General features: G+C 37.3%; 3 protein-coding genes across 6 annotated transcripts; 1 reads left to right on the top strand and 2 right to left on the bottom strand.

The window, feature by feature from the left end:
• Positions 1–671: 671 nt before the first annotated feature.
• kcnb1 (potassium voltage-gated channel, Shab-related subfamily, member 1) lies at positions 672–44,040 on the bottom strand. Its single transcript, XM_028447687.1, has 3 exons — positions 43,730–44,040; positions 38,314–38,968; positions 672–5,905 (listed from the first exon to the last, which is right to left on the bottom strand). Exons 2-3 carry the CDS (start codon positions 38,911–38,913, stop codon positions 3,986–3,988), a joined length of 2,520 nt encoding a protein of 839 aa, XP_028303488.1. The 5' UTR covers positions 38,914–38,968; positions 43,730–44,040; the 3' UTR covers positions 672–3,985.
• A 742-nt stretch (positions 44,041–44,782) lies between these two features.
• On the bottom strand, positions 44,783–54,655 carry ptgis (prostaglandin I2 (prostacyclin) synthase). Its single transcript, XM_028446815.1, has 10 exons — positions 54,498–54,655; positions 54,062–54,185; positions 52,812–52,987; positions 52,575–52,712; positions 52,392–52,504; positions 52,126–52,304; positions 48,796–48,961; positions 47,575–47,756; positions 45,544–45,695; positions 44,783–45,076 (listed from the first exon to the last, which is right to left on the bottom strand). Exons 1-10 carry the CDS (start codon positions 54,566–54,568, stop codon positions 44,917–44,919), a joined length of 1,461 nt encoding a protein of 486 aa, XP_028302616.1. The 5' UTR covers positions 54,569–54,655; the 3' UTR covers positions 44,783–44,916.
• An 8,494-nt stretch (positions 54,656–63,149) lies between these two features.
• LOC114462898 (SLIT-ROBO Rho GTPase-activating protein 3-like) lies at positions 63,150–118,273 on the top strand. Of its 4 annotated transcripts, none has more exons than XM_028445985.1 (22): positions 63,151–63,662; positions 75,956–76,151; positions 83,704–83,866; positions 87,015–87,077; positions 90,993–91,184; positions 91,351–91,479; positions 91,555–91,776; positions 91,850–91,951; positions 98,573–98,770; positions 98,869–98,953; positions 101,279–101,306; positions 104,883–104,913; positions 105,211–105,271; positions 108,103–108,180; positions 108,501–108,635; positions 108,711–108,816; positions 109,572–109,799; positions 112,405–112,478; positions 112,596–112,776; positions 113,990–114,136; positions 114,252–114,537; positions 114,838–118,273. In XM_028445985.1, the coding sequence occupies exons 1-22, from the start codon at positions 63,596–63,598 to the stop codon at positions 115,297–115,299; spliced, it is 3,234 nt and encodes a 1,077-aa protein (XP_028301786.1). In that variant the 5' UTR covers positions 63,151–63,595; the 3' UTR covers positions 115,300–118,273. The 4 variants fall into 4 exon arrangements, 3 of the variants coding, with proteins under 3 accessions (XP_028301788.1, XP_028301786.1, XP_028301785.1); XM_028445984.1 differs by lacking the exon at positions 104,883–104,913 and adding an exon at positions 102,048–102,150; XM_028445987.1 differs by lacking the exons at positions 108,711–108,816; positions 109,572–109,799; positions 112,405–112,478; ... (2 more) ...; positions 114,252–114,537; positions 114,838–118,273 and adding an exon at positions 102,048–102,150 and having other exon boundaries at positions 63,150–63,662.
• The last annotated feature ends 11,013 nt before the right edge of the window (positions 118,274–129,286 follow it).

The raw sequence follows: 129,286 nt of genomic DNA, 5'->3' as shown, positions 1-129,286 counted from the left end.
GCAGCAATAATTACAAACAATAGTGCACTGGCTTCTTTTACAAACATCAACATGATGGAGGCCTTGACAAATTTCATAAAAATTCATTGTCTAAGTGTATTTAGTTGGCAGTGTGGTTCCATTACAGAGATACAGAGGTTGGAATAGAAAGTGCAAAGCAGATGAGGTCCTAACATTGTGTCACTCTTTACCAAAGAGTCTAATATTCAAATTTAGATGCATGTGACTATGGTTAATAGTTATTAGTTAATGGTTCATTATAATAGCAGTGAATCTTACATTCTGTGCACTAAAGACACTTGAATCAAACAATACAGATTTAAACTTGTGCTCACAACTTATTATTTGAGCAAAATAAAACAAACAAAAGCAAACAAAGAGTAACAGTATACAGGAGTTACTATTATTGTATGTTTTTCTGAGGGTCACCTGAATTAACATTACCTTTTTCTATAAGTCTATGTTTCACTATTTCAGTTTCTTGGTTCATTTTACATCCTCCCTTCTTATTCTGGCAAATGCTGAATTGACAGATTTTTAATTGTTGTTTTGTTTAATTTGTTTTCTGCACAATATGCACAACTATACACTATAACCTTCCATTGTCCTACCCTGACTCCCTCTTCCCCGTTCCCTTCTCCCTCACCTAGTTCTCTTTTTATATTCTCCCTTTAATAAACTTTCTCTTACCGTTCCTTACGTAGGGTTGGTGATGACCACAGTTATGCAATGAAATAAATTCATTTATTTCATTGCAATATTAAATAATGCATTGCTGTCGTGAAAAGATTGCACTACACATAGTGTTGACCTTCGACAGCATGTGCTGACAAGGTAAAAAAAAAAATGAAATCAAATATTTTTCTGTAATTTGTGGGGGATTTTCTAACAAAAAAGTATAGTACGTATAGTTGGAGCGATTTTTGCATTGGGAAATGTCCACTGAAGTTTTTTTGGATTGAACTTTCTGGGCCATGACAAGAAGCATCTAGTTTGTTATAAGCACTTTTTGTTCCATGTGTGGAAATTATAGCCTTTTTTTTTTTTTTTTCACAACATCTGTACATCTCACATCTGTAAGCAAATACAGAAGCTAAAAGTAGTGTTACAGTGTGTACAGTGAACAGCATCTAGTATGCTGCTGCAACATTTTGGAAGAAAATGAGTTGGTATACTTTCAAAATGTCTCTCTAAGTTGCACATTTTTCCAGAGCCAGTGTGAACAGATCTTGGGAATGCATCGCATTAAGTCCCAAGTGGGTTAAAGTCAGAAAATAAAAATGAAAACATGGATTCAGAAACATAAAACACACATTAACATAGTGCGCATAAATATGCACTTTGAGTTGTGAATCCGCTTACATGAGACTGCAGTAGATATTTGCATGTTTGCATGCATGTTCTTGTATGTGTCTTAGAGCGTATGTTAAATGCATGCAGAATGCTTGCTTTAGTTTGCCAGACTTTAAAGAGAACTGCCGTCGCCATGGAAACAGAAGTGCATCACTATATCTTAAAGAGGGTTTTCCAAGCTTATCTTTTCCAACTGTGTGGGATTTTGTTAGTAGGTTTTGGTAGATGTCTTTATATATTGAGTGCAAAGTTACTCTTTTTATTTAATTATTTAAAGCAAATAAAACATCTATTAAAGTGACGCTTATTCAACATAACAATTAATGCCAATAAATGGTAAATTTATATTGAACCATTTTCAAAAATCAGACAATCCTGTTTTCTGTTTATTGATAGTGAATCAAACTTAATAATGATGTTGATTGCATGCATTGTAGTCGTATGGGAATGTGGCTAAAGTTGCAGAATTAAGTGTTCTCCACATGCACAGCTTAAAAGGTTCTGACCAAAGAATGTCTGTAACCAAAAAGCACACAGTAAAGCACCTCGGTTTTGGTGAGTAAACATGATGTGCTGCTAATCCTGGTTAAAGTTAGGCATTGACGGCCCATTTAGAAAGATACAGATCCATGACCAGCTTTGTTAGATTCTGCCAAAACATAACTATCGACAAAAAGCAGTGAAAAAAATCATCTGACTGCCTAAGAATAAATCCCTCACCTGGGCTGACATAGCATCCATACAAAATTGGACAAAACCCAATCGAGACCTCAGTCAAACCCAGCTTTTGTCTCGAGAGAGGCTAATGCTAAACTGTTTGAACACAGATCTCAGTTTGGACAGAAAGCAATAAACAGCTCGGGGGATTTTGATCATTTAAAACACAGTCACAAGGAAAACTTCACAAATTAAAGGGTTACCTTTCATCATTCCTCAGAACAGTGGCTTCCAACCTTTTAATCATTTTGTGCATCCCCTGTGTCTTTTTCTTGTATCTGTATTCCTCATCATATCTTGACTATCCGCTTTTTTTTGTTAGGAAATTTTCACATCTGTCATCAGCTACAATATTGAGATATTAACAATTTATGCAAGTTTTATTGATGTTTTGATTCATCTTAAGTGGTTGTAACAATGTATTGTTGATGGGATGAAATAATGCACACACACACACACACTCACACATACGCACGCATAAACATGAGTTGAACCAGCAGGCTGGTTGGTCTATGTTTAATGGGATACATTGTGCGATAACAAATTCCAATAATGTAAACCTTAGATTGTATTAAGATGGGTGGGTATAAAAAAGGATCATGGAAACAACAGCGGCCCCTGTGTCTCTTTTACTTAAACCACTAGTTTGTTATTGTTAGGATTCCCAACGTGACATAAACCTTGTAGTAAAATTGCTAATGATTTTAATAAGGACTTGCGATATTGGGCTAAAAATAATGATTTTTTTGCAAATAATTTGAAACAGAAAACCGATGTATTTTAAGTAAAAATGTTAACAATTTAACCATTCTTAAAATATATATTGAAAAACCATTAATTAATATTGATTCCATAATCTCTTTGGCTATATTTATGGAGGCTTTAAAATCCTACACACACACACATGCACATGCACACACGCATACACACACATATTGTGTGTGTGTGTGTGTGTGTGTGTGTGTGTGTGTGTGTGTGTGTGTATTATATGGTTGATCAAAGTGTGTTCCATGCATACAATAATCCCATTTGATCTATTATTCATTATACAGCTATATCTGGCTCTTTCATTATTGTATGCTAACACGTATCGATGTTTCTTGGTCCTACTGTATCTTTATTTGAAATGATGCAAGTGCTAAAACATTGTATAGTATGATGAATAAGGACATCTCACAAGTACAGCTTTGGTAACTGAACCCAAAGCAGGTTTACTTTACACATACAACTATGACATAACAGACAAGCGAACTACATCTTTCCATTAGCAACTTTCCCTTTTTTTAAATATAAAAATAAATCTGTTTAGATGAGCTGAATAACACATTTTAAATGAATTGCCATAATGTTGTTTTTCACACACAAGCAGACCTGCACAATCTTACAAATGTGAATGACTAAGGCCAGGTTTAGGAATAGTGGTTATCTTATAGGCTTTGGGGTCCATTCCTGTGTCACCAAGTTTACCAGAAAAGTGAAACTCAGGGTTAGGAAATTGGAATGCATGGGTACGCCTTGTTGGCAATTGATGAGATAACCCACTTCACTCTACAAACATCCTTCTTTAAGGTACATATCTTAGCTCAATTTCTCTGTGCTCTTTGAATCATTCAAAACTCTCTTGGGCTGCTAAGTAGTTCTCTTTTGTTTGGGAGGCATGGAACATCGCTGACAGGAACGGGCTAAAGGACAGGCAGTCACATTCACCTATTGTGAGAATATTTTCTACTCCCAGAGTATTCACTACATTTCTCCTGAGCCTTTAGGATAATGAAAAGCTCTGGTATTCTGTGAAACCATGGACAGTGTGTCTGTCAGTTCCCTTTAGTACCTAGCTTATAGTGTTCTACCTTGTTTAGTGTTTTTATCAACAACACTCTGTTCCTTATTTTTTCTGTATGACCTAAAGTGTGCATTAGAGGCTTTTATCCACAGTTTTTTGAAATCCCCTCTCAACCTTTGGTCTGCGTGCTATCTCATGTACTATGTGATTTTCATGAGTTTTGCTTCGAACCCCTTCAAGGGGAAACAAACAATTCTGGCCCAACACTTTTTGGGCTGCCTCTAAATGGTTAGTGCCTCTCTGATAATTTTTCGTGATGCTGCATTTCGAGCTTGCGCTAGCCAGAAGATGTCCAGAGGGGCTACTGTCTGACAGGTCGCGGTGATGCTCATCATCATCTGTATCAGCATCAATGTATTTGCTGATGGACGAGTCATGGAAAGTGAAGACAGTCAGGGCAGTGCTTTCTGGGGACTTTGGTGGGGTCCCGCTGCTTGCTGTGGTGTAGACAGATATTTCAGTGCTTAACAGTGAGTGGTCTGACACTACTGAACTGTCTGAAAGTGGTGACAGCCCTGACTCCGCATCACTACGACTGCCCCCTTTGGGATAAATGGTTTTTGAGGAATTCCTAGAAAAGAAAAATCTTCTTGCACTCTCTGAGCATAAGGACTTTGTGGCAGACATAGGCGTCAGTATGGGATCACGATCCCCTGTGGTTTGCTGACCTGATTTTGCATTGGCTTGCTGGGACAAATTTGTGGCTGGACCATACAAGAAGCAATTACTTTCCTGATGACCAGATTCCAAAGCAGGACTGAGAGGCAAGCGGGGATTCTCTTGAAAGTCTGTAGCACAACTAATGTAGCTATCAATGCTGGACAAGCTTTTCATATCCCCAACTCCCTCCCTTGCTCCAAACACTGATGGACTATGATCTTGAATCGCCCCCAACTCAATCACGTCTCTTTGTTTACCTCCTCTGGAGCTTTTATCTTTAGCGTTGAGGTTGGGTTGTGACTGCGTCTTTGCCATCTGGTTATACATCTCCTCAAGCTTCTGAACATTTAATCTCTGTGGACTGGTCACTCTGACCTTACTGGGGGAACCCAACTCCTGCATGTTGAAAGAACGGTTGGAGCTTGTCTCTGAGGCTGCTCTCTTGGAGTTCCATTTCCAATGACTTGGAGAAAGGTGGTTGGCATTTGGCCCCCCACTTTTCTCAACCACAACGTCCATTAGTTCTGCACTGCGAGCAAAAGCTTCTTTCAAGTTCATTGAAACAATGCTACCATTTCGTTTTGCCCTATCGAGGGCTTCACGTCTTTTAAGTGCTTTTTCTTGCCTTTTCTGCTCCTTGTAGAATTCTGAGAAGTTGTTTACAATAATAGGTATAGGAAGGGCAATCACAAGTACTCCAGCTATACAGCACAAACCCCCCACAATCTTTCCCAAGAGAGTTTTAGGATAAATATCACCATAACCAACTGTAGTCATTGTAATAGTGGCCCACCAGAAAGAAGCTGGAATGCTTTTAAACTTTGTGTCTTCTTCATCTTTTTCAGCAAAAAATACCAAACTGGAGAAGATCATGATGCCCATTGCCAGAAAAAGAATGAGCAGACCCAACTCATTGTAACTCCTCCTGAGGGTGAAACCCAGAGACTGAAGACCCGTTGAGTGACGAGCCAACTTAAGAATACGTAGGATACGCATGATACGAAAGATTTGCACAACTCGACGAACGTTTTGAAACTGCAACACACTCTTGTTAGATTCTGTCAAGAAAATTGTGACATAATAGGGCAGGATAGCCAACAAGTCTATGACATTCAGGGGTCCCTTGAAGAACTTCCATTTGTTGGGGGAGGAGAGGAAACGAAGCAGGTACTCCATGGTAAACCAAGCAATACACACAGCCTCCACGTGGGCCAGTTTAGGGTTGTCTGTCGGCTGGCCAAACTCATCTGTATCCTGCAGCTCAGGGAGGGTGTTCAGAGACAAGGCGATTGTGGACAGCACAATGAAGAGAATTGAGATGATGGCCAAGATCTGAAATGCAAAATGACAAGTTGTAAATCACTGGAATACCATGCAGGACTCTCAATAAACATTTTATAGACACACAAATCTTTTTTAGGGGAGTATTGAAATTCACATCAAAAAAGCAAAACACTGAACAGAAAAATACATTCTCAATGGTTTTGTGTAGATTTTAGTCATTATAAACTTTTATCAAGTTATTTAGCAAAAACAGCATTTTTTGTACAAAATGTTTGGTATTTTCAAATACACTATGCACTAATTCCAAATAATCAACAATTGAACCTTGTAAATTATTGGATACAGGTTTTGTTTTCAGTACAAAACTACAGACACTGTGTGAATCCTAATAATCTTGAAGCCCAAATAAACCTTTGATAAAGGCCATGGAATTTCTGATTGGCTGAGAACTAATGGATCGAATTGACTTTAGCTAGTTATTTATTCATGACTCCCTCATCAGGCTTTCCAACAGAGTGAGTGGTTATGAGTGGACACTACTGTTTACTGTAAACAAGACTAAAGTAGTCACAGCATCCCACATCGGATCAGAAGTAGACAGAGAAATAGATTTGACAAATTCAAAATGTCCAACTTTAGAAATATCAAATGAATGCTCTCTTCTCTTTCTTAGAAAATGAGGTATTGAGACCAGAAAGCTTCCCTATATTAAATTGTAAAGTAAAATGTGAACTAACCCATACATGTCAACTCCAGTCCATGGTCACCCACAATGGTTTACTCCAAACAACAAAAACAAAAAAAAACAAACACATTTTCTTTACAAAATCCAGACAAATAAATTGAAGATATGTTTTGCACAAAAAGATGATCGGGGAAATGAAATTTCATAGGCCACCCCAAGCACAGACCTAGCCTTGATTTATAGTTGATATAGTCAATTAACTGCAGTCAAGAAGAATCAAGCTACACAAAGAACACAGCCCCGCCTTCCGGAACACAGTTAACGCGGAGTAGAGTTGGTAAGAGAAGCAAGGTGTTAAAACAAGCTTATCAAAAATCCTGTTGGACCTGTGGCTTTGTAGATTTGCTCTACTGGCAGGAGAACCAATCATGTAATTTATGAAAGTGCATTGCTTATAAGTATTTTATTCTAATAATCCTCTGACAAATATAAAAAAAAATAACAATCAATAAATTGTATCTTATTGTATTTATCAGCGTTCTTCCTACTTGATAGTGGCTATGAATTTAGCATGAAGGAAACTCGTCACCTCCACATAACATAGAGAAAAATGTGATCATACAACTGTCTCTGGAATGCATTGCACTGGATGACTGATGATTCATGTTACACTGTACACCTGGCAAACCCAAGAGGATAAGCACATTAGCAGTAGCTATACTCGGTGGTTGGCTGTTCTTTCACAGCACTGCATTGTTATTTACTATAGACTGTAAAAAGAATAGACAGGCCAAGCTCCCCGGTGAAGTGAAGCTGTTATTTTCAGAGCTCCCCCTGCTGACTGGTTGCTGTATAGGTCATAAACCCCAACTCCTCAATGATAACAGATGGGATGTGGGTCAAACTATAAAGTTAAAATACTCGTCAGTGGCGTCACATAATTTTTTTCCAATCCTAAACTCTGTTGTGATCATGAGTTATCATCACCCAACAGAGTGTTCAAGTGCTCATTTTTCTGTGAAGTTTGTTTTGAATAAGTTATTTGAGGTTGAAAAAATGGATATTACATCATATATGACAATGATCTTGTGTAGCTCTCTTAGGGCTCTAATTTCTCATGCATGTAAGTCAAAAAAGCCGCGCAGCGGCACTCATCTTCTCCTAGTCAGTCGCCTTACGTGTATTCTCACGTCTACCTAAGTTCTTTTCCTCTTACGCGCTTCTGGAATAAGTGCAGCGCCCCGATAAAGTGAAACGTTATATTGCACTAGCAATATGGACTTAGATACAATTGAAGCAACACGAACTCATAATATTGCAGAAGTGACTTCAGGAAATAATCTATCCAAAGCCACACTGTCGCACTGTCACGGGGTTGGGGACACATACACGCTAAAGGATTGACCATCAGAGTTACTAATATGTTCATATTTACAGTACCAGTTCACGATGAGACAAAATGTGTTATATTTCATTTCAATGATATTTAAAAGCATTGGGAAAACTCCATGTTCCGTGATTTCTAGACAGACCAAAAAAATGACATCATGCCCCAGTCTGCCTCCTTTGCTTCAGACCTCCTTCATTCACAGACTACGTGCTTTTGGTCTACTTACGCACGGTGGGCGTGTCAGGAACCTGGACCCGAGAATACACGCAGGAGAGAAGTGCGTAATGCAGGTGTGTCAAAAAGCACTTAAGTCCAAACCCAATAGACCCCTTTGTGAATAGCAGTTACGTCGTGAAGGAAAGCTGAGACACCATTTAACTACAGTATATTTGAGTATATATATTGTGGTTCTGTACTAACCTCTATGATCTGAACAAACTAGGGATGTAACGATTCACTCAACTCCCGATACGATTCGATTCACGATACGGGGTTCACGATACGATTCTCTCACGATTTATTTTACAAAATGGGACTGTAGACAAATTTTTTTTTGGGGAAAAAAACAAGAAAATACGGTACTATTTTCCTTTTATTTTTCATTGTCAAAAGAATTCCTTGATAAACTATTCAAAACAATGCAATTTAACTAAAAATAAATCTTGAATGAAATAAATGAAGGAATAATACAAATGAAAATGAAGCCTATTAATTTAAATTCTGGTTCTATAATAAACAAAGCAAAACTGCATAATAGTTATTTTTCTTTTTAAAAGTGCAACTGAAAATGTAATTTGTGCCCTAACAATTGGACTTTAAAAAAAAAAAACCGTGATTGCACTGATTTACGTCGTATTTGTTTGGACCAGCAGAGGGCGCTGGTAACACAGTGGTCGGTTGGCATGCAGATATCTTGCAGTGAAGAAGAGAAGCTACGCTAGCAGACAGAGCTAATAGAAAATAGATAGATATTCAAGTAATATTACAGATATTCTTTCGGTGCTAAAGGGGTAATGAATCATATATTAACATATTTAAGAGTGGAAGGCGGCCAGAAAGAAAGTATTAGCAGACTCCGCCTGCCGCCTACACTTGTGGATAGCGCCCTCTGCTGGTTAAAAAAAGTACTGCGATTCAATTTTCAGAAAATCGATATCAACCGTGATACCTATGAATCGATTTTTAACTGCCTTACGATTAATCGTTTCATCCCTAGAACAAACCGTTGGTAGAATTTCCAGCAGGAAAGATACTTATGTTCTTAGCGTAGCTGGGCTGCTTAAGTCATCAGGGCAGTACGCTAAATGGGCGGGGTGTGTTACCAGGGCTCCTCCCACCGGACCCTACTGCGCAGACTCTTGCTCCAAAATGGCAAGATGGAAGGGCCCTAAGTGCCGTATTTTGGCTTCAGGAACGTTGAATGAGAACAGCTACAGTGCGCGCCCACTGTTATTTACCTTCTGAAGCTGCTTACAATGTACAAAAACAAGATCATATATCTCTGTAGTATGTGTGTGTCGTTTTGTCTATTTTTGTTGTGATTTTGTGTGTTTTTCTGTCATTTGATGCATTTGTGTTGTCATTTTTTTATTTTATTGTCATTGGTCAATTTGTGTTTGTTATCTTTTGTATGTTTTTGACGTTATTTGATGTTTTTTTTTATTGTCAGTCATACGCAATCATTAGACGAATCTAGAAACCGCATTAATCTCGACATTCAGTAAATGTTTTTGTACATGACAAACACATTAAAGCCAGCAGCCATTTATACATTCAGCTATCCTGTGTGAAATCTATTTTATTTTTTTTGTTTTTTTTTAAACAATCCAAACAAAATATTTAAATCAAACTGGCTATTTCCTCTTTCACTTACTTGTTTTACTTGGTCTATAATCTTGCTCATAAACTGGTTCAGCTGGTTAAACACATTGTCACTAGTGTAAACAAACTGAACATAGGCCTGTGACAATCCCTGGTGCAGGGCTTCTTTACAAATGTAAATAAATAGAACAGACCATTTATACCTAATGGACAGTAAAACCCTTGACAATGACCTAATGATTTTGAAACCTAAGAAGTGATGGCTAAAATGCCCCTGTGATCTTCAACCAATCAGAGAAGGAGGACACTGTTGCTATAGCGTCATGGCAGACATGAATAATGACCCTATCTGTTTATTTTCTTTCCCTGGTGCTCCCCTTCGCCTACCCAGGAGGAAATCTGTTTAAATCAAACACTTCAAAAACGGAGAGGAGGGGAGAAAGGTGGATAGAGCTGATACGGAAAGGAAAGGAGCAAAGGTTTAGAGAGGTTATTCTTCATTCTCTGATTCCAACAAAGCAACACACTGTTGATGAGCTTTATAACATACATACGGAGATTCCCTGCTAATAAAGATCTCACAAAGAGCCAATCAAGGTTGTAACGATGGAAGTTCAGGACGAACAGGGCAGAGGTAATAGGATTGAGAAGCTATAAAAAGGTCGCTAATGAAGGCACACTGATGCCGCTGTATTAGATTATGATTATGAGGTTAAGTTCCAGAAGGAAAACCCGCCACCATTTCCCCGATGGCCTGTGTTACCATGACCTCTAGCTGGCTCTACGCGGCGTGTGCACTCTTACCCTGCACCGCCCGTCCTTATCTCTTCTTTTCAGGGTTGCTTAATGTCACAGGAGAATTATTTCATAGAACTATCAAAAGTTCAAATCAGAGAAAAGCCTTTGAGTCCACATAAAAGGAGACCTCAAACAAATATTTAATGCATGTCTAGATTGAAAAGGGCTCGAGACGTAACCTCATTAGTATCAGCACAATTATAGACTTTAATTCAGAGGTAGGAAACTTTTTTCACAGCAGGGCCACAGACAAGGGAATTTCTGATCCGAAGGCCACATGATCAACATTTATGTCAGCATTTAGCATAATGACCAATTGGAGCATTAGGAGGGAAGAACAATACATTTGTGTTGTCATTTCATGTGTTTTTTGGTGTAATGTATTATTTTGTTTTGTTTTTTGTGATCGTTGTGTGTCATTTTTTTCCTCATTTTGAGCATTCTGTTGTCGTTTTATGTGCGTTTTTGAAGTCTAACTATATTTTCCTCTCATTTTGTTGTTTTGTGTGTTATGAGCCAATTTGTGTATTTTTGTTCTCATTTTGTGATTTTGTGTTATAGTTTTCTGTGTTTTTGCTTTATAATTTTATAACTTTTCTCTCATTTTGGTGTTGTGTTTTTTGTTGTTGTTGCTGTTGTGTGTTTTTCAAGTCATTTTGTGTATTTATATTGTCTCGTGTATATTTCTGCAATTTAGTGTTTTTTTTTTTTTATTTTAACTCATTTTATGCATTTAAATGGTAAATGGATTCCAGGGGCTGCTCAAAATTAGTGCGAGTGCAGAATGTGGCCCCCGGGCCACCAGTTGCCCATATCTGCTTTAATTTATTGGCTTACAGTAAACCCAGAGGGCCCCACATACAGTAACAAAACAGATTATAATAGGGTTTTCTGTGTCTTGTAGTTTCCATTGTCTAAATACCCCTTTATTGTAACTTTTATCTGACATAAAAACTGTTATTCTGACAGTATAGGATTCATCAGGGCCTCACAAAGGCAAACTAGAGGCTGTGGAGGTATTTATATCAGACTGATAGGCAAAGACAGTGGGTGCCAGAGAAAGTGAGAAAACAAGCATATTGACAAGAAATCCCACTGTGGCACTAGACAACTCCAGACAATGGCCGTATATGTTTATTGTGGCCTTTTGTCATGAGACTCTACACCAGGGATGGACTGGGACCAAAATTCCACACTGGCATTTTCTGTCAGACCAGCCCTCTACATTATCATCAACACCATGAAGCCATTATTAAGTCAATTAATGCTCAACATGTGGCTCTTTATGTCTTAATTTTAATTATTATTCCCCCAGAAAACCCTAAAAAGGGTAAACTTTTAAACCCCTTTTTTTCTATGGCCATTTCGCAACTTCCTTTGTCCTATTTTTGCCCCTTTTCAAAACTTTTTTCAGACTTTAGCTATACCGTTTGCCAATAAATCTCCTTTTTTCCTGTTTTTTGTCAAGTTTTGCAAGTCTTTTTGACACTTTTATCCAATTTTGGTCCTTTATTAATTTTTTTGACCACTTTTCATCCCAATAAGCTACCTTTTGCTCAATAAATACCACTTGTTTCCTCTTCTCCTTACATTTAGCCTCTATTTGTTCCACATTTTTGCCCTTTTTCACAACTGTTTGCCACATTTTGCCCATTTAAGCTACCCTTTGCCATTACATACCAGCTGTTTAATTTTTATTTCCTGTTTTTTGGCCTCTCGACAAATTTTGGCCCTTTTTAGTCACTTTTCACTCCTTTCTTGCCACGTTTTTGCCTTTTATGAACCATTTTTGGCCACTTGTTACAATGTCTGCCTCCACTTGCTCGTCAAAAAAAAAACATATAGCGGACTGCACCGGCCTACTTTGGGTCAAGGGCCCACCGGGACGTTGCCCGGTATGCCAGATGGCGAGTTCACCCTTGCTCCACACCACCTTTTTAAAAAAAAATAAATCAGGATACGGTAACATCAATCCTCATTTTGAACAGCTATCAGGGCACATTGGGAAGTCACTAATGATTTAGAATAAATTCCCATTCCACAGCTCTTGATTCACCACCAGCTCTCGTTTGGATACACTGACCTGATTTCATGTTGGCTGTGTCCCAGCAGCTGTGATTAATTGACTTTGTGCCACATTGGCTTTTGTCAGGGTCGTTTTCATTTGTCTGCGCACCCAATGCTCCACCAATCAGGACAAACTTTAAACTCTGAATCTTTAAGTGTTATGGTTGTGTTTTTGGTATTTTTGCTTTAACTACAGCATCAGCAAATAAATTATGGAAAGAAACACTGACGACCTCACTGTGGCAAAGGGAACGGAACTGCAACTAAAACTGGTCCCTGAAACATCAAATGCAGAAGTATCACACAGTCATCGACAAAACGCAACACCATTCATAAGGTACTAAATTGCCCATTGTGGCCTGATAAAGAACAAACACTAACAATATAATTTCTCAATTTACATCATGAATTTTCTTTGTCGGCTCACCAGTCACAGACCTGAATACTGACACCATAGTTTACAATATTAAACCAGCTATATGTAGGTGGGTTCTGGACCAAACCTGTATCTTAAGTCATTTTTACCATGTTTAGCAAGCAGATGGCAGCTACATATGATACAGTTTGGTGCTGCACAAAGTTATAAAACTACATCAAAAGTACATAATATTGACACTCTGTACCACCGTTATTATAATGTAGCTGTTTGGAAAGCAATGTTTTTGTTGATATTACAAAAAAAAAGGAAAAACTGTCACTGCATTCTTCCTATCATTTGGCCTGAGAAAATTGTTGGCATCCATTTAAATTGAAATCACACCAAAAGTGATTGTTTCAGACAACCTCGTCCGGGTGAAGCGAGGAGTTTTATGTTCCTTGAACCTTTTTCTGGATTTGAACACCCCCCGCCCCCAAAAGAGCACCTCTTGTTAGTGTACATGTACATTCCTATGAACTGGAGCAATTTGTAAAGCACAGTAAGAAAGGAAACATAGTAAGGATGTAACCATTCACTCAACTCCCGATACGATTCGATTCACGATACTGGGTTCACGATACGATTCTCTCACAATTTATTTTACAAAATGGGACTGTAGACAAATGATGACTGAAAAATATTCCTTTATTTTTTTTTTGGGTTAAAAACTATAAAAAACTCCACTGTTTTTCTTTTATTTTTCATTGTCAAAATAATCCCTTGATAAACTATTCAAAACAATGCAATTTAACTAAAAATAAATCTTGAATTAAATAAATAAAGGAATAATATAAATGAAGAAGAAGCCTATTAATTTAAATTCTGGTTCTATAGTAAACAATGCAAAACTGCTTAATAGTTCTTTTATTTTTTAAAAGTGCAACTGAAAATGTATTTTGTGCCTTAACAATTGGACTTTAAAAAGAAAAACCAGTCATTGCACTCTACTTAAGTCAGATATTTGTTTGGACCAGCAGAGGGCTCTGGTAACCCAGTGGTCAGTTGGCATGCCGATATCTTGCAGTGAAGAAGAGATGCTATACTAGCAGACAGAGCTAATAGAAAAACGTGACTTTTACAGATATTCACGTAATATTACAGATATTCTTTCGGTGCTAAATTGGTAAGGAATCATTTATGAATATGTTTAAGAGTAGAAGGCGGCCAGAAAGAAAGAAGTAGCAGATTCCGCCTGCCGCCAACACTTCTGGATAGCGCCCTCTGCTGTTTAAAAAAAAGTACTGCGATTCAATTTTCATAGTATCGATGTGAGCAGTGATACCTATGAATGGATTTTTAACTGCCTTACGATTAATCGTTACATCCCTAGAACATAGCTAAATCAAGGTGTTTAAATGATCACCTTTCACCACTCGGTTGAGTGGCTGTAAGCGTTCTCTGTGCAGACTGAACAGGGAACCCTCTACAGCCTAGTTTCACTGCAAACAGCCATACCTGCCAACTGTTCTCTACAGTCTTCACAGAGGCCCTGATACATTGCAGTCTTTCTGCAAAGGCTTCCCATCATCCTTCCTTGGGGACTTCCTATTCAATGAGGAGGATTTTCTCTTCCTCTTCTCATCCCAGCAACGCCTCCAGCCTCCGGCTTATTTGGACATATGGGGAACTGCGGTTTCCTTATGCTTACATTCATGTTCTAATAGGCCTTTCACAGTAGGCTATTCCCATTGGCACAATGAATTAAAGCTTTATGAAGTTGTGGTGATGCCTGTATGTCTGGCTACTTCACGGTGGGAGTCTCTGTGCATCAATATGTAATCAGTGTGAACAAAAAGTGCAATGAGGCTTATCAGTTGCGATGAAGCAATATGTGGGGAAGATTTGAACAGGAAAAGCTTTGAAAAAACAGATATAAGGTAAAGATGTTGGCCATAGATTAGAGAAGTGGTTCTAAATTAATAAAGGTGCCAGAGACCGGGGACCCCCACTGTTGCTGAAGGTGGTTGAACACAAACATGAACATTGAACAAAAAGAATAAAGGGGAGAACTTTTGGGGCTCATCCATAAAGTCAGCAAAATGATGGTCCATTTTTCTATGAATCTGTGATAACCACATCTACTCATTGATTTATCTGAATAATACCCACTGTTATCAGGAAGTGTATTATTATTTGTGCCATAGCATACTGTCATCTTAAGGATGTAAATCATTGTTTTAATCAGAAATAAAGTGAGTTGAAAGTGACCAAAAATTGGTGGAAAAGGTGGTGAAATGGGAATTTAGAAACCACAGAAATTGTTTAAAAGTTGCAAATTAGAGTGGCCAAAAATGGGAGAAAAAGTGGCAAAAGGGGTCAAAGTGTCAATATTGAAAAAAATTGTTCTAACTTGCAAATAATGGACATGGCAAATTGTGAATGTGGTTAAATTGGCAAAAATAAGCATGAAATATGGTGAGAAGAGGTTAAAAGTGTCAATATCGGCTCAAGAAATGTGACACTGAGAAAAGTGATGGAAAGGGTTTATATGTGCCAAAAATGTCCTAAAAGTGCAAAAAAATATGCAGAAAAAGCATTGGAATTTGATGAAGTGGCAGAAAAGGGAGTAATGTAGCAAAAATGCATTAAAAGGAGCACAAATATGGCAAGAAGAAGTGATGAAAATAAGCAAAAAATAAATTTCTTGAAGGCATCTGGCGACCCCCTTCCAGTGACTTGCGACCCCAAACGGGATCCTGACCCCAAAGTTGAGAACTTTGGGATTAGAGTGCAGGGATAAAACTGAAAGATTTCTATTATGTCACTGTCCTCCCCACCAAGGCTCAATGAGAACCTGAAACTGAGCAGAAATAAGTTGGTCAGAAGATGAATGAATGAATGAATGAATGAATGAATTAATGAATGAATGAATGAATGAATGAATGAATGAATGAATGAATGAATGAATGAATGAATGAATGTCAAACAATTGGTGTGATGTAAAATGGATCTAATATCTATACTAATCTCAGGCACTCTAGTTAAAATGGATTTAAGGTAATGGGTTCTCACACTGGGCTAAGTCTGGTTGCATCCCAGATAACTACAGGCACTCTGGCACCTTCTTTACTTCCAGCAACAGGATATACACCAATTGGCTTTCACATTCACAACAGGCTCCAGTTCCTGTTATTTCACCAAAGAAAAAAATACACATAGACAATGGTACATCCTTTATTCTTAACCTTCCCACAGTGCTTACATGTACATGGTCCAAAAAGGTGTTTTTTTTTTTTTTTGTTAAAGTGCTTTTGAAAAACGTCTTTGGTCGATTGAATCCAGGTCTTGCTTGATCTCTGAGATCCCTTGACAGCTGACTTGCTTTCCCATCATCCTCTGAGCCACATCAGAGGCCACAGGGATACCGTACTATACACTCTTCCAGCCCTTGACTGCCAGCCACTGTCACCATGACAACCCCCTTGAAGCTTGACAGGAGGTAGCTACGTGGACGTGCTTGTGAAAAGAAAATCGGGCCGAGGCTTCTTCCCTCTGTCTGTGTCTCCCTCTCTCGCTCCCCCCCTCACACCTATTTCCGCTCCCTCTCCCTCACCTCTCCGCCGTCCCTGATTTGCACCTTTTTCAAAGCTCGCCCATCTTTCATCTACACGGCTTCAGTCTTCATTGTTGCTCTAAGATTGTATTTTAATCGTGTCACACTAGGCATGCACACAATTCAAGCAAGATATCCCTTTCACCTTGGTTATAGGTGCCCTACTTTGTGTAATGAAAAAAAAACAGCTATATCTTTAAGATGGAGAGAATAGCCCATAAACGAGTTTTCAATACCCAAGCCATAGAGCAGATGTGTACACTTATTTTACAAAGCGACTATATGATTGATTGACAGGCCTCGATCAAATAACCAAACATCATCATCTTCCCTCAAACGTTAGTGTCACAGGTCAGCAGTGTGTATGTAAGTAGCACGGGAACATTAAATAAGGTGGAATAATTCACACTCCTGATTGTGAATAATGGCTCTGCCCCTCTGACGGTGAAAGAGATGGGGTTTCCATGGCGATGGGAGGAAACTGTCTTCCACATTTCCCCCAGCATTCTGAAGCGAGAATACTGGGACACACACACACACACACACACACACACACACACACACACACACACACACACGCGCGCGCACACACACACACACACACAAACCCAACAGCCCGTCTTATGGCCTCAAAAGGTACGCCCACATTTATGACCTTGGCTTTGCAACATTACGGTCGAGCCTTTCTCCCAAGGTCTCATTACTGGGGTGCTCATATCATTATATGTTTATTAATAGCAAATTGTTATGACACCCTCTGTTTTTAAACATCTGAATAACACATGCCTTAAAGACCTTCATTATGGGCAAATGTGTAAAAGATAAATAATAATACATTATTCTATATAACACTTTGTTAGACACTCAAAGTCACTTTACAGAATTAAGGCATTATTCTTTCACTCCAGACTTAGTGGTGGTAAGCTACTATTGTAGCCACAGCTGCCCTGGGGCAGACTGACGAAAACGAGGCTGTCATTGTGCCCCATCGGCCCCTCCGACCACCACTAACACTCACTCACACACATACTGTACATTCATAGACAATGTGGGTGAAGTGCCTTGCCCAAGGACACAATGAGGGGTGCCACTGTCTCCCACTGTGGCACCAGGAATTCCCAGTGGTCTCTTATCCAACTGCTAACCAGGCCCAGACCTGCTTAGGTTCAGAGATCTAACAAGATCGGGCAATGACAGGCTGGTATGGCCATGATATACATCCTACTCAAGTAGAAGTACTGTTACTTGATTGAAATTGTACTCAGTACAAGTAAGTCATACATAAAATACTCAAGTACAAGTAAAAAATAGCTCAATTAGATAGATACACAAAGTACAAGTTACTAGTAACTTTCATTCCCCACGTTTATTTTTTTGTAATAAATCTTGCCACGGTTCCCGTGCATATAGTAAACATCTCATGTATAAACTTAAAAAGGAAGAGATGAAATCTTCCACAAATTGGAACTTCTACAAAGGCATCTGTATAAAATAAAAGATTTTTTAAAACGTACAACTCTTTTTTAAATAATAATAATAAAATAAAAAGGTATCAGACTCTAAGTATTGTTAAATTAATGAACTCTAAAACTGAGAAAATAACCAGCATTCAATGCTGTTTTGGCACAGTGCATTAGAGTTAAATCTGATTGGTCAGCTACAGTATGTGATGCATTTGATTGTTGTGTCGTTATTTCATTTTTTGTAGTTTCATTATGTCTGTTGATCATTTTAAAACAAAAAATAATAATCTACTCAGTAATGGTTGGGTGTTCATATGTAACAAATTGCTTTACTTATTTTAAAACGTACTTAAGCATAAGTAAAATGACTGATTTAGAAATAGTACAAGTACCCATAAAAGCAACTGAATTACAGTAACGTGAGTACTTGTAATCCATTACTTTCACCTCTGATTATTAGTTACGTCCCTGATTCATATATGACCATAATGTCGTCTATATGCCAATACAGACGAGAGAGAAACAAAAGTTTAAATTCAACCGAAACAGTGAATATCTGTAAATGTCAATATACAGAAACATTTCAACCTTGATTTTATAAATTATATAGTAAACCAGTGTTTCTTAAATGGGGGGTGTATCCCTAGGCTTACGCAATGGCACTACAGGGGGTACAAGAGAGAGAGAGAGAAATTATAAAAAGTAAAGACATAAATCTATTCAGGAGCCACTAAATCAGTGTTTTTCAACCTTTGGGTCAGGACCCCATGTAGGGTCACCTGAGATTTCTGAAAAATTGAAACAGATTTTTGTAAATGCACATTTTTTAATTCTTCTTCTTTTTTTTCAATTAATTTAACACACAAACTGTATTTCTATGCGTTCACTTTGTGAATTATATATCTAGTTAAACTAAAATGCAGTATAATATATATATATATATATATATATATATATATATATATATATATATTGTATATCTGAGCTCAAGCATGAACTAATTCTAGAAAAAAATGTCTGGGGTCGCCAGAAATTCTTAATCTCAAAATGGGGTCACGATCCAAAAAAGGTTGGAAACCACTGTGTAAAATACTGTTTCTTTCCACTTATTTACAAAATTAGATTCCTATGAATGTGTGTTATCACTTGTTTATTCCATCATTATGCTCTATTGTTGTTTTTAAATAATAATAATAATAATAATAATAATAATAATAATAATAATAATAATAATAATAATAATAATAATATTTAGGGGACTTGGATTCAGAAAAATCAATAACCCCAAGGATAGAAAACAAGTAAAGGTGAATGACTTTATAGGGCTTTATCAAACACGCCCCGAGCACGCTTGTACAAAGTGCACTGGACCAAAATCCCATTCAGCAAACGTCTAATATAGGAAATCTAAGCTTGCTTCATCCGTCTTCCTGAATGAATCCCACCTCATCTCCTTTTCCCCTCAATTATTCATGATTTGGGATGAGGGAGAAAATCCAGAGTCAGCATCTATATTTAAACTCTGGCTGGCACAGGGTGAATATATAAATAGAAACAGTATAGGGTCTGGCCTGGTTACCAAAAAAAAAAAAAAAAAAAAATCAGAATTTAATACGTGCTTTGTACTGTATGACATCAAAGCTAGACAATGAGTTGGGAGACATTGCAACAGTGTCTAGGAAAAACATAACTCATGCAGCACGATTCTCAGCATTGCTCCTCTGTAGACTTTGACAGAAGGAAAAAGGGCATTGACTTAAGACTAGACACATGAAGACATACGCAGAGGCTCTCTACACGTCGAGCACACACATTCAGTCAACATAATGGCTGAAAAGAAGGCAGCTGCACACAAAAATGACAGTTACCATGGCAATAGCAACACTGAACTCTAAATCATATTTGTTAAGGCCGTGTGAAGGGAAGAAAGAAGAACGAGTGGCGTGAGCTAGTGCACAAAAAAAAAGAAAAAAAAAAGAAAGCAAGGAAAGAAGAGATTACACTCAATCCTGCTCCCAAACACGTGCCACGTGCTTCAGACTGTCACTCTTTGAACAAACAGCAGTTTATATAAATCATTTTTGATCAAAAATACACCTAAAATAACATTTTTATGCCAGGGTAAGTGGATAGCATTCAGCACGTGTTGTATTCTGAACAAAGCCTGAAGAACAGAAAAAACATAACTGTGGTGTATTGAGCCCTGAAAACCATTATCAGCCAGTGATGTAACACATCATTTCCAAAAGAACACTGCATTCCTCAGTTAACACATAAATTAATCATTTACGCTAACATAAATTAATATGCATAAAGACCACTAACTATCTGTGAAACTCCACCTCCCTTTTGGTCACGGTTGCCAGGCGTTTTCTACTAACAAATCCATCACATGAAAAAAAACACAGTTTCTAATTCTGTGGCACATTTGGTCAAATCTCCTCTGATTTTATTGCTGCAGAAATGAGACGGTCAGTGAGAATTATTCTGTTGTTACTATCACGCTGATTACGTGCTGGTTGTTTTTACATCTACATCTACTGGGAGGTTTTCATTTTGCTAGAGGTGAGCCTTGTATTGATCTTAACAGTTTCCAGCTTCTGTCTAAAGTGCTTGAAGGGGGGGGGTATTTGGGGTAAGGCCAGTGTGTCTATTAAGGTGCTCATCAAGGTAAAAGGTTTCCTTCACCTATAATCAAGGGCCCATTCAAATGCTCACAATCAGCTGTTGGCTTGACAGTTTTCTCCTTAACTTAAAAGAATCCAGTCTCTAACTCTGGCATCAACACTTCATCTGCAGACAGGGATGGACTGGGACCAAAATTCAGCCCTGGCATTTTGTGTCCACACCATCCCACCACATTATCATAATAATTTAATTATTATTCCCCCAGAAAACCTTAAAAGACAGAAACTTTTTACCTTTTTCCTCTGGCAATTTTGCAACTTCCTTTGTTACATTTTTGCCCCTTTTCCAAACGTTTTTCAGACTTTAGCTACCCAGACAGCACGCATACGTCTCGCCGACGTCAGTCTCAGAATGTGCGTCGGCATTCTACTCAATGAAGCTGTTTTTGTGCTGGGGCTCTTTTGGCTATGCTGCTGAAAACACATTTATGATCATGAACTGTGTCTCTCTTTATTTTGTCCACACACAATAAGCTGTTTAGTGGTAGTAGATTGATTTTGTTGTTGTTGTGATATTGCCATATTCCTATCAGATGTACTGTATGTAAATACTCGACTATGGATATGAAGATATTTATACTAATTGAATGATCTGAGCTAAATAAAGGTTAATATAAGCTGTAGAGAGGCCGCGCTGAGCATCTTTAATCCATTGTCCAAACATCGACCAAACGCCGATGTCTCCGCGACGTCTGCCCAATGAGCAAACGCTCTCCATAATACGTCTCGCCGATGCTACTTCATTCATCGTGCCCATGTCGACGAGATGTATGTGTGCTATCAGGGTACTGTTTGCCAATAAATATCCTTTTTTTCCCTATTTTTTTTTTGTCAATTTTTGCAAGTTTGTTTTTCACACTTTTATCAAATTTTTGTCCTTTCTTTAATTTTTTGGCCAATTTTCATCCCAATTAGCTACCTGTTGCCAAATAAATACCACTTGTTTCTTTTTTTTCCTTACATTTTGCCTCTTTTTTGTTTCACATTTTCCCCCATTTTCACTATTGTTTGCCACATTTTGCCCATTTAAGCTACCCTTTGCCCTCACATACCACCTGGTTCCTCTTTATTTGCCCATTTTGTTGGCCCTTCTTGACCGCTTTTGGCCCATTTTAGTCACTCTACACTCTTTTCTTGCCACATTTTTGCCACTTTTGCACCATTTTTGACCACCTGCTACCATGTCTGCCTCCATTCGCTCGTCAAATAAAAACCACGTAGCGGACCAGATCGGCCCTCTTTCAGTCGACGGCCCACCGGGATGATGCCCGGTAAGCCAGATGGCCAGTCCACCCCTGTCGGGAGAGAGTTGCTCACCTTTACGCAAACTGCAGAGCAGTATTGATCTTGTTTGATTTGATAGCATGACAAGTTATTCTGGCAAGAATAACAAGGGTAAAAGCTCTACAAACTGCAAAGACTGAAATTATCAAGACGAATCATTCTCTAATTTTTGAGGTCAGGGCATGTTTTTCTAAAAGGCACAGATGAGAGAAGCTAATCAAGAATAACAATATGTGGGAAGTCAGACAGCACATTATAGTCAACTATAATCACGTGAACTGAACTGACATGAAACTGATATCAATGTTGATGATAAAATTTTCTTTCAGAAGACATAAACAAAGACTTTCGGCGATAAAAAGGCTGATGCTATTAATAAATTAAGATCTGAACTAAATTTAGTATCCTTCAGAAGCCTGAAATAAAGACCGACGCCGTCAGAATGAACACTGGTGTAAAGGGACGTAATGTACACAGATCAGAAACGCCAGTGGGAAAAAATAACAAAACAAAAACGGAGCAACCTTTGTTGTTTTGTGTGAAAGCACAAGCGTTGTTGACACGTCGTGCACTATTTGTCAACATAGTGGAGACGTGGCCTCTGTGTGGACCCCAAGTTATTAGAAATGAAATGAGCACAGAGAGATAAAACTGTTTTGCAGACAGTGAAACGACAGTCCAACATTAAACATTAAAAAGATAAAAGCTCCTGGTTAAATCATCAATCAATCGAACAATATTCAGTCTTTTTCCTGTGAAGATGCAACATCATCTTGGTGGATCTAAGCAGATCATTTGCATCCACTCACAGGAGCTTCTTTTGGTCCATTTAGGCCTCATTGTTTGAACTTTTAAGTAACGTAGCTATCTCTGTTCTTCAGTGAATGTCTTTAAATACAGTCACATAAATAAATATCATATTCTGTTTCATATTCACAAAGTAAATTTGATTTTTTTTTCTAGCCATGTATCTGTCACAGCTGACAAGACTCACAACCAAAATACAACTGTCGAACATATAAGTGATCAGATTATACAACTCCTCCTCCACTCTGTTAATATACAGCGCCTTTAAGGGACATTTATTGTTTATCATTTAATACATTTTTAATCAGCTTTTCTTTGTTATCCCTCTTATCTGTATTTACCTTATTATGTGATTCCTGATGATTGAACGTTAGCAGACGACAGCTTGAATTTTCTTCGATATAATATCATTGTATAATATAATATATAATTGGCAGAAACTCAGTTTTCATTTCACGCTCCATATTTCCAAATTATTTTTCAGAGAGTTGGTAACCAAAGTTATAATGTAATGGTGTAACAACAGTGGTCATACTATGACCGTTACTGGTCATAAATGTTGATGCTTCACTTTGGAGACAAAATACTTTATGGAGACAAATGAATAGTTTGTTGTGCAAACAGTCATCTTTTACATAAAATAAGCATTTGTCTTTAATTTGTGATGAAGGTCTTAAATTTCATTTCAAGATTCATTGAAAAAGATCTTAAAAGTGTTGAACTTGACGTTCTTTAAGCTGTAAAAACCTGCTGAAATCCAAAAACAAGTCATTGGAACATTCCGACAAAAAATAGACAAATAAATAGATAGACAGCTTCAATTCTACTTTTCATTCAAACCGAATGTCACACGATCTTTATTTCCCATGCATTAATATTTAATACTTTGTAATGCTGATCTGTGACTTTGACAGCCATGCTGTGTGGGAGGCAGGAATCCTTACTGTCTGTCTCCACAATTAAATGAGGATTTGTTTGTGCTATTGAAAAGGACGACATTAAAACAATTATTCACGCTGCCACAAGAGGCCCTGCCCACACTGCCCTTTGACAGAGAATCGTTTCATATCTGAATTACTGTCGTGTGAAATGTGTAACACTGAACATTCACTCGTTCATTCATTTAACCCTGCTTCCTGTTTTCCTGCTACACATCAGGGCTGTTGGAAACTACCGGTAATTGTGTTACATCAGCTTCTATGGTGGATGGAGTGAACTTGGATTGTCAGAGTTTGAGTTGTGTTTGTTGCTTTAGTAATTGACTTTATTCTGGATAATCCAGTCATCCGTCTGAGATGCAGCAACACGGTGGTTCTACAAAGCCTTGGTGGTTTCGATAGACGTATTATTGGAAGTAGAAGGTAGGTTTAGTGCTGTCAAGAGTGTGTCAATTGTGTGATTAATCATGCTCTAATAAATTAACATATAAATTGCTGATAAACACCCCAACTTGAGGTATTTTCATTTAAATTACATTATTGTGGCAGATCAAAGCATTGATATATAATCATTTATTGTTTTTGTTTAACAGGCTTGAACAGATGCAGGCGTAGCCATTTACAAAATACAAATGAAATAAAATGTCATATGTTGTGCTATAAGTTAGCACATCATGAACATTAACAACACTTTCATGACACCAAACTTGTTGCTTTTTCACTCCTTCAGATAATAATATTTATCCCGTGAGTTTGCTCATTTGTCAGTCACGGCGCGTCCGCGCTAGCTGTCCATGCTAGCTGCTACATGTTTAGCATTGAGGTGGTAGCGAAGGAGTGCTTAAAAAAAAAGCAATTAGCGGCGTTATTTTTTCCTGTAATTAATGAATCCCAATTCATGCGTTAAAGTGACAGGCCTGGGTAGGTTCTCTGTGAACATCCTACATCATCTAAGTCAGTGTTTCTCAGAAGGGGGTACATGTGCCCCTAGAGAGAGAGAGAGAGAGCGAGAGAGTGGACAATTTATAATTGAAAGCATAAAAATACGGCCTTTTAGTTAAAAATTATAATCATGATAATGATGATGGAAATGATCTTGATTAAAACATGAACTGAAAATAAATGGGGTGTGTTGGTATATGACTGGACATAATAAATCCTGTTGGATTCATTAGTTTTATGAAGCACTACATACTATCATTGCTGTGGTCGGACAAAGGGGGTACTTGGATTCAGAAATAAGAAAAAGGGGGTACTTGAGCCAAAAAAGTTTGAGAACCACTGATTTAAGTCATGTTGTTTCTGATAGGTCAGTTGAGGCAACTGAAAATAAAGTTTTGCAGAATAACTGAATCCAGAGATTTTGGCTAGCGTGCTTCTAGGCTGGAAATTAAATTAAAAAAAAAAAAATACTGATTATGGGCAGAGATCCTAAATCAGCCGAGACAAACCAAGTCTATAAAATCTCCAAAGAACAAAGAAATAAATAAAAAGGTGTTTATTGGGTTTAGTTTCTCTTTAAGGATGCTTCATCCCTCCAAGATTTATACTGTAAAGTTGATTAAATGTGTTTATTGTGTGGCTCAGTAGCATACTAAAGGGGGCGCTGGTGTCAGGTGACTCAGGTAGATTGTTGTTAAGTCGTCTCAGGAGTAAAAAGATAAGGGGATTACAGTCTAGGTATTGAAAAGATTGTGTCTCAGTCCATGTCCTCTGCTCAAAGGTTGTCCTTCCTGTTTAACAAAGATGGCTGTTTTCTCCTGCTTGTATCTCTGCATCACTGCCCTCAAATGAATGACTCTTTTTGCCCTTAGGGTGAACCAGTTTCAGTACGTTATCAGTAGGTCCAGAAGGTAGGCTATTCAGCAATATAATAGAGGTGTAAATTAGTATAGTGATACCTTTCTGGTACATACAAAAAAACGACATCTTGATTTGAGAACATTGTTGAGTAAAAAAATGAGCCAAAACAAGTGAACCTTTTCATTTAAACTATTCTACAATATGAAAACACTCCTGAGCTGTGTCCCAGTGTGTGCACGCAAACCAGCGGCGACCACCAAAATCCTAATGTTCCCACTACAAAATTCATGAGTTATAAAACACTCACAACAACTCTACAACTTCCGAATTAGAGGCATGAACAGTGAATAAGCATAAAATATGCAGCACATTGTTAAAATAGCTCAAAATGTCTATCCTTCAATGACCTCTCTAATCGTCACACTGGCTTCATCACTATCTATTAAACACATGATCAGTTTTTGTTGCTTTATTTTAACACAACAATGGGACAAAATAACACTGCCAAGAGCTTACATAATCCCCTTTCCTCATCTGTATATTAATGTGCATTTTAAATGGTTTAGTGGTACAATAAATGTTGCATGTCAGTCCAAATATTCAACTTCTCGGATATCAAACCAGAGCTTGTCTTCACGAGGATGCTACTAGACCGAAGACACTAATCACCTTTTCATATCAACTGGTGAATATGCGGTACATTGCACCAGTTGATGAAGCCATCTGATTCACTGATGGACTTTAACATTTTGGGCATGAAAAACTAAAGGATTTTAGGAAGACTTTAAGGCATTTTAGGTAAATAAGAAGACAACAGGGGGTTTAACTTTCACTATCCTGAAAGTATTGATAGTACACTGATTGTGTCAGTGGACAAGATTCGTAGAGGCACCCAATATATTTCCAGTTTCCTGATTGGGTAAATCCAGCACTCAGGAGAAATACTTGAACAGCCGGCACAAGATAAACTTTCAACTAGCTCTGAGCCAATTACATCAGGCTCAAGGTGGGGTACGCCCTAGAGAGGACACCAGTTCTTCACAGGGCCAACACATCAACACAAACAATTCCAATTAGGGGTAAAAAAGAAACGTGTTTTTGCTCTATGTGACTCCCAACCTTTCCAAGCAGAACAAGACTCTACAAAGGAAGGTCCCAGATGACCTACTAGCACTGCATCAGAATCGGAAATATTTTATTACAATGTATTGGAAACAAATCATTGAAGCTGTTTTTAATTGTTTTAGAAGTGGCAATGTTGTTTATCAAAATACCTCTGCCTCTACTCTTAAACCCCTGGACTCCATTTATCACTCAGCCCTCAGATTCATCACTGGTATCGGTTACTCCACTCACTATTGCACTTTAAATGAAAAAGTGGACTGGGCACCACTGACTGTAAGATGTGACGGGCACTGGTTCTTATTCATTATTATACCACAGTTAGTTCTGACCAAGTGATTTAATTGGACAACAGACAGCAAGAGTGCTGATATAGGGCAGCAACGCACTGGGACCTCTTACGGATCGTATCACTCCGCTGTACACCTGATCTAAATACCGTTAATTATCGTTACATCTTGGGCTACACACCGCAGTACACTGTCACTACTTTCACACTGCAGGTCTTAATGCACAATTCAGTTATTTAATGCGTCTTATATCAGTTTGGAGTATGAACGGAATGCGACCCTTAAATGACGAGCATGCGCAGAAGAGGTCATAAGGTGACCCATGACCCCACGGTGTTTACGGAAGTAAATATGTAGGTGTCCAGTGTAGGACTGTGTGTCACACTGAGTAATGTTCTTTCCAACAGAAGTCAACACTTCATTACTGTAAGGAGTCTGAAAAAGAAGAAAGCCAGGTTTATCGCTCTAGCTGTTTGCTGTGTGTTGGCTGCTACATCTTTACAGCGGAGTGTTTGGACGAGGAGGCGGAGTCAACAGTTGTGGGATAGGAATGACAGCGGCTTCAATGATGTGGAGTTCTTTAACATCGTAATTGTGCTGTTCAGACTGTCTTTAACAGATCGGATATTGGCAAAAAGATCGGATTTGGGTCGCATGTACCTGCAGTGTGAACGTAACGTTTGTGCTCACCACTATTTTTGTTGGCGGAACCAAATGATTAAATAAACAAACAAATCATAATCTCTTGTCACTTATTAATGTTAACTAATAAAATGTGCTTGTAGAACTGTTGTATAAAAGCAATATCACACTTGAGGTTGTGCTGGTGTGATTATCTATGGATTACCTACGACAGAATCACAACAGTGCTGATACTTCATCACAACAGCACTCCCTCTCATATGATATTTCTTAAATAAAGCTTGACTTGTAAAATGCCATCATATCTCTGTTAAATCAGTCTCATAAGCAGTACTCAACAAGATCCAGTAATGCCAGGACCTGTATTGTTTGGTTATTTTTAGCCATTGTGGTCTTCTTTCAGTTTTTTTTTTTTTCTTGTTTTGATTTTTGTGCATACTCTTGTGTCTTTGTGTTTCCAGCTATTTCTGTTCATGTCACACCCCCCCACCCTCCCAGTGATGTCATAGTGATTAGTACTCAGGTGTGGCTCGATCCCAATCAAGCCTCCTTCACTATTTAGCAGAGTGTTTGAACATAGAATGGTTGCTGTTTCATTGTCATACTGCATCTGTGCTCCTGCTCTCTGTCCTGACTCCAGTTTTTCCCTGTGCCTGTCCTTATTTTACGTATTTTGGTTTTATGGGGCAATCAGAATAAATCATGGACTCATATTACAAACTGCTGCCTCCCTCTCTCTCTGCATCTGGGTCCTCCACCTCCAACTCACCCACTCATGACATGTAACTTCCTGTTGCTTGAAGTTTCACTGCCAACACTGTATTGAGAAGATCTGCTTTCAGCTTCTCTGCTGCATTTTCCTGGAAACCGATTGCTCAGTTTAAAACTATAATAATGAACTGTTCTGCTTTTGAATGTTACTGTTTTTAATATTATTGTGATATTCTTTGTATCAATTGTTTTATGCATTTTATTGGTTGTACTCTTAAGATAATTGAAAATTAGATGAGATTTTTAAATAAAGTTTGAATGAATGAATATTCACATGCACAAGGAATTTGACATGGTGTTTTGGATACATAAATATTAATATTGTAATATAGTGCATACGAGTATCTAAATTAGGAATCTTAAACTCATGCTGTTTGGCGGCCACTGGAAGCTCTGGTTTCCTACCAGAGGGCCAAAAAAACAAGTCAGAGTTCAGAAAATTAAAAAGATTGAGAATTTGGTAATTTAACACCTTCCATCATCCATTTTCTGACCCGCTTGTTCCTTTTTACAGCGTCACAGGGGTTATTTAACAATTTCTTTTTAATTAGGGAAATGATGCAATGAATAACCAAATAAATAAAAAAAACAACAAAAACAATTAGTTCACACCTCAGTGAACACGAAAGCCAGGTTAAACATAGTCAAACAGGAAGTAGTGCCATGATATTTTCAAAGAGAAGAAAAATGACAGATTTTATTAGTGAAAATCATGATTACACATCTCTGCCCTTTGTCTTTTTTGCTTTGATTCTATTTGGAAAAATTCTAACAATTCATTAATATCAGAAAAAAACAAAATACTTCACTGGCAGAAATTGGTCCATGGGCAAGCAGTTTTCCTCCTCTTAATAGAAAAACTAAAAATTGCGGCACTAATACTATCAGTTCTCCTGGTGCTTTTGTTTTATAATAATGTTATCACAGCTGATCCTTCTGTCTTTGGAAATAATGTGTTCTAACTATAAGTTTAAGGCTTTTATTTTGGCTAGTTTATCATTAGGCAGGATATATTAAAGGGTACATGTAGTGGACTTTAAATAGAAACTCTATTAATCATATATAGATCATATAATAATATAAGTTTAGTCGGGTGATTATATTTAAAAGTCTTTGTGTGGTGTTCTGCACATATTTTGTTTATTGGTGATACATTAAACACATTTTATGTTATACATTTCCACTACAGGTATCCTTTGACTGTCTTCGATAACATAATCAAATGCACTTTCTTCCAATTTTTCCTTCTCCGTGTGGGGAGAATCATTTTCATGAGTTTTAGTTTGTCGTCGTTTGTTGTTGGCTGCGACACGCGAGGGAATTTGGCATTGTGTGTGTGTGTGTGTGTGTGTGTGTGGTGGGGGGGTTGTGGATGAGGAAGTGAGCCATGGTGTGCATTAAAAGATAATTGCTGTAATTGTTCAGTAGCTACAGGAGACCTTACTGCTGTACCATCCATCTGGTGGAAAGTCCATTTTCCTTTGGATTCAAAACTTTTTTTTGTTCCTGACAAAGTAATAATAGGATTTAAACAGTTTCATTTTCATGACTCTGTGCCCAGACTTAAAAATTGGAAATAAACAGAATTTGTATTATGGGTTAACACTATGTTTGTGTTATTGGAAAACATTTTTAATTCATTTCTTATAGGTAGGGTAGGCGATTTTCAAAAGCTAGCATGATTTTGAATGTGGCCTCCCCGACGGCTCCGCCTTTACCCCCCTTGCCCCTCCCCTCTGTGCTCCGTCTCGCTCACGTGCATGCGCACAGCTGCTGTGGAAGAGGAGCTCAGCTCATCCCTTGTATTGTGTAGAAACATAATAGTCTCATGTCTCATTCAGTAGTAAGTAAACAATAAACTTTACCATTATTTATGTTAAAAAACGTGACCAAAAACTCTGTTTTACCGCTGTCAGCGGTGACGCGCTTTCAGTGTGAGCTCGTGCATACGAGGGGTCGAGCAGAGAGACAGAGAGACGTGATTGGTTAAAAGAAAGCGGTTCGTTTTTTTTCCATTGGTCGAAGTTATTACAGGTTTACAGCTGCTACAGATGATGGATTTTATTTGTTCCTTTTTCAGAACACATAAGATCTGAATTTCTGTCAGGACATAAAAACAATTTCAACCAAATACTTAAAAAGTGTATCTGGAGAAAATCGCCTCCCCTTGCTTTAAGTTTCAGCTGGAGCGGGGATGGGGGCATTGTAAGAAAAAGTGACCACATACTAAAACTTTATCATAAAATTCAGTCAACAATACACTGTGTAAATATGGGCTTGTGAAAGTGTGTTTGCTTGCACTCAAATATTGACACCAAAATCAGCCATAGATCAGTTCCTTTCAGGGATGGGGTCAATTGTAATTGATAATTAATTACAACGATGGCGTAATTATTATTGTAATTGTAATTTAAAAAAATCTGTTGCTGCATAATCATAATTAATATGTACATGAGTTTAGATAATTTACTTTGTAATTTTAATTGCCATGAAAATTCTATAAAAAATTACAATTTAACGCAAAAGTGGGGGAACCATGTTACAGTTCTATGTACAGTTCTACACATGTGTGGATTTAAATATGTTTCATATCAAGCTTTCCCACATTTTACCAATTTAATAAATCAAGGTGTATACTGACACAGAAAAGACTCAGATGCTGGTCACTGTAATCGTAATTGAATTGTAATACAACATGGGTAATTGAGAATGTAATTGTAACTGAAAAATGTAATTGACCCAAACCTTGGTTCCCTTTACTCTCCTTTGTCAATAAAACCCTATGTTGACCTTTAAATACGTAAAACAAAAAGGTTTAGTTTGATCTGAACTTTAGCATTTATCCCATTGCTCCAAATAAAGGAGACTTAAAAGCTGATATCTGGAGTTTCTGAGAAATCTATGTTTATGTATGATTCTTTTGAAAAGCAAAAAAAAATACCTAATAGTGTTTTACTATGGTCTACTGCCGGTGGTCATTCATATACATTAATGTATATAAGTCCCTCCTTCATCCTATAGACCCCTATACAAATGGAAACAATCGCTGAATGCGTCCAGCCAATAGGCTTTGACTTCCTGTTTTTGAGACTGTCAATCAAAGTGAACGCGGAACTGTGCATAGAAACAAGGCCGCGTGTCACAACAGCAAACAGGTAAATATGATTTTTGGGTCTTACCTGAGCCAAAGACCTACAGTATATTAATGTGACCTAGGGCTGTGCGATTTTGCTAAAAAAATTAAAAATTTTCCGATTTGATTATTCTTTTTTTTTACAGCACTTAAAAATGACTGCAGACCTCAGATATATTGTCAAAAGTGCAGCTTTAATGCTGTGATTGTCCTCAAGAGTTCATTCATTCATTCATTCATTCATTCATTCATTCAAATACATATTTAATAACATATAACATTACAATTAAAAAAATAATAAACTCTTCCCTTAGCATCTCAGCATAGTGTAAATAAAAAATTGAGCATGGCTGTGGCACACATATAGCTACTCAAAGGGTAAACAAATGTAAACAAAGAGGGGGCTGGCTCACATTGGAATGTGGAAAAGTCTGAAAAAACTGTGGTGGGGAAAAAAAAATGTAAAAACTCGAATTTGCAAAATAAAAATCGTTCTTTTCTACAAATTCGATTGATCGATTAAACCGATTTTTTTGCCCAGCCCTAATGCGACCCGATGTGACCTTGTTGTGTTCCTCGATGCGCATGCAGAAAAGTAGAGGCGTGGCTTATGGTAGATTGCAGAGGCAGTGGGAGGCAGTGAGGCTGTTTAGGGCGGGGCATCGGGACGTTTCTCAGAAACTCTGGTAATCAGCTTTGACTTTAGTTTGAATTATTATATAATTGGATGTCCTACTTTCAGCATTAGTAATAAATGGTTTGATGGACAGAAAGAATAAGCAGTATGAAAAGTAATCACTTAGTGCACTGTGCATTGGAGCCTGAGTTACATATCTCTATAGAGCACAGAAAAAAACACTTTATTCCCTCTTAATTCTCTATCAAGTGCTGCTACTTCAGTACTACAATGTTACTCAGAAGCTTCCTGCTGAAGAGCTACTTCAGACATTTGATAATTTTATTCTCTCTGTCTCTGTGTTATTTCAAACTATAGTGCTATGACTGCATATCTACTGCTAGACAGACTATGAGGCTCAGTACTATTTGACAGTGCTTTGGTACACACATATTTATGAAATATTGACTTCCCTGCGTTGGATTCCAATGTTATTTGTAAATTGTTCCTGCTAGAGTATAAATGTACTGGTTTTGTATCATATGACACAACAACATCTCACTTGCTGTGACATTTTTCAGCCATCAGGAAAAAGTGTCACAGAATCTCGTCTGGTAGCGTCATCAGTTTGACAGCGTTGCAGACAGAATTATGACTGGGAATCCAGCCAAAGCTGTCATCTTACATTTGGCGTGGAAAAATAATTGCTTTGTGCCATCTGATGCACAGCACAATACCCACTAACAGAACCTGAACCATTAGTTATCTCGTTTTTTATTTATTTATTTATTTATTTATTTTTCATTGTTGACAGGGAATCAAAGACCTACCATAGGCCTTTATCAGAGATAGTCAACTTTTATCAAAGTGGGAGACACAAAAAAAATGGGATCGTTCAACCCAAGGGCTGCTCATAATATTATAATTCATGTCAGATTTATTATAATTACCGACCCGAACATTAAACCAAAAAGGAATGAACAAAGGATTTTTACAAATGTTGTTTGGCCCTTTGGTTGACAATATGCAAACTCATTGCCTTAAAAAAACAAATTTATGTTGACTTGTATTAATTATATTTGATTAACTTGTAAATTCTGTTTACTCAGACCGATTATATTTGATTAACATCCTGTTTTGAACGTGACCTTTTGGTGATTAAAGTCTGTCAGACATAAAATGAAAACGCACTTTTGGGCCATTTTAGACAGAACATTTTTGGTACATCATTGCTTCTAACCATTATATTGTCTGTGTACCCCCTAAGATTTAATAGCAGGTTGGTACAGTATATGTTTTTTCAATGGTAACTTAGCCTTTAAACCATTATTCTCTGTTTTCTAGTGGCTTTTTTTAGACCAGGAGTATCACACTTGTAAGGGTGCCTCCTTACACAATTGATTTGATTTCATTTTCCCTGAGGCAGGTGTTTTCCAGCTCGTGCTGTGCACATGGAATAGAACGTGATAGGGTGTGCACCTTAGTTTTTTTATTTTACCCATGGAAACCTTATCTTTTAGTCTACAATAATTGAATGGTCATGTCACCATGACAGCGTTTGACTAAATAAAACAATGACACATGGAACATCTGTGACTATGCTCGCTGATGCTGGACAAAGTTATATAATGGTTACTAGTAGTTGATAAGCAAATTATGATTAATCGAATTTGCAGATAAAAACGCTTTTTATTTTGCAAATTCGAGTTTTTAAAAGAATTATTATTATTTTATTTATTTATTTTTTTTCCACAACAGTTTTTTTTTTGACTTTTTCGCGTTCCGTCCTTGTGGGTTACCGTAGTGCGATGTGAGAGAGCCCCCTCTTTGTTTACATTTGTTTACCCTGTGAGCCTACTCACATGTTTAATTTTTTATTCGCACTATGCTGAGATGCTAAGTGAAGAGTTTATTATTTTTTAATAATAATGTTATGTTATATAATATCTCAAATTGAAGCTACTGTGAAGTTGCTGTTGCACTTTTGCTTAAACCTGGGTTAAAACTTGAAATTGCTGAATGACAGAGCCTCATTTACTTTTTATTTTGGGATTATTCTGTGCATTTTAACTCTTGAGGACAATCACAGCAGTAAAGTTTCACTTTTGACAATATATCTGATGTCTGCAGTCATTTTTAAATGCATTGAAACTCAAATTTTTAAATTTAAATTTTAAAGATTTTTTTTAGGCCAAATCGCCCTGCCCTACCTCATTGATTAATAAACGTTAATAATAATAAATGATTTCCTTAAAAAAACAACAACAAAAAAAACAAGAGAATTTAATCAGAAACAAATGCCGAAGGTTCAAATTTTGACTACATCACCAACAATGGGTTTGTTGACAATTGGTCATGTGACTTGAACTTTGGAAAAGTTTTGTGCATTGCATTGTGGTATTTGGAGTTCACTAGAATGCTTGAAGTTACATTTCTGATATTTAAGAAGTATCTTTACTTCATTCTTACTGTGATGTCTTGTGTTTCTTCACTCGACAAGGAAGACAAGTGATTTTGTTTATGGTGCCCACCGTGACGTCCGTATGACTCCATGAGATATAATATTTTGTCCGTTAGATATATTGGTTGCTATGGTGAAAAACCACAATATCAACATCTACAATTGTATTGGCACAACTTTTAAACCAAGAAAACACCAGAAATGTCACTGGCAATGTTTTTTGGGGGATCACACTGGCATCAGTAGGGGATGAGAACAACTTTTAAAAAGAGGTTAGGGATCGTCCCCAGCAGCTTTAAAGCAGTCAAGTATTTCAAAACTGACAATTTATTATTAAAAAAATTCACTGCGTTACAAAAGACAGAGAAATAGAATTGTCAAAAAGACACTTGGTTTATTAATTTATGTTCTAGTGCAGTTATAATTTAAAGTATTTTACAGTGAAAGGGGGGAACTATACAACTATACATCTATTCACAAATATGTTCACAAATACAATTTTTGCCTGAATCAGATATTGCAGAAAATACTGTAATAACAGTTTCCCACATGAATGAGATGCTAGGGGGTTGTGCTACTATTATATACAGAAAGGGAGACAAAAGTGTTGAGCTTCATATTAAGTTAAAAAAAACATTATAACTAACATTTTTTTTGTAATGAAGACATTTTTTAATGAAAAATTAGCCAAAAATCCTTAAAAAAATATATGTAATTTAACATAACTTTTTGTTATTATTTTGTAGGGGAATGCTGTGTGTGTTTGCCAGAATATATGTCAACATATTATTATAATCCTTAAGAAAATTCCAAACTACATGAAAATGCCTTTTCTCAGCAGTCAGACAAAAACCTACAGTATTCAATAGTGATTTAAAACTGATATGAGTGAGAAACATATAATACAGCTGTTCCCAATTCAATGCAAACATGATTAGGAGAATGCATCAAATTCAGCCCAGAGTCTTCTGAAAGAATAATTAATGTGACATTTTCCTGACATTTAAAAGGTATAGCTCAGGAGCCTGAAGATGAGAGTAGGGAAGGAGATATATGAGCCAGTAAATGATAGCGAGACAGGAAGGATAGCATAGGCGCCAAGTACAAATGCGTATTCACTGTTTTCTTCTCTACATTTTTACAAATGATGCAGCTCACCTTCCTGAGGAGCTTTGCACGCAGCTGTTCCTCTCACTGACACACACATTTATACATATACACATGTGCGCATGCTTCCCACAAACAAACATTGTGCTTCTTCAGTGATCATAACGCACTTTGGTTGCCTGGTAACCGTTTACTTTGAGCTCATTGCCACCATTCACTGTCTGTTTATGGGTTGTTGTTACTCATAAATATTCCTCTCTGAGCTGTGATTACAGAGCAAAGATGGACTACTCAACAAGGCCACAGCGTGCTCCAGCCTATAAAAAACCCCTAAGACACTACATCAACCCCTATAAGCGCTTTTAGCAGCTTGGTCTGCGGTTTCATGTTGCCCTTTTAAGCTAATTAGGCATTGATCAACACAGCTTTTTGCTGTCTCCAGGTTGCTCTTTTGTCCAGCATGCTATCCCCTGGTATAACTTAATGAGGATGCCAGACCAACAGATGATGTCCATTAAGCTTGACACCTTCAGTGGGAATGCTAAATCTACTTCGCAATGTAGGATTTTCTATAGCTGTCACGAATGACAGAAAACTATTCAATCAAGTTCAATATTTCAATAAAATAAATGAAGACAGAGGAAACGAAGGAACACAATACACATTGATTTTTGCATCTCCTTGATTCCCGTGAAGAAGACGTTTCACAAAGAGACTTGCTGTAATTTACTCAGTCTATTTATGGGACAGTGCTGACAGAAAAGTAACCGCCAGCCCAACCTGGCAACATCCAAATCATTTCTGTTTCTCATCGAGTGAAAGCTAAAAGCCAAGCGAAGGCGTGATTACGGCTAAATGTTTTGTTAGTGTTCTTTGATCTTTTCAGGCTCAACAGGAAGCGAGTGATCAAAGGTTGCTCATGTTCAGCACTGCAGTCGTCCGCTGCGCTGGTTACTGTTGTTACAGTTGGTTACAGCTGTCTGAAAGGCCATGAACATTGTCTCTGGAACTATTGAAGAAAGTACTTTTTCATCCAAATAGTGGGAAGCAATAAAGATAAACTACCCAACCAAATGAATTAGTAGCTGTTCTTTCATTGGTTATATCTCTTGAGAAGTTTCATTATCATCCATCCATCCATCCAGTTTCAGACCTGCTTGTTCCTGTTATTCTTTTTCTTTTTTTTTTTTTTTGTGGTCTGCCGGTGCCTATCTCCAGCTTTCACTGGGCGCTAGGCAGGGGTACACCCTGGACAGGGCACCAGTCCATCACAGAGACACACAACCACTCACACTCGCACCTAACCCTAATCGTCATGTTTTTGGATAGTGGGAGAAAGTTGGAGTACCTGGAGAAAACTCACACAGCATGGGGAGAACATGTGAACTCCACATAGAAAGGGCCCAAGGGTCCACTCGTGGAGTTGAACCCAGGACCATCTTGGAGTGAGGCAGACGCGCTAACCACTAAGCCACCGCATTATCAAACAATTTTATACAAAAGATTCTTCATTATTCATCATGTAGATTTTTTACTTTTTAAATCAAGTTGAATAAATTATACTTATAATAAGTATACAGTTTATACTTCCACCCACTTCCTTTCAAACACAAAAAGTATGTGTATGCAGTAATATACTATGTAATTTACTATGTCATTTTTTTGTTTTTGTTTTTTCTGGAGGAAAGCCATCTGCATGAAATCTTTTGTTTACTGTCATAATGTTTTTTGTATTATTGAATTTGTTCAAAAGAAAACCATTGATCAAAATATAAAAAATATAAATACCGTCTCCTACTCAATTAAAATATGTCAAAAAGACAATTGCCCTTGTCTCACACATTTTTTTTTTATTCAGCTAGGTTTTTGTTTATGGACAGCGGCGCATAGAAATCTCAAATTCTAACCACGATTTTGTAAAAAAATAAAAAATAAATAAATATAAAAATGAAAATCAACAGCAGCTTTACACAAGTAAAATTTTAAAAAAAAATGCTTGTTCATGTAGATCTTGTTGGGTTTTTTCTTTCTTATTATGAATTTTATATTTTGATAGACACATTGAGATAACTTTGTTGTAAATTGTGCTATACAAATAAAGTTGAATTGAATTCAAATTAAAGTGTAATCGTATATTTACCTCAGGCTATCACATCAACAATTCCACCCTAATGTCAAAGTTATATATGAATGTGTTTCTATTGAGTTTAAATTTGATTTGAGCTACATAAACCCTGGTGAAAAAGTCACATCTTCATGTTGTAACTTCATTTTTATCACCATAAAGAATGTGGCATTGGAGGCAATTCTTACATAGTTTGGTTGCAGGTCCCTCCCCCAACTATCAGATGATTTACTAATACTCCTTTTCAATAAATGTTCAAATTATTTCATGCTCACGTTCTTTGTAGGTTTGCTACCGACTTATATTTAGTTCAATTCAATAAATAAATGATTAATAATTGTGTAACTATTGACTTTGTCATTAGAAACCTTTGTTGTACTGCAATAAGTCATTATAGAAAGAAAGGTAATCAATATGTATACGCATGTCCCATATCATATGTGTCAAGAACAAACAGCCGCTATCATTACGGTACCTTTGCTGCAACTGATGAGCTGGGCTTCTCCAGCAGGTCCCAAAGTTTCTGCCGTTTTTCAGCACAGCATGTATTGTCAAACTCTTCTCCGTCTCTATCTTTTAAGTTGTCAGCCTCTCTTTTGAGCTCCTCGTTCATTTGCTCTTTCTTCTGGTGGTACCTCGCCTGGCAACACGACTCCAAATAGATCTCGTCAATACCCCAGTAGTCAAGTTCTTGACTGAAGGACAGGGCGCACATCTCCTCCATCATGTGGAGCTTTCCCGTGCGATAGAAGTTCAGAATGGAGGTGAACGCTCCTGGATGTCGATCAAAAAAGTATTCATTCTCCTCCATGTTGTAGTCGTCGCATACTTCCATCAGAGAGTCGTGGGAGTTGCAATCTCTTAACTTTCCCAAACGTGTTCGAGGGAGCCTGTCTAATGTTCGCCAAAGGACTTCGTGTGGAAGACCACCAACATTCAGTCGAACTCTGCGGTAACATGACTTGCCGCGGATTATATCAACTGGTCCGGGTGGCAGTGATGAAGTCGACCTGGAACCAGCTTCATGTAACTCTGCCAATGATTTCTCCATGGTGACTTTAAGTTGAGGGAGCATGGGAAGGTCCGCGGCTATGGGCACAAGTCAAGCTTCTTTTCCTTCACTTTGGTATCTAAGGAAACAATAACAGCGAGAAAAGGCATGGGTAAAATAACAACCAGGCCAGATTGTTGAGTCAGCATGAGTCATCAGAGAGTCAGTGGCTGGGACGAGAGAGAAGGGTCTTGACACGACTACTTATAGGTAATATTTTCCCATCACATAAGTATTACTTATTCTTCTGTCCGTTTCTATTTCTCTTTAACTGAGAAACTCATCTGCACCATTGTACATCAATCGTCAGCATCTTTATATCCCCGTGGCTAAATCATAATCATTGGTACAAATTCCACTTGTATTTTAGATACATTATAAATTACAAATTACTATTTCATTTAGCAGACGCTTTTATCCAAGAACACTTGCTTAACATCCCACAGTGATGGCCCAGGTTTGATTCAAAAAGGTGACCACTGTTAGAATGACATTTTAATTGAAATGTATCAATGTTTTGTACTATTTACTTATTGTATTTACCTCAATCAACACTAAATCGTGGAGTCACTCAGATGACTGAACAAATCAGCAAAGCCAGTAATAGGAGCATTACATCATGTGTTATTCAGCAGTGTTTCTCAGATGGGGGTACGCGATGGCACTACAGGGGGTACTTGATAAAGAGAGAGAGAAAGAGAGTGGGAAATTAATAAATAAAGTGTCAGTCTTGGTCCCACCCCAGGTGGTAGTTGGTAGTTTGTATTTGTTCATTTAATCTGACTCTGGGACATGCATAAGAATTGAGTAGTACCTGTTCTTTTTTGGCATGTGCATATGGCAATAAACTTTATTCTATTCCATTCTAAATGTAAAAAGTCTGGTTAAACACTGTTATTCAAACAAACAAAAAAAACTGCAATGAATATGGTATTATCTGGTTTAATACAAAGGTACATAATGCTGTTTTTTCTGATAGTTTTTTTTTCTACAGTAAATGTGAAAATTAAACACAAGCCTTAGCTACAGTGATTAACTCTTACTGTAAATTGTACGGTGATCTTCCTTTACCGTAAAGACAGAAACAGTTAAAGAGCGTTAATGACTGTAATATTTTGACATGACTGGTCGTTCCTAAATGTTAAAAGCCTGGTTAAACACTGTTATTCTAACTAAGAAAAAAACAAAATGAATATGGTGTTATCTGGTTAAATATAAATGTACCTAATGCTTTTTTTCCTGGTTGAAAATTAAATACAAGCCTTAGCTGTTGAAAACAGTTTTGATTATCCTTTACTGCATTTTCAGTATATATATATATATATATATATATATATATATATATATATATATATATATATATATATATATATATATATATATATATTTTTTTTTTTTTTTTTTTTTTTTTACAGTGTGAGAGGACCGGAAATTTAAAAAAAACTATAGAAATAAATCTATTCAAGAGCCACTAAAATCAGTATTTTTCAACATTGGGATCAGGACCTGAAATTTCTGAATTATTGAAATAGATTTTGGAAGTTTTTAAATTATTATCCTATTTTTTTATTAAAACAACACACAACTGTCTTTTTATACTTTTTTCAGTTTGAGAAATATATATCTAGATGAACTAAAATACAGTAAAAAAAACAAGAGAAAGTTGGTACTGGAGATAAAAAAAAAAAAAAAAAGTTTGAGAACCACTGCTATACCGTATAAGGCTTCAGAGCAGTTAAATAATTACTTGACATTTTCATTTGAAAGTTCCAATTTAAGCGCTGATTTACGAGAAAGACTATTTTTATATTCTAAAATCTAAACTATTCCTGCAACATTGTGCTACCATTAAAAATGTAGCCTAATTTAGTTGGAGTTTTCTTATTTTTGTCCCTCAACATAAAAAATAAATCTGCCCTTAGTAATCAAAGGAAGGTCCCTCAGATGACTCACAAATCAGCGAAGCAAGTAACATGAGCCGTGTATAAAGAGACGCTTCAAACATGATGTTTGTCAGTGCTGTGCAAGGCTTCAGAGCAAGAAAATCAGAAAAATTATTGTTCTTAGATTCACACAAAATAATCTTCATTTTTAAATTTACATTTTTTTTTTGTGTAATCTATTTCACTCAAAAATAGATTGTATGTGTTGATACTGTATATATTGAGTTTTGTAAAATTAACAGAGAGAATTTGGTTGGGAAGTTTAAATCAACTTTTAACCCTAACTCTAGCCATAATCCTAAACCTGACCCTGTAGTTCAGGGGTGTTAAACTCATTCTAATTCAGGGGCCAAATAGGGACCAGTTTAATCTTCAATAGGCTGCAGATAATAGGTGGTAAAACAAGCAATTGTATCTTTATTGTGCCCTAGTTTGCACTTCCACCTATAATAGTATTTAAAGCATCTAAGGCACCAACAGTATACAAGCAATATGTGACAGAAATCAGTCGCTGCAGGATCTTATATTTCCTTCATTTTGTGACTAATTTTTATTTAATTTGGGTTATTTTTGGAGAACACAGAAATACTTTAATAATCCCAGGGGGAAATTATTTTCGTTACAGCTCCAGATATGCAAACAATATATATTGTACAAGCCACATCTATTAAAAACAAAATAAATATAACTATACATATATAAAATGTCAACTGTACAGTTTATTTATGTGCAGAAAGTGCAAAAAGAGCAAAATGAAAAAGAATGTCGTTGTTTGAGTCAGGTTACAGACAGAATAATTTGAGAAAAATTGTAGGATTTTGGAAAAATTGAGAGTACTTATACCCATTTGAAGTTAAAAATGACTACCATCATGTGATATAGGCATAGGGAAAAAAAATGGCAGTTTCATTGAATTTGTGTATTTGGCAGTACTGACATATCTACTAACTGAATTAGTCGGTGATTTACGCTATTGGTCATGTCATTTTTTACTTTCTCCTGCAGGCCGAATTGTGAGCTTTAAAGGGCCAGATTTGGCCCCCGGGCCTTGAGTTTGACACATGTACTGTAGTTATTTGGTCTCACCCTGACAACAGGGGTGTGTTAGTAAATCAAACTGAAATATAGTAAACAAGAGCTAAAAACACACTGCAAATACTGAAAGGTTACAGGCATGTAAAGTGGAGAAAAGGAAGATATATGATGCAATAGGCAATTGAACATCAACTTCATATTTTGGAGTTTGACGAGATAAAAATGTATTGTAGACCCTTGGTCCTGAGTTAAGTAGCTAACATGGGAAAGTTTTACTGTAGAAGTGGGTCTTGTTTCACTAAAGCTGGTGACTAAACTCCTAAATCAAAGAAGTGAAATACCTGATGACATATCCTCATAAATTATACATTTGGAGTAAAATATTCATCGTAAGATAAGAACTTATCTTTAATGCAGAACTGTCAACACACTAATTGCAATAGACTTCAGTAGCATTTGGTATTTCAGTGTCTTTTTGGCTTAGGATCAGTGCACTAATGCAGTGGTTCCCAAACGCTTTTGGCTCAAGTTCCCCCTTTTCGCCCGACGACAACATTTTACTCTGAATACTATGAAAAAACAAATATACAGCATAATGATGGAGCATATTTTAAAGAACTTCATTTTGCAAATTAGTGGAATAAAACAGTATTTAGTGCCTCCTGAATAGGTTTATTTCTATAGTTTTTATCATTTCCTGTCATCTCCCTCCTGGTGTGGGACCAACACTGACCCTTGTATTTTCAGTTCATGATCTTTTCTAGCATTATTTTGTGTGTTTTTGGTATTATTTAAATAATTATCTCTTTGTGTGTGTTTGTGGTGTCGTTTGGTTGTTTCTTATGTCATTTTGTATGTTTCTCTCTGTTATTTTTTTTATATTTCGTAGTGATCTTGTGTATTTTTTTCTCATTTAGTGTGTCTTTGTCATTTTGCGTGTCACTGGTAATAGTAAGTATTGTTCTCTGCGTGTGTGTCATTTTGTTGTTGTTTGTCTGTTATTTTTATTGTTCAGTAGAGGTTTATCTTGTTTTGTGTGTATTTGTTGTGGTTTTGTGAGTTGCTGGTAATATTTAGTATATGCTTATCATTTTTAACTACAAATAAACATTATAACCCCCCCACACACACACACTCTCTCTCTCTCTCTCTCTCTCTCTCTCTCTCTCTCTCTCTCTCGAGTGCCCCCTGTAGTGCCATCGTACCCCCATTTGAGAAACCCTACTCTACTGTGTAGGACGACTAGAGAAAAGGAGTGAGCGCTGTCCAGTGTGGTGGTGCTGAAACACGAGCAGTCAGCTGTTCACTCCCTCAAAAGGAACAACAACAACAACTCCACATTTTCACCCTGAAACAATCCAAATCCAAGCCTTTTACGCCACTGTGTTTACGACAGATATGAATCCATCAGATGTTTCCATTCATCACCGTCACACAAAGTTTTCTAAGACTTCGCAGACTGTGTTAGGTCTGTGTCAACACACATTACGCTGCACGTACACAAAGAGAGCATCATCTGAGATGCGGACATTGTTGATGCAGTCAAAAGAAATGTTCATTAACATGAGTCTCCACCCTTTTTTTTTTTTTTTTGAGCTTCGACACAGGAGATGAGCATTAAAAACCCGCCACAAAACCAACATCCCCACCTCTAATCGGCACATACACCGCCCTGGTCATGGAAACCAGTTGTTGGTTCATCTACAAGTAGCCTTTAAAGCCACCATCAAGGGCTGCTTTTGCTTTGCTCCATGTTGATGCAGCTTGAATGCAGACACAGCTGCTTCTACACGACACTGTTGAGCCATTACAATTGATAAGTTAGAGAAATGAGAATGATAATGACAAAATAAGAAAAATACCGTCATGAGTTGATGTTTCCATCCTGCGCTGAATCTGTAAGCAGTCAATCCTCCACCACATATTTAGAATGAAGCTAAGATATGAAATAACACCAAATCCCAGATTATATTGGTTGACTTGGCTATTTACTGCCAGGGTCCAATCCGAGCCGTTTCCCATCCTCTGCTGACGACATGGCAGCTGAACGTCTTCCGGCACGATTTACCGCCTTCACGCAGCTTCTCTGGCCCGCATTTCCCTGGGCGGAGATCAACAAGTAGGCTACGCACGGATGGCCCGGTACGGACACACAACCTGTGCAGCTCAGACAGATGTGTGTGTGTGTGTGTGTGTGTGTGTGTGTGTGTGAGGAGGATCCGAGGCAGCTCCCTGCTCTGCTCCACATCTGGTTAACTGTTTAAGCACCGCTGCCCTCTGTCTACAGCTACAGCCTGTGGTCAGCCTTTAAACACACCAGGAAAATACATCATGTCCTATGTCTTCTGAAGGAAACTACAGTGCAATAGTTATGCATCCTTTCATAATGGCATTAACATTTTGATTTTATTGTTATTTTCATTTATATATCTTTAAAACAAATCCCATCCCCAAGCAGTATTCCACAGAAGCATGCAGGACATTAGAGTAACATGATAGAGCATCGTACAAAATATTGCATGTTGCTGCTGTTGCTGATGAGTCAGTGAAGGGCTTTTTCTCTTTCATCTGAGCTTCAAATCGAGGCTGATTCATCATTTTGATGGTTTGAAAAATTAAACTGAGGCTTTGTCAGATGGTAATAGACCATACACATATATTTAATACCTCACAATCCACAGGGTGGTACGTTTCTGCTGGTGCTTTTCCAGCACAGATCAAGTTCAAGGCAGAAAAATGACATCCTACCAACCAAACAAATGTAATTTCATACTTTGGTGAGAATAGTGGAGTACCTAAGCTACACCCAAACAAGCTTGAGGAGAACATGCAAACTTCACTCTGGTTTTAACTGTTCAAATGTCATCAAAGTAAATTGATATATTCTCAGATAACAATAGAGTTGTGAGAAAATAAAGTGTTTATGATGCATTTTATTTCAATAAATTGCATACAAATGATGAAATTGAAATGTTCATTGATCAAATATTAGGCAGCATAAATATTTCTACAACACGTCGATAATCCGAAAAACTTAAATCCACAGTATTCATGTTTGATGCTGTGTCTTCTTCATTCTGTAACGGATCTGCAGGTCTCCATCTGGCTGAAGCATCCCAAAGCCGTAGCGACTGGACTGAATGGGAGGAAGTTTAGCTTGAGGGTCACACAACTCCACATCAAGACGGGTCAAGAGCAAGAAGACAAATCTAAAGACAAAAAGAAAAATATCGTCACATTCCACCAATTATACAGATGAACGATTAAACACAGCTAATGTGTTGTGTGCTGCAAAATTGTAAAATTCATCAAACTCTTTTAAACAAGGATCTATCTTATTTAGGTCATTTGATTACAGTAAAGTAGCTCCGTATGTAGAAAAAAGCTGAATTCAATTAAATTCAGTAATTGGCTCAAGTTACTATAGAGCACGTTACTATAAATACCCACCAGCTTTATGTAAACGCTGAAAAAAATTACCATATTAAAAAACATAATCTGAATTTCTACATTTAAACAATAAAACCTGGGACTAAAAAGACGGAAATAAAAAATAATAATAATAATCATGTATGCATTTCATTTGCAGTATCCATATAATAAGTCAGACCATTAATGCAAGCATTTTAATAATAATCATGGGAAAATACAGTTAAAGAGTAAAACGTTTTTATACTGTTTAATCGCTGTAACGGCAAAATGTTTTCCAACGCAGGCGTTTCTGCCTGCGCCCCAAGGCATGGTGTAGTACTTCAGCTTTCTTCCATCTTTGTAGAAATGATCCTTCACACTCATGTCTTCATTTAGAAAGCGATCATATTTGAACATCTGTTGGGAGAGTTGGAGGCACTGCTCAGATCTTTGCACAAATAATTAATCATAAATCATTTTTTTTAAAAAAGAGAAAACAACCTTTAGAATTTACACAGTCAAAAAGATATTTGAATTTGTGATTTACTCGGCTGGTGTATTTTAGTTGTGAATTACAAAAACAATAAGTCATGTGCAGCTACCTGACATTTCTAAATACATTCAAAACAACTGAATGCACACAGAAAAAAAGTATAATCCACTGTCCAATGGTACATTAGCATAAATAATGTATTGTATTGTGAATTATGGATCCCTTAAAAGTACAATGGACTAATTATTCCTATTGCTTTGTTAAAGTTGTATTAAAAAGCAATATAATGTTTCCTAAAACAAGAAGCATTACCATAATTATTTATAGTTTTCTGTTTTTATTGGTTTCACAAATATAAATGCTGTTGTTTATCTTCTTTCCTTGTTTTTAAAATTAGCAATAAACATCCTGTATATAGTGTTGACCTTCAACAGCATGTGCATTGTGCAAACAAGAAAATACTAATAATAAAAAAAAGAAGCAATAATCATCCTGCATTTACTTCCATTTTGGAGAGGACTGTTATTAACCAGTCGGAAACCCCAACACCACAAAGCATGCTGGGTAGGCTCTACCTCAGATGCTAAGAATGAAATATTAAACAGTTCCCAATTAGGAAAGGTTAAGTTCATTTAAACATGCTGCAGCTACCCCGAGGAGAGAATGCTGAGCTTGACACTTCTGTAAATTGTTAAAAAAAATGTTTTATATAGGTTGAAACATTTTACTAATTAGAACTGGATAGAGAATTACCAACATAATTCAGAGCCAGCCTGTGGAGTAGGCAGTATAGGCAAATGATAATGGTGCTACACATAGATGAATTCTTCCCCATTATCATTATCTTCCAGTATATATTATTAGAAAAAAACTATGAATTGTACTATTGTTATTTTGTGCCAATATCCTTGGCCAATTTCTATAATATTTAATTTTGTGCTGTGGTTTATTCATTTGGTATATATAATTTATTTTATGTCAATTATTTACAGGTTCTGAAAAATAGAAATAAAATAAAAACATGTTATTTAGCCTTTGCTTCTGCCTACTCCTTTACAGACAAGATATATTGTATGAGGTGTATGGGAGTTTAGGGATTATTTTTGCCTTATTTTATATTTTAGTTATTATGGTAAATTGTTGTTTGTCAGAAGTAAATAAATAAATAAAATTAAAATTAAAATATGTTTATTCTAAATGTATTTTTATTCTTCATTTTATGAATGTTATTTTTAGTTGACTAATTTGATTGGATTGGATTCTGGTTTTCGGAAAAGTCAAAATAATGGTCACAGTGTAGGTTCTAGTGTGAATATATTTACATTAGCAGTGGGATTTACTGTAATGCTAAAGGGGCGCCATTTAAAATCTTGTGTGCAAAATTGCTCAGGGCAGGCACGGCTTTAATGCATTTGCCAACATAATAATTACTACCCTGCAAAATTATTTTCACAGGAATCAATATGCTGCTGATAAACAACTAAGACTAATAATTATCTGGCTATCTACAAACCCCCTAAAGGAAAATAAACACAAAATGAAGCACTGCAATCTTCCCAATTCAACCAGTGAACGTTCTCAGAAAACAAATTCTATCACAAATCTGATCTGATTACCTGATGTCCTAGAATTTCATGATATTACCACAATAGACTATTGTTATTATTGTTAAACACTAACAATATAGAGTATTGACTCGTACGTTCACATTGCCTAACTGTTGTTGAGACAAGTTGGAAACCTTGAGGTTAAATGAGTTTAGATGAACATAAGCTTTGAATAGGCTTGTGCACATTGCATTACCTGGGGTTCTGAGTGTATCTCTGGATCCATTTGAGGGCTGAGAAAGGGGAACAGACAAACTCTGTCCCCCCGGCGTAGGTGAAACACCCGTCCATCAGCCATATGTAGAGTCTTGTCTTGTATTACTTCTCTGTTGATCATCACAGCAGCGGTGAGCCGTAAAGTCTCACTCAGAACACTGTCTGCAGAGCGGAAAGGATGATGTTAGCAATGGTTCCCAACCTTTTTTGGGTCATGACCCCATTGATAGAAACTTTTGATGTGTGTTGCTGTCACCGGGATTAGTGCACAAAGTGGTAAATAACAAGACTCAGATATTTCTATACTGTATTTTATTTGAACTAGTTTTATATTTCAGAAAGTGAAAGTATATAATACAGTTTAAGATTGTGTGTGGTGTTGTAATCTGAAAAGGAATAAGTAAAAGATTTTAAATATATATTTTCAGTTTTAATCAGTATTTTTTTTTTTTAATCAATTACCAGACATGTCATGTGACCCCATTTGAATTCCAGGTGACCATACATGGGGCCACGACTACAAAGTTGAAAAACAGTGTTAGAGGCATGTCCCTATGACTTAAACAAGTAGGAGCTAATTAGTGCAAATGTTTGCACCAATGCAGGGTTTTTCAACTTTAGGGTCGGGACCCCATTCGGGGTCACATGAAATTAAAATATGGTCACCTGAAATGTCTAGTAATTGGTAAAAAAAAAAAAAAAAAAATTATAATAATAAATTGCAAAATTAAAAAACTGCCTTAAATTATAATTTTTTTAAACATTTAAAAAAAAAAAAAAAAAAAAACATTTTTTGACACACCACACCCACCCAATAAATATCAAACAACAGTTTAATGTACTTAGTCCTTCTCAAATATAAATCTAGTTCAAATAAAACATGTCACTTTGTGCACCAAATCCTGGCTACTCTGTATTTGTAACACATTTCAATAAACATGAAGAAACAAATTCTAGAAAAAAAAATGTTGCCGGACATTTGTGATATCAAAATGGAGTTACAACCTGAAAAAGGTTGGGAACCTCTGCACTAATGTGAAGAATTAAAGGGAACAAACATATTATTTTTGTGCCAGCAGATTTTTCATTGTTTTGTTTTTGTTTTTGTTTTTTTTGGCTTTTTTTGCAGTGCTAGGCCTGGATAAAATGTTAAGGTGGGAGAACTAAAGAATATAAAAGGCTGTCAGCAGCTGTTACGTACCTAAAACAGGTGTTCTGTGCGTTTCCAGCGGATCGATGGGGGGATGCTGTGTGGAAGTATCCTGGAGAGCAGAAAGGCCTCTGATCTCTGACTTAACAGCGTCCATGGCCTCGGGGTGAGTGAGCAGGAAGCCAAGGAGCCAGAAAGCAGCAGGTCCAGCGTTGCACTGAAAAGGAAAAGTAACATACACCATTAAAAAAGCAACACACACACGTATCCTTGTCTAATAACGGGTACAAGGACATTCATGTATAAAATCTGTGCAAAGATTTACCCTCCGTAGAACCTATTTTAGAACCTATATTTATCTTTATTCCCATCTGAGCTGCTGCTACAGTCTGATATGATGAATTTGAGGTGAAGCCATGAAACCACTACCCACTTTGGAGACATTGCTGTCAGCAGGACGCCTGAGCCTTTCAGACAATAATTGCTTCAGTAGAAGGGAACTGCACTCTTTACGTCCGAGGGCAACTACCAAAAGTGTCTGAAGGTTAACTGCATTGTCTGCCCTTGAAGAGCCTTAGAAGAACACCAGTGCTTTTGCCTCCAACAGTCATTTGTGGGAAGTATGATTTGGGAATCAGATGAAAATACACGTCTGTGTTTATTATTATATTACCTATGCTAAATTTGCAGCCATTTATATCTTAAGGGCTTTTATTAACAAGATTTTACTACTGTAATATATCGAATATCAATATATAGAATGTGAACAATACTGGCACATAGGCACCCTTAGATGAAATAGTTGCATTTGATTCTACATCCATGCTAGCTCCGTCATCAGCTGCAGCTGCAGAACTTTTCAAGGATGAACAGCAAAAAGACGGATATGTAAAAAGTTAAAAAAAAAAAAAGGGAAAAAAAAGGAAAAAAGAAAAAAGATTGGCCTATATGACATTGAGGACAAGTAATGTTGCAGTTTTTAAAATTAGCTCCTCCCATCCACGTAAAAATATGTGTATTTTGGGCTGAGAATACGGTTATTGTGGTTATGTGCCATCACATAAATATTTGGTGAGGATTTTTATGGACGTTTAAAATTGCAGGTTACAGTTCCAGTTAAAAACTAAACTGAATTAATGAATGAATTGCTTAAAAAAAAAAAAAAAATTAACTAAATCTGCTAGGACAGCAAAGAGAAACCTGTGCAATATTTAACGAGAAGTTAATATTTTCTTGCAGAATAAAGTTTGATATAAAGTCAAAACATTTATATTGACATACAAATATGGTCAATATACTGTAAATGCTACTTAAAGATTATTTTGTAATTTCATTTTACTAAGGCAGCTCACCTCTGGATTTAACAGCATTTTCATCTAGTAGTATAGTATACATCAGGGTTTCTATATACGGTAACTATATTCATCATGACCATAAAGTCTCATCAATAAGGGGGAATTACCATCAAGGGAGAATAAATCACAACTCCCCCTCAAAGGTAAATAACAAATCTCATTAGTCGATAAAATTGATTGCTTGGATGTGACAGAAACCTCCAGGGCTCATGGGCTTTAACACTTGAACCAGTCTGAAGCACACATTAAATCCACAATCACCAGCACCTTTAGCCTCACATCTAATCCCTTTATTCTCAGCTGCTTCAGTTTTTACACTATGCTCTAATATTCATGCAGACAACACACGACTATTCAAATGATGAAACACACACAATTTGACAGAGCAACACATTGTGGGTAATTCATTCATCTGTGAGCTAAAAGCATCTGCAGTGACCATCAGGGTTGAGTATCAGCCTCAGACAAAAAAAAAAAAACCAGATCACTACCGGCCCCTGCTGGCAGATCACTGAAATCACATCCTATTCTTAAACACCATTCTCTGTTCTTGCCACATCCACGCACTTTACACTGCTGTGTCATGGCTTATATAGTGGCATCTATAGTACACCACGGGTCACCAACATGGTGCCCGTGGGCACCAGGGAGCCCGCATTGACCATGTGAGGGGCCCTCAGGAGCTTAAGTCTACAATGAGCCTCATCTAAAATTGGATTTACTTTCCAGGATTTAAACTCACAAAGATAATATACTTAGTAGAGTTAAATACTGTGCGTGATAACGTTTTAATATTAAATTAACCATCTTTAAATGTTTTTTTTTCACTACAACATTGTGACAGATGTTTCCAAGTGTTGCAGATTTGGTGTATGGGACAGGTTATGGTGTGTTATATATAATATATTTATAAAATATATATATAAAAAAAGCTGGTAAAATAGGAAGATGATCATTTTCTATGAAATGTAACAAATTAAACAATTGCATAAATTAGGAAAAAAACTAAAGTGTTGCATGTTGAAACTTAAACATTTCTTTCCTTTTTAAGTTACTGTTAGCCTACTTTATGATGTTACCCTCTAATCAAATTGAAACCGTAAACATTTAATATTTAAGGAGTGCTTTTCTAACTGGTAGCCCTTAGTACTATACAGTACTGAAGTAGTTCGCAGTTTCAGAAAGGTTGGTGACCCCTGATCTACACAGATCAGCATCTGGTGGAGCAAAAATGATACCTTGATCTGGGATATCAGGCTTCTATGTTGTAAATAAAGACATTTTTGAATTTTGAATGTATTGGACTTTTCCAGTATTGCGATGCCAGTAAATGTTACTGTCAAATAGGCATCATATTTACAATCCCTGAGGTCTAAAACCTTAGAAAAGTTTTTGGTTTACTAGTAACAGAAAAACAAGTTTTTGGGTGGTCAACCTTTTAAATTGTCCAACATGGCAACCCCAATTGAGAATTGGCTCCGACTAATGGCAGATTGGAATTCAGCAGGTCAAAAACTACAAGTGCACCAAATTAAATGCTTGTCGACAGATTTACACGATGCCTTCTTAAAACCTATATGCCAGTCATAAGACAAGCTTATTCTCAGATACCAAACCAAACAGACTAACGAATTAATGATGATGCAAGCTATTGAAGAACAAAAATGTTTGTTATAATTATGCCATGAGTCAAGTTTTCCAGACCTTATGTAAACAATAAAAAAAGAGAAGGACTCCTTAGCTCACGAACACAAACACATCATTGATGTTGGGACCAATTCACCTAATCCAAACTTCAGGCTACAGGTTGAGGCAGGCCACTCTGTGTAATTTGGCTCTGAGGCAACCACTGAATCTCTCACCTCTGCATAGTTGGCAGGCTCAACAAGACAGAGTGGAATCCATGCATTTCTCCTGGGTGTGGAAAGCTTGTAGACAGTTTTGAAATGATATGACGACTTCCGTGTTTGGCTTTGTGTGAATAAGAGACACTAAGTGCATGGGGGGGGGGCACCTGTTCTCTCACCTGTGTGGTCCACAGCTGTAACAGCAGAGCTCTGTTCTGCATCTCTGCACTGACTCCCTGCTCCTGCAGAAAGTGATGGTAACTCTTCTGCCAGGAGACTGACTCTGCTTCACTCTGCCTGTCAGGTGACAACAACTCCCACAATCGCTCCCGAGAGAGCCTGGCTGAATTCTTCTCATCTGTCAATACAAAACCAACACATATATACTGTAGATATAGTCATATAGAATACATTCTTTATTTATTTTTATTCTGAGCTATCTTACCCCCTTTAAGTGAGCTGCGAGCCAGTTTAGCGAGAAGATCATCAAATTGTCGAAACTGGTTGTAGACTAATTCTGGATTGACTCTCCTCTCAAACAAAGTCAAAAATCCAGCTCTGAAAGCAACAAATGTCAAATCTTCAAATTGCCCTCTGGTTTAGGTTTAGTATCGCAAAAGTTTCTTACTTGAAAAGAAGACTATAGCAGAGGTCAAAGAGACCATCTTCTCTCCACTCTAATGGATGGAGGGTTTTCAGCAGAACAGTCTGAAGGTGATATTTCATGGTCGTGTTCAGCTCCACCAGACTCGGACCCTGGAATTGCCTTTGGAATGGAAGTCATTGATGATACTGGGATTTATCACATATCATCATGTGTTTGTTTGACGTATGTGATTAATAATAATAATGGCACATTGTTTACCACTCCATCCATCTTCTCTCTGACGCTTGGTCGATCTCTTCCAGCTGCAGATTGAAGATCTTTTTGATGAGCTGGTTTCTGATGCGGGTGAACTCCAAAAAGGTTGTGTCACACACAACGCTGTCAAAAGAGTTTGGGTCCAACAGCACGGTGACATAGATGCCAGCAACACGGACCTGGAAGGAAAAGCATGTTTTTAAAGACATTTTATCATTATTACTGTTTAAAAACAGTCCATTGCAAGGCATGGAAACTGATATGAGCTATATATGCACATGTATGACAATTTGCAAATCAGACTTTATCTGTCCTTATTATTTTTTTGAGGAGGGACAGAACAGAGAGCATTGTTACATTTAGAATAGCAACCGGTGCTTTGTCCATGCGGGCCATCTAGCCAAAGGCTAATTGGCAGACCCTGTGTCATGTACTGAGTTTGCATCGTACTGAGATTGACATGCGCACAACCAGAAAATGAATTTTTGCTAAAAAAAAAAAAAAAACAGTAATTCATTTTTGTTTATTTTAGTTTTTAAAGTGAACGGACACGTGTTTTGTTTGTTCATTGGATTGGGTTATGGTTTGGTTAGGGTTAGGGTTATAATCTCAGTACGGAGGTAAACTCAGTACGTGACACCGGTCCGCAACATAAAACAGACAAAAGGCAAACAGTGATATATAGTTATACATACAACATGCTAAAAAATATTTAATTTACAAACATGTAAAATGAATGTAATCTTCGCAGGCTTGGTTTGGACTTTAACCAGCGCTTCACTTTGCAGTTAAACAAGTTCAGATGTGTGAGGGTCCTAACACACACGTAAAAAAAACATCATCTTCATATTTACTTATTAGTTTACTAGTGAATGGATTTAGATTTTTTTTTTTTAAAGGAAATATCCAAAATAGGATGAGGAAAGGCTGATTAAATTTTAAGGATGATCCTTAAACTGATTCTGGATCAGTTTGAAAAATAAAAAAAAATCGCTAAATCCCTATGTTCAGCTCTTTGAGCTGCTTCTACACTGCCTTCCTGCTGGTGACTTTGTGCATTACATGCTCTCGTCAACTTCATGTTGTGAGCACAAAACAGCAGTCATGTGATAGAAATTTCTCACGTGTGGGGGTTATTATTGTTATTATTTTTTTTGTCGAAAGGGTGTTTTCCTGTCTTGTGTCATTAAAGTAATCTTTCTATTTCCAGCGTTTAACTGATGCACTTGCTTTAATGAAAAATAAAAACTCACGGTAAAAATGTCTCCATGCTTTTCTTTCATACGGGTCAGAAAGTTTGCAGCATCTTTCCCAAAATCCAGTGCGTGTCCCAACCATGGAATCCATCCTTTGTCCAGAGGAGGCTCATTACTCTGTCTGAGGGTCAAAGGAAGCTCACAGTCAAACAGCCATTTGCTTATCACAGTTCAGTACTCTGATCCAACAGGTTTAGAAGGAACATGAAGTCATGTCTGAAATATGTAGTTATAAATCATGTGCAGCCTTTTGAGACATGGCAAAAAAAACACACAGAAAATCCAATTTGGCACTCTTTAACTGCTGCTTAGTGACAATAACTGCACTTTCTCTGGGTTTTTACAATTTTTAGACAAAAGAAAAGACTCAGATAATGTTAAATGGTTTTAGTTTATGATCAGCAAACATAGAGTAAGGAATAAAAAGCATTACCTTTTGCGACTGCAGTACAGAAAAACTAGCAAGAGCAGCCCAATGAGTAATAAGAATATCGTCCACAACATGTTTCTGCTGAGCCTGTCTCAAGTGTTTGACTCCATAGCTGCAAAGTAACTCACTTATAGTTTCTGAGCCTGGCTTAGTTGGAACCACTTATTTTGTGGGCGTGGAAAGGTGTGGTTTGTGACACAATGTGTTGCACAACTCTCAACCACAGAGTGTCAAACAAACACAAAGCCCCAGCCTTTAAATCAATGAAACCGAAAACTGTACAGTAGCTATCAACTCTGACTGAGTCGCAAAACTTTATAAGGGAAAATATTTGAACATGTCATTCATCTAATATTAGAATCAGCGCATGGGGAAACCACAATGCAGTGACATCACATTACTTCCTGCAGTATTACCAGAAACACATATTTCACATATTGTGTCACACTCCTGACTTAACACAACAACTTACACTATTCTGACTTGCGTTTTCAAACATCCGATACTGACAAGTTGTCTCAAACAGAAAGCAACATCCAATTTGATTTTGTAATACAGTACAACTCAAAGTTTTCTAAATCCTCACAACAACCAGCCTCTTTGTTTATGTCCACTGTAGTGGATGTTAGTCTTTTGTCTGTATCTGTTCATTCCTTAGAGCTACTGTATCTAAGACTGTTTTCATTCCAACATGGCTTCATAGAGGATATCCTAACCTTTTTGTCCATGCCAGGAGAAGAGAGTCAAATATTCCTAGTGTGATGGAGTCATGCCCATAGATGTATATATTAAAGTGTCTATTTGTACGGTTGCCATACGCACAACCCCCGGTGCTATTGGTACTGTTTGGATCTTTGGTTTCAGCCCACTGAAAACGCTAGGCCAGGCATCGCACAGATTTCACAACTCGTGTTTGTCTTCGACAGTGCTATTGACAGGTAGCCATGGCACCTACCGGTCAACATCAGTTCTTCTCATTTTAGCTCAGATCAATAGTTACGAACAATAGTAATAACTTTCTGGACCGGTTCATCTTGTCAAGTGACCTAGAGCCGAACAGGTGCGGTTACCGAAGTACACGTACGTAATGTCTTAGGGTTAGGGTTAAGTTTAGGGTTAGGGTGTTTATTGAAAGGGGAGGAGCTCTTGTACAAGCCCAGGCACTGCTCAGGCTTCGCTCCCTGTGTGTGCTAAATAAAAAAAAAATAAAAATAAAAAAAAAGACTAGGTTATAACCCAATATTGCAACAAATGTTAGGGTGAGAGTTAGGGTTAGGTTTAGTCTTAGTCACGCGACCTAAACTGGCCAATGACTGACCTATCACTGGCCAAATAACAGGGGAGCTACGTACGGATAGAATGTCGGTATATTAATACGGCAATCATATGGATAGCCACTGCCTATATGTAAACAATCGATGGCTTACCCACACTATTAGACAATGGGGAGCGTCATAGCAACGTGGCGGCCTCAGACAGCTGGCCCCCCTCAATACATCAATGTCAGTGGTGCATGTACTATTTAAATAACCCCAACTTGCTCAATTTTCAAACGGTTTGATTTGTTATAAACAACATAGTTGTCAAGTATCCCGTTTTGGCCAGGAAACTCCCGTATTTCACTGCAATTTCCCGCCGTCTTCCCATATTATTATCCAATAAATGTAAGATTTTGAAATGTACTTGTGAGTTCCAAATTGCTTTACCTCGAGGTGTAATTTTATTGTGAAAAATGATTTATTTTCTTATATGTTTATTATTACTCTTTTTTTATCAGTTAGTTTAACAACACTTAACATTAAACAAGGGACAATACTTTGTTTATTATAAAAATGTATTGTCCCCCATGACGTAGTGTGAGTGGGAGGGGCTCGGGCTATAAAATGAGCCTTTTGTGAATGGTAAGGCAGTCAATAATGCCTGGTTGCAGTGTGGGTGACATCTACAGGCCAAACTCATGGTTGGAGTAAGATCTTGTTTTTCTCAGTGAACACTGAGATGTTCTTTCTTCACTTTTTTGTCACTGTGTTCACATTTTGAATAAACTGAAAAACTGGAACTTACAGACTTTACCAGAATTTATTTGTGACCACACAAAAATTATATATATATATATATATATATATATATATATATATATTTTTTTTTTTTATTATTTATTATTTTTTTTTTTTAAACTAACAGTAATCATCATATTTTTTGTCAATTATGAAGACATAAATCTGGTGTAGGAGTTAAATAAGCATTTTAAGAAAGAAAAAAGCCTTTCTATGAATGTCAATTATGAAAACCATTTAAAAGGGTAAGGTTAGTTAGCTCGCTCTTTTTTTGCAATTGAGATTTTGCTCCAAAACATTTTTTGTGCATGTGTCCACTGTGGGAAACATGAAATAAAATAGAAAAATAAAAATGTTTTGGAAAAAGTTCTTAACTTTGCATTGTTTTAGCTTCAAAGTCAAAGGAAATCACAACAGATTTTTATTTTATTAAAATACAGGTAAATGTACGGAGCAAAAATGACTTTACATAGTAATAATAGTATGTTTTGCCATTATTGATGTAATGAATGGTGATTGTTTATAGTTTTCTTGGACTCTTTAAGACACTACTACAACATTTCTCTTCATCTACTCAGTATTTAGATAAAATATTTTATGATTATTTTAAAACAACTTGGTTTGTAACTTTGCCAAGCCAATCAGCTCTATGTTTACAGCTTGTACATTGGAATTGGTTTAAATAACATTTGTTAAAGTGTTAAAAGGAAGAGGGAATTTAAAGTGAAAGCACAACAGATTATCAATGCTTTGAATGGTGTTTGAGCATGTGTTGCATAGACTTCTCCAGCAGAGGGTAGTCATGCTATAAGTCTTTTAGTCAGATCTCTTTAAATGCAGCAATGTAATAAAAACCTTTTTTTTTTTTTTTCTGAAAGTGTAATTAAAATATTACTGTCTACATTCGTGTGTTTTAGAGTAAGAAAAATGCGGGAAAAAAATGTAAAATTACACAGAACAAATGTATGTCAGGAAACAGCATTAAACTAAAGTTAAAAAGTGACATGGAAGAAAAACCAGGGGCGTAGAAACCGAGGGGGATGGATGGGGGGGATACGTAAATGGACTAAATCTGCCACTGGAAGAGAAACAGCAAGTTTATAGATTTATTTCACTTTTTTGCATATTCTAAAATTGTCGCATTATTCCCTTCCTTAACTTCCTAGATAGCACTCATACATCTCGCTGATGTCGGCCTCAGATTGTGCCTCGGCATTCTACTCTTAATGCTTCATTTTGTGTGTGTTTTTCCCCCCAAATCGGTGATACCACTTATAAAATTGTAGAACTGTAAAATGTCACATCCATGAAGCTGTTTTTGTGCTGGGGCTCTTTTGACTATGCTGCTAAAAATACATTTATGATCATGAACTGTGTCTCTCTTTGTTTTGTCCACACATAATAAGCTGTTTCGTGGTAGTATATATATATATATATATATATATATATATATATATATATATACTGTATATATATATATATATATATATATATATATATATATATATATATATATATATATATTAGTCTTTTTTTGTTTTTTTTGTGATATTGCCATATCGAATTTATTGTAAATAAGATCAATGTTTCCTATTTAAAGTGCAAAAACTGCCACACAAAAATAATGAAAAAACAGAGACTGACAATTCATGCCAGTATAAAATTAAAATCATCATCATGACAATCTTAAAAAAAAGAAATCTTTAGGCTATTTTTGTTTTTACTGTATTATCTAATGTGTCCTTGGTTTCTTTATTCTTATATTTGGTTATGTTAATGAATATGCCGTAATGGTATCTCTGATCCTTCCATGTACTCTTTAGTAAGAAGCTGTTTCATTGGCTATACAGATGGAAGTCAAATATTTTTTTCTGATATGCAATTTAAAGTTAATGCTGTCCAAGTTTCCTGTCAAGCATTGATTTTGTGTTTTTTTTTTCAAACCCATTTTGGGTTTTGACAGCCCAGAAACTTCTAGGTTGAAGCGAACACTGAAGAGGATGATAAGAACGATGGAAAAATTCTCCCGAGTCCCAACACAGTTCTCTAGGGCTGTCTCCCATTTTGATGGTTGTCATAAGCTGACAGTTGCCCAAAACTACTTCTGCACTGACACAATTCAAAAAAAAATGTTAAATGTGCAATACAATAAAATATATATATATATATATATATTCCGCAATTTTGCCAACAGGATTTTTTTTTCTTTGTTGTTGAAAAGAGGACTGCTGTCAGCAAGTATCTTGAGTCTCAATCTTTAAAAACTAAAGACCAAGTCAAAAACCTTGGTGTTCTGATCGATTCAGATCTGACATTCAGCAGTCAGATCAATTCTATGACAAAAACAGCTTCTACCACCTAAAGAACATCTCCAGAGTGAAAGGTTTAATGACTCAGAAAGATCAGGAGAAACTGGTCCATGCTTTTATCTCCAGCAGACTGGACTATTGTAATGGTCTTCTGACAGGAATCCCCCAAAAGAGCATCAAACATCTACAGCTGGTTCAGAACGCTGCAGCTCAGGTCTGAACCAGAACAAAGAGGTCAGAACACATTACTCCAGTTTTAAAGTCTTTACACTGGCTCCCAGTCAGCCTCAGAATAGACTTTAAAGTTATGCTGCTGGTGTATAAATCTGTGAATGGGTTTGGTCCAGAATACATCAGTGACATGTTAGTCAGGTATGAACCCAGCAGGTCTCTCAGATCTATGGACACAGGTCAGATAGTGGAGCCCAGAGCTCACAGTAAACATGGTGATGCTGCTTTTAGTTGTTATGCTGCAAAGAAGTGGAACAAACTGCCAGCAGAGCGGAAGTCAGCATCACATGTGAACATTTTTAAATCAAAGTTAAAGGCACTTTTTTTCTCTACTGTGTATGATTGAGAGGGAGATTTTTGGTCATGTTGTTGATGTAATGTGTTTGTTGATGATTTTAATTGATTTTGCTGTAGAGGCTTATTTTAGAAAACTGAGATGTTGGTTGTTTGATTCCAAGTCCAAGTCACATTCAGTGTGTGTGTGTGTGTGTGTGTGTGTGTTCTAAAGTGGGGCTAAAAAAACAATCCTGAGTCCATTTGATGAAGTCAAATTTGAAATGCAGCCAGTATTTAAATATTTAAGAGCTTCTGGCTCAAAGCTGGAGGCCCTAAAATGCCAGCACATGCATGCTAATGATGCACTGTTAAATAAATAAACAATTATTATTATTATCATTATTTTAATAAAGTTCTAGAAATAATCTGGAAATATTGTATTCATTTAAACAGAAAAACAATCACTTGTACATTCCTTCTACACCTGTTTAGTGTCTGAATTTCTGGAGCCTATCCTAGCGGACAGAACAAGGCAGATTTCATCCAGAGCTTAAACAATGACAAAGAAAATCCTCGTCACATGTTCACACTCAAAGTTTCACAGATATTCTAGTTGTAAAAAAATGTTTTGATTGAGATGACTTTTGTTGTATTTAGCGCTATGTAAATAAGGTTGAATTGAATTGAATTGCAGATAGCGAGAACGCCAAACACACAACAAGAGAGATCTGCAGTGAGATCTGGGTCACTGAGTTCCCATCACACCCACTGTGACTCCAGAAAAATAAATAATACATACACATCTAAACTTACCAGTATATCTTCAGGCAGTTAAGAGTCTTTCACACTAATGCTTGATATGTGGCAATAATAAAGAAGCAAGGTCATGGTTGGATGTACTTACAGCTTTTCAATCTTTGAGATATTGGATCAAGGATGACAGGACAGGATCAACCTTCTACCTTATACCTATAATGGTGTTATTTTATTCTGCTGGTTTCAGACTGTTTTTGTACTCATTTGTAAGTTTACCCTATTTTTTTATTTTTCATTTTTTTAATTTTTTTTTTTTTTGCCTGGCGGAAATGGTTTTCCATAGAATAATCTTGTGTCTGAGTAAAAGTTATAGCCATTTATTTATTAAGTTATTCCATCTTGCCATTTTTGCTTCCCATTTTGTGATAGATGTCGACAGCTAAAATCTGAATGTGTGATAATTCCTTCATGAAAAACAAGAGCATCACCTGAAGCAGAACAAGCAAGAAAATGGAAAAGAAAAGAAGTTTTTTTGAAGGATTTTTATTTTATTCTTATTTTTTTAACCATACAATCAACTTTAAATAGGATATGGTGGGTCCACCACAGTTTCTCAGGCACCCCTGACCTGACTTAATACTCAGCACCTTGCTTCCCCTCTTGGCACCCAATCATATTCATTCTCAATATCTAGTTACGGCCTAACTCTAACACTAACCCTAACCAATATCTATTTTGTATGCCTATAGAATTATGTAACATATAAAATTATTTATATGGCACGATTTATTTATTTTGAGGTTGATTATTTTTAACTGTATAAGAATCACAAAGCACAACAGCATGCCGCATTGAGCTCCGCCCCAAAGAGCAAACTGAAAGCCGATAGCATGCTGATGTTGAGCAGCGTTGAGCTCCGCCCCAAACTGCGAACTGTAGTCAGGGGTACTTCCCCACATGGGGTCCTGACCCCAAGGTTGAAAAACACTGCTTTACCCTCTAATTCAAGTGAAACCCTACCTTTGAAGTAGCTCAAAGGTTGGTGACCCCTTATCTAATCACTTTCTTTTTCCTCCATTAGCTGCAAACTACATGTGTGTGAGTTAGGGCTGGGCAATATATAGTTATTCTATTTTGGCGATGTAAAAAATTACAATATTGCCTCTATTGATATATTTATATATACAGTATATACTTGTTTTTATTTATATAATCACACAGTAAAAACTACATCATACAAGTATTTAATATTATTCATAGAGTGCAGTCAAACAGTGTCCTTCTTTACAATTTTTCCATATCTCTGAGATACATATTTTAATGGCTTGTTTTGTATTAACATACTCGTTTTTGTTACTTATCAGAAAAGCATGATAAGCACAGTTTGATGGATTTCTGAGTGCGTCCTAACCCAGACCTGCCCTTAAACAAGCCACACTACAGAACTCACTCACACGTGCTGTCCTTAGGAGAAAAAGCCAAAAGTGGAACATAATGTGCAGCTGTTTGTTAATAAATACACCTGTGTGGCATTTTTCCATCAGCAAACTTAACACAGAATTGTCTCCCTGGTCAGACTTTATTAAGTTAAAAATGGGAGATACTAAAACCCGGAAACTTCCGGAAACATTTTGGAGACAGAGTAAATTCTGCGCCGTACTGCATGCACAGGCTGTAATATCACCACGTTTATTATTGTACCAGTTGTTAGAGCTACTATCTTTACCAGGGAGCAAATATTTATTCCTGGTTGTAGTTTTCAGAAGTTTAATAGGGCTTTATTTACTGGCGAGTAGTTCCTACTGCATATTTACAAGTTTGTAAACATTATTTTATTATTGTACATAGCTCCTGTTTTGAACATATACATAGGCTACATCTGAATGAGGTGACCTTTAAAAATAATAACTAAAAATAAATAAATAATAAAAATGCAACTGGTTTCCATGTGTTTCAGTGCAGTAGGAACTAATCGTCGGTAAATAAAGCCCAATGAAACAATAACCAGGAAGAAATATTTGGTCCCTGGTAAAGTTCAGTAGCTCTAACAACAGGTAGAATGATAAACTTGGTGACACGTGAGAAGCATGTCCCTAAAATAACAGAGTGTAAAAATAAAAAAGTACAGCGACCTTGAAAAACAGGAACAAGCGGGTCTGAAAATGGATGGATGGATGGATTAATAAAGTATTTCAAAATTTTAAAAAAAATATTCAAAAAACATTACGAACCAATTTTACGGACTGAGTTTACCTCGTACTGAGATCGATTATGAGCATGCGCACCACCGGAAAATTAATTTTTGCTAGTTCCGCTGTGATTTTTGCTACTTCTGCCGTGCTGAGTGAGTGACAATCTCAGTCAACACGTTGAGTAAAGTCATAGTGTCTCATGCAGCAATGTCAATACAGTTTATTCTCCATAAAAACATGATTTTAATAAAACTCAATATGAAAAGGAATAACTTATTTTCCAAAAAACATTATTATTATAATATACATTGCAATAAATAACAGTTAACCCAATGTAATTTTACCACATTAAGCTGTTGTATTCCTATAAATTAGCAATCTGTTAATGATAATTATATTTTTTTTTATCGATTATCTACTGATTTTTTTTATTTATTTTTTTTAAAAATCAGTACAGCAATCTCTGTATGACATTGCACATGGCAATTCCAGCACGGGTACATCTCAGTACGTAGCAGTTCACGTACTGAAATTGTAAGACAATCCAAGTACGGAGGTAAACTCAGTCCGTGACACGGGATTTTTCTTGGTTTTAGTATCACCTGTTAAAAATATCGAGATTTATATCGAATTTCGCCATCTTGAGAATTAATATCTATATGTTTTGGTGCATATCGCCCAACCCTAGTGTGAGTGTGTATGTGTATGTGTGTGTGTGTTATCGGCCAGGGTTTTAATTTGGTTTCTCGGGGGAATCTGAAATCATCCATAGAGAGGAAAAGTGTGCGTGTGTGTGTGGGCGGGGGGAATAGAGGGGTGTGGGCGGAGTCTGCCGTGGACTCTCACATCCATTCAGCCTTTTCTGCAACACCGTTGAACTTGCAGGAAGACTGAGCAGAGCAGTAGAAGAAGAAGAAGAAGAAGAAAAGGAAGAAGAAGAAGAAGAAGCCCTCATGCTATTATCACCCTAGCCGCAGTAGCGGTGCCTTACCGAGTGATTCCTGTGTGCAATGCGCTGCAGACATCCTCCATTTACGCAGCACAGCATCGGTGTAAAGGAGTGGCCGTGGAGATCACTATGCACTTTTACATCGACGTCGCCGTTTAAACGCAGCACGACGCTTGTGGTGACGGTGCGTTGATTCAAGTTGCCTCCAATGTTTGGCATCTGATCGTTGCTCCCAGTGTTGGCGTAGGACCGAGGGGACGGGCTAGGACGTTGTTGTTTTGGCCGCAGACTCTGACTCCTGCCCGGGGATCGAACTGCTCCCTCTCCAGAAATGTCACATCAGGCCAAAGTCAAGAAGGACAAAGAGATAATAGCTGAATATGAGACACAAGTGAAAGGTTGGTGCTGTATATAAGGCCTGCTCTTATTGTTATTCACTCTGTGAAGTGCACCATTGCGTAACTTTAACACAAACCTTTTTCATGGTTTTCTGAGCGCAAATGCTGCAGGGTGGGATACATGGTGTGGTTAGGGGATATTTATTTAACCTCACACATGACATGCCCTTGGATCTCTTATATTCATGTCGGATGAGGTTAACTCTTTAATTTGGCGTCTTGAAGATGACATTTTGGTGAACCGGTTTTTTCAGTATTGTGTGTGTGTGTGTGTGTGTGTGTGTGTGTGTGTGTGTGTGTGTGTGTGTGTGTGTGTGTGTGTGTGTGCGCGCGCGCCATGGCATGCCTAGCCATGTATGAGCTGCTGCAGCTCCCCAATGTGTGTCAAAGTCAGGCTGCTATTTGGTAAAATGCTCTTAAAAATGGATCTATACCACAAGTGTCAAACTCAAGGCCCGCGGGCCAAATCCGGCCCTTTAGAGCACACAATTCGGGCCTCCAAGAGAGAGTAAAAATGAAATAGAAAACATGAGTTATTGTGTAAATTACCCCTAAATCCAGTTGTAGATATCTCCAATTTGCCAATTTAATAAAACGCCACAATATTTTTTAGTAGTTTGTATTTTTTCCCCTTTGTTTCAATCAATGAGTCTCAACTGATGGGTCGGGACCCAAAAGTGGGTCTCGGACCTGTACTGGGTGGGTCGCGGGCAGCTGGCCAAAAATAAATAAATACTTAATGTCTCTCACGTTGGACTCGTCTTTTATTTTTGATAGGAACTTTTCTTTTGATAGGCATGCTGTGAAAAGCATGTTACACAGGAAAATATATTGATTTTTTTTTTTTTTTTTTTAAATAGTATACAGTACAAATTTGGTTGGTTGAATTCTTAACGTGGGTTCCAGGCTGAGACCAGTTGAGAACCCCTGGTTTAAATCACATGAATGCAGTCATTTTTAAATGCAAATTGTGGAAAGATTTCTCCATTTTGACACAAATCTTGCAATGTCTCACAAACAATTTCACAAGTTTACTCTAAATGACACAAAAATTGGTAGCTAAAGCTATATTTTTTAAGTGAATTGAACTGATATGGAAAACTAGAGCACAATGATGTTAAAGTTATTGTTTTTTTTTTCCTCATCTAAAATCTGCGGTCCACTCGAAATCAGACTGATCCGTATTTGGCCCCTGAACTAAAATGAGTTTGACACCGCTGATCTATACCGTCTCCATAAACACTTTCATATAGAATTTACTCAGCTTTTTAAAAAACAAAACACATCTGCTCCACACATAAAAGCACATTTTGGTGACCATCTTAAAGATATCATGAATTGGTGGGAGTGACGCTCATGGACACATTGTAATAAGTAGAGAAAGTGAATGCTTAAAAAGGTCACAGAGCCAATGCTTCAGAAAGCCCATACATACATACATAATGCATGTTGTCAGTATGAATTATAAACTGTGAAAGGGTTTTACTGTCTGCGGCTAAATATGTGACTGGATAAACCACCCACAGGGAAGACAGGGAGAGTCAGAAACAGGGCTGCTGTGTGAAGATTGCCTGTAATCTATAGGGTTGGGTTGTCTTCTTCTTCTCACGCTTTTTTTTACCTCAACATCTCAATCCCGAATTAATTTTTTACATCTTTCACTGCTTGGTGTTGGAGAGAACAAATGAATAACATACTTTTTAGGAGGTAACTTCCAGTGATAATTTTAAAAGCAAATTTTAATTTAGTCCTAGTCTTTTGACTAAAATGCAGCTTGTTTTTTTGACAAAATGTAGTCAACAGGACTATTAGTTTTAGTCAACTAAATGACATTAGGATTTTAGTCAAATAAATCTTTTATAGTTGACTAAAACATTAAGTATAAGTTTAAATATTAATCATATTAAATTTGATTGTATATAGCGCTTTTCATAGACATTCAAAACGCTCCACACACAGTGGTAGTAAGCTAGTAAGCTACTGTTGTAGCCACAGCTGCCCTGGGGCTGACTGACAGAAGTGAGGCTGCCATAGTCAACCATTGGTCCCTCTGACCACCACCAACACTCACTCAAACACCACATTCATACAAGGCAATGTGGGTAAAGTGCCTTGCCCAAGGACACAACGACATTGACTTGGCTAGAATGGGATTCAAACCCCTAGCCTCTCGGTTATTGGACGTCTTACAACCGCAAAAACAATCAGCTTAGTTCCAGTTGGATCCTATTGGACCTATTGGGTTGTCCCACCAAAAGTAGTTCTGGTTGGATTTTGTTCCATGTGAACAATATAGTTTAGTTTTTATTAGTCAACAAACATAGCTATATATTTATAGCTATAAATTTTGATATCGTTTTCATTCACGTTTAATTAGTCATAGGCTGCGTTTGAAATGGAATACTAATGTACGACTTATACTAAGTTTGACATCAAAATTAGTATGCAGTGCGTTCACATTAGATAATATGAAAAGATTGAGTATGTGAGAAATACCCCAGTGTATACTATATCAGGGACCTTTTTTAAGTATGCACGGTGGGCACACTAGTCTTACTCAACCACCCCATGATGCATTGCGAGCGGACATTCAGGGAATGCAAAATCGTCCTGGGTTCAAGCTAAAAAACAAACATCCCCTTTTCAAGCATCTCTTCTTGTCTTCCACAAGCTTTTAATGCTTTTGTAAATAGAGCATTTGTTTTGAACTTAACCAGAAGTTTTGTCAGTAGATTCCAGTTTCAATTGTTGATTCCGTGATTCCGTTAACATAGATTTTATAGGGCCCTAGTGTAGTAGTTGTTAGCGCACTCAGAGACTTGCTGCAGCGCATACAACCGCGCGTTCTGTAACCACCTCTGATTGGCCAGCAGCCCAGGAAGGCGGTTCTCTGCACTTCTGATTGGCAAACGGAAGAAAAAACCTCAGCATCTGAGGTCAGGTTACCGCTGTAGTAAAAACTTCAATATTATTGCAATTAAGGTTAATCGTTCAGAATCACTTAGTGTGCTTTGGGCTTTTGTCGTTGTAGGGTCGAAATGCATCTTGGGAAACTTGGAAGTGTACTTCATTGGGAACCATCCTAATCATATTTATAGTATATAGTAGACAGTATAGGGCTGGGCGATTTTGCCTAAAGAAAAATTCGAGTTTTGATTTGATTGATCAGATATATTTTCAAAAGTACAACTTTATTGCTGTGATTGTCCTCTTAAAATGCATAGAACAATCCCAAAATACAAAATAAATCAGGCTCTGTCATTCAATAATTTCAAGTTTTAACCCAGGTTTAAGCAAAAGTGCAACAGCAACTTCACAGTAGCTTCAATTTTCTGATTAAGAAATCAGATAACTACATATAAAACTGTGGTGGGAAAAAAAAAAATAATAATTTAAATTCGAATTTGCAAAACAAAAAATTGTTTTTATCTACAAATTTGAATAATCGATTAAATCGATTTTTTTTTTTGCCCAGCCTTAAGACAGTATATACTCATTGATTTTGTAGCGTATTGTACATTAGTGTGCCATATCAAACACAGCTATAGTCTATAGTTATTGTGATTTAAAAAAAATAAAATCTTTAGTCAACTAAATTGACACTGTTGACTTACAACACTAGTTTTCAACACAAATGTATAACACAGTAGATGAGCTTTAAACATCCACTTGGTTTGTTTTGCAGGATTGTAAAGAAATGTTAGAAAGCTATAAGACTATAGATTGACAATTTAATTTAGATGACACCCAAATAACAAACAAATCACATTCTCATTAGCTTAGTGATGCTAACTATTTGCTTTTAGCTTTCGAGTACCAGTTTGACTTGATTTTATTCTACTATTGAGTACAGGTTGCCAAACGTCTTGTTGAATACCAATTAGATTACATAAACTACACATTTTGTTCAATAAACTTTTATAGATTAACATTGTGGTGCAAATATTAATGGTTAATCAGGCATGCAATATAGGTAATCCCTGTTTTGGTGATACTAGTAATTAGTAGTATTTGAATATAGACATATTATCTTAAATTGCACATATACTGTAGATTAGTAACAAATAATGTTAGATTTCTCCCCCCAAAATTTTCATTTTATTATTCAGCCTAATCTTATATATAAAAAATACTATGTATCTTTATTTACAATGAAAAATAGAGCTTTTTTACATTTAATTCTGTGATTTCCCTCTGTTTTTTTTGTAATCACAAAAATTGTGAGGCCATAAATATGTATAAAATTTGTTTAATTTCTTCCTTTTAATGCATTAATTAACCTGTAACCATACAAATATTGTTTCCTTCACACCTAATTACAATATCTGTGTTTTTGTAAATTGACAAACCTAAGTTTTCTGTGCAGTTTTTTTTTTTTTTTTTGTGAAATTAGATAATGCTCAATCGCTTGAAAGAATAACAAATATGTAAAAGTTGACGTTCAGTAAGTCAGACATTTACTATTGTCCCAAAAGGCTGGTGGACAAATTCCTGTCATTGTATGGAATGATTGGTTTCATTCATTTTGAGGTGTGGTTAAATATGTGAGGAAGGAGAGCAGACGACATTCACACAAACTAGTTTTTTTTTTTTTGTCCTCCTGTTTTGCTGTGTTGCTTTGACAGTGCTTTACAATTTTTTCTCTCTCTCACTTTTAGGAAAAAACTTGTAAGATAACATTTAATGTTAATTTTAAAACTGGTGTCTTTATTCTTACTCTCAACACTTGCCTCTAATATTGCTGACTGTGCAATGATTAAATGATACTGGAGTCTGATGCTATGGTAACACATTTAGGCACACAAGTAAGTGTTTCGGTTGGAAAACAACTAATTACCGTCCTGTCTAAATTGAATGCATTCACGTTGTTTGCGAAATCTGTCTCTGTTTATACAAAATATGTTACCAGTAGGCTTCTGTTACTTTTATAATAGTCAGTCTAGCTTAATATATCCACCTTTAAATAACTGCTATCCTCATATGTTCTACTGGTATAGCTACCGGCTGGTCAGATCATATTAAATTATATTTGATCTATTTGGAGACCTACTGAGTGTAAAATAAGGTGTTTCACAGCACAATTATCCACTTTGCTGTTGGTCAGGGTAACATAGTCTTAAAAAAATCTGTGTGTTTCAATAGGTACAGTCCTCTCACACTTTAAAACTGTAAGTTTAAAGTTCTGTCATTATGCGATGCTTTTATACTCTGCTTTTTCTTTGCTGTACAAGCGTTATATTTAGCTGGCTTTAAATAATTTTGATATAGGGTGGCATTGTTTAGGTAGGTAGATACTGGTAGTTTTTTTTCACATTTCAGCATCACAAGTAAGAAAGTTTGATATCAGAATATAGTGTATGAAATATGACACAAGAGCTTTTGTTAGAGGCCCCGACACAAACGAGAATGAATAAAATACATAAAAAACACTACAACATGATTCTATTGTCAGTTGTGCTCCTGTGGCCACCTCATTCACTAAACATATGTATCCCATGGATGGCATGTTGACACACCCTTCTATGGGTATTCATCATTATGAAAGAATGCCTTCACTAATCCTATTGTGAAGTTTGAGGTTGCATTATGACCGGGTAGCAATATCCCTCTTGCTTAGATCTTTGCAACATGTATGACATTGTCTGCTAATAGATGCATGCTCACAGTCAAGTGTTTACATCATTAAGAAGAAAACGGCTTGAAATAGGTCTAGGCAAAATATAGAGATTCAAGATATGTCAAGTTTTCAGTTTTACCGATATAGAAAATTATAATATCACCAATAGATATGTATTTTTATTTTATAGCTTACTTTGTAATAAAATACAAATTTTAGGAGTAGCTGCTTTCACTACTTCTCAGAACAGCATGACATTACAGTTAGATAGATTTCTAAGTGCGTCCTAACACAGACCTTCCCGTTAACAAGCCACATTACAGAACTCAGAATTCTGCTCACTATATCCCTGATTTTTCTCGTCAACTATCACTGCTGACTCTTCAATGGTACAGTAGTCCTTCAGACCAAAGCTGACTTGGGCCTCAGGGTCCTCAGGGTGAGACATGGAATCCAGAAGTGAGCCTGAGTGCTGACTGATGGCTGGAGAATCAGGAAGGGAATCAGACATGACTTCCTCAGGTTCCTCAGCATCAGCAACAGGCGCTCCATCAGAGAAAAGAGAAAATCACAGGTGGTGGATGAGGAGACTGGCATAGGAATGGTTTCACTCATGCTTACAGCCACTTCTTGAGCCTAAGGCTGAAACAGTGCAGAGAACTGTTGGGCTTCAACTTCAGTGATGTTGTTGCCTGGTTGTGGATGGAGCTCTGAGTGCTGGATCTTGGCAGGATGATCAGGCAATGAATCCATTGTGAGATCTTCAGGTTCCTCTGTTAGGACAAGAGCAAAGATTTTCATCAAAAGAGATTAGAGATGCAGGTAAAGGTGAAGGAGTCTGGAAGACTTCTTCTCCGTATCCAGTATAGGTGTCGCTCTCAGTTCTTTAATTAACTTCTTGGTGAGCAAGAGGCTGAAATAGTGCAGTGAACTGTTGGCCTGTAACTTCAGTGTAACCTTACCTGCAAGATGGATTTCCCTGGTGTTCACAAACACCAGAATCCATCTTGTGCTGTTCTCGCCTTTGCCTTTCAGATACAAGCATTCTGTTCATGTCCCTCCCTGATTCCGAAAGGATTTGCCAGACACAGACCCAGATCAATGTGGGGAACTCGAGTTAGAGGGAGGGCTACACATCAATCTGGCTCTTGCCAGGTTAACTTCATTGATTAGCAACTGTGCTGAAAAGGAGTTGACCATCTTCCGTCTGATGTCTTCAGGGCAGATTTGACGAATAGTCTCTATGATGGAAGATCTCATCTGATTACCATCTGAGCACCTGCAGCACCTTTTTGAACCTTGACCAAAACTACATCTCGTGGGTATTGGAGAGGTTCAGGGCAGGAGGCTTTCTGATGTTTTTTAGTGAGAGTCTCACCGATCACCTTCGACTCATTCATTATCTTTGGAGGGCTGCAAAATTGAATCATAAAGTTATCTTCAAACCACCACAAGGACACAGAAAACCAGCACAACTACAGGTCTTTAAATTTTGAATGTCTGTCTGTCAAATGTAACTCACCTAAACTCAGAAGGCATGAGCTCTGGAGTGCTAAGCAATCTTTGGGATTCCAGCTGGATGTCTCTCATCCTCGCACTGCTGTTGACCTTCCTTGCCAAGCTGAGAATAGGCTTAACATTGTTGTCATCATAGTTCTCAAGCTAAAAGTCCCAGAGATTCACACTCTAGTTCCTTTGCTGTCTTCATACAGACGTTAAGCCTTGTCTACAGGTGATACCTCATAAGGCAGTTTGTGCTTCTGCTGTAGTCTCAAGAGTTCAGCCACAATTGCGACATTAACTCTGTAGGAAACCATATGCTAGTAGTTATGACAAATGTTTAAATATACCGGAGTGATGATGATGAACAGAACCCTGATGGGACGGTAGGGGCCTTCTTCAAAAAGATCCATTGATGCAAACAAGATACACAGAAATTCAAAGAGAAAATTCAAAGAATAGTTTTCAATCGAGAGATAAGCGCTGAAAAACTACCTAGCTATTCAGGACACGAGTGGGTACTCTGTGCACGATGAGAGGCAAAGTCATGGAGCTCTGGAACTTCTGTCACCAAGAAAATGGGACATGTTTATTTTAGGGCTAGGTTAAAAATAAAAGATTAATCGATTTATATTGATTTTCCATTAAATGGCCCAATATCGATTCATAAAATACTAAAATGTATAATTTGATACATTTTTTCCACCATGTGTGGATCTGTTTAAGGTCATTTCTAAATCAAGTGGTTGATGTGTAGGTAATAAAGTCCGACCATGACTATTAAGGAAGGTTATTAAATGATAATAATTAACCTCTAATGAAATAAAAAATGATTTAAATGTTTGCTTGTTTAGGTGCAATCATGTTTCTTATGGTTTCAGTTGTGTTTTCCTTCTTTTTGTTTTACCATGTCTGTATATATCATCAGAGGTTAACACTACATAGTGCCATCTTACAGCTATGCATGTTTTTATTCTTGCAAAAAATAAAACATGTTATTATATTGCGTAATTATGACCATCACCAGTCCTCACTAAGGAAGATTTAACTGGACATTAAATAGGGGGCAAGATATAAAAAGAAAGAGCAGTGTTCCACCAAAGTGAGGGGGACAATACAAGGGAAAAGGAGTTAGGGAGGACAATAAAAGAAGACGGAGCACAAGGACATTTTGGTCATGCTGTTTGTATAATGTGATGTTGCTACTATTGTGCAGAGGAGTGAAATCTGTTGGGCCAGTGTAGTATGTAGAGAATACACAATTTGGGGCAAAACATTTCACTTCTCAGAGACAAAGAAAATAAAAGTAAACGGGGAATGAGTGTGTGTCAGTAAAGTCATTATGATATCCAGAAGACAAGCATTAACAGAGCATAGCCTTGATTTATGCCAAATTATGTCAACATGTCATACCGGGTTAGCTCCCATGTGACTGACCACGCAAAGCTAACTTGCAGACGCAGCCGCTGAGACTGCCACTGGCCATTGCAATAGCAAGACTCATCACGGTTGAGTAGGTTTCTGTGGTAACAAAGACTCCTCATTGTGTGATATTTGGTGCTTTATGCTGCAGTGATGCATGGGCTTAACAATCCTTACTGTTGGGCGACAGTACAGTGACAAATGTTTCCTTCTCCTGTTTAGCACATTATGTGGACTGGGACCATGAGTGTGCTCTGTGCGGAAAGTCAGCATTAAAATTTGGACCATGGTGGTATGGTGTGTGTTTAGTTTTTATTCTGTGTATTTTATTTATTTACTTTCAATTTATTTTGTAAATTTTGTTCATTTTATTTTTACGTATATACGTGCATATATTAGTAAAGGGTATGTGTGTGTCTATGTGTATATATATATATATATATTTCCAGTAATTTCCAAATGTATGGGCACATAGTCGTGTGATATATTGTTTCAAAGGTAATTCAATGTAGATTATGATTATGTCTCGCACAATTTGATTAGGGGCCCCCTTTTTTGGCAATTTTCATTAAAGTCGTTTTCTCATTTGTTTGTGGCTCAAAGATTGCGACAGTTGGTGGTACCAAATCATTAACACATACCAATATATGAATGGGGCTCATTACTTTGTATGGGCCCCTGGGGCTCCTGGGGGCCTCATTTTTCAAATGACTACTTCTCCGTTAATGCTTGTTGAATTGGGCTGTAATTTGACATGGATATTCTATGAGCGGATGTCAAGAGCCTCTCTGAGACCTTTTTGAAAGGGAGGGGGTTGATGGGGGCCTGAGGGCCCACCCCCTTTTCCGGTAATTTCTAAATTTATCTAAACATAGTCGTGTGATATATCGTTTCAAAGGCAATTCACCGTAGATTACAATTTTATTTGTTTTACTCTCTGGAACCAAGTCATTTGACTGAATTCTCGGGAACGTGGTACGTGCTATTTGGCACGGAGATGTTTCGCGGGGCCGGCCGTAGTTCAACAGAACTTGTTTAATCTAATATTCTTATGTTTAGAATAAAAAATGTATGTGACCTATTGGTTAATAATTATAAAAAAAATAAATAAAAAAAATTAAGCAGTATCACTAGATTAAGCCTTTTCCACCATTTAAAATAAATAATAAAAGTATGAATCATTTGTGCTTATATTGGTATCATATCAGAAGTAAAAAAGTGCAATGGAACACCCCTAGAAAGTGGTGTTATTATAGTTTATATTGTAATGTTTTTAAAAACTACATCATGTTGCTGTTAAATGTGCATTTACAGTATTATCACCTCTGTCTACGGAAACAATTAATTTAGCTAAACGCATGTTTAGAACCCACATTTTGCCGTGCACTGTTTTACAATGCAAACAAATATGGAGTGTTCTTCATATTAATATTTTAGATTGAGTTTTACGTGCACGTCTACAGAACTATTTCTGGCCTCTTTGTAACCATGTGTTACTCTGGAAAAGATTGAATCATTCATCAAGTGCACTGCATTGCACAAATCCATAGAGGCAACACTTCAAAGCATGGGAGCAAATTCAAATATTACTTAATGTTCAACATAAAACCCAACAAATCCAATGAGTAGGTTTACTTTACTTAATATGTTTCTTATATTTTGCAGTTTAAATACACTAAGTGTTTGTTTGGTTTTTGTCCAATGGTGTTTATCTCATTTACATCCATCATTAGTACCTCTGCAATGCTGTTTGCTGCATATTTTAAAGGCAGAGCACATTGCCCTTGTCCTTGACCATTATGCTAAACAGACTGACTGTTGTGACTGTCAGAACAGGGAACTGGCCCGCTCTCACTGAAATGCCTCCAGAGGCATGTAACCAGGCAACTGTGGGGGACACAAGGGGAACATGTCCTGATAACAAGACTTGATATTTACCCCCTCCTCTCACTCATTCATGTTTTCACTCACATAATCCCAAACATTGTGGGAGACAACCTTTATTCGGGATACAGGAACAGCATTTAGAGGTGTACAAAATGACACCTTATTTGATTGGGAAATCTTCTCCATTGACACAATCGCACTTGATTCTTTTTCCACTGCTTAGGAATCATAATGCATGGTTGTCATGGCCTGTCATAAAAGGGAATTTCAGACATTTCAATGTTGCACAACTGCTTCTTTATTCTGAGAGAATCTTTGTTTGACTCGCACGTAATTGTAGGATCTAAAAATATCTCTGGTTAGCATTGTGTGTGACAAACTATGTGCTTTGGATATGGTGTGTTCAGATTGGGAAAAATGGAATTTGGGTGTGCTGCGATAAAAAAAAAAAAAGATGATTAAAGTTGGAGTTGCTTCTAGCTTGTTTGATCACTCAACTAAACGTGGGTATTTTACTGTGAGCATTAGTAATTGTTCAAATATATCATATTATTTAATTCTGGGCTGTCATCTGTCAAATTTTTCACATACTTTAGATGCAATAGAAAATATAATAATGTATTAATATTATATATTGCAATAAATCTAACCAAATTACAGTGCAATAATCTATAACTTATCACAAACCAAGTGCAATAACACTGATCCTGTGCACTTTATCACTGCTTGTATGCGCCTATGGTGTGAATGACGATAAATTCTATCTATCTATCTATCTATCTATCTATCTATCTATCTATCTATCTATCTATCTATCTATCTATCTATCTATCTATCTATCTATCATTTTCCACTCTAAGCATTTTTATTGGATATTGTAATAGTCATATACTAGGGATGTCCTGATACAACTTTTTCATTTCCGATATACTGATATTGCAGCCTTGCTTATCAGCCGATGCCGATATTGATCCGATACGATATTAGCATGAATCATACATACTTTTATTACTTTTTTATCATCAGAAAACAATAGTCAGCAACAGTAGGTATGAGAAAAACTGACCCATTTATTATTAACCAATTGGTTACATAAATGTCAACCTTCAACATAAGATCTACAGTATTCTACAATTGAATAAAATAAATAAAGAATGAATTGCAAAAAAATAAACTAAATCGGAAATTTGAATCCGATATTCGTTTTCAGGCTGATATCGGACCGATATCGATATCAGATCGGGACACACCTATCATATACTGTATTTTGCTAAAGTTAAAAATAAAAAAGGCCCTTCAAATACACTTCAATTATTGCTTTCTGATTTTCTTTGTAGGCAGACCATGAGCAGTAAGAAATGCCCTGATTTAGAACACAAACAGGGGCAGCATTCTTTTCAACCCAAAGAAGGCTTTTGAATTTTAAGGAATAGCTAGTGTGCTGGCTCACACAGCAGCACATTACATTTTGAGAAGCTGACCTATTTTTATATTTTCCGTGCTGTCTGCTGCAATCATCAGACATGCATCTCACATGCACGTTGCTATCCCAGCATTTAGACACCCCCACACTTGCTCCTTTCCACTGCATGTATAACAAGGACATGCATGTGAAGACAAACAGACTTTGACAATGTGGTTTATCCAATGATGATGACTTTGTTCTTTTTTTTGGTTGTGCTTGGAGATGTCCTTATAAATTTATTTTCTAATGTTTTTTTTTTTCCAATGTCCTGTGAAAGACAGTTGTTATAATACTGACCTGCTGCATTTTTTGGCAGGCGAAATAAAGCCCCAGTGTGTAAGCTGCTCCCCCCAGTGAGGCCCCCCGTTTTAATCTAGACACTCTTTCTCTTTTGATGTGCAGAGATCCGTAACCAGCTGGTGGAGCAGTTCCGTTGTCTGGAGCAGCAGTCCGACTCCAGGTTGCAGCTGCTGCAGGACCTGCAGGAGTTCTTCCGGCGTAAGGCTGAGCTCCAGCTGGAGTACTCTAGAGGCCTGGACAAGCTGGCCGAGCGCTACTCCTCCAAGATCCGCACCTCAAGAGAGCACCACTACTTCAAGTGAGTCCCGTTGAAGCATGATCAGCAGTAGCGTGTGGCGCGTCTTCGCCTGTTGTGTTCAATGAGTGAAAATAAACAAAAAGAGAAAGTAGTGAGTTTAGCAACAAAGAAGGAAAAGAATAGAAACCCCCAGAAATGAAGCCATGGAGAGCACCAAGGAGGCCTCAGGCTGATGTTTCTCCCAACTAGGTCATACGACTTACCCCCCCCCCCCCCCCCCCCCCCCCCTCACACACACACACACACACCCTCCCACTGCCCCCTTCAGTGTCTGGCTTTTGATTTTTGTTTTCCAACAAATTTATTTGAAGTTTTCTACCAAAAATACAACTAAAAAACAATAGTGTAAAACATGGCCTGCAGCCTGTGGGGAAGCTGCTGCAGATCAACTCTCTGACTTTCACTGACGTTTACTTGTATACTGTATATGTATATATCCATCCTTTATACTTTATATTTATTATTATTATAGTGTTTCTTGTTTGTTTTATGTTCTTTGCACCTTCCACCAAGTCGCATTCCTTGTATTGTTTTTAAACTGTACTTGGCGATTAAAGCTTTTCTGATTCTAATTCTGACCATTGGTTTTTGATGCATGTGTACATTGATTAATAATTCCCCTGGCCATAAACAAAAAGAATGGGATAATTAATCTCTCTAACCTCTAATTGCTGTGTGTCAAACAATTTAAATTCGAAAGTTTTGACAAAAAATGTAAGTAAAGTTCTTTGAGTTCAAAATGAAATTTTTTTTGCATTGTGTCGCATTCGAAAAGCTCAAATCTCCCCTAAAAGTGAGAGAGGACAGACTTTGTAATTGATTCACACAGTTGTACGACCATTCATGTGACCTGGCTGTTTCAGTCAGCCGTGACAAACGCGTTGGTTTATTCAGGAGAGATCTTCCCATCTCTCTTTCAGCCTCTGCGGGCAATTGGACAGAAAGCGTAATTGTGCCGGAGAGCTCCCATCACTGGGACAATGATAAATGGAGCATTCCCTGGAAGGGAGACCCCTGCAAATAACTCACATTTCATGACTTCTCCCTATACCCCACTGTTCCAGATTCTTCTCCCGTCACTTTGAATGATCATTATTAATACCTTGTGAACCTACATTTAGAATACTTTACATAGTTCTGGGCATACATTTACTCAGTTATTTTTATCATGAATAAAGCGCAATTGCATGGACTCTGTAGAGTTTTCACTGCAGATCATTTAAATCTCTTTATTACTTGGCCTTCAGATCTTGCATTACCTGAAATAATATAAAATGATTACTTCATGAAACCAAACGTAGGAAATAATAAATTGAGAAAACATTAAGTTTAATTAGATAAAAGCATATTATAAGTATGCCTTTGCTTGTTTTTAAATTAAGAAAAATCAAGAAACTGACTAACAAAAAAAAGAAAACACCAACTCTTGACTCAAAGTGTCGCCAAAGAGGTTTTGTTATTGGTGGCGCGTATTCATTTTTTGTTTGTTTGTTGTTTGTGAACTTTCTAACTCAAAATATAATAAAGTGATTTAGATTACATTCTCAAGAAATATCGGAAATGGAATAAGGAACAAGTGAATACATATTGGAGGGCATTCGAATCAATATACTGATTCTGGATCAGTTTAATAAATTAATGATTCCCTATGTTCAGCTCAAGGGCCGATGAAAATAGTAAAAAAACTATTTTTTTGGATTTCAAGAGCCTGTCACTCAAGAACAAATGCATATATTTGACAAATTATGAGTGATTTGAACAGTATATGTTAGTGTTGGGGTGGTCAAGACCGGTCTTGGTCTCAAGACCAAATTTTAAAGGTCTTGGTCTTGTCTCGGTCTCTGAAGCATTTTGACTCGGTCTTGTCTTGGACTCGGGCTGCCCGGACTCGGGATTTTCCGTCAAGACCGTTCGAGACCAGCACTAATTCCTGCTATTTTTAACCTTTTTTATAATGTGATAATAACACGGAGAAGAACGGGATAAAACAATCCTTTATTCATTATTTAATCCACCCCGTATAATGACCACAACCTTCCTTAATGTGACTGTGTGTGTGGCTGCGGTGTCAGTTTGGACCGCGGAGCAGAAGGGAGATATGAACTAATCACCGGTAAAAATCCCAGTAAAACTCCAGAAAACAATCACCATGAATAAATATCATCTCCCTGGTAAAGACAGTAGCTCTAACAACTGGTAAAATGATAAACTGATAATATTACAGTCTGTGAAGGCTGGATAGAGGACGCACTTACTCTGCTTCTGGGTCCTAGTGCCAGCCGAGCGGTAAAGCCTGTTCCTTTTACCGTGTTTACTGAGGTCCGTGTGTGTTTAATAAGTCCGTGTGTGTTTAATAAGTCCTTGTGTGTCCGTTTGAAAGTCTGCATGTTTATGCATCTGTCCATCCACTCTTTTCATTATATCCATGTCTTTTAAGGCTTTATTACATAATATCGGCTGTAGTCTGGGCCGCCGCCATCTTGGATTATGTCGTCACCAGCGCGTCATCGCCGCGCATCACAGAATGAGTCAAATAACTGTAAAGAGGTCTTATATTAATCTATTATCTTTTAAAGTGGTGTTTTTTTTTGTGTCTTTAGACTCCAATTACATGTATGTATACAATATGTTCCCCACAATATAAACAGGTTCACAATATAATTATTTTTTATAGTTTCTGTTTCCAGAATAATAATAATAATTCTCAACAAGAACAATTGATTAATTTGTCACACGACTGTTCCAGGGGTTGAGTTTGTTTTATTTAGTTTCACATCTACCTGTAGCTCTATGTTTTTTACACTGATGACAACTTGTTTGTAGTTTTATTTCAGAAAGTTTCACTTTTACAGTTACAGCTGGAAACCTTTGTTAATTGAATATAATAGTTACATTACAGCAACCAAATTAAACTATATCAACTAAGTGAATTAATAAAAATAACCTGTGTAAAGGCTTTTTCAAACTAAAAAATTATCTTGTGAAATCTGTGACCTGTTAAACCTGAACAACTGAAAGAATCAGAATCAAGAATCATTATTTCTTGGCAGAAATGCTTTTAAACACTTGCTGTACATTCAGCTGACATAAAAATCTTGTTTTCAAATATGTAGAATAATTGTGAATTTATCAGTAGCAGTAGTAGTTTTAATATTTTAGTTAATTTTTTGCAGGCACCTTTTTTGTCCGTCAAATGTATTTAAAATAAACTAAAATTAAAGAGAGATGTTATTTAACTGTTGAACCTTGTCATAATTTTATTTATTTATATATTTTTTTAAATTGAAAAAAAAATGTTTATGGTCTTGGTCTTGGTCTTGGTCTCGGCTTGTCTCGGTCTTGGTCTTGACTCGGTCTCGGCTCCCGAAAGTCTTGGTCTTGTCTTGGTCTCGGTGCATTCTGGTCTCGGGCAAGTCTTGGTCTCGGATAGTGCGGTCTTGAACACAACACTAGTATATGTAGAAACAATTACAGGGAGAACAAACCTTTTTCCAATTTTGAGGGGCTGGAATGTCCACCAGATAGGATGTATAGCAGATATTTTTGTATATTCTAAGAAAGTAGGTGGAGCTGTTACGAGACCAAATTTCCGTTTCGTGGTGTAGTTCCTGAGATATTGGAAGCTGAAAATGGAAGAAAAATAATGACACAAAAAGTGTTAATTCAATCAAACTAAAAATGTACAGTATGCCTATTGAATAGTCACAGAACAATTGGTGTAAATTCAGATTTTTTTTTTGACCAAAGTGCGTGAGGCATTTGTTGAAATGACATGGAATGACCCTTGTGTTTCTTACCAAATATCCATCCATCCATTTTCCAAACTGCTTGCTCCTTTTCAGGGTTGCGGGTATCTGCTTGTGCCTATCTTCCTCTTATTAATCAGTGAACAAAAAAGTTTCAGGTTTGCTCGTTATTCAAAATTTCACCCGGAATCACACATTCAGAACCATATTCTGACCTTGTCCTTGGGTTTGCTGTTTAACACCGAGTATGAATACGTCCTTGTTTTCATATCTCACACTTGTTGATGTAAAATGATAGCTTTCAACAGCATGAGGTCCGAGATGAGATAATGTTTGAGATTTAAAATGTATTCTGTGTGCAAGGAGGGTAAAATGATACAAGCAACAGCTTCTTTTTTTTTTTGCTGACAGACACTCGGACTAGAATTGTTTGATTTATGTGCCCGTCACTGAAAAGGAAACACATTTCACACTTCAAAAAGAAACAAGAAGAAGGGAATATATGACAAGTACAGTATGTGACACAGCACTCTTCACTGAGAACTACAAACTGGAATTTCAATACAAAAATCTAGTTTATTCACAATGGATAAGACACATTTGGCTCCAGATACTTAGTGCAAGTTTAGGGATTAGATTATTGAAGCCGCTTCATCCAAACAACCAGTTGGACTTAAAAATGTGTGTTATCTCAACCTTGAAAGATATAAATGAATACATGTAACAATGGTAGGGAAGAATAGAGATGGTGTGTTTTTTTGGCTGTTTAGTGGTGCATAAATTGGCAGCCTTGACTTTCAGTAATGATTAATGTGAGCGTTTGCTAATATCTATTAGCCCTGAGATTGATTCTCAAGTGTCCAAGGTGTTGTTCACATACACTAATAGCGTTAACAAGATAGATTTCAGATGGACGGAACAAACTGTCATTTTCAAAATTAATTGTTTGTATCACAAACATTCATTTACAGCAAAGCTTATTGATGGCAACTATCCAAAAACAATTTGTGTCACAATCCCATTGAGCACATTTTCTTTCTTTTTTTTACCATCAGGATGTTTTAGCGTGCAGCACTTAGTGGGAGTAAACAAAACATTGCAGTGGATGTTTGCTTACTGTGGTGGCAGGTTTTAACAGACGTATTAAATATTTTTTAAAAGCATCTTACACACGCCTGAACACAAACTCAGAATACAACAGACATTCAAACTAATCTCATAGAAACAACGTACTGTATTAGTACAAAAGAAAAGTTTATAACAAATGTATATGGGTGTTTCTAGCTATATGCAAACTATGCAATTGTATAGGGCCACATGAGCCACTCGGGGGCCCCAAAGCTGAGTCCTCAGTCTGGGGAGAATATGCTAAAAATAAATGTAGGATAGAATAATACAAAAAGGTGTGACTTGTGTTTTTAAGGCAGAATTAAGCCAAAATTGTTAGGGGTATTATGGCAAGGATTTATGATGCGTTCATACCGAATGCATCTTCTGCGGCACCGGACGCATCTGCCGTGCGAAACGTTCCGCAGGATCAAAAAATGTCCCCATTCTCTTCATACGCACAGCGAAGCCCCGCCCACCAGCGACACATCCAACTCGGTGAGTTTCACTGCCTGCTGAAGCAAGGAGCTGCGCTCCTTTTTCTCTTCTCACAAACATAAACCACCAGGGAAAAAAGCTGGTTTGATTAGCAGCTAATGCTATCCTAGCTCAGTGATGACTTTCAAAGATGAAAACTACAGAGAGAACTTTTATCTGCTACTACCACCTCCTCGCTGATTCTCCTCCACGCCATATCCTTCCTAGTCCGGTCCCGGTTATAAAGGCCGTGTCATACAGCTCCAGGTGGTCACACACAGCTTCTACTCCATGGTTAAATGGGTGAACAGACCGGTGTCCGTGTCATCATCAACAAAGACTCTGATTGGCTTTCGTCATGTGAAGCGGTCGCAGGAGTTCAAAATTTTCAACTCTGCGGATATGTGTAAAATCGCACGGCCAATGCACTTGACGTGCAGATCGAACAGCACTGCCACACAGGAAAGATTTTGCATCTGGGACGCATCAATCCATTGACTTTGTTTGTAATCTGGACGTACGGACATTTTTTGATGAATCCGGTACATGTGAACACAGCATTACAGGTCATTTAGCAGTTTGTGGACCATTTAAAACGGGGTGTCAAACTCACGCCTTATGGTTTTCACTTCTACTTATACATGAAATAGAATGTATGTAAGAAACTGTCAATATCCAAGCAATAACTGATAGATATCAGTCCCAAACAGGACTGTGACCAATTTCTATTTAATTAAGGGAAATATTATGTAATGATTTAAGGGACAATTGAAGGATTTTGTAAGAATAATATTTAGTTTTTTCAACAGTTCAACATTAAAATGACTGCAGTCATGCGGTATAAGCACTGGGGAAACTGTGAGCCCCTGCAAATATTGTTGAGTTTCATTTACACAATGATTCATGTTTTCCCTGTCATCTTTACGTTCTCCTGCGGGCCAAATTGGACGCTCTAAAGGGCCAAATCCTGGGCCTTAAGTTTGACACGTGTTTTAAAAGATCAGGAATCTCTTCATGATGTTATACAATCTGGGCCCCCCCAAACTCTGAAAAGCATCTTGCATAGGGATCCAACAAAACTAGAAATGGCTCTGCAAATATAATTCATCTGAAATCTATACCTATATTTTGAAAGGATGTTTTAACACAAATCATAAAATTAACTCCTGCTAACATGACGTACAACAATATTCACAGTAACTCGATATTATTGTTTTGATAATAAAATTTGCCCCCCTTCATCCAAAACTTGCACGTTAGTGACTTGGTCAACTCTCAACTTCCCTCTGTGTAAGGCTGTGTAATCTCTTCTGCACACTAGAAAGAAAAAGAAAATATGGAGAAAAGGCGACACAAAAGCTTTGATGTACTGTTAATCAAACACACATGGTGCATGGCGCTGTAGTGCAGCCGGCATTCCTCATGCCTTATATATGTGTGTGTGTGTGTGTGTGTGTGTGTGTGTGTGTGTGTGTGTGCTTGTGAGTGTTTAGTTGTTTCAATTCCATTCTGAGGCCTGAAACTGGAGAGCCTTATAAAGCTCACAGTGCTGGGCCACACACATTATACTTACACGGTACACAGTAAATGGGCTCTGCTTACAATATTTTTCCACGTCAATATTGATAGAGGCTACAAACCTAGGGGAAACACAGATCTATGAAAATGCTTTGAAATATTACATTATTTCTATAGATAAGGAATAAAAATCAGGGGATAGAGTTTTGTGCAAAGAGATCCACGCAGTTCTTATATGTTTTGGGTGTGATTAGCCTATCTCCAGCTATCCACACGTGCCAGGCAATGGCACACCCTGGAAAAGGCACCAGTCCGTCCCAGAGCATGCTGTCATTTTCTTTCTAAATAATTACATGCTCAAAAGGATTGTTCTCGGTGCCAATTTTTAATTTTTTATTTTACCTCAAGTAGGTCAGCATGGGACACTTGTGTCTTTTCCATGAAGTGAGCTGGGATAGGCCTCAACAGATCAAGTGTGCGTTCACTCATTCATTCCATCATGATGCTCTCTAGATTGTTTTTGATTGTATTCTGAGAAAATTGTTGTAGTTAGACAAAGGGGGTGCTTGGATTCAGAAAAAAGAGAAAGGGGGTACTTGAGCCAAACAAGTTTGAGAGCCACTGGTATGAATCAAATACAGAATGGAATGAATGAAAGACTGAATAATTAATCTACTCTACGTCTGTTTTCTCCATTATTTCAGAAAAGACCAAAATCTTCTGTCGACTGTTAACTGTTGGTATTTGGTCTTGGAGCAGACCAGACGGGAAAGCAGGGACCACGCCACTCTCAGTGACATCTACAACAACAACGTCATTGTCCGTCTGGCACACGTGGGCGAGGATGTCATGAGACTTTTTAAAAAGGTCAGTATATGCGTTAACTGAGTGAGGGCGTATTATGAGGGTTACTAACACACACGCTCACGGAACTCATCTGCTCAAATCTGGTGACTAAAGCTTCCAGCTGCTGCAAGTTCATGCCCGATCAACTCTAACATGTAAAAACGTGTTAAATGTAGGACATGGATAGGTCAGAAAGGCATGCATTTTGGACCAAATCATCATCATCATTTGAAAACCAACCTTATACCTTAATCCAAATGGTTTTTACTTTTTACTATCTGCGCATGTGATCTAAATGGTCTACACGGTAAACGCCACATATTTACTGAGAAACTTTTGCACTGTTGCTAATCATTTGGTCAAATGTGAAAGGTTGGTCATAAATTGAGTTCACAACTTTTCATTTCTACCAGCAAGTTGCTTAGAAGCCATTATACGGGTGCACCAGTCCAATATATATAAAAAGATTTCATGAAAGGCAACTTTTGCTCATGTCACACTCCAGTATTACACACACTGCGCCATGGAATGAGGCTGTTACACAATGTGCTTTTTCATTGAGGTTTTAGCAGCAAGCTAGCCAATGCTCAATGTGGAGCCCCCAATTTTCTGTCCTTAAATCCATTTTCAAGTTTACCCATTTGCGTGTCACCTCCGTGTCAGTTTACACGTTTTCCATTTCAGTTTTATTGCCTTTCCCTAATCATCATTATAAGCCATTAAGTTTCCCAAAATTCTGCAGAACATGCTTAATATGGTTAATGGTTAACTGTTAATAATTTCATATTTATAAACAGCAGAAATGTGCAGAAACAAGCACACGCTGAGATCTCGCGAGATTTGACATTCAGTTGTTTAAAAGCTTGCGTCAGACCATATACCATAGAATTGTGTTCTTATGTCCCAAAACAAAAAAAGTAATAAAGAGTTTAGTCTGTCATGGTTAAATATGTCATATTGTGTCACATTACACCAGTTTCTAACCCACACGTTTACAAAGACAATTCTTTGTAAAGGCGAAGTATTTTTGCAAAACATGGATGGTAGGGTATGTTCAGTGTCAGATTTCAATTTCCACATGATTTTATTTTTTAAAAAAAGTCTAAAGAAATATCATTTGTAATTTGAGAAAATATCATTTAATTTGTGATGCATTTCTCAACTGATAATAACGTTGCAGTTGCAGCACACACTTGATGGTAATTGAGGACATGTAGTGGAGTCAACTGTGGCCTTTAAGAGAGTTCAAATGTAATGATTGTCACTTCTCAAGGACCCATTGTTAGTTTGCACTTTACCTTATGGTGAGCATTATACCTTAGCACAAAGATTGGATTGGTTAGAGTAAGGGTCACTTCACATTCTAAAAGGATTTGCAGAGTCGTTCTTCTTCAGTCGTCGTTGTGGATCACCTGATTCATCATGGGGCTCTTATTTCCTGTGATGGAGCTAAAACTGTGACCGCGCTCCCCCAAAGCAATGCTCTTCCTCTATCACACTGTTCTGTTTTTGTCTGTCTGCACGTTCACTCTGGTGATTGTTTTAGATCTTTTTTCTGGTGCAGAGTAATGATTACATTTCAATGCCTACTAACAATGTTCATACAGAAAATGACTCCTTTTTAAGGATGTTCATGCAGCAAATTAATACATGCGTATAATTTAATCTGTTAAAAAATGATTACTGGTTAAAAATATATATTAAAATGTTTCAATGCTAGTCTTTTTCAAAATCAAACACAACCGTATTCTTTGCTTTCATTTTCTCAAATATAAATCTAGTTCAAATAAAATGCAGTATAAATAAAGAAGAAAGAGGAAAAAAACAAGAAAATACAGTATAAAAATATCTGAGCTGGTTTATCTTGTCACTTTGTGCACTGATCCTGGCTACTCTGTATTTGTTACGAAGTGTAACAAACTTGATCAAAAACTAATTATAAAAAAAATTATTTGGGGTCACCAGACATTTGTGATCACTGTTCTAGTCCAGTGATTCTCAACTGGTGTGTTGTGACCCAAAAGTGGGTCGCGGGCCTGTCCTGGGTGGGTCATGGAAAGCTGGCCAAAAAAAATTAAAAAAAATACTCAACATCTGTCATGTTAGACTTGTCTTATATTCTGAAAGAAACTTTTCTTTTGACAGGCATGCTGTGAAAAGCATGTTGCACAGCAAAATATATAGATTTATGTTTAAAAAAGATTATATATAGGGACGTATCGATTAATCGCAAGGCAGTTAAAAATCGATTCATAGATTGATGCTCTGAAAATTAAAACGCAGTACTTTATACTATATATCCTTCTCGTCTAAAAGTGTAGGCGGCGGGCGGAATCTGCTACTACTTTCTTTCTGGCAGCCGTCTACTCTTAAACATGTTAATAAATGATTCTTTACCCCTTTAGCACTGAAAGAATATCTGTAATATTACGTAAATATCTGTCTGCTGGCATAGCTTCTCTTCTTCACTGCAAGAATATCTGCATGCCAACCGACCACTGGGTTACCAGTCCAAACAAATATCTGATGTAAATACACTGCAGACTGTTTGTTTTTTAAAAATCCAATTGTTAAGACACAAAATACATTTTCAGTAGCACTTTTAAAAAGAAAAAGAACTAATATGTAGTTTTGCATTGTTTACTATAGAACCAGAATTTAAATTAATAGGCTTCTTCTTCATTTGAGTTATTCCTTTATTTATTTCATTCAAGATTTATTTTTAGTTAAATTGCATTGTTTTAAATAGTTTTTCAAGGAATTCTTTTGACAATGAAAAATAAAAGGAAAATAGTACAATATTTTCTATTTTTTCCCCCCAAAAAATAAAGGAATATTTGTCTACAGTCCCATTTTGTAAAATAAATCGTGAGCGAATCGTATCGTGAATCCAGTATCGTGAATTGAATCGTTTCGGGAGTTGAGTGAATCGTTACATCCCTAATTATATGTCCGTGTTTTCAACAGCTATCTTTGAAAAAAAAATGATAATAATTTGGTTGATTGAATTCCAAAAAAAAGAAGTGGGTCGCGATTTGATGACCAAGGCAAAATGTGGTTCCCAGACGGGTTGAGAACCCCTGTTCTAGTCTATCTCTAACCAGTTTCATTTTATGGTTTCATGTGTGTAACCATGTTTATCATCATTGCCTTTTTTTCTCTCTTTCAGAGTAAAGATATTGGGGTGCAGATGCATGAGGAGTTAGTAAAAGTCACAACTGAGCTGTACACGGTGAGTTAAAGCAACATCCTTACTCTGTGTTGTCCGTGCCATGACGATAATTCAACTCTGCCTTTCCTCAGTCATGTTAATCATGCTGTCTGACTTTTTTTTTTTTTTTAATCCACACCTGATCCCATAAAGCAGCTGGCCTGACACTGCACCACACTAATGTGCTTTATCAGCACAGCAGCCTTATGACAGCTTCTTTTTTTTTTCTTCTTCTGAGGTCGTGAAAGGAGAGAATTAGCATTCTTCCTCCCTCAGTGAGTTTCTACCTCATTTGAAGGAGAGGGCGTTCTTTCCCCCAAGCTGTGCTTCTAGCTGACTCAGCAGCTCATGCTGCAGAGGTGCACCATGCTCACAGCAGACAGGAGATTCTGTCATATTTTAGGATAACTTCTCTTTGATTGTTTTACCCAGCGCTCCGATTTGCCACATGTTGATGTTGAACACTCAGTTCTGGTCTGAAGTGTGTTAATCTGCTGCATGTTGGAGTCTGAACACTGAACAGAACCCATTGCTTTGTCACTGATTAATCTGATACTGTATATACTGTATGTTAAAGCTGCTGGAGGTGTTATTTGTTTTTGTCAGATAAAGACATAGTCTGTGTTTGAAATCGCACACTAACGTACTACACACTCCATTAGTATATAGTGTCTACCATATACTGGTAGACACTATATACCGATATATGGACTTTTAAGATCGACCATCGGCCAATTTTTTAATTTTTTTTTCTTTAGCACTTTAGTGTAGCCATTAAAAGAAAAAAGAAAGAACATAAAATAACATCAATTTGGATGTATGAATATACAACAACAAAAAAAAGTAATAATAATAATAGCATGTGCATGGGAGAGGTAGAAGCCAATAGGCTTACAAATAAAAAGCCAACATAGGATAAGGATATACAGTAATATAATAGTGCCTGATCAAATATCCTTATCCTATTATATCCTTAATAGGATAAGGATATTTGATCAGGCACACGTTTGGTCAGCTGCAGCCACAGTTTGACTGATAGAAGGACCCCACATTTACAGTATATCATATCAGTGTTTCAATTGTCTTTCTTAATCAATGTGCTTTAAAAATATATATATATTGGCCTCAAATATCGGCTGCTAAAATTGGCTTTAGACATCAGCTATCGGCTGAGTTAAAAATAAAAAAATAGGTATCTGCATCGGCCTTTAAAAATCCCATATCGGTCGACCTTTTTGAGCAATTTCCCCCTTGGATGAATAAAGGAATTTTGATTATGATTCTGACCTCTACTATATACTATTAGTATAGTTAGGAGAATTAGGATGATGAGCATTCCCACTGAATTATACTTACAAGTTTCCCAAGATGCATTTTGAACCTACAATGTTACAAAGCTGAAGCACACTGAGATTAAATATTTCTGTTAATTCACCACCTTTAAAAGTTCTAAAAAAAACATTTTAAGCGAGAAAGTGACCAATTTGAATATCAACATGTGGTCGTTTGATCCGTAAAACTCGAGGGAAAACACATTTAATGCCGACATTTTGGACATTTTCGGAGACCTGCCATTGTGCTACTGACTTCATAATGAGCGCTATTTACAAAAGGGTTAAAAATGAATGAAAGACAAGAAGAGATGCTTTTATTTTGAAAAGGCAGTATTTAGGACAATTTTACTTTCCACTCGCAATGCATCATGGGCAGTTGAGTATGAATAGTGTGCCCACCATGCATACTTCAAAGATGTCCCGATAATGTATACATCCGGGTATTTTTTTGCGTACTCAATCTTTCTATACTATCTAATTGGAACGCACAACGTACTCATTTTGACGTCAGACTTAGTATGAGTAGTACGTTAGTATGCGATTTCTACCACAGCCACCGTGTAGGGCTCATAGATAAATCAAAGATCATTTGCTTAGTAAAAGAAGTAGAAGGTTGAAATTAACGCTCAAAATTTTGTTTTTGTCTCCACTCTGGTGTTGATATTGTAGTAAAAGTTGCGCGCATCACATTGTGGGAACAGGAGTCCCATAGACAGATGCATAGAAGTGTTTTTACTTCATTCTTACTGCGACTTGTTTGAATCGTGCTGAAACCAAAGCAGAACATCACAACCAGAACCAAATCATAAATACTGACAGGTTAAAACCATTGGAGATGTTCTCTCTTGTAGCTGAATACAGCACTATACGGCACACATTACTGCTCTGATAAAATTGATTTTCTTTCCCCTTCTCCTTGATTCATGCATTATTAAAGACATACTGTATCTGCAGTTACCACACACACACACACACACACACACAGAAAGAGAAGCAGTAGTATTTTCAACTTTTCAACGCAGACAGTTAGGTTGTCTATTTACAAATATGTTGCCTTTTTGCGTTGAATAAGATGTTTTCTTTAATTTGGCTCTTGGTCTCGCTGACAAATTTCTGCCAGTTTCGTACCACTATCCAGTTTTCTCTCGTCTCGCTGTCACATTGTAAGCTCCTCTGCTCCCTGCTGATCGATCGCTATGTCCTTTACACATCCATTTGGGTCAGGGTTGCTAGGAAACCAGAACTTGAGACTTGGTTAGGGAGAAACAGATGTGGTGCAGTTGTGCTGTTGATCAAAGTATTAGCGGTTCAAAAATGACTTCAAAAGACATTATAAAGAAAATAAAAGATTAGATCAGATTTTAACCGATAAGAACATTGTATTCGTAGTGCATCTTTGTCAGTGGTGCTCTGTTGACAGCACAACAATATCGATACATAGCAGTGTTACACCCAGTGCCACAATTCTACAAATTTACAACATTTAAACATTGACTCCAATGAGCTGAATTACATCAATAATAATCTCATGAGAACTAAACTAAAAAGCCTTTTCAGTTCAGAGTAGGGATGTAACGATTAATTGTAAGGCAGTTAAAAATCGATTCTTAGGTATCTCGATTGACATCGATACTTTGAAAATTGAATCGCAGTACTTTTTTTAAACAGTAGAGGACGCTAAATATTTATCCCTTTTCTTGTCCAGCAGTGTACCGGCGGGCGGAATCTGCTACTATTTTCTTTCTGGCCGCCTTCTACGCTTACATGTTAATGTTACATGTTAATAAATCATTCCTTACCCCTTTATTTGTAATATTACGTGAATATCTGTAAAAGTCACATTTTTCTATTAGCTCTGTCTGCTAGCATAGCATCTCTTCTTCACTGCTAGATTAGCTGCATGCCAACCGACCACTGGGTTACCAGCGCCATCTGCTGGTCCAAACAAATATCAGTGCAATGACGGTTTTTTTTTTTTTTTTTTTTGAAGTCCAATTGTTAAGGCACAAAATACATTTTCAGTTGCACTTTTAAAAAGAAAAAAGAACTGTTCTGCAGTTTTGCATTGTTTACTATAGAACCAGAATTTAAATTAATAAGCTTCTTCTTCATTTGTATTATTCCTTTATTTATTTCATTCAAGATTTATTTTTAGTTAAATTGCATTGTTATGAATAGTTTATCAAGGGATTCTTTTGACAAGGAAAAATAAAAATAAAATAATACAGTATTTTCTAGTTTTTTTTCCCAAAAAAAAAAGGAATATTTTTCAGTCATCATTTGACTTCAGTCCCATTTTGTAAAACAAATCGTGAGAGAATCGTATCGTGAACCCAGTATCGTGAATCGTATCAGGAGTCGAGTGAATCGTTACATCCCTAGTAAGTAGTAAAGCAGGCTTTACAGCAAGCTAATTTTAGTGCTATTTATGATGCTTCCAACATATTCTGGGCAGTTTGTCGAACAACGCCTAATCAATGCACATTAAAACTAACTGGAAAATGTGGTTTCTTATTTCCTATTAATTCAAGTTGAATACTTTTTTGTTAGACTGAAACAAAGAAAGAAACTGAAACTGACGATTGAAAATGTGCTCTTCCAGGTGATGAAGACGTACCACATGTACCACACTGAGAGTCTCAGTGCTGAGAGCAAGCTTAAAGAGGCCGAGAAACAAGAAGAGAAGCACATTGGCAAGAGTAATGACATTAGCGCTGGCCTTCTGCGTTACGGACATGACGAACGTCCACAGCGGAGGAGTTCTGTGAAGAAGATGGAAAAATTGAAGGAGAAGGTTTGTTTGGAGCTGGAAATGCTTTTCTACAACATTTCTTGAGTTCTTTCTTTTCAAAATACGTTGAAAGCATGGCTGCAAAAAGCGAATCCCTAGATTTCATGCTTTATTTATGAGGCTTTATTTTTGACTTGCATTGACAACTCTATTAACCTTTTCTCCTCAGAGACAAGCCAAGTATCATGAAAACAAGCTGAAATGCACAAAAGCCCGTAACGACTATCTTCTCAATCTCGCTGCAACCAATGCGTTGGTGGCCAAGTATTACATTCACGATGTGTCTGACATGATAGATGTGAGTCCAATCCTGTGACGACACAAAACCTAAATATTGACAACTTAATTTGACTTTTTGACTTCTTTCCTACAGTGTTGTGATATGGGCTACCATGCAAGCCTAGCCCGCACAATGAGAACCTACTTGTCTGCTGAATATAGCCTTGAAACGTCTCGCCATGAGGGTTTAGACTTACTGGAGGGGGCAGTGGATGCCATGGATGTGAGAGGAGACAAGCTAAAGTTCATGGACACACACAGTCAGATGTTCTGTCCTCCAACGCGCTTTGACTATCAGCCACACATGGGGGATGAGGTAAATGATGGAAACCAAACACCAACAAAGGAAGCTTACTTGATGTTAGCTCATTCCTCTCATTTGATTCCAGGTGTGTCAGGTGAGCGCTCAGCAGCCTGTACAGACCGAGCTTCTGATGCGTTACCACCAACTGCAGTCACGTCTCGCCACGTTAAAGATAGAAAATGAAGAGGTAAGTTTTTTTTAATCTTAAAATACAATTTTAATGATGAAATCAAAAAGCCTGTTGAGTAATGCTTATCACTAGGGTTGGGCACCGAGAACCAGTTCCAAATAGGAACCGGTTCCTAACGTCCAGTTCCGGAACATTTATGAAGACGTTTGCATATCGATTCTTTTTTTCGATTCCTAAATGCCCACACTAATTTGTTTCCACAGCTCGCTCTGTTTCTTATAGAACGCGACTGTAGTGTGTGTGTGTGTGTTTGTGCGTGTGTTGTCTGGCTACGGAGCAGAAGGGAGATAGGAGCTAATCCCCGGTAAAAAGCCCAGTAAAACTCCGGAAATCAATCGCTAGGCATAAATATTTGCTCCCTGGTAAAGATAGTAGCTCTAACAACTGGTAAAATGATAAACTTGGTGATATTACAGCCTGTGCATGCAGTACGAGGACGCATTTACTCCACCTCTGGGTCCTAGTGCCAGCCCTCCGGTGAAGCCTGTTCCATTTACTGCGTTTACCGAGGTGTGTGTTTAAGAAGTCTGTGTGTTTAATAAGTCCATGTGTGTTCGTGTGAAAGTCTGTATATTTATGCTTCCGTCCATCCACTATTTTCATTATATCTATGTCTTAAGGCTCTTATTAAATAGTCTCGGCTGGAGTCCGGGGCACCGCCATCTTGGATTATGTCATCACCAGCGCGTCATCGCTGCAAGTCGCGCAAGCGCGAAACGACCAAAATTACCTTTTGGTCATTTTTCTCAACAAGAACTATTGATTGATTTGTCACATGACTGCTCCAGGGTTTGAGTTTGTTTTATTTTGTTTCACATCTACCTGAGCTGCAGCTCTTAGTTTTGTAGACTGCTGACAACTGGTTTGTGGTGTTATTTAACAAGTTTCAGTTTTACAGTTACAGTTGGGGACCTTTGTAATGAAATACCCTAGTTACAGTACAGCAACCAAATTAAACTGTATCAACTAAGTGAATTAATAAAAATGGCCTGTGTAAAGGCTTTTTCAAATGAAAAAATTCTCCTGTGAAATCTGTGACCTTTTGACCGGCACAACTCAAAGAATCAGAATCGAGAATCGTTTCGAACAGGAATCAAAATTGAGAGTCGGAATCGGAATAAGAATCGTTAAAATTCAAACGATGCTCAGCCCTACTTATACTACTTTTCTTACTCCAAAGTATTAGTGATATCTTTGGTATCAGCTACTTTTACAAAAAACTAAGAATTCAAGTGAAGCATTGCCTGAGCATTTTTTGGTTTTTCACCAGAACCAATGGTTCTCAGTCTATGTACAAAAATCTTGTGCGTATTAAGTTTTGTTGTCATTGTACCTGAAATGAAGAATACTAGTCGTACTTCCTGTACTATGGATCCCATACCACTGTGACTCATTTGGCCAGCCTTGACCAAAACCCTTAACTTGTGTGTTTTAAAGGTTTGTTAAACTAGGACACTATTTCTTGTTAACATTTAAAACTTTAAGGGGCTCCTCTGGATTGAGATTCAGGATCTTCCTGTTGTGTGTCTTAATGAGTTAGTTTGTGTATTTGCTGGTGATCTATCCTAGTTGTACCCTGTGTGGAGCCCTGAGTAAGATAAGTGAGATAAGGTCGAGCACACAGTGACCCGGAACAAGATAATCAGTCACAGGGTATAGATTAGTGGCTGTATTGATAAATGCTTGAATTTGTACAGGTTTGTAAGATCTACTGGTGCCTTTTAATATTACATTGGGCATAAGACAGTGTACTACTAAAGTCTGAAAGTCAGCGGCTCTATCTATACAAAGATTTGTGCAACATACGGAATTTACTGATACATATTATATTATCACACTTGAGTAGAAGGTTCTTTCTGCTAAGAATCCACTAAATGGAAACACTTATGAGAGTCTGCCTCAACATGTGTTAGTTCTCCTTTCAAAGCTGTTGCTAATAAATGGTTGCGCTTGCAGCAAGTTTGTAACTGGCTCTTTGGTGAAAGAAAACACTCTGGACACAAAATCAAAGAATGTTTTTTTTTTTTAACTTTGTAGGTTTTCATTGAGATGAAACTGCCCTGAAAGTAGACCCAGAGTATTATGGCAGTTTCAAACAAGGACTCTTTCTACAGGTCAAGCACAAAGGCATTAAATTCATGAATCTGAAAATTAGGCCATGGTTGTCATTAAAATGTCTTTAATGTTAAACACATAAGTATGATTTTATGATTGTAATTAGTCTCACATTTCAAAATAAATAGTAACATTCGTTTACATTTTTTAAAATAATTTACCTTAACATAGCGCAATCACAACAGCGTAACCAACTACAAAACAGTGACGTGGTTGCAGTGGAACTTTCAACAACATGGGAAAATGTAAATTTTAACAAAAATTGGCTGCCCAATGGAGATTTTTCTTAATGGTTTTTATTTTTTGTATTTTTGTTGTTGAGCGTGATTTTGATTATTTTAGTCTGTTTTTTTTGTTTATTTACTGTCAGTTTGAGGTGTTTTTGTATTTACTTGGGGTCCACCAATTGCACGTCTGCACTAGACACTAGACATTTTTTCCCTTACCCTATGTCATTAATCCGGCATCCCCCCTCCTGTGAAGTTGGTCTTAAATTTAATTTCAAATGGCAATAAAAAGTCTTGAATTTAATTTGACTGAAGCTGTAGGAACCCTGTAATACTCACTATAGCTGTCAATTCCCAATGCTCTTGATCCAACCTACTCACCACAGATTGCAGAGTCCAGAGGTGCTAGTTTCATAGGAGGGGCGGGGCAAGGTGGTTCACAATATGATGCTATAATTAAAAGTTTTCCAAATTTTGCCAGATCGCATTTCTCCTTGTTCCTATTGACAATTTAAACATCGGCAGTGGCTATCCGTACGGTTGCCGTATCAATATACGATATACTATCACGTGACCAGTTTAGGTCACGTGATAGGTCAGTCATTGGCCAGTTTAGGTCGCGTGACTAAGACTAAACCTTACCCTAAACCTAACTCTAATCCTAAAAATTGTTGCGATATTGGGTTATAACCCAACTCTAACCCTAACTGTAAACCTCACCCTAAGAGGCTACATACGTGTACTTTGGTAACCGTACCAATAGCACCGGGGGTTGGCCATACAGCAACCGTACAAATAGATACTTTCATAAACACCTGTACCAAAAAACGTTACCAATAAACCATATGTAAAGGGTGGCACACTTTTTTCACAATTATTATTGCTCAAGAATGCACAACTTTCACCAATATCAGAAATTTGAACAATATGAAGGTAAGTATGGCCATTAATAGTTTCTCGCTGTATTTACACTAAATGAGTAAGAACGTTAGAACAGTTTAAACACTGTTCCTGAAAATAATTTTTTTTTTTTAAAAAACGACAACATTGTGAAAAAGTGTGCCTCCCCTTAATATGCAACACTTTGACTCCATTTTTGGTGCAGATGCTCACAACGTCAATTGGAACAAGGCAAAAAGCAGTCTGGCAAAAGTTGGTGAAAATTATTTTTTATGAGCTACTGGTGGTTCATGATGTAAGAAGCCACAAATCACCATCCTCAGCGAATAGCAAAATTAAATTCTATTAGAAATAGTCATTTTTACAACAAAACAAGCCAAAATTTAACAATTTGACTCAAATAATCAATCAACAACTCTACGTCATATCAAATATATTTGTTTTGAACAGTTTTGGGGTTATAGTTACTCTTAAACTGAAAAGAAATCTCTATCAAGTTCTGATTGATCATGTTCGTGAGAGGACAAATTGCGGTCTTACTTGTCATACAACCTAAAGTGTTTCTCTACCTCTTGTTCTCTGTCCTCATTCAACTGGGTTGGGCTGCCAACGCCCTATCATCTTTCTCAGTAGCATGTAATAACAAGCACTCCATGTTTGGCGGAGTCGCCCTGTATTTGTATTCATCTTCAATCTAACAGTGAATCACGGGGGCACATCTCATCCAGTCTCATTCATTTGATATTGGTTACGGTGGTTTAGTCCCTGACCTCCTCGCTCTCATTCACCCAGAAAGACCTGTTTAAAGGCCACTAGGAAGTGTGTGCCAGTGCCTGTTATGAATATGGATATTCACACCACATTCCCTTCTGGCTCACATGAAAGGGGCATCGTTAATCTTTCATGTCTTTATGCACTGTGCTAGGAAGCTAATTACACTGTTGTTTACTGCACGTCAGTCACACCGCTGTTCAATAGGCCTGCAGCAGAATAATGTTTTAGACTCTGCTGGCATGTTTACAAAATATGCTGTTTGTAACACTAAAGCATGGTCGAGTTATTAGAGCTTCTCAGCAGAACTCCCAGGTTTGATTTTCTGGGGAAACATTATACAGTTGGATGTATGCGTTATGTGTTCTCCTGCTTGAATGTTTTTCTACTCTAACTTATTAGATTTTCACTGATACAATAAAAGACTGTTAAAAGATGAATTATCCATTAGCCTAAAATGATGTATAGGTGGAATGTAAAACTGTCACCCAATTATTACCCCTGCCAATAAGGTTATATTTTCACCGCCGTTTATTTTTTATTTGTTTGTTTGTCTGTTAGCAGGATTACATCAAAAGTACCTCACATACAATATTTTTTAACCAAAGATAGACCTCATGCCATGAAAGATTACATTACATTTCAGAAGGGCTTTGGATCAATCTACTGATTCTGGATTAGTTTCAAGATCTGACTTGACTGATCTTTAAGAACTTTGACTCAGTTATGTCAGGTTGGTTCCTTAATTATCTCACTGAACTTCGTCCAGATTGGACCAGATTGCTCAATTTATTGCAACTTTTTTCCCCAAAAAAATGGTGGCGCCCATACATTAACGTTATACCGTACTGTATTTTTAGTAATAGGGATTAGAATTTCTTCCAAGGCTTTAAAATGTGAATGATCATAGTCCCATGATTAAGATCACTGATCCAGATAACTGCCAATATCTGGCAAAGAGAAAATTTACCGGTGGTTTTGCGCTCTCTGGGGCGGATTCACTAAGATCTGAAATAAAAGGTGGTAAACGAGTTGCTTCCCTAAATCCTGCAGTGACAGTTTCTCACCTGCTGCTTGGAATTGACTAAGATTGCAGCAATGATTAGTGCAAGTGCAGAACTGGTGCAGACCGCCCTTATTTAAATGAGCATTTTGTATGTGTTGTGTTCAACATGGAGGGTAAACACGAGTGCACGGAAGCGAAAATAAAAATGTGAAGCAGCAGAATTGGAGGTGTTAGTAGAGGAAACGAATAAAAAAAATGGATGAATTACAGCAGATAGATAGATATTTTTTATTCATCCCACAGTGGAGAAATGTGCTTGGATGTGACTGTGAGCGACAGATGGCGTGCCTCTGTGAGACAGTGATCCACCTAGGAGGGATGTGCATGCGGCTGATCGCGTGCGTGTGTTTGAGACAGTGACCCGCGGAGGAGACCTGAACATGCGTGCGGCTGATCACATGCGTGTGTGTGAGACAGTGACCCACGGAGGAGCTTTTTTCTCTCACACACATACATAACTGGAACATTTTTTTCATCTCCGCTGTGTTTTCTGTCCACATTAACTTGCAGCGATGATCTCTGCGAGTGTGTTTGTACCTGCTTGTCAATTGTACTATTTTCTGGTACTAAAACTATCACCACAAACAGTTCCAGATTTTATGAATCGCATTGCTCCCCCTGCATTAATTTATTTGCATTTCCTCCTCCCATATTTTTGCTCCCCCTGGGAGATCCACCTACTATGCTGAATATTCATTAGGGGGAAAACGCGCTAAATAGATTGAGGGTGCATTGTGAAGCGCTGCGGCGGCACACTCCTGATTCCCTGGGCTTTGTACTTTATTAGCGCGTGGAGTGACACGTTTTAATACCACTAAACCTTTAGTGACTCCGCCCCTCTCAGTGCTCTTGTTTTTTTTCTGCACTTCATCAATCACGGCCCCCGTGGATTCTTAAAAGGCATTGAGTTAATTAATCTAAAAATAAAGCTTTAATTGTCATTAAAATGTCTTAAATCAATGTTTCAAAAGTCTTAAATTTTAAAACAAGTATGATTTTATGATTATAATTGGTCTCACTTTTAAAAAAATTGTAATTATTACCGTAACACTGCATAACACTACAAAACAGTGATGTGGTTGCAGCAGGACTTTCAACAACATGTGACAATGTAAATTTAAGAAAAATTGCCTGTCTAATGAAGATTTTTCTTAATGGTTTTTATTTTTTGTATTTTTGTGGTTGTTTTATACATTTCTTGCTCTTTTTGTAGTCATTTTGTGTCTGTTTTTAGAGTGATATTGATTATTTTAGTCTGGTTTTATAGTGTATTTTACTGTGTGTTCCATATCTGCACTAGACACTGGAAGAAATGTACCCTAACCCTATATAATTAATTGTGTAAACTGCTCTTAAATTTAATTTCAAATTGCAATAAGAAGTCTCAAAAAGTCTTACATTTAATTTGAAGCTGTAGAATCCCTGTTGATATTGAATGTAAAATCGTATCATTAATATATATTAATATATAAGTATATATATATATATTTTATTAATATGTACATATTTTCCATCCCATGTTTTTATTCTTTTTTTCAGGTGAGGAAGACTCTTGATGCCACCATGCAGACACTTCAGGACATGCTTACTGTGGAAGACTTTGATGTTTCCGACGCCTTCCAGCACAGCCAATCCACTGAGTCGGTCAAATCAGCTTCCTCCGATTCCTACATGAGCAAAGCAAACATTACTAAGAGAAGAGCCAATCAACAAGAGACAGAGGGCTTTTACTTCACTGTGAGTCTTCAGATGGGCTGAGAGCGTGATAAAGTGTGGACTATGAATGAAAAGCCAAACTATTACACATGTAATTCTTTTATCTCTTCTATCTGCAGAAATACAAGGAGTACTTGAACGGCAGTAATCTCATAGTGAAGTTGCAGGCTAAACATGATCTTCTAAAGCAGACATTGGGAGAAGGTGAGTCATACTTCAATAGTCATTCATCTACTCATCTTCTATGTGCGGGGTGTGATTAAATAATTTGATGGTGAGCAATGTGTTTTGCCTCTGCATCTTAAAACATGGGATTGCATTTAAAAGCACGGACTTATAATGCTCTATCTAATTGGGTTTAGGACTTCTTTTGTGTGTAGCACTAATGTTTGAGCAGGGTTGGGGTTAATTACATTTTTAAATTACAATTACGTCTTCAATTATCCATGTTTAATTACAACTCAATTATGATTACAGTAATAATGTTAATACATTTTCCCCCTGAAAGTCAATTACAACCATGTTCCTCAATTAGTAAAGTCCAATTACAATTAATCACAATTACGGAGCCTTTAATAAATAACCCTAACATAACCTTCCTCTTGTGTTAGCTTTCTGTTAGCATCTCTTATGCTAACAGGACAGTTGACCCATGTCTTAAATCAGCTGTAAAATACACTTAAAAATATTATCTATCATCTATTTTGTTTTTTATATCTTTTGGTTACCTTGTTCGGCTTCCTTATCCACGAAAATATTGGTATTAATATTTTTGGTGTGGGCGTCTCAGCCTTTTTTTCTGTCGGTAAACCTCTCCATTTAAATTTTCAAAAAAAATGGTAAAATGATCCTCAAGAGAATTGACAGGTCGTGAGAAAACTTGATATGAAACATATTTTGATTAATTGTTACGGTGGCTGAGAAGTGCAAAACACATTTACAGATGCCACAAAAATGTAAATTTTTCAGCAAAACACTTTTACAAATGCCACAACAAATTTAGAATTTTGAAAACAAATTTACATAATTCGCCAAAAAAAACGATTACAAATAGCAAAACACTTACAAATGTTGATTTACAATGACAATGTTGATTTGTTTTGACCTTTTGTAAAAGTGTCGCAGTAAATTGTTAACTACATATGTCTAAGCCATAAAACTATAACATGGCTCCACAGGTTTATGTTTAATTAAATCCTAAATGACAGTTTTTATAATTTCCATGACAATTACAATTACAAAGTCAGTTATCTGAACTTCAATTATGATTACAACAGCAACATATAATTACAATTACAAGTGTAATTACATCATAATTGTAATTAGGGGAGTTGAACATCGCTATATCGCGATGTTACGTTGCACGATTGTCGAATTGATTCAAAATACATCCATATCGATTTTTTTTTTTAATTTTTGATTTTATTTTTGCTTTTATTTATCCAGGAACGTCTTTTCCACTGCAGTAGACATTGTAACTGCACAAAGAAGTGCTCTGAAACCTGAGCATGTTGACCAGCTTGTGTTTTTTCAATAAAATCTAAAAAGAAAATACTAACTTTCTGCATTGATTTGTTGTTCTAGGCATATACCTCAGTTAAGTTGCACTAAAAACGTGTTGCACTAAAGTCAAAGTTGGTTTAAAAGCCACAGGCAGATTGTATGTTATTTTTTTATTTTAAGTTGTTGGCACATGGCATGTTAAAGCCAATGTTTTGAGTGTAAAATATGCCAATAAAATATATTTCATACATAATGTTCTTATGAAGGTGTACACATTTACAGATTAGTTGTTTCTAAAGTCATACATTAAAAACAAATCGCCTTATACTTTAATATTGGGATATGTCGTATCTTATCGCATCGTGAACTATGTATCGGGATACGAATCGTATCGCCAGATGCCAGACAATACACACCCTTAATTGTAATATATTTTCAGCTACACAATTACAATTACAATTGACCCCAACCATGTTGAGCATCACACTCTAGTTTCACATTCGTGCACTCTGTTTTTTTTTCTTCTTCACGCCTGGATTGATGTACTTTTTGACTTTAAGAAAGGCTCTGCTGGATAGTGCCTTACACATGACTTAATCCTGAAGCAAACATTCATGTTTGACTGAACAAAGGGAGACGGATTTCCGTGCATGCGGGTGCTAATGTGGTGCAAACATTATGAAATCATTGCACTGTACAAATGGGCTCCATCAGCCTCTCCCGCTTGTTGCCCCTGGATACACATTGGCTTAGAGAGTAGACAGGCCGTCCCCTTCTGGGGCTCTTGTGCCGTTTCTACGGCGACTGTTGAATGACCGCCGCCTGGCAGCGAGTCAAATGCAGTCACGGTTTTCACCCCATTCAACCCGCCTGAATGGATGCCCGTTTTCTCATCACACCCCTTTCTCTCTCCACCTGGCGACAGTGGAAGCCAGCACTTAGGCATACCACCAATACATGGGTGTTTTTTGTTTTTTTAAATCTTTAACATAGTCTCTCTATCTCTGTGTGCTCTTTTGTTTGTAGGAGAAAGAGCTGAATATGGAACAACGAGGTAAGTTTTATCACGTCAACAATAATGTGTGTAATCTGTTCTGTGTGCCTGGATGTGACAGAAATTTCAATTCAATTTCATTTATTTAGGAGAGACAGTGAATAGTAATGAATGTAACAATCAAGGAGTGTGCCAGATTTAGCACTTTAGCTAATTTCCATCTGTTATCCCCACTATTCAAACATATAAGAAAAAAAAAAAAATCATCAAGTTACAGTGCAATTAAAAACACACAAATACATAGAGAAAACATGGGAATAGGGGTTCAGTCCAAAATTAATTTCAATCTCAACATTTATTTGAATATAATTGAAGTTCAAATACAATTATGAATGAAGAAATGATGGAGAGCTGCCAGTGACATTAAAATGCCTTTTCCCACAGAGAGCAGACAACAGATTTATAATTAAATCCCCCCCAAAAAATTGTCAATGAGACTATTTTAAAATTATTTTGGCAAAAGGTAAAAACCTCAATGTGCCAATGCCTAAAGTAAAGATTGGCTTTATACAGCGAGTGAATCTATTTAATTCTGTTGAGTTAAGCTTAGCAAACAGGCTCATTGATAAACATTGGTTGTAATGACTGTGCAGAGAAGAGAAATATCCTCCATTACTAAACTCTGACTACTTTTCAAAAGTCACAACAAAATGACTTGCTTGGAGAAATGTCTGTGTGCTGTTGTTCCATTGAGTTGTCATTCATCATTTCTACAATCCTACAACCCCATCGTCTCCCCAGGCCCCCCACTCTCCCCCCCAAACCCCAGCGAATGCGGAAGTCTAGACCTCGCACCTTTTTTTACCATAAGCTGTTTAACGGCGATATGGAGGCCTTCATTCAGGTATCAGCCCAATCTGTGCCTTTTTTTTCTCTCTCCGTGAGCTCAGCTGTTTGGCTTCTGGTTCTTGTGGGGTGTCCTCTTTTCTGTGACCACTCTCAAGCAAGTGTTGTTTCAGCCATCATCTCAACTCTCCTCTTGCTCGTTGTCTTGTCTTTACATTCTTAACCACTTGGAAGACATAAGAAAAGATGAGGCTATCAAATGATCCGACGTGTTGTAGATATGGTTTCATTTCATAAGCATTGTTATGAGACTTTTAATTGTACGTTCTTCCTTCACTCATTGAATAATTTGCCTTTTATTCATGTCAGTTGGCCACAGGCCGTGTTGGGCTGTGCAGATAAACAGATGGCCACATCTGCTCTCATGCTCAGTCAAACATGGGCAAACATGCTATAGGCACAAAGAAAAAAACTAATAACCCTGCTTTTTTCTACAAAATGTCCCTGAACCTTTTAGTTCTCTGTGATTTTCTTCTTGAGTTATATTGGCTTCTAGCAGGGGTGGACTGGCCATCTGGCATACCGGTGTCATGTACTGAGTGCGCATCGTACTGAGATTGTATATGCACGCACATGCGCACTACCAGAAAACACATTTTTGCTAAATTTATTTTTGTTTTCAAAGTGAACGGAGACGTGTTTTATTTGTTTATTGGATTAGGTTAGGGTTATAATCTCAGTACGGAGGTAATCTCAGTACGTGACACTGGGCAACGTTCCGGTGGGCTGGTCTGGTCCGCTAAGATTTAGGTTTTTTTGACTAATGACTAGAGGCAGACATGGTACAGAGTGGCAAAAAAATGGTCCAAAAGTGGCAAAAACGTGGCAAGAAAAGTGTGTAAAATGACTAAAATCGGCCAAAAGCAGTCAAAAGTGGCCAAAACATTGGCACATAAAGAGCAACCAGTTAGTATGTAATGGCAAAGGGTAGCTTTAATGAGCAAAATGTGAAAAAGAAAAATGTGGAACAAAAAGAGGCAGCATGTAGTGTAAAAAGGAAACAAGTGGTATTTATTGGGCAAAAGCTAGCTTATTTGGATAAAAAGTGGCCAAAGAAATTCAAGAAAGGACAAAAATTGGATTGGTGTCCAAAAGAACTTGCAGAAATTGACCAAAAAAAATAGGGGAAAGGGGTGTTTATTGGCAAAGAAAAAGGGCAAAAATGGGAGAGAGGATGTTGCAAAATGGCCACAGGAAATAGTTATAAATGGGTTAAAAAGTTTCCCACTTTTAAGGTTTTCTGAGGGAATAATAATTAAAAATAAGGCATAAAAAGGCACATGTTGAGCATGACTTAATAACACCTTCTACATAGTGTCCTCTGATAATGTCGTGGGCTGGTCTGGACAGAAAATGCCAGGGCTGAATTTTTGTCCCAGTTCATCCCTGGCCTCAAGGACCATTAATGTCTACACTTCCAACAACAGCAGAAACACTTATGTAAAAGTAAATCTACCAGGAACTAGATTAACACCCATGGTTTCTGCAATTGAAGCACATACAGTATATCTCAGGGGAAAGTTCTTGGTTCCAGTGGTGGAAATGCACGTGTTTAATTGGTTTAATGAAATGACAAAGTGAGACTGTTGATGATGCTTGCCGTGTGAATGTTTATAAATTAAGATAAAATCGATTTGTCATGATGTATCAACTTTTTTTTTTTTTTTTTTTTTTTTTTTTTAATACGTTCATCATAAGACTGCTTTTTCTCAACCGTTAAATTGAGCTTGTTCCCAGGGTTGGGGTCAATTACATTTTTCAGTTACAATTATGTTTTCAATTACCCATGTTCAAATGCAATTCAGTTACGATTACAGTGACCAGAATTTTTCCCAATTACAATTAGATTACAATTATTTTTCGATCCTCAGAAAGTCAATAACAATTACATTCTCAATTACTGCATTTCAATGACCGTAAATCACAATTATTGATAACCCCATAAAAGGCAACTTTCCTCTTGCATTAGCTTTCTGTTAGCATCTGTTATGATAACAGGTGCTTAATCAGCTGTAAAATACACTAAAAACAATTGTCTATCATCTAGTTTCTTTCCTATGTATTGGTTAACTTATTAGGATTCTTAATTAATTAAAATATAGGTTTTAATATGTTTGGCGTGGACATCTGGGCCTATTTTGTGTCAGTATACACCTAGAGTTAATTTTTTTTTTAAATGGTTAAATGTAGGAAAGCTTGATACGGAACACATTTAACTACTTAGGTGTAGAACTGTACATAGAACTGTAACATGGTTCCCCAGTTTTGCGTTAAATTACAATTTTTTGAGACTTTTCATGGCATTACAATTACAAAGTCAATTATCTGAACTCAATTAAAATTTGAGTACGATTACGACAGCATATATAGACACCATAAAATGTAATGAATTATGAATGATGTGATTACAATTATAATTGAGCCCAACCCTGCTTGTTCCAAACAGTTATGATGTAAATGTTATTTAATGTAGTTGAGCTTGTTTTTAAGATCAAGGTCGAACACATTCTGAAGAAATTGGGCTGGAACGAAGCCCATCTCCTACTGGGTAGTGCCCCCATCCCCCTCCCCATGTCTCAAAGATGCTATGGCTGTTAGGTCTCCTCTCTCTCTCTCTCTCTCTCTCTTTCTTTTGCTCGCTCGTCATTAGGTTTGTCTCTCTCACTAATATGTTGTGGTTATTGTTGCATCTCTTCCTCTGTCTTCATGCCGTACTGCTTCCTGCGCCAGGGGAAGAAGGAATGTCCGTGCCAGGAGTCAGGTACTTTTGTGCTGTTTCCACTTTACTAACCAGCTCCTCTGTGCCTCTGCCTTGTTGGCGTTCTTTTAAATATCTAGCCCTACTGTGTACACACTGTGTGGCGGTGCAAGCCCTGAAACTGATGCCTGCTTTGCATAAACTCTAGTTCTGATCACACAAAGTTGGATAATTATGCATGAAGCCATTACTAATGTTCTTCCAACCATTTCAAGATAATATGCAAAGTGTCTCGGTTGATAATGCTTTGAATGTGAATATTTGTTTGTCACTTTCTGTGTTTGTTGATTCTATTTGTAGGATTCGGGACAGGCCATACCAGTGGTGGTGGAAAGCTGCATACGATACATCAATCTTTATGGCAAGTGTAACAAAAATAATATGTCCTGTGTTGTATTAACTGAAAGTAAAAACAGCATAGTGTTAATATGGTGTCAAATGTTTGAAAAGGTTTGATCTAGTGATACTATTCAAACAGACAACAGTAGTCAGCAACAGTAGGTGTGAGAAAAAAACTGTCCCATTTATTAATAATCTATGGGTTACATACGTTTTAACCTTGAACATTAGAATATTCCACAATTGAATGACAGAAATAACTTAAAGGTGCAGTCCGCAACTCTCGGTTCCCTCTCTCCCCCTCCCTTCCCGCTGCTCTCATGCCTCCAAACTTTCCAAAGTCCCTCCCTCAGAGGAGCTAACAAGCTAACGTTAGTCCGACAGCAACATCACAGTACTATAACATGCTCTGTTAAACGCATATTACTGCAGCGCTTCTCTCTCACAATGTGCACACACCTCAGCAGCAGCAACAACACAGCAGCCCACATGGAGGCTGCTGTGCACACATGAACAACACATGCACTACAGAGTTCTAGTGTAACAATTACAAATCAAATATAATGTAAATCAAGCAGCAGTAATTACCTTTCAAGCAGAAAAGTTGCTAATTCCATCTTCTACTCCACCAGACCATACACTGTAAAAAATGACGGTGATCTAGCTCTGGGAAAGGGGCGGGGCCTGTGAGCAACAGCTGTCAGACAGTCCATCAAACACAATCCTGGCTCTGATTGGTTCTTTTTACTCGGTCGAGGTGCATTCTGGCAGTCTGCCAAAGGCTGCAGGAGCAGCAGGAGGGCCTCAATGAGTCTGTTTTTTTCACACAAACTACTAGTTTCATCTAAAGCTGCCCTTACATAGTGACAGATTTAGCAAATATGACAAAAAGTCACTTTTAGAAGAGTTGCAGACTGCACCTTTAAATTTGAAGATTTAGAAAAATAACCTCAACAAAACCAATAATTATTATGTATCAGAGTGCTTATACTGGAGATTTTAGGTGCAGGAAGATCCGGTAATTTTTTGTTGTTGTTGCTGATATCGGATCAATATCTCATATCAAGTATTGAATCGCAACACCCTTGTTTTTTGTATCGGTATATAAACAACTCATTACTAAATATGCATATGGAAAAAAAACTGCCAATATTTTCCAAAAAATAAGAACTTTTTCTAAATTATTTATTTTTGATTTGGATGTGGTATTTCATACATTTGGCCAATATGACGGTGTAGTTTTTCCAGAGGTTTGACTTTGTAAAGTGTAAAAAAAGAAAAAGCCTGTTTTCATTAAGGACCTTGTAAATGTAGTTTTCCTTTCAAACTTCCTTCAAAACACTTTATACCAGTGAATGCAATCCTATATAGTGGTTACTTCTTGCATTATGCATTGTTTCAGTGAAGGCAGAGATGACATCTTCACAGTATATGTACTAGAAACTAACAATATGGAATTTTTAGGGGCCGATATCGATGTTGGGGGATTTTAAAAGGCGACATTCAATGTCTCAGTCAATATATGAAATAGGAACATTGATATTTGCATTATACTTTATATACTGTACATGAACACAAACTCTTTTAATAACCAAAATACAATTTAAAAAAAGAAGCAAAACACAACTAAATTAAAATAGCTGAATATAGTAACTTTATTTAGAAACACTGTTAATATAAGGACTGTAAAACAACTGATAAATAAGAAAAAGGCAAACTTGCGCAAACAGTATTTTCAAAATACAGTGTAAAAATCTTAAACAGTAAACATTGATGAATATAAAAAGGCTAAATGTAACGGTAAACGATGAACTAGTGCATTTCTCTCAGTGTTGTAAAATTATAGTCAACATAACGTGCCCGCACTTGAAAACCCTCGGCCTGACATTTGAAAAATACACAAAATATTAAATGTCACAAAAAATCATTTTTTTGATTTATTTTTGACCAAGCTAAACACTTAAGTGAATGTATAGTTGGAAATGGTTCATCCATTACATTTATAATACCGGTTATATTATTAAATATGATTACTCACCTGTTTATGCATAGAATTTTATTACGTAGTAGTTTCTGTGACAAACACAAAGATAAAATGTTTGCCACTTATCAAAAGTCCTGAGTTCATGTCACCTCACAGCAAGGTATCAATGGTTCACCTCCTTTCCTTTTTTAAAATCAGCCCATGACAAAGATCTTATCAAAATCCTCAAAAACGCTGTTTTTTTCACCAAAATATGTCAGACTGGAAAATGTTCCCTACCTAGAATCCCCATATTAGTACCAATGTTTTGATGCTTGGATTGTTGCCAGGTTATGAATTCTGATTTATACCTACATAAAATATCAGAGTCCAGAAATAGACTTTTTTTTAAAAAAAATGCCATTTTTTTCCCCAGAATTTCTCAAAATCCTCAAAAACTCTGTTTTTTTGCTAAAAATTGACCGAGTGAAAAAAAAAGTTCATTGCCTGGAATCCCCCCATTAGTACTAATTGGTGGTGGGTATTGCATTAAAAGACCTACACCACTCTACACACACAATGACAACACCCTTGAGGGTAAAAATGGCAGCTTATAATGCAGAAAGCTAACGCATCAGTTACACATTATAGCTCAACAGATTAATCAGCCCGACTATTGACTGATGTTGATTAATCGATGATAGCTAAAATTGCCCTGATTAATCTGTCAGGCTCTACTAGAAACTAGAAAGTAATTCCCCTTGACTTTATGGTATGTGAATATATTTACATATTTGTCTTTGGATTTGATGCTTTTTTAATGTCATGTTTTATATATAAATACTCTCTATTCTAATTAACTTACACCATGCGGCTCTATCTTTCCATAGGTCTTCAACAGCAAGGAATATTCCGCGTTCCAGGATCCCAGGTCGAAGTCAATGACATCAAAAATGCATTTGAAAGAGGTTAGTGGGGTCACAGGGCCCTCCTCCTTTGATGTATTTCAAAAAGCAATTTTGCCCTCGTGAAAAGCCACACTTCCTCTCTCAGGATTCTAGAGTGCAAATAGAGGCTGCTTGTCGTCTGTATGCATGTAAAGGACGTGGAGAGCGTTTGATGCATAATACATCAGCACCCTATTAGAAGAAAGAACAGTGGGGACATAAAAGTATTCTTAATGTTTGTGTTATCTCCCAGACTTTGAAATACCCATAACATTGTGCTAAATAAACATGATCGTAGTGGAATAAAGAAACAAGTGGATAAAGTGTGTTTCCGTCTCCAGGAGAGGATCCGCTGGAGGATGATCAGACTGATCATGACATCAACTCGGTGGCGGGCGTTCTGAAGCTCTACTTCCGTGGGCTGGAAAATCCACTGTTCCCTAAAGAGCGTTTCCTCGACCTCATATCCACCACCAGTGAGTCACATTCTAGTAAACATGTGAAATATGCAGCTCTTGTTCTGTCTATAACTGTTTATTTCCTTTTTCTAGAGCTTGATTCTGGTGCAGAAAGAGCTCATCATCTCCAGCAGATAACAGCGACACTTCAGCGGCCTGTGATTGTTGTGATGAGATACCTGTTTGCTTTTCTAAATCAGTAAGTCTAGTCACATGTCATTAGTACCTTATCACAGGGAGTCTTATGCTATTCTTCACCCATCGCCAATTGTTCTAAAAAACCCCAACATAGCGTTTGAGGTTTATTTTCCCAAACTTGCCTGTTTTGTGGTGTTTTAGTACTTTCAGAGCGCTCCTAAAAACAGGCTGTTTGCTTCAGCATGTGTGTTTATTACAGTAGCAGCAGTAAATCATTAACAGTCTTTCTTCTCCTCCTTACCTTGTCTGACCACAGAACTAGTCCATTTAAGACAATAGTCCATTTTTCCAACCACTGCGTAGCATTGGGTCACAAACACGTCAGATCATCCCATAAAGGCGATACAAGGCAGTATAACGGCTACTAAAAGTGAAACTGATTGTGTTATCCATATGCTGCATTATCGATATACTGAACATAAAGATATTAACTGTAATATCAACCTGCCTTCACTGTTTGTTTTACTTGTGAGGTAGTTTGAGAGGGAGGAGCTCACGTTCTCATGTATGGTAGGAGGAGCCAGGATTGTCAGGAGGAGGAGTTTCCGTGTTATGATGTCATAATGCGAGAAAAATCCAACTCGCCCGTTTGGAGCTAACTTTTTAGAAAATGTGGAATAACAAGGAAGGGAAACAGAGCTTTTTCAACTTTGGCCCTCTGACTGAGGCTAAAGGAATGTATATTACTGTAGCAAAAGCATTAAAAAGTGAATTTTTCACAACACTGCCCCTTTAATGTATTTTTTTTTTTCCAAGTCTTTCCCAGTATAGTGATGAAAATATGATGGACTACTACAATCTGGCTATCTGCTTCGGCCCAACGCTGATGCCCATACCTGACGACCAGGATCCCGTTTCCTGCCAAGCACATGTTAATGAAGTCATCAAGAGTTTTATCATCCATCATGAGGCAATCTTCCCAACACAGCGAGAGCTGGAGGGACCTGTGTATGAAAAGTGCATGACTGGAGGGGAAGAATACTGGTAGGTCATAAACAAAGTGTGTGTGTGTTTGTCACAGTGTCAGGAAGACAGCTTGTGTTTGGAAAGCTTTATTTATGTCTATTCTTCATCATCTGGCCTGGCCTTCATGTGCTTAAATCACTAATAATTTAATATATAAAAAGGTCAGAAATGGACGCTATTCCACTCAGGACACACTAAGCCAAACAACCAGCTTCTATATATATATATATATATATATATATATATATATATATATATATATACAGTATATATATATATATGTATAGATTAAAAAAGAGGTGTCACTTGGACATTAATGACCCAGGACTAATGTAGAATTAGTTATAAAAACTGGTGTTTTAGGGGAAATCATGCAATACAATAGGTACTAGGCCTATCTATACTATATAGTAGGTAATTTTATATCTTATTAAATATTACAATATTATATATTGTTCTACCGGTACTTATAATTTAATATTAATTTATAATCATAATTATTTGTGTTATAATTGTTGTTTGGTATGTAATTTTATTCTATATAATACATAATGTAATAGTAATATGAAAGTATTTACTGTAGGTGAACTCCACTGCTTTTTATCACTATAATCACGTAAATAAAAAAAAATGTTCTTCATTTTATTAACCCTAATATGCTGCAAGTCTTGCATATTGAATATCACCAAATAGTTGCTTTGTGTATTTGGTTCCGAGTAAAAAGACGGCAAAGGCTACGTTCAGACAGCAGGTCCTAATGCACAATTTGTTGTAGTTTTTTATAAGAAAACTCTATTTTTGTGTGTGCTCATCCATATTACTAGGGATGTAACGATTCACTCAACTCCCGATACGATTCGATTCACAATACTGGGTTCACGATACGATTCTCTCACGATTCATTTTACAAAATGGGACTGTACTTAAATGACTGAAAAATATTCCTTTATTTTTTTGGGGGGGGAAAAACTAGAAAATACTACTATTTTCCTTTTATTTTTCATTGTCAAAAGAATCCCTTGATGAACTATTCAAACAATGCAATTAAACTAAAAATAAATCTTGAATGAAATAAATAAAGGAATAATACAAATGAAGAAGCCTATTCATTTAAATTATGGTTCCATAGTAAACAATACAAAACTGCATAATAGTTTGGTTTTTTTTTTTAAAGTGCAACTGAAAATGTATTTTGTGACTTAACAATTGGACCTTAAAAAAAAGAAAAAAAAAAAAACAGTCTGCACTGTATTTGCGTCAGATATTTGTTTGAACCAGCAGAGGGCGATGGTAACCCAGTGGTCGGTTGGCATGCAGCTAAGTGTAGTGAAGAAGAGATGCTATGCTAGCAGACAGAGTTAATAGAAAAACGTGACTTTTACAGATATTCACTTAATATTACAGACATTCTTTTGGTGCTAAAGGGGTAAGGAATCATTTATGAATATGTTTAAGAGTAGAAGGCGGCCAGAAAGAAAGTATTAGCAGATTTCGCCCGCCGCCATTACTTCTGGTTAGCGCCCTCTGCTGGTTAAAAAAAAGTACTGCGATTCAATTTTCACAGCATCGATGTGAACTTTGATACCTATGAATCGATTTTTAACTGCCTTACGATTAATTGTTACATCCCTACATATTACACATTCAATTTGTCTATTATGATTTTGGAGTATGAACTGAACACGACCGTAAATTGACTTGCACACTGGCACGCACTGTGTTAACAGACGTAAATATGGAGGCTTCTGCATGTGTGTGATAATATGGATAATATAGTAAATATTTTTTTAATAATTCTAACACCTCACTTGCCTTTGACGGTCAACTTTTTATTCCATTCTTCACCTGGGAAGTTTTTCACCCTGCCACTTGCATTTCGATTACGTGAAGGTCGGATAGAATGCGACATGGCCATTCAACTGTCGCACTACAAAATATCAGCTATGTATTGGATTTAGGACTACATATGAAAGCCTGGGTTGGATTTGGAGAAATCGGATTTGTACCGTTCAGACTGTCTTTAACAGATTTGATACAGGTCGCATATGGGCAAAAAAATCAGATTTGGGTCGTATTTGCCTGTAGTCTGAACATAGCCAAAGTGGTGCTGTTCTCACAGGGGTTACTGTATGTCTCTTCTATGTACCGGTATTACACAGTTACATTATCTCCTGCTCAAGTTATAATGTGAAGAGTAGCTTGAGTGACAAAAGCATTTTTAATATGTTTATCTAAATTACTATAACCCTTAACCTACAGATAGACCAACATTCCAAAAGTCTTGCAATGCATGATCAATACTGAGGAATGCAGTATCTTTAAAAATGTGTTATTTAATATAATCGGATATATTGTTGTTGTGCTTGTACAATTTTTGTCTAAAAGTTTACATTGGTGGTTAATAAACCAGGCACATAATTTGTTTTCACAAAAACACATTTACCTTTTTCATGTGAAGAGTTTGTATTAGCAAGCTGTTGTGTTGGACTCGTGCAGAAGAGGGACATGCATTACACAAGTCAAATAACAGTTTAATAGTTGATCCCGAACATGTTTTCTTCTATTAAGAAAAAAATCCCCTCCTATATTTATTTTCTCTGCCTCTTTTTTCTTCCCCACCCAGTGAAAGCCCCCACAGTGAGCCGGGAGCTCTGGATGAGATAGACAATGGTACGGGACCCAACACGAGTGATGAAGGTGAGTTACACAAACACAATCAACCCTCTGTCAGGATTAGCGGTGCAGCTATAGGAGCTGACAGGGAAAATAATGAGATTGCTTAAATTGGATTTCTTTGTGTTCTTTGTGTTGCAGAGTTGGAGCAAATTGAAGCTATAGCCAAATTTGATTATGTGGGCCGGAGTGCGAGGGAGTTGTCCTTTAAGAAGGGAGCGTCTCTGTTGCTCTATCTGAGAGCCTCTGAGGACTGGTGGGAGGGCCGTCATAACGGCGTGGATGGACTCATTCCACATCAGTACATCGTGGTGCAAGACTTGTACGTGGGATGGGATGTTTTTATCACCTTATTCTGACATTATTTTTAGTCTTAAAGCAGAAGCATGTAACTTTTTCACCTTAATGTCCCTCTGAGAGTAATACAAGTGTTTACATGAGACTGCCACCGACCCAGTGGCAGTCTCGCAGCTCTGTTCTCGTTCTCGCGACAAGACGTACTGCTTTACGGCAGCCCAATACACTATACCCAATTACCCAATACTGGTGATAGTGCAAGACTATCACCAGCCTCACACAGGCAAAACGGCGGGTCGCTGATTGGACAGAATACTTCAACCTCCATAGACTTCTGTCAGAAAAATGCATGCGTGCGTGTGTGTCAATGTGCTGCTTCCCTGTCACTACTGACAGTCGCGCTGTCACGTCCTATATTTGGTCTCTTTTCCTATGTTTTCCAAAGGAAATTATAAAACAATCATTGTGGAAAAGTCATTAATAATAACTCAAAATATCCCATAGTCACACGATGCCACAACCTGCGCTAAAGCTCTACATAAACACAGCGATGACTCCGCTCTGTCTCCACCTGTCAACGCTCAGAGCCGTCATGACACCAGTAACTTACTGGTTAGGATGTGTAATGTGTGAAGATATGAGAATATATATGCAAATAAAACAGAGCATCGCTGATCATGTGAACAGTCTGGGGAAACAGAGACAAAGTCCTATATTTGGGGGGGCGGAGTGTTTACGACAGTGACATAACCAAAAGGGACCTTTAGGGGGAGCGCTAAGCCAAAGTTACTTAGTTCTGCTTTAAACAATCAATTTAGTAGGGATCTTTGCTTTCAATGTCTTAGATTCTTTTTTTTTAACCATTTTTATTTAATTTGGGGAAACTTTATGGAATACTTTGAGGTTGTTTGGAAAATATTGAGAATTCCTTCAACAAATATTGATTACTGTGATCATGAGATACAGTATAAGCATTGGGAAACTAAATTAGTTGGTAATTTACACAATAAATTCTGTTTTCCCTGTCCCTTTTTACTTTCTCCCTCGGGCCGAATTGGATGCTCTAAAAGGCTGGATTTGGCCCACAATCCTCGGGTTTGACACGAGTTATAACTGAAATGACCACAAAGCTGAAAACGTACTGAGGAAACAAATAATAACAAAGTGCTTAGTTCAGAATTTAAAGAGTGATTTGTGATTGATCATCTAAGACGGTCTGTGCTCTACATCTCAACCAGGGATGATGCGTTCTCAGACAGCATTCCCAGGACTGATAGTGACACAAGCAGTGGAGCACGCCACGGTGAAAGACCCTCATCCAGGAGTGAGCGTCAGTCTCCATGTGAGCTCACTCCTGACAACCGCTTTGGTGTGGCAGTAGGAAGGTGAGCTGGATGGTGATCTCCATGAATGTGAAGCCGTGGATTCTGTACATCTGACAGAAAAGACATTCGTAGCATTCGTTTGAAAGCGTGGCTCATTTTTCTCTCATTTTCCCAGAGTGAGAGTGCGATCAGATGGTGCTGCCGTTCCTCGCCACAGGAACGCTGCTGACAGTCTCAGCCCCACCAGAGCGGACCAGCCCCCGAGGGTCCTTCCTCGACCCTGCAGCCCACACAAGATAGCAGTTAGCAGGGGCCTTACGGATAGCCCTGAGAAACGGCATCTCACCACGTTTGGCAGGAAGGCGCTCATCGACAGCCACTCACAACGGTCTTCACCCAGTGCCACTCGCCACGGAAGTTTAGGAGACCACAAAACTCTTGAGGCTGAGGCACTCGCTGAGGTGAGTGTATTTATAGTATTTTCAGTCTAATATGCATGAATAGGATATGATCGAATTGATGTCATTGTCTGATTATCTAACATCATAATCAATCACTTCTAACTCAAAACAAGAAAACCACGGGTTCAACTCCCAGGGAGCACTTATCACCATTTTGTGTGCACATTGCATGTTCTTACTGTGCTTAATTGGTTGATGCTCAAGAATAATTACCCTTATATGTACCGTACTGTAACTGAGCTTAAATAAAGTTCAAATTAATTTTTAATTTAACTTTTCTTTTTTTTTCATCTTTTCCAGGACATTGAGAAAACAATGAACACTGCTCTCCATGAGTTGCGGGAACTGGAGAGGCAGAATGTAGCCAAACACGCTCCAGATGTTGTTCTGGACACTCTGGAGCCGATGAAGCACCCGTGTGGAGCGCACCAGGAAGCGTCGTCCAGCCCCCTCCACACCATGGTGATCAGAGATCCAGAAGCGGCGCAGCGACGGAGCAACAGCTGCTCGTCCTCTGAAACCATGACCACGTTTAAGCCGGCTCTGACCACGCGCAGGCCCAGTGCGCCCCTACGGCCCCCGCCTGTCAGACCGGTGCGACCAGCTCCCGTCATTGGCCAAGGGCCACACCGTTCCAGCAGCTCCAGTTCTTCAGGCCTGGGCAGCCCAAGCATCACCCCCACTGACAGGGTCTTCCCCAAAGCACCGTCCCCATCACCTTCCACTTCCTCGTCTTCTTCAGACAAACAAGGAAACATGTAGCACCAGTTAGTCACAAGCCAAGAAAAAAGGGCACAATCTGACTCTTCTCCTGCACTTATTTTGACAGAAACAAGAACATTCCCACCTCATTTGGATAACAAATATATATATATATACCACTCATTATATACTGCAAAAGTTGAATACTTCTAATTCTACCTAGATTTGATTAGAACAAAAATAATGTACTGTATGACATTACAAAGAAAACATATTTTATAGCACAATACCATGCTGGAGAGAAAAAAAGAAATGCACTGGAAAACAGTTGTGTGTATTACATTACAAAACGTTGGCACATCTCATCGAACACTTAGTAGCTTTCAAAGATACTGTGTCCTTTGACTCTGTCTGGTTTCCTGTTCCATTATGGGGGAACACTATGGGAGCATTTTCCCACTAATCACTAAGACTTCCAGGATGTGCTGGTGGCCTATACAGTTTCCTGTTAGTCTGATATGATGGACAGCATTCACGAATTCCAAGAAAAGTCATCCACTGTGTTAAAGTGACAGGAGATGGACATTTGAGCCAAATGAGGGCAAGTTAGATCTTCATTTAAAGCTGCAGTATGTAAGTTGTTTTTTTTTTGGTGTCATTTGGTCAAAAATCCATAATCCAAAGTGTTCTGAGTGGACAGTGAATCTCTGCTCCTTCTCCTGGCCTTGTAAATGAGCTTTAGAAACACAGGAGCGTGATGCTGGACTACAGTCAATCAGAGATCTTTTTACAAACAGAGTGCTCCATGAGGTTTTTTTAGCATTACTATTGGCTGATCGAGCTGCTCGTCAAAAGTCTACGTGCGGTCACGATCTGAGAGTCGTGAAAGTGTAATGGTAGATGTTCCAGCAGAAGTCTCCATTGCAGCTTTTGGCACAGCGGTTACAAGGCAAAGCAAGAGGAAAAAGGAAGACCGATGCGGAGAAGCAACAGAATAAAGGCACAAACGTGTTCGAGATGAACAGAGTCCGCAGAGGTTCCTCTGACTCGGTATGTGCGGTGGACTGCACGCGATTTGCTTTCAGTCAGTGCGCAGTCTGCCCCGCATACCGAGTCAGAGAAAAAGAGTGATTACAGATGGGATAAATAGCTTGTAAACCTAAGAAAAACATTATCTGAGGTGGAGAGAACAGACGCAATTATTTTGCAGTGTGGATGTGGAGTGTCTGCTTTGATCCGCTGGGACTGGCTGCAGCACAGCTGCTGGTATGTGAGGAGCACCTGTGACTGTGAGCCTCTTACTGTCCTCATAGCAACGAGTGATACATGCTTTCATGTCTCTAAAACATCAAAAAGCTCTCCAATAACACAAGATAAAGTCCCTACATTTGTTACTAGTCTCTATGGAGAAAACGGTCGCAAAGAGTTCCACAGTGTGCGTGTGCACTTAAGTGTTCACAAGTTTTGTTCAGGACGGGAGGAGGGAGCATGGAGCGTCTCACGATTCTACATACTGCAGCTTTAATCAGCCTTAAAAATGAAAATGATGACCAGCTTCAAAGAGTAACTAACCACAAAATTCATAGAAAGTTCCTTAAGGTTAGTTTGAATAAACGTATAATATCCTAAATTGTAACAAGTGTCCTATAATTTGGTGAAATCAAGTGCGAACACAAAACTAAAACTCAGAGGCTCGCAGCAGAACCGTCATCCCAATTGAGAATGTTGCAGTGTCACAGGTTAAAGGTAGGGTAGGTAATTTCCTACAGATACACTTTTTAAGTCTTTGGTTGAAAATGTCTTTATGTCCTGACAGAAATTAAGATCTTATCTGCTCTGAAAAAGGAATGAATAAAATCCGTCATCTGTAGCAGCTGTAGATCTGTAAAAACTTTGACCAATGAAGAAAGACGGTTCATTTTTTATTAACCAATCACGTCTCCATGTCTCCCTGCTCAATCTCGACCCCTTGCGTGCACGAGCCCACACTCAAAGCGCTTCACCGGTGACAGAGTTAAAACAGAGTTTTTAGTCACGTTTTCTAACATACAGTATATATAATCATAAAGTTTAGTGTTTACTTACCGCTGAATTAGACATGAAATGACGTAGATTCTATACAATACAAGCGATGAGCTTAGGTCCGCTTCTGGAGCACCGGCGCTCATGCATGTGAGTGAGGGGCGTGGCTTTAGAGGGAGCACAGCGGGGAAGGGGGCGGGTAAAAGCAGAGCACTCGCAGGATGCTACTTCCAGAATCATGCTAGTTTTCGAAAATGACCTACCCTGCCTTTTTTTTTTTAACTGAGACTGGTACGTACATGTGAGGTACTGGTAGGTGACAAAGCCACTCATCCATCTATAATAACAGAGCTGCAAAGGCTACATCCTATAGTATCAATTTTCTTAGCTCATATTGCACTCGCATCTCCTTATTGGTTTACAGTTACAGTCCAACCACTACAATACAGAAACGTTGAAATATATGAGTGTTAAAAAAAGAAGAAATACCGTAGTAATAATATCACTTAATGGTACTTTCAATTTTTGTTAATTTCTTGACGAAGAAAAAAAGGCAAATTAGTAATTCATCTATAAATGATAATAATGATAAAAAGATTACAGGAAACTGTTGCTGCATTTGTGAGTGTTAGTTTAATGAAGTTGTACTTTAAAAAAAAAGAAAAAAAAAAACATGGCAAAGCACATCAATGAAACTCGTCTCAAACTTTCTAGAGTGTCCATGCTCTCACAGGCTGTGTTGATGTACTGAACTGTTGGTGGTGTTGGTTGTTTGTCTATTGAGGATGACCCGCACACCTTTCCACAAGGCTTTTGGGTGCATTGGAATAACTATATATATATATATATATACAGTATATACATCCTGGTATAGGTTGTTTGTAAAAATAAAAATAAAAAAACATTGTATGATATGAACGGGATATATTATCATCTCTAGTGTGTAGATTTTTGTAATTCTTATCCACGCACAGACATTAGACAAACAATAAATAAAAGAAATTGAAATGTATTGACACAGTTGTTGTTTTTTCTTTGATGTTTTATGGCTTTTATTTAAAGAATGTAATGCTTGGTAATGAGTACCATACTAATGAGCTCTCTAAAGGTGAAAGGGCATTAGGGAAAAAAAATGTCTAAACCGCCATCTTAACAGAAGATGCAACAGTTGTTAAACCATTGCTGGAAAAAGTTTAGCAGCGCCACCTGCTGGATGTTTTTGGTGCAGCATTGCTCAAAGCAGTTCTGTTATTGATCTTCTTTACCTGATCTGTCCTTTTGGGGGAGACAAAGTGCAGCAAGAAATATTTGCCATTCCATCACAGACATCAGACTCTAGTCGTCAGTCATCAAGTGAAAAATAAAACATTGTTGATTAAACACTAGGATGAAAATAGTCCGCAACTAATTTCTTAAAATGATTGTGTTTTTCAGATTTCGCTGGAGTTTTCTTTTAATTTGATTGCAACAATTTAAACAATGCACTGAGTCAAATGAATCTCTAAAATGGGGCAGAAAATTCTAAATTGTGCCGTTTAAATATGTTGGTTTTTTTTTTTTTGGTTTTTTTTACGACACTGGATTCATATCAGGGTAAGAGGGTCTTCACTCAAACACAATAAATAAATCAAGTATGATAATTCACAATGTTCTGGGTGACACTGATAACGCATTAAATAAAAAAAAAAAAAATTAAAAAAAACTGCTGCATACCTGTTATAGTACATAAGGTATAAAGCAGTGTTTCTCAAAATTGGGGTACATGATGGCACAACAGGGGGTACTTGAGAAAGAGACAGCTGGAAATTAACATATGAAAGCATTAAAAATATGCCGTTTTATAATGTTTATTTTAAGTGAAGAATGAAAATCAAAATAATGATGATAGAAATTATTTTGATTAGAACATAACTGAAAAAACAAAGGTCAGTCTTGGTCTCACACCATTAGGGACATGACCAGAAATGATAAAAACTATAGAAATAATTCTATTCGGGAAGCACCAAATAAATACTCTCTCATTCCACTTATTTACAAAATGAGATTATTTAATACGCGTCTTATCACTCATTCATTCCATCATTATGCTCTAGAGTTGTTTTTAATAGAATTCTGAGCAAAATGTTGTAGTCAGACAAAGGGGGTACTTGGATTCAGAAATAATAGAACGGGGGTACATGGGCCAAAACAGTTTGAGAACTACTGGTTATAAATACTGTTAATGGTTTGGTTTGAGTAACAAAGTGAACCATCCTTTAGGAACAAAGGTCAGCCAAGCAGCTTTAGGAATGATCTGAAAAGTGCCAGAAACCCTTTCTGAGGACTTTTTTAAATTTTTTATTTTTCCATCCGCCTCTTTAAAAAGAAGCATCATTAATAATTTATTATCTTCACTGAAGATCATTGCCTCTCTTGACGTTTCGCTGAGATGTTTACTTAGGAGATCATTTGTAGAGGTGTGACCCCGATCCGATATTGATATCGGATATCGGTCCGATATCAGCCAGAAAAACGAATATCGGATTTTATCGGACTGCATCTAAAATCAACGATATAAGCGCTCCGATAAAATTTTTTCCTTCCCATCACTTTTATCCATAGGTGACTGTGGTTCACACTCCTTCAAAGTAGGTGGCAGTAATGCACCTTAACGTTGGTGCTGGTCTTATCATTTATTTTTTATTTATTTTATTCAATTGTAGAATTATGCAAATCTTGTGTTGAAAGTTAAAATATATGTAACCAATTGGTTAATAATAAATGGGTCAGTCTTTCTCATACCTACTGTTGCTGACTATTGTTCTCTGTTTGAGTGATGTCACTTAATCAAGACTTTTCTAACATTCCACACTACAAAATAAGTCATAAAAGTATGTATGATTCGTGCTGATATCTTATCAGATCAATATCGATATCGGCCAATACACATGGCTGCAATATCGGTATCATATCGGAAGTGAAAAAGTTGTACTGGGACATCCCTAATTATGTATTTATTTACACATTTTATTGTTTCATGGTTAAATGTTACTAACCCTGCCATATTGACACCTTCTTAACCTTTGTCCTTAAAGGTGCAGTCTGCAACTCTTATAAAAGTAACTTTTTGTCATATTTGTTAAAGCTGTCACTAAGGATAGCTTTAGATCAAACTAGTAGTTTGTGTAAAAAAACAGACTCATTGAGTCCCTCCTGCTGCTCCTGCAGCCTTTGGCAGATTGCCAGAATGCACCGCGACCGAGCAAAAAGAACCAATCAGAGCCAGGATTGTGTTTGATGAACTGTCTGACAGCTGTTGCTCACAGGCCCCGCCCCTTTCCCGGAGCTAGAGCGCCATCTTTTTTACAGTGTATGGGCTGGAGGAGTAGAAGATGGAATTGGTGACTTTTCTGCTTGAAAGGTAATTACTGCTGCTTCTTTTACAATGTGTTTGATTTTTAATTGTTACACTACAACTCTGTGGTGCATGTGTTGTTCATGTGCGCGCAGCAGCTTCCGTGTGGGCTGCTGTTGTTGCTGCTGAGGTGTGTGCACATAGAGAGAGAGAAGCTCTGCAGTAATATCCTTTTAACAGAGCATGTTATATTACTGTGATGTTGCTGTTGGACTAACGTTAGCTTGTTAGCTCCTCTGAGGGAGGGACTTTGGGAAGTTTGGAGGCAGGGAAAGAGAGCAGCGGGGAGGGAGGGATCTGAGAGTTGCGGACTGCACCTTTAAATGTAACTGATATGTGAAAACATAATACTGACGCCTTTCTGATCAGTGTGTATCACACTGACTTTTCCGTTTCCACTCCAATGTCAAATGTAATTAATTTTTTATTTGATTTTTTTTAAAAAGGAAGAAAAAAAGTGAGAAGATAATCAGATTATGTCCGTGCCTGAGCCCTGAATAACCGCCCAAAGGGAATAGACCACCCATAAACTAATACTCAGCTTTCCTGTTGTTGTCTCTCAGTTCAAAAGGGCTTTTTATTAATATTGTGATACGATTAGTAAGGTCACCATAGAAGGAGCTAAATGTCTGTGCTCAACCCCTCAAGCTCTTTATACTGCTTATACCTTATTATGAGAAGAAAATGTGTACTTTACATGCTGTACATTATTGGATGTTTAGTATAGTTTTTCTACATCGATACGACTCATTCTAAAACCATTCACACAATATTTTAATGTCTCAAATGTCTCTGGTTTTCATAGATCTACAAGCTCACAGGAAAATAACAACAACATAAATGCATCTTATGGTTAAAAGGGAGGAAAACAGCTGTTCTGAATGTAGTAACACCTGTGGTTACTTGTGGTTTTACACCACTTGTTGATCAGTAAGTCTTTATAGTCTGTAAGTTAAAAAAAAAATAATAAAAAAAATAAATAAATGAGAGGTAAGAAGAGGAAGAAGAAACCCATGCTCTCATATTCCAAGCTTGGATGAAAGAAGATAAGACAAGATGAATCCACAGCAACTTTACAATACATTCCTTGGAAATAAAACACATAAAATTATTATTTTTTTTTAAATAAACTTTATTTTTTCGCAACCCGGTACCAAATCATCCACAGACCGTACTTGTCCACTTGTACCAGGACCACTGATGTAAACCAAAAAAAGACATGACATAAATATAGGCCTACATATCTAGATCAGTTTACACATTTATATTTATTTATTCATTTTTAAGTTTTTATTTTATTTTATTTTCCAAAACGCAGACATTGCCAAAGCTAAACCAATTGTAGAACCTGTTGTGCTAACTTTTCAGTTATATATATATATATATATATATATATATATATATATATATATATATATAAAATTTACTTGTTTCAATTATTATTATTATTATTTTTTAAAGGCAATTCAGACGTACTTGTTTTTTTTTTGTGTTTTTTTTTTTACTTGTCTGCACATGCTGTCAAAGGTCAACACCACGGGAAGTGCAATCATTATGAGACAGCAATGCATATTTTGTTATTGCAATAAAATACATTGATTTATTTTATTGCTTTATTGTGACCATCACCAGCCCTCCCTAAGGAAGGGTAAGAAATCTTTTATTATGGGGAGGATATAAAAAGGGAGAGCAGTGTTACACCTAAGTGGAGGGGGATGGGGAGGGGGAGGGGAAAGGGAGCAGGGAGAAGAGACTCAAGGCAGGAAATAGAAAAGGTGGGGAAGAATAGACTGTTTTGCAGTGAGGGTGAGATGTGAGGTTGTAGAATATATTGTGCTTATTATGTTGAGTAATCCAGCCAGTATGGTGACAAGTGTGAAACTTAGCTCAGACGTACTTGTTGAATGCTTGCATTTCTTTTGTGTGCATTATTGAAAAAGGTAACTTGAACGATGTGATTTATGTTGAACATTTAAGCGTTTTTGCTTCTGCCTGTTTCGGTCTTAAATAGTGATTTATGTTTGAAGATTTTCTTGTTAGACTATAACAAAGAAATAAACTGAAGCATTAGATTATCCGCCTTAAAAGTGCATCTCTCACCAATTAATGATGAAAACACAGACTTGTAAACATTGAAACGTAAATACACTTACAGCCCGTGGCAAAGAAACACTATTGTTATTTGTCAAAGGTGAGTGGGAGAGGGCAGCATGGGGCACTGCTGCTAAAATCATGTCTTATTGGATGAAATGAGGAGGAACAAAAGGGCAGCTCTCAGGCCAAAGCTCACACTACATCCTGTCGTGTTGTCGACACTGATATGTTGACAAGCCAGTGTGATAAAACTGTGCCAACAGCAAAGTGGAAATTAAAAGGGAATGAGATGAGCCCTGTCATACAGCCCCTGGCACGTCTTGTTGCACTTGTGTGAGAGGTGTCTGTTTCCAATCAGCAGGGCACGGTGGGGTGAGTCCACCCCCTCACATCTGCTCTACGACTCGTCTACATTTTACGGCCAACTATTGGATGCTGCCATGGTATCTGTCAGGATGTATAAGCACTTAATCAACAAAAACCACTTAGAAGATGTGGGAACCTTGGTTCAAGAGGTGGATTAGAATAAAATCGGGTCATAACTGATGCCTGAGGGTCAAACCAACATCTTGTCAGGTTACAGTGATTAAGATCTCATTTAGAGAGTCTTGGGATCCATCATCAGTGGAACTAACATGGCCTACAGAAAAATGCAGGTTATCACCTCTCCCGAAGGTGGAAAAAGTCAGATTTACTTGTGCTGGAGGAATTTATCCTCGACTTTAACAGCGATTTCCATGACGTCTTCCAAGTATAAGCCTATGATTGTTTTACACTGAACCAAATCAAATCAAACTGTATTTATATAGCACATTTCATGCACGAGCCAATACAATGTGCTGCACAGTCAAAAACAAGTCATCTCAACGATCACTTGCAAATGAAAAATCCGATATACAAATTCCGATTAAAAGCTCAACATGTACATACAAATTGTCCACATAAAGTAGATCACACAACATGCACACAAACAAACACACGCTGAAAGCAGGCATCAACATCTAACCGTAACTAGTAGTAACCAGTAATAATTTTCCAGTTCAATACCAATTCTCCTTAAGGTTGTAAAAAAAAAAAAAATACATTAGTTTGTGTTGAAAAATGACAAGTGTAATTTTATTTCAAAACAGCATTTAAACCAATGAAAAGAAGGCAATCCCTTGCCTATTTTCATTAGTTGTTTGTACATTCTCTGTGTGTATATCTGTGTGTGTAGGTGGATATGGGGGTCTCGTAATTTCACGCACCAAACCATTTTCTGTACCCACTGAACCTGACTATTGGTTGTATGGATATTTCCACAGCACACTGACTCACCACTTCCACCACTCCCAGAGATGTACGTACTGGTACATGCAATAAAGATTGAACCCAACTTTTTTTTTTCTTCACAAAAACAGATTAAACTGATATTTAAAGTACACAGTGTTGTCTCAGAAGCCACCATGTAACCAAGACTCCAATTCAGTCAGATCTTAGTGGAACAATATTTGATCCATTTGAAACTTGGATTATTTCACTTCATGAGAACTGACACACCTCCATATGTTCAACATAATAAAACGCTGTCCTTCAAGGATAAGTCCCATGTGGGTCTATTTTATAAATGGCCAACAGCAGCAGAGATAGAGATGTGAAATGGATACAGTTTTGTAAATCTCTTGAGTAGCTCGAAGCCCTTTTTTGCAACGCTATACCACATGGCTCCTCCAGAATAAATTTCATGGATATCAACTGTCTCTGTCTAAAATGAGATACAGATGTACGATCGCTTTCCCACATTTTGGATGCAGTTTGTTACGTATAAAACCCTGTGGCGAGGTACTGTTTGTTTGCTGAGTCTCTGCTCTTCCTGTGGACAAAGAGTGGCATCAGGCTTCAACGTCCCATAGCAAAAAAATAAAATAAAAAAAACACAAAAGAGTGAAATCGGGTTGGGATGTCCTTTAGGGCAGGCTAAAAAACAATGTTCCGCACATCAACACAGCTTAACGTAACTTAATTAGCTTAATTTTATTTATTTATTTTTATCTTAGCTTATCTTAAGCTATCTTTTCTTAGTATAACTTAACTAATTTCCTTAACTTAGCTTAAAGCTAATGGTGACAAAACATTTTTTTTTTTTTTTTTAATCAGATAAAGCCATAGTATAAGCCTCATAGATCAATAAATCGAAGATCATTTAATGGAAAACAGATGTAAAAGTTTGAAATTACTGCTCGAAAGTTGTTGGGTTTTAAACACCTTGTTTATTGACATTTTCTGAACAGTTCTGAGCATTGCATTGTGGGATGTGCAGTCCAGGGATGCACAGAAGTGAAAATTAATGTCTAGTTGAGTGAGATGATATCACAGGGAATACCGGGAACAAACTATAACAAAAATGGTGCCAAACTAACGTCTGCACTGCTTGTCTGGCGAAGTAACACAACATATCACGGTAAGAATGAGCACTTCTTTGCATCCATTAACGGGACTCCATATCCCACAATGCAATGAGCAAAAGTTTTCCAGAAAATGGCAATAAGAGTGTTTACAGTGGTCATCAAAACAAATGTTCTTTTTTAAAGCAAATTATCTTTGATTTACTGACTAATGAGGCTTAAACTGCGCCTTTATCTGATTGAAAGCTTCAGCCAAACCTGTGTGAAGCAAAGACAAAGACATTCTTGTGGAATCAAAGTTCCTAAAGTGCATAGGCAAACTTTTCAAATGTTCTAATTGAGCATAAAGTAAAGCCATTTGAGAGGAAATCTCCATTTAGATCTTTTTACTTCAAGCTTTGATGTTCACAGAGGGGAGAAAAGATCATTATCCAAACTTCCGCCACTCTGTCCAACACCTTCATGAACTGCTGACCATGTGCTGTGAAAATATGCCCCAGGGCAGCTGTGGCTACAATAGTAGCTTACCACCACTAAGTGTGGAGTGAAAGAATAATGCCTTAATTCTGTAAAGCGCTTTGAGTGTCTATGATAAAGCGCTATATAAAATCCAATTCATTATTATTATTATTATTATTATTATTATTATTATTATTACTCTGTGTTACATGTAAATAACTATATATACTTTTTACAAGAAGAATGTTATCCTCTTTGCTAGATATTGGCTGTTATCTTTTTAAACTGGTCCAGAGTCAGTGTATTGGTCCGGATCCAAAATGTGTTCCTTATCGCATTTTGGGATATTTCCTGAGAATTTCATCAAAATCTGTGCATTAGTTTTTGACTTAGACTGTTCACAGACAGCCAAACAAACAAATGAATGTATGAGTAAATATACTCAGAGCTATACAGTACAAGTCTGAACTGAGGAGACATTGGTGCAGCTGTTTGTTGTAAATTATGGTTCTCTTCTTTTATTTATCTTTTTAATTTTGGACTAAGAGTCTGCAATAAAGATTGATGAAACGCTGTTAAAAACTATAACCTCCTTGGTGGAGGGAACTGGTTATGAGTAAGAAAGATGAAAAATATCAGAGAGGTCCATCATTGGATTAATAGATCACATAAGACGTGCTTGGCTGTGTGTTGCATTAGTAATTGTAATCTGCCCACGAGAACTTCAATTTTCACATCATTTCATCATAAATATACTTCTTGCCTGTAATGCTGAACACTACCTTGTTCAAAAAAAAAAAACTATAAATGAAAACTATTTTCTTTTCTCCAAAGACTTGTGAGTCACAGTTTTCCATGCCTGAATGTGTTTGTTTTCCCAAAATACTTTTAGAAACTCAATAATCAGTCATCAGTGGGAATGCCTTTAATAGGACTGAATTATCTGCCTCCACCAGATCTTTGAAAAACATCTCCGTTGCTGTTATAACAAGTATTCGGACATGCCTTTGTTTTGTTTATCTTAGTATAAATAGGTCTAAGACAGCTGATTATAGAACCAGTAAATGTTTGCCCTAAAAAAGCACGTATGGTTCGTTTCTTATGTCCCACACATTAGCGAAGGTTGACACATTGCAAAGATGAAGTCATGCAAACGCAGAATAAAGTTAAAGCACCACCTCTAACCAAACCCACCACAAGAATAGGATTAGGAATGATAAGGAATATTGGTGTAAGAAAAGACTCCTTACTGAAAAGATCAATTAGTTATAAAAACGGCAATTTCCTCCGTCCAAGTTGACATGCTCCTATCTCATTTAGTTCTGTAAACATGCCAGCTGTTCTCATATCCTCTCCAGCAGCAGTGATACATTACGGCACAAAATGAAAACAAGGGATGATGAGTGAAAGGAAAATTATTACAAGACTTTTAATTTAAAGCAGTTTATATATTTCTATACAATACCCATGCATTGTCAAGGAGAACATAAAAACTCTATGGTTTGGCAACACCTCTCACTATTCATCGCCAACTTAAAGGTGCAGTCTGCAACTCTTATAAAAGTGACTTTTTGTCATATTTGCTAAAGCTGTCACTATTTCTGATGTCATGGATGTCCTTAAAACTAGTCTTTAAAAGTATTGGAAGTTCACTTTTCAAGGGATACATGTATTAGTAGCAAAAACAGATAGGATTGTCAAATTAAAATGGCATTTAAAATGTACTGTTCTCAGAAACAGATAAGGACAGCTTTGTTGTACGCGGAAAAGATCTGTGTGAACAAGGTAATGTGCTCCATATGGACGAGGCCTAGAGATTTCAACAAAGATTTCCCACATAGTCCAAAAACAGGAACTGCAAATTGAATTTTCCTGTTGAAACGTAATCATCCTTGATCCTGAATGAGGTTGTCACAGATCACAGGATTTTATATTTACCACAGATTTTCATCGAAAGCTTCTTGTCACCAACTGGCAATGAAAACAGAAGAAGAAGAAGAAGAAGAAGAAGAAGAAGAAGAAGAAGAAGAAGAAGAAGAAGAAGAAGAAGATTTTATGTAAGTTGAGGCCCCCCTCGAAAACGAGATGTTCCATCTCAAGGGGCATATCCTCCAATAAATAAAATAAATGAAGAAGAAGAAGAAGAAGAAGAAGAATACAAAAATTTGTAAAAAGTAATTGAAAGAAAAATACATCATTGTTAATGTTAGTAAATTTTGGGTTATGCAAATATTATTCTCATTTTGTTGTGTTTTGTTTTACACCTTTGATTCAAAGTCTCCATTTAAAGTATTACCTTTTTCAACCATAAAAAAGTCCTGCAGCAAGTGCAGAAGAATGAAGTGTTATCATATATGGCCATAAGAACATGTGCTGGTTGCAGTGACACATTCGCAATGTACCATGCTACATGCGTTAATGGATGTACCGGACTGAAAACACAGTATGTTAACATTCTTTAGTGCTGGATCACCTTATCCCCAGTTTTCCAGTACAGCCTTTTTCTGATTCTGAGTAAAATAACAATAAATAGACAGCTGTGCCTGGAAAGTGTATCCATTAGCAGGTTATATATATATTGTGTCATTGCACTCTGAAATGAAAGCAAAGAAAAAAGAAGTAATTTGAGTTGAAAAAGAAATGATTGAATCCACGAACAATACTGTTCGCCTGATGCTCATGAGGGTCTGGTACCACAGTGCGTTCCAACACTGCTTTTATGCAGACAGAGGGGGTTGGAAGTAACCAAGAAAAGATATAGATTATAGATTAATAAAGATTAATAACTCATTTCAATTCATTGTTAAAGCATTTTCTATAGGATAGAGAAGAGAAGAAAGTGCACAGTGCATGAGAAAAAGATGATGAACTGGTTAATGTTAATGTCCAGTGTGATGCCCATGGCATCAGGTGCTGATTGCTCAGTGTTCCAGACTGCTGATTGGGTGATATCACACACCTGGGCCTAGTGTGCTGAGGTTACTTTAGCTCCCAGACTCCGTCGCTCACTCATTCATCTGACCTCCACACAGGTACACACCACAGTTTGGTTTAGACGTGTTAGGTTTTAGCTTTATTTACACTTTTCAACACCCACACGTCTACATTGTCTTTACTCATGCACATTTTACACACCTGACTCTACTGATATATACCCTCCAAGATGTGGATATCTAATTTGGTTTACTTTGTTGGAATTGAAGTTAATCGGGTCTAATCCAGACCAACTTGGTTTATTTTATTTATCAACTCGAATGTTTTTGCTTAAACAATGAAGATGTTTGCCATGGTCCCTTTCTTTTTGTTGTTGCCTTTCAGGCCGCGTCATGACAACATCCGTCTTATTTTCTGACCTGCCCTGCTTTTTCTTCAGACATCAGCCCACCGCAGGTCAACACACACACACACACACACACACACACACACACACACTCCTATGGACGTTCTAGAGACTCAAATCAACCTAACTTTTTTGGGACGGCAAGAGGAAGTCGGATAAAGCCGATGCAAGCACAGGGAGAACATGTAAACTCCACAGAGAAAGGACCCAGGTGCCCACCAGAAAGCTTGAACACGGGACCTTCTTTCTGTGAGATGGACGTGCTAATCACTACTCCGCCGTGTGCCTTTATTACTGTCATCAATCCTAATGCACAAAGCGAGAGAAAGCTGGAGCTCGAGGTACGACGAGTTG

Source organism: Gouania willdenowi, chromosome 5 (genome assembly GCF_900634775.1).
Source record: "Gouania willdenowi chromosome 5, fGouWil2.1, whole genome shotgun sequence".
NCBI lineage: Eukaryota > Metazoa > Chordata > Actinopteri > Blenniiformes > Gobiesocidae > Gouania > Gouania willdenowi.
The sequence above is the reverse complement of the archived record's forward strand: the minus strand, read 5'-3'. Positions and strand labels throughout refer to the sequence as shown.

Coding starts and splice junctions, on each gene's coding strand:
- kcnb1 (XM_028447687.1), bottom strand. CDS start 38,913: ATGCTCCCTCAACTTAAAGTCACCATGGAGAAATCATTGGCAGAGTTA. Junction 5,906..38,313: donor GCTCATCAGTTGCAGCAAAG/GTACCGTAATGA, acceptor TTTGCATTTCAG/ATCTTGGCCATCATCTCAAT.
- ptgis (XM_028446815.1), bottom strand. CDS start 54,568: ATGTTGTGGACGATATTCTTATTACTCATTGGGCTGCTCTTGCTAGTT. Junction 52,713..52,811: donor GAGAGAAGATGGATGGAGTG/GTAAACAATGTG, acceptor TCCATTCCAAAG/GCAATTCCAGGGTCCGAGTC. Junction 52,305..52,391: donor TCGCAGCTCACTTAAAGGGG/GTAAGATAGCTC, acceptor TTGTATTGACAG/ATGAGAAGAATTCAGCCAGG.
- LOC114462898 (XM_028445984.1), top strand. CDS start 63,596: ATGTCACATCAGGCCAAAGTCAAGAAGGACAAAGAGATAATAGCTGAA. Junction 109,800..112,404: donor ACTGGAGGGGAAGAATACTG/GTAGGTCATAAA, acceptor TTCCCCACCCAG/TGAAAGCCCCCACAGTGAGC. Junction 112,479..112,595: donor ACCCAACACGAGTGATGAAG/GTGAGTTACACA, acceptor TTTGTGTTGCAG/AGTTGGAGCAAATTGAAGCT.